At 36.0% G+C, this 134,462-nt stretch overlaps 20 protein-coding genes across 33 annotated transcripts; 3 read left to right on the top strand and 17 right to left on the bottom strand.

Annotated features, from left to right (window-relative positions):
• The first annotated feature begins 4,716 nt into the window (after nucleotides 1–4,716).
• LOC114719790 (eukaryotic peptide chain release factor subunit 1-3) lies at nucleotides 4,717–8,087 on the top strand. Its single transcript, XM_028905320.1, has 2 exons — nucleotides 4,717–4,841; nucleotides 6,410–8,087. Exon 2 carries the CDS (start codon nucleotides 6,434–6,436, stop codon nucleotides 7,745–7,747), a length of 1,314 nt encoding a protein of 437 aa, XP_028761153.1. The 5' UTR covers nucleotides 4,717–4,841; nucleotides 6,410–6,433; the 3' UTR covers nucleotides 7,748–8,087.
• A 517-nt stretch (nucleotides 8,088–8,604) lies between these two features.
• Nucleotides 8,605–17,493, bottom strand: LOC114719789 (acetyl-coenzyme A synthetase, chloroplastic/glyoxysomal). 2 transcript variants are annotated; one of them, XM_028905319.1, is made up of 19 exons: nucleotides 17,489–17,493; nucleotides 14,833–15,052; nucleotides 14,543–14,686; nucleotides 14,292–14,447; nucleotides 14,013–14,135; nucleotides 13,737–13,905; nucleotides 13,421–13,503; nucleotides 13,047–13,148; nucleotides 12,895–12,983; nucleotides 12,701–12,791; nucleotides 12,077–12,190; nucleotides 10,940–11,016; nucleotides 10,774–10,852; nucleotides 10,621–10,689; nucleotides 10,334–10,509; nucleotides 10,103–10,159; nucleotides 9,849–9,939; nucleotides 9,615–9,713; nucleotides 8,605–9,080 (listed from the first exon to the last, which is right to left on the bottom strand). In XM_028905319.1, exons 2-19 carry the CDS (start codon nucleotides 15,022–15,024, stop codon nucleotides 8,895–8,897), a joined length of 2,097 nt encoding a protein of 698 aa, XP_028761152.1. In that variant the 5' UTR covers nucleotides 15,025–15,052; nucleotides 17,489–17,493; the 3' UTR covers nucleotides 8,605–8,894. The 2 variants fall into 2 exon arrangements, with proteins under 2 accessions (XP_028761152.1, XP_028761151.1); XM_028905318.1 differs by lacking the exon at nucleotides 17,489–17,493 and adding an exon at nucleotides 15,587–15,677 and having other exon boundaries at nucleotides 14,833–15,184.
• Nucleotides 17,494–22,594: 5,101 nt separating this feature from the next.
• LOC114719813 (xyloglucan endotransglucosylase/hydrolase 1) lies at nucleotides 22,595–23,995 on the bottom strand. The gene is made up of 4 exons (XM_028905350.1): nucleotides 23,803–23,995; nucleotides 23,609–23,709; nucleotides 23,328–23,521; nucleotides 22,595–23,238 (listed from the first exon to the last, which is right to left on the bottom strand). The coding sequence occupies exons 1-4, from the start codon at nucleotides 23,987–23,989 to the stop codon at nucleotides 22,839–22,841; spliced, it is 882 nt and encodes a 293-aa protein (XP_028761183.1). The 5' UTR covers nucleotides 23,990–23,995; the 3' UTR covers nucleotides 22,595–22,838.
• Nucleotides 23,996–28,343: 4,348 nt separating this feature from the next.
• Nucleotides 28,344–32,816, bottom strand: LOC114719801 (OTU domain-containing protein DDB_G0284757). Of its 4 annotated transcripts, none has more exons than XM_028905333.1 (10): nucleotides 32,220–32,816; nucleotides 31,769–32,010; nucleotides 31,443–31,516; nucleotides 30,627–30,681; nucleotides 30,480–30,554; nucleotides 30,259–30,332; nucleotides 29,939–29,987; nucleotides 29,289–29,373; nucleotides 29,125–29,181; nucleotides 28,344–29,016 (listed from the first exon to the last, which is right to left on the bottom strand). In XM_028905333.1, exons 2-10 carry the CDS (start codon nucleotides 31,931–31,933, stop codon nucleotides 28,970–28,972), a joined length of 681 nt encoding a protein of 226 aa, XP_028761166.1. In that variant the 5' UTR covers nucleotides 31,934–32,010; nucleotides 32,220–32,816; the 3' UTR covers nucleotides 28,344–28,969. The 4 variants fall into 4 exon arrangements, with proteins under 4 accessions (XP_028761166.1, XP_028761168.1, XP_028761169.1 ...); XM_028905335.1 differs by having other exon boundaries at nucleotides 32,257–32,816; XM_028905336.1 differs by having other exon boundaries at nucleotides 32,155–32,234.
• Nucleotides 32,817–32,910: 94 nt separating this feature from the next.
• Nucleotides 32,911–36,292, bottom strand: LOC114719800 (DEAD-box ATP-dependent RNA helicase 41). Its single transcript, XM_028905332.1, has 2 exons — nucleotides 35,862–36,292; nucleotides 32,911–35,473 (listed from the first exon to the last, which is right to left on the bottom strand). The coding sequence occupies exons 1-2, from the start codon at nucleotides 35,935–35,937 to the stop codon at nucleotides 33,933–33,935; spliced, it is 1,617 nt and encodes a 538-aa protein (XP_028761165.1). The 5' UTR covers nucleotides 35,938–36,292; the 3' UTR covers nucleotides 32,911–33,932.
• A 2,425-nt stretch (nucleotides 36,293–38,717) lies between these two features.
• LOC114719818 (uncharacterized) lies at nucleotides 38,718–39,816 on the bottom strand. The gene has a single exon (XM_028905358.1). It carries the CDS (start codon nucleotides 39,637–39,639, stop codon nucleotides 39,034–39,036), a length of 606 nt encoding a protein of 201 aa, XP_028761191.1. The 5' UTR covers nucleotides 39,640–39,816; the 3' UTR covers nucleotides 38,718–39,033.
• Nucleotides 39,817–45,522: 5,706 nt separating this feature from the next.
• Nucleotides 45,523–46,921, top strand: LOC114719804 (uncharacterized). Its single transcript, XM_028905342.1, has one exon. The coding sequence runs from the start codon at nucleotides 45,802–45,804 to the stop codon at nucleotides 46,408–46,410; it is 609 nt and encodes a 202-aa protein (XP_028761175.1). The 5' UTR covers nucleotides 45,523–45,801; the 3' UTR covers nucleotides 46,411–46,921.
• An 84-nt stretch (nucleotides 46,922–47,005) lies between these two features.
• LOC114719803 (protein SRC2 homolog) lies at nucleotides 47,006–48,257 on the bottom strand. The gene has a single exon (XM_028905341.1). The coding sequence runs from the start codon at nucleotides 48,155–48,157 to the stop codon at nucleotides 47,210–47,212; it is 948 nt and encodes a 315-aa protein (XP_028761174.1). The 5' UTR covers nucleotides 48,158–48,257; the 3' UTR covers nucleotides 47,006–47,209.
• A 458-nt stretch (nucleotides 48,258–48,715) lies between these two features.
• On the bottom strand, nucleotides 48,716–54,077 carry LOC114719802 (probable magnesium transporter NIPA8). Of its 3 annotated transcripts, none has more exons than XM_028905338.1 (14): nucleotides 53,783–54,077; nucleotides 52,942–53,235; nucleotides 52,336–52,423; nucleotides 52,178–52,239; nucleotides 51,911–51,996; nucleotides 51,731–51,804; nucleotides 51,227–51,329; nucleotides 51,016–51,144; nucleotides 50,834–50,933; nucleotides 50,600–50,719; nucleotides 49,974–50,064; nucleotides 49,814–49,880; nucleotides 49,249–49,345; nucleotides 48,716–49,166 (listed from the first exon to the last, which is right to left on the bottom strand). In XM_028905338.1, exons 2-14 carry the CDS (start codon nucleotides 53,032–53,034, stop codon nucleotides 48,945–48,947), a joined length of 1,332 nt encoding a protein of 443 aa, XP_028761171.1. In that variant the 5' UTR covers nucleotides 53,035–53,235; nucleotides 53,783–54,077; the 3' UTR covers nucleotides 48,716–48,944. The 3 variants fall into 3 exon arrangements, with proteins under 3 accessions (XP_028761171.1, XP_028761172.1, XP_028761173.1); XM_028905339.1 differs by lacking the exon at nucleotides 53,783–54,077 and adding an exon at nucleotides 53,639–53,766; XM_028905340.1 differs by lacking the exon at nucleotides 53,783–54,077 and adding an exon at nucleotides 53,392–53,410.
• Nucleotides 54,078–54,767: 690 nt separating this feature from the next.
• On the top strand, nucleotides 54,768–58,841 carry LOC114719814 (DNA cross-link repair protein SNM1). Of its 2 annotated transcripts, none has more exons than XM_028905352.1 (9): nucleotides 54,768–55,401; nucleotides 55,855–56,035; nucleotides 56,173–56,406; nucleotides 56,529–56,673; nucleotides 57,036–57,170; nucleotides 57,282–57,348; nucleotides 57,471–57,548; nucleotides 58,120–58,172; nucleotides 58,324–58,841. In XM_028905352.1, the coding sequence occupies exons 1-9, from the start codon at nucleotides 54,774–54,776 to the stop codon at nucleotides 58,420–58,422; spliced, it is 1,620 nt and encodes a 539-aa protein (XP_028761185.1). In that variant the 5' UTR covers nucleotides 54,768–54,773; the 3' UTR covers nucleotides 58,423–58,841. The 2 variants fall into 2 exon arrangements, with proteins under 2 accessions (XP_028761185.1, XP_028761184.1); XM_028905351.1 differs by having other exon boundaries at nucleotides 56,173–56,412.
• A 2,618-nt stretch (nucleotides 58,842–61,459) lies between these two features.
• Nucleotides 61,460–63,289, bottom strand: LOC114719807 (uncharacterized). The gene is made up of 2 exons (XM_028905344.1): nucleotides 62,976–63,289; nucleotides 61,460–62,897 (listed from the first exon to the last, which is right to left on the bottom strand). The coding sequence occupies exon 2, from the start codon at nucleotides 62,578–62,580 to the stop codon at nucleotides 61,657–61,659; it is 924 nt and encodes a 307-aa protein (XP_028761177.1). The 5' UTR covers nucleotides 62,581–62,897; nucleotides 62,976–63,289; the 3' UTR covers nucleotides 61,460–61,656.
• A 111-nt stretch (nucleotides 63,290–63,400) lies between these two features.
• On the bottom strand, nucleotides 63,401–71,637 carry LOC114719806 (ATP-dependent DNA helicase At3g02060, chloroplastic). The gene is given in 14 exon segments (XM_028905343.1): nucleotides 63,401–64,135; nucleotides 64,870–65,226; nucleotides 65,673–65,717; nucleotides 65,948–66,121; nucleotides 66,312–66,398; nucleotides 66,823–66,984; nucleotides 67,498–67,568; nucleotides 68,327–68,398; nucleotides 68,401–68,465; nucleotides 69,275–69,399; nucleotides 69,499–69,633; nucleotides 70,008–70,253; nucleotides 70,494–70,719; nucleotides 70,881–71,637. Coding segments are annotated over 14 exon segments (2,466 nt in total). The 5' UTR covers nucleotides 71,480–71,637; the 3' UTR covers nucleotides 63,401–64,033.
• Nucleotides 71,638–72,272: 635 nt separating this feature from the next.
• On the bottom strand, nucleotides 72,273–73,151 carry LOC114719808 (lipid transfer-like protein VAS). The gene is made up of 2 exons (XM_028905345.1): nucleotides 72,716–73,151; nucleotides 72,273–72,595 (listed from the first exon to the last, which is right to left on the bottom strand). Exons 1-2 carry the CDS (start codon nucleotides 73,065–73,067, stop codon nucleotides 72,480–72,482), a joined length of 468 nt encoding a protein of 155 aa, XP_028761178.1. The 5' UTR covers nucleotides 73,068–73,151; the 3' UTR covers nucleotides 72,273–72,479.
• Nucleotides 73,152–73,840: 689 nt separating this feature from the next.
• On the bottom strand, nucleotides 73,841–79,212 carry LOC114719792 (potassium transporter 4). Of its 4 annotated transcripts, XM_028905323.1 has the most exons (10): nucleotides 79,101–79,212; nucleotides 78,619–78,927; nucleotides 77,477–77,717; nucleotides 77,118–77,363; nucleotides 76,566–76,616; nucleotides 76,183–76,443; nucleotides 75,920–75,972; nucleotides 75,482–75,596; nucleotides 75,143–75,397; nucleotides 73,841–75,043 (listed from the first exon to the last, which is right to left on the bottom strand). In XM_028905323.1, exons 2-10 carry the CDS (start codon nucleotides 78,661–78,663, stop codon nucleotides 73,971–73,973), a joined length of 2,340 nt encoding a protein of 779 aa, XP_028761156.1. In that variant the 5' UTR covers nucleotides 78,664–78,927; nucleotides 79,101–79,212; the 3' UTR covers nucleotides 73,841–73,970. The 4 variants fall into 4 exon arrangements, with proteins under 4 accessions (XP_028761156.1, XP_028761155.1, XP_028761157.1 ...); XM_028905322.1 differs by having other exon boundaries at nucleotides 78,619–79,212; XM_028905324.1 differs by lacking the exon at nucleotides 76,183–76,443 and having other exon boundaries at nucleotides 75,920–75,990; nucleotides 78,619–79,212.
• Nucleotides 79,213–79,575: 363 nt separating this feature from the next.
• Nucleotides 79,576–86,674, bottom strand: LOC114719791 (potassium transporter 4). 3 transcript variants are annotated; one of them, XR_003737937.1, is made up of 10 exons: nucleotides 86,421–86,674; nucleotides 84,718–84,958; nucleotides 84,336–84,581; nucleotides 83,183–83,233; nucleotides 82,809–83,069; nucleotides 82,577–82,629; nucleotides 82,263–82,377; nucleotides 81,920–82,174; nucleotides 80,008–81,147; nucleotides 79,576–79,903 (listed from the first exon to the last, which is right to left on the bottom strand). XR_003737937.1 is itself a non-coding variant. In XM_028905321.1 (9 exons), exons 1-9 carry the CDS (start codon nucleotides 86,463–86,465, stop codon nucleotides 80,060–80,062), a joined length of 2,355 nt encoding a protein of 784 aa, XP_028761154.1. In that variant the 5' UTR covers nucleotides 86,466–86,674; the 3' UTR covers nucleotides 79,652–80,059. The 3 variants fall into 3 exon arrangements, 1 of the variants encoding a protein (XP_028761154.1); XR_003737938.1 differs by having other exon boundaries at nucleotides 79,576–79,899; XM_028905321.1 differs by having other exon boundaries at nucleotides 79,652–81,147.
• A 9,019-nt stretch (nucleotides 86,675–95,693) lies between these two features.
• Nucleotides 95,694–97,000, bottom strand: LOC114719794 (ethylene-responsive transcription factor LEP). Its single transcript, XM_028905326.1, has one exon. The coding sequence runs from the start codon at nucleotides 96,783–96,785 to the stop codon at nucleotides 95,946–95,948; it is 840 nt and encodes a 279-aa protein (XP_028761159.1). The 5' UTR covers nucleotides 96,786–97,000; the 3' UTR covers nucleotides 95,694–95,945.
• A 6,021-nt stretch (nucleotides 97,001–103,021) lies between these two features.
• Nucleotides 103,022–106,551, bottom strand: LOC114719795 (nudix hydrolase 12, mitochondrial-like). Its single transcript, XM_028905328.1, is given in 7 exon segments — nucleotides 103,022–103,501; nucleotides 103,704–103,853; nucleotides 104,501–104,584; nucleotides 104,689–104,754; nucleotides 104,757–104,802; nucleotides 106,094–106,195; nucleotides 106,284–106,551. Coding segments are annotated over 6 exon segments (678 nt in total). The 5' UTR covers nucleotides 106,165–106,195; nucleotides 106,284–106,551; the 3' UTR covers nucleotides 103,022–103,240.
• An 11,526-nt stretch (nucleotides 106,552–118,077) lies between these two features.
• LOC114719815 (40S ribosomal protein S27-2) lies at nucleotides 118,078–119,340 on the bottom strand. The gene is made up of 4 exons (XM_028905355.1): nucleotides 119,226–119,340; nucleotides 118,681–118,782; nucleotides 118,473–118,501; nucleotides 118,078–118,387 (listed from the first exon to the last, which is right to left on the bottom strand). The coding sequence occupies exons 1-4, from the start codon at nucleotides 119,226–119,228 to the stop codon at nucleotides 118,261–118,263; spliced, it is 261 nt and encodes an 86-aa protein (XP_028761188.1). The 5' UTR covers nucleotides 119,229–119,340; the 3' UTR covers nucleotides 118,078–118,260.
• A 1,137-nt stretch (nucleotides 119,341–120,477) lies between these two features.
• LOC114719772 (calcium-binding mitochondrial carrier protein SCaMC-3) lies at nucleotides 120,478–126,131 on the bottom strand. The gene is made up of 4 exons (XM_028905300.1): nucleotides 125,005–126,131; nucleotides 121,556–122,344; nucleotides 121,382–121,472; nucleotides 120,478–121,289 (listed from the first exon to the last, which is right to left on the bottom strand). Exons 1-4 carry the CDS (start codon nucleotides 125,420–125,422, stop codon nucleotides 121,097–121,099), a joined length of 1,491 nt encoding a protein of 496 aa, XP_028761133.1. The 5' UTR covers nucleotides 125,423–126,131; the 3' UTR covers nucleotides 120,478–121,096.
• Nucleotides 126,132–128,232: 2,101 nt separating this feature from the next.
• On the bottom strand, nucleotides 128,233–131,023 carry LOC114719774 (uncharacterized). 2 transcript variants are annotated; one of them, XM_028905302.1, is made up of 5 exons: nucleotides 130,532–131,023; nucleotides 130,230–130,406; nucleotides 129,620–130,100; nucleotides 129,423–129,515; nucleotides 128,233–129,329 (listed from the first exon to the last, which is right to left on the bottom strand). In XM_028905302.1, exons 1-5 carry the CDS (start codon nucleotides 130,940–130,942, stop codon nucleotides 128,530–128,532), a joined length of 1,962 nt encoding a protein of 653 aa, XP_028761135.1. In that variant the 5' UTR covers nucleotides 130,943–131,023; the 3' UTR covers nucleotides 128,233–128,529. The 2 variants fall into 2 exon arrangements, with proteins under 2 accessions (XP_028761135.1, XP_028761136.1); XM_028905303.1 differs by having other exon boundaries at nucleotides 129,423–129,512.
• Nucleotides 131,024–134,462: the final 3,439 nt, after the last annotated feature.

Here is a 134,462-nt window from a genome sequence, read left to right as displayed (position 1 = left end):
ACTTGATAAAACAAGTTTAGAGGATTATTAACCCCGGATTTCTCCAGGTTTTATGAATATCTCAACAATATATTTTTTTTCAATGAAGCCTTATTTATTTTTAGACTATTTTACCCTTCGTTGATAAACATAATGGTATGAGGAACAAGAGTTTGCCTGTAAACAAGACAAAATAAATAAGGTTACTTAAGTAAATATTGGTAGGTTTTGCTACAATCTAGGATATGAAATAACTTTCTTAATCTTAGCATTAAATGACATATAATTGGGAGTATTCGTTTTTATTGGTTACATGAGGCTGATAATTCCTTTCTTGACTTTTCAGGTTTCTTAGATGTGGGCTTGGTCTCTTTGCTGGAATGTGCAAATTGTATCCTTGAAGGGTCATTCAATGCCATGGCCATTCATGTCATTTCTCACAGTGGCGAGGGGCTTGTTTCCAATGTTGTGTATGCTTTACTTGGTGTTTCTGCAATGTCACGGGTTAGTCTTATTGGAACTTATAGTAACTTTATTGTTTTAGTTTTCTTTATGGCTGATAAACGTGATTTGATATGTAAAAGTAGTTGAAGAAAGTGGTGAGCACTAATGATATTGTCTGTGTGTGAATTTTTGTTGTTTTATGAAGTAGTTCTTGTTGGTATGCATTTTGTGTAGAAAACAAATCCTTGTTCTTCCAGAGGAGTGTTAGCCTTGATTTCCCTGTAACGCATGGTCTCTTAGATTTAAGTTTTGGTCTTTATGGAAAGGAAGTTAAACCTGTCTTTTGTTGCTTCTATGTCTCCAGCAAGCATTAATAAGACTGAAGCAAAAGAATTTCATATACAGGCTTTTGGATTCAGTATATTCACTGTACATTTTTTTTTTTTAAAAAAAATGCATTTACATCCTTGCTTAAATCCTCAAAACTAGAAAACAAATACTGCCTTTGTCAAACTGTAATGGTTTTCTAGTATCTTGGTAATCCCTAAAGAAGGGTCAAGTTTTTTAATCTTTCCTTTTTTCTCTTTTCTCCCTTATTCCTCGTGTTCTGATCCATAAATCTTTTTTTTATAGGCTTTACTCTTAGCTTGTCAATTTTCATTGAGAAGCCAACTAAGAATAATCCTGTGCATGCTAGGTTCACAAATGTGCAACAATTTTGCAACAATTGGCAGCGATTGCAATCTATGTGAAGGTACCACCTGGAAGACTAGACTATGCAGGAAACTTTGCATGGATGGCTACATTCAGCGGTCTCTCTCTCATTTTTGGCTTATATAATTTATTATTTACGTTGTCTTTTGATTTTCAATTGTTTTTTGGCGTGGCCTCAGTAATAACCAGCATATAGGTTCGCAAATTCCCCCCGCCCTACTATTTTCCCATTTTCAAGAAACTTGAGTCTGGTCACACAAGTGTTTCTTTGTTCTCCTTCATCATGCCTTCAATTTTGTTTAGGAAGAGTTGGTCAGGCAGCTTCTTCCTTTCTGGTCAAATTAGATTCCGGGTGGCTTCTTTTTAACTTGAACTAGTTCTCAAGTGTTGTAGTGGCAACTTAGATGGTCTCTAGTCTAGAAAAGTGAGAGTCATGGGGGCATTGGTTGCGTCAGCTTAAACATGCCGGAGACACGAGCCACGTGGGGAGCAGTTCATCCTATTTGTTCACTAACAAGATGAAATGCATTCATTTTGCTGCTGTTATGTGTCCATTTTTAATTCACTTTGAGCTGAAACAGCTAGGTAATGTTAACTTCGCTGATGAAATGAGCGCCAAAGAGGATACAGTTGAAGGTCAACTTTCTTAGTAGTGGGAGAATGACTGAAGAATTAGGTTTTAGAGTGAGTAATTAGTAAGTGGTTCATCAATTAAAATTTAGTTTGCTTTTTACTATAAGATTTGTGATTAACTTATTCTTCAATTTTTTCAAATTAATTAATGTATAGTTATTATTTCATAAAGATTTTCTTGAAAGTTGTTAATTCCCTGAATCCAGCACGTTCCCTACTTGATCCAGCTTGACCCGTATCCCAAAAGTTGTCCGTTTTCAAGCTAGGCTCCATCCAACTTGAAAAATCTAATTCATGATTTTTTATATTTATTTCTAATAATTCGTGCATTTTTTCCTGGAGTTTTAAGCTTGTGTTGAATATGCAATTTTGTTTTGTGAACAACAATATTACCTACGTACTCCTCTAAATCGTCTATGAGCTGATTATGATTTTGTCAAGGCCTAGCTTTCTTGGATTAGGTAGTGTCAGACTCAAGCTTGGTCCATCAATTGTTTGCGGTTTTAGTGCGGATTGAAACCTTTCAACAAGGGCGTTTTCAGATTCCTGTATGTAGTTGTTGACGTATATGCATCTAAGGATATGTTAACTTGTTGAAACTGTAACTGAGTTCTGTGGGGGATGGTCGTTTGATATATCTCTCAACTGTCTCGTAAAAGTTGAGGAATGTAGAGTATTTGTTGGTGGCTATCTCAGGCCTCAGCAATCGGATTTGATATCTATTTGGACTTTTCGTCTTGTGGATTTCTCGCTTCCACTTCTTTTTCTTCCTTTTTCTCCATCTGGCTCAGTTTGATTGACAATTTGAGTCATCAGGTTCAGGCTTTTCCTGCTGAGTACCTAAACCAAGGAGAAGCAGAAACTCTAGTGCCACTTTGGTCCAAGGCCCTTGCTGATGCAGCCTCCGACTATATAGAGAGCAAGAGGTCTGATGGGAGTAATGAGGAATTTCGGGCATATGCAAGGGAAGGGTGGCAGAGTTCTAAAGCGACTTGTTCGGGAATTTGCTGATGCTCACCGAAACATGCAAATTTAACTTGATTGCTGCATAAATATTTCTAATTTACTGACCCAATCCATCATGCAACCTCAAGAGTTGATTAAGCACTTTGCTTTTGCTTAAGGAACCTGCGAAATTTGGTCTACTGATGAGAATTGACACGGTCGATTGCTTCTGATGCCTGCCACTGGAAACACCTCTCCGTATACGAACATTATTTTTCCGTATTTTTTCCTCTGTACAGTATCATGCCCCCAATTTTGGTAGCCCTTAGATGAATTTAGGAAATTTTACCCCCCGGCTCAAATTGAAGTGGATACGGAAATGGAATAGAGATTGAAGGGAAAGAATTTTCCATTGTATCAGGACGATCTGAATTTTCATCACGATGACAGCGCTGTAGATATGTTCCAGTCCTAGAATGCGCAAACAATATGTATGTTCAACCTGTATATTTTTGAGGGAGGTTTCGTCAATTAAATGTGAATTTTTTTTTCCTATTCTTGATTATTCTGTTCATCATATATTATTGTTGAAGATATGCTAAGAAACTATTGAAGGTGGACCGCCATTACCAATTTTGAAATTGTGATGCTTATTGTGTAGGTAGGATCATTCATTTGCAGATTTGCTCTTTTGTTGACTAATCAGCCATTATTTGATTCAGTGTGGATTATTGTTTTGCTAAGCAAATGTGAATTTAAATGGAGTAATTGGCAGGGGAAAAGTAAATGGTTGGGTGAAGCACGTGCCATGCAATGCTGCTGTTGTTCACGAGATATTGCTGAATTCCACCCTTCTAATCAATCTGTTGGCAACATTAGCAAAATTATAATTGGTCATGAATTATAACTTTATTGGAGGGTAGGAAGGCACCAAATTGAAAGTAGAGAATATAATATTCAAATCATGGTTTTTCCAGAGGATATATCATATATGTAACTAATAAAATGGATGTATGAAATTTTAGACGTGCCCAAAAGCATATTAAACTTCTCTTAGATATTTGGACTTGGATTCTCTCCACTACCTTCCCATCCTCTTCCCTCCACTACCCTTCTTTTCTCTCACAAGATTAATAAAATTCTAATGGTTCAGATTTAAATCTTATAAAAATAATATTATTAAAAAATAAATAAATAAATTTAAACTGTTAAAATCTGGTCTGAAGAGTTTATAATTGTAATAAAAAGATTAAAAAAATTGTTTTATATAACAGTCTATAGTTATGAACTGTTCAGATTAGATTTTAACACTTTAAATTTATTTATCTATTTTTTATCATAATATTTATTTTTATAAAATGTTATAAAATATTAAATCTGGACTATTAGAGTTTTGATCCAATGGTTGTGAAGAGAAAAGGAGGGTGGTGGAGGGGAAGAGGATGGTAAGAATAGTGGAGAGAATCCAATTCCAGAATATTTTGTCTCTTGGAAAATACATATTCATTTATTCTTATGTTTCATACGGTGAGTTAAAATATTTTTAAATTTTAAATTTACCATTATTTTGATCAAATTTATTTTATTTTTAACGTCACTAAAATTAATCAAAAGATGGCTTTTGGTAAGGGTGAAGAAATGGGTTACAGACAGAATTCAAGATACAGCAAAATTCCATGATCAGTCAAATTAGTGAAACCAAATAATTATTTTAAATATATTTTAGTTAGGAAAAAAATAAAAAAATACCATCAAAATAAGAAAATTGTAAATTAGGACCATGATAACATCATGAGCTTTGATAATTATAGTATGAGTTTTGACAACAATTTTTAATTTTTTATAAATGAGTCCTTGTATGTAATTGTTTTATTTCAGTAGTTTTATTGTGATATTTTTTACATTTTATTTTTATTTTAAATAATCTGTTAGAATAATTTGATTCATTTTTGCGACATAAATAGATTCCTTCCATCGAGCATCAATCGACTCGGACAAAACAAAACGGAAGTGTGGGTCCGGAAGGATTACACAGCTTGAAGCAGCTGGAGTAGCGGTAAGTAAAAACCCTAAAGTGCAAAGGAAAGGGGATCAGAGATTCTCCTCCCAGGAGTCGTAATCAAAAGGTGCATTCTGAGTCGCTCTTCAAACTTTTTTCTTATTATTCGCTTGAATTGTGATGGTTGATGGGCTTAATTTTCTTCATTTATATTTCGATTTGTTCAGCTAATTTTAGCATGCAGGATTCTTTGAAACTTTCACGGTTCAGAATATGGGCTGGTCGCTTGCTGTTCCTATTTCTTTTGCTTTTGTTTGGGAAAGAAAGTGTACAAACTTATTTGTACTGAGTCCTGGTAGCAGGGTTGTAGGAATGCAAATCAGTGGATTTTATTTGCCTACTGGCGGGTCAATCTGAACTGATGTAATTGGCTGGTCAAATTGTAATTTGACTTGAGTCTTTTAAGTTCGATTAGAAAGCCGATAAGGTCTCCTGAAAGTAAATCATATTTCTCAAGATGTAGGGTACAAGATTGGGAAGGATGGTTGTGACAATTCTTGGGTGCTTATAAAATAAAAAAAGGAAAAAAAAGAAAATAAAAAACCTTAGACTGATTGGCCGGGCTTGCTGATGCGTTATCTTTGGGGAGGGGGAAGGATTTCATAGGCTGAACACAAGTTAAATTCATATCCTTGCTACCTGCGTGTTTTTTCCCATCTTCACTCCAAAAAGAGTCAAACAAGTGTGATCCTGCCTCTGTTGTTCGGCTTCTTTAAATACTTTGTCAGTTCAAAATAGGGATGTGAGGAAAATTTCATACGGCTCAGCTCAAATTAATTCCATATCTTTCCTATCCAACAGCGTTTTTCTTTTGCGTCTTCACTCAAAAAGAATCGTTAATTGTAATCCTGCCTAAGAGGTTGCGTTGTAATACTTTCAGTTAAAAAAATACGGCTCAAATTATTTTGGATAATTCTCAGTCAACTGTAACATTTTATACTACTATAGTACATTTCGCATAGTCCTGTGCAATCATTGGGATATTCGTGCATGCTAGCATACGACATGCAAATACTATGGAGCAGAGCTAGCTATGGCATTTTTTGGGGTTGGTTAAATCACACTTGATAGCCCTCTTATTTAGAAAAGTACGTCTAAATCTTTTGACATTTTGGTATGTGTTTTTTTTTTTTTGGGGGGGCGGGGATGTTTCAGAAGTACATTTTGGTATATGTTGCTGAAACCTATTTTTGGAAGAAACACGTATTGTGCAGAAAGCTAACTTCATTGTGAGAAAGTAAATTATAGGGGAGATAAATGTAATTTTCAAAACCTGAGAAGTATCGAGTGTATTTTAGCCACATTTTTGGGGTGGTTAATGTAATCTACTTAATGAAGCATGATTTGGGGCTGCAACACAACCTTCAGGATGACTGTTGTTTAGGGTTTCTTCTTGGGTCCATAATCATTGGGAAAAGATAAATACATGCAAAGGTGCGGATTTACAGATTTCAATTCTCCCATCCTTTGACTTAAAACAGATTTATAGCAAATAACTTCGTCTTCGTTGTGTTGGTGTTTGCTTGATTATATGAAGTGCATAATGGTTGGATTTATATATTGTTTCTATGTGGTGGTTTACAGTCTTTGTTTTCCTTTAGATTTGCTAATGTACATATCTGCGGTTATTTGTAGGCTAGTCTTCTGTTGTAACCAACAATGGCAGATGGTCATGAATCAGACAAGAATATTGAGATTTGGAAAATTAAGAAATTAATCAAGGCATTGGAATCTGCGAGAGGTAATGGTACCAGCATGATTTCTCTTATTATGCCTCCACGTGATCAGATTTCCCGGGTCACGAAAATGTTAGGAGATGAATTTGGAACTGCTTCAAACATCAAGAGTAGGGTGAACAGGCAGTCAGTTTTGGGGGCCATTACTTCTGCTCAACAGAGGCTGAAGCTCTACAATAAGGTTCCTCCAAATGGTTTGGTTCTTTATACTGGAACCATTGTTACTGAAGATGGCAAGGAAAAGAAGGTGACAATTGATTTTGAGCCTTTCAGGCCCATCAATGCTTCACTTTACCTGTGTGATAACAAGTTTCACACCGAAGCTCTTAATGAACTTTTAGAGTCTGATGACAAGTTTGGTTTTATTGTTATGGATGGAAATGGAACCCTTTTTGGTACGTTAAGTGGAAATACTCGTGAGGTGCTTCATAAATTTACTGTTGATCTACCAAAGAAACATGGTAGAGGAGGGCAGTCAGCTTTACGTTTTGCTCGTCTTCGCATGGAAAAACGGCACAACTACGTTAGAAAGACTGCAGAACTTGCTACTCAGTTTTTCATCAATCCTTCTACCAGTCAGCCTAATGTTGCTGGACTTATACTTGCAGGTTCAGCTGACTTCAAGACTGAGCTGAGCCAGTCAGATATGTTTGATCCCCGTTTACAGGCCAAAATATTAAATGTAGTTGATGTTTCTTATGGCGGGGAGAATGGTTTCAATCAAGCCATTGAACTATCTGCAGAAATCTTGTCAAATGTGAAGTTTATACAAGAGAAGCGCTTGATAGGGAAATATTTTGAGGAGATCAGCCAGGATACTGGGAAATATGTCTTCGGAGTTGATGATACATTGAAGGCTCTGGAGATGGGTGCTGTGGAAACACTCATCGTGTGGGAAAGTTTGGATATAAATAGGTATGTGTTGAAAAATAGTTCAACTGGTGAGATTGTGATTAAGCATTTGAACAAGGAGCAAGAGGCTAATCAAAACAACTTCCGAGATTCAGCCACCTCTGCAGAGTTGGAGGTTCAGGAAAAGATGCCTTTGCTGGAGTGGTTTGCAAATGAGTACAAGCGGTTTGGTTGCTCGCTGGAATTTGTAACCAACAAATCTCAAGAGGGATCACAATTTTGCAGAGGGTTTGGTGGCATTGGTGGCATCCTTCGCTACCAGCTTGACATCAGATCATTCGACGAGTTTTCTGATGATGGAGAGGTGTACGAGGATTCCGATTAAGTTCATCCTGCAGTTCCTCAGTAATTTTGGATAATTGAAGGAAGCATGATCGCTTTTATGTTTCATAGTTTCTAATCATTTGGATTTTTTGGGTATAAGACATTCTCTTTTGGTGCTTCATCCATCACATATGTATTATTTAATTCTTCTGCCCTTTGCTTCCTACATATACTTCTTGTTGGTCATTTAAGAATATGGCAACTCAGCCAGCCTACTAAAAGCATAGAATGTTTGCTCCAGTCTCCTAGATTGAGTTGGATTTAAGCGTTGTCGGGTATGGATACTTGCCCTGATTGTGTCAAATTTCATTTGGAAACTAAGGATCGTGATATTAGTACAAGTTATTAATAAGTTTATACATATAATTAGTTAATAGAATTTGAACCCCGAGTTTCATTCACTGTCCCACCTCATCCTTGCTACTTGACCATTGGTACATCATGCCAGGCCAGCCCTAAAATCTTGGAGTCGCATGGTACTTGTATGTAATAAGTTAGGTAACTATTCCTAGTAGCCCTTCGAAGCATTTCTTGAAGATCGGAGCGGTTGAATTTTCTGTTGTCTAGGACGCCAGGAAACGGGTCCCTACTGCATAGTAGATGTTTTGAATGAAGTTACTCACTTCCTCTGTCGTGATTTTCACATGGCAAATTAAGATTCTCCAACCCAAGCATCATCCAAGGGAATTAAGTGATCAGTGTTGCACGGCAGATAAACGATTCTTAGTGACAATGGTTCAGTCATTGCACTGAAGGCTAATCCTAGTGTTTTCAGATATTTTTATGCGAACACAGAAAGTAGGTTTTGAGTCAGATATTCAGCGGTCATTAAGCTAGCCATACAAACCCACCAATAGGTATCTAAAATTTTGTAAGTCCCATAATAATTTTACAAAAGCCCCGTGTTCTATTATTTCATTGGCCACACGCAACATCAAACGACCGGTATGAAAATGAGGACAAAACTACTAGAAATATCTTATTCTCCAAGATTCTGAGGTCCCAAGCGGCCACGAAATAAAAGGCACAACAATTTCATAACAATCAAAAACTCGTCCTCTTGCTGCTCTTTATGACGACATTGGCAAAGCCTCTAATAGGTCAGTTATGCCGGTATTATACCTCCAGATATCAGAGACTTGGGAGATTCAGCAATCAGCAAGTTGTATAAGTTGATTGACCACGTTTGGATCTGAAAGGGTACTTGTGTCTCCAAGCTCATCCAATTGCCTGGAAGCAATTTTTCTCAGGATTCTTCGCATGATCTTTCCGCTCCTTGTTTTTGGGAGGCCAGGAGCCCAATGGATTTTGTCAGGGGCAGCAAAAGCTCCTATCTGAAAAGTCAAACAACAGAATTTGAAGTGAAGTCATGGATAGAAGTCACATAGGAACATGCTCTGACAAATTGCAACACCGTTAATCTACCTGACAATATTTAAAGTAATGAAATTGCAAGTATAGAATTTTTCAATTCAAGCGCCAACTGAAATCACTTATATGAGTAGATTTACATAATTAATTCCACGACAGCTATTACAGTTATTCTCCACCAAATAATCAGGTTCTCACAAGTCACTTGCACAACTAATGAAAAGGTCTGGAGATGTTGAGGCCACTGTATGGAATCACATCACTAGAAAAAAGAGAATGCGAACACAAAATGATACCAGATTAACACTTAAACACTGTACCTGAAAAATTCTCCATTTTATTTCTTTTTCCCTAATAATGTCATAGATCCAGACATGATCTAAGAAAAATTACCATGTAAGCCTTAACTAACTAAGCTACTAATTGATAGTATCAAAACATGTGAGTTTTACCAGTGTTTTATCAATAAGAGGAAAATTAATGGAATAAGTAAAGACCTGCTTTCGAACTGTGAGTATGAGGCTCTTCCGCAGCTCTTCACTGTAGGGAACACCGTCTACAAGAGTGACAAATGCATAGATACCCTGCCCTTTAACCTGCAGAAATTTAGATAGTCGATTCAGACACAGACGTGAATCCCTTAGCTATAGTGTAAAGACTAAAACTTTTCCCTGTGTATATGAGTAGTACACGAACAGAAACTACAGGAAGAGTGGTTTATAGAAACATACCTCATGCTCAACACCAACCACAGCAGCTTCTGCACATTGAGGATGTGAAACTAGAGCCGATTCCACTTCAGCTGTGCCAATACGATGCCCACTGCACATATCATTTAAATACTACATTAGACGAGATATCAATGAATACTTCATCAATTTCTAAATTCTTATTCCCATCAACTTTTTCTATTAATGTTGAATTCCTTTACATATAGAACTAAGCAAGATTGAGCGAAAATTTGCTTATGCAACACAACAAATACCTGACATTGATGACATCATCCACTCTTCCAGTGAGCCAGTGGTATCCATCTTTATCCCTACAAAATAGAATTGCATAGGTTGAAAATAAATATCTCGTTTTTGCTGGTAAAACTAGAAAAATAAAACGTATACAAAATAAATTAAATCGAAGACAACAGAAGATGCTAGAAGCTTTGCACATCACGAAGCAGACTGACAATTTAGCATCTATTGTTTTGTAAATCACCGACCTGCTGCAGCCATCACCAGAAAAATAATATCCGGGAAACGGCTTGAAATACGTTGTTTCATATCTTTCATGATCGCCATAAAGAGTTCGGAATGCACCAGGCCATGAGTTTTTAATACACAGATAACCGCTACATTCACCTTGTATTTCAACACCTTTCTCATCCACTATGACAGGCTATAGTTAAAACAAAAGTAATCAATGATAAAGGCATTGCAATATTCTAGTGAGTAGGTGAAACAAATTCATTAAACTATAATACTAATATGTAAGGAATGCATAAAAGACCTGAACTCCAAAGAAAGGGAATGTAGCCGAGCCAGGCTTTTGGGGCCAAGCACCAGGTAGTGGAGTTATCTGCGAATAACAATAAAATATATTAGTCTTGGAAACTCAAATTTTAAGTATATAATAATAATTTCTATCCATTTTTAAAAGTACCATGAAGCCACCAGTTTCCGTCTGCCACCAAGTGTCAGAGATAGGACATCTTGAATCTCCGACTACATTGTAAAACCACCTAGAAGAGAAAGAAAAATGATTTAGATACGAAGTAATAATCAAGCTGCAATTGGTTACCCGGGGGGGGGGGGGGATATATACTAACCTCCACGCACTTGGATTTATGGGCTCGCCAACACTTCCCAGAACTCGTAATGATTTCCTCGAGTACCGGGTGACATACTGCAAGATTTGCAACGCTTCAGAAAAATGAATAATAAGTATCAATCTAGAACTCTAGACGTGTGACGATCTCCAAAAAATTTTCCCTTCTATTATTCGGTCATACAGAACTTTATCAAAAGTATCAGCTCAAGATATAAATGACGGATCCTATTCCTATAAGGGGCAGAAAAGGTATCAATTTACCAAATTCTTTAGGCTACAGAAAACTAGGATATATGATCTGCAATGTTAGCATTGACCAAGAGTACTTGATTTCTTCTATCTTAGAAGCAGAATACCAGTTTTATATTTCAACATTAGATTCCTTCTGTCCATTTTGACGTAATATAGATCTACTTGCAATAATTTACTTTCCATAGTTCCTTCTAGAAATCTTATGAAAGAAGTATTATTGGCATGAATTCACATACTTCGATAGTTTATGGAATTTGGATCAACATAAACATAAATAAGATGAATGAAAGGCCAGAGAGGGAGATAAAAACATTAGCCATGTCTGAAATATCACCAACACTGCCTATTCCCAATATCCTTTTTTCACTTATTCTCGAACTTTTCTTCCCGAAGGATAGGAGTAATTCTTGAAAAATTCATCCAAATCTTTTCCGTGCGGCAATGATTATTTCATACAAAAGACGTGCTTCAACCTAGCCATGTACTTTGACACATCATTCCGAGTATCTGACGCACAAAGTAATGGATAATATAGATAATCAATGATATATAATTTCTTAAAAACCAGTTATTCAAAAGGTAAACAACACTGATTTAAGGCCTCATGGCTTATGCCGCTAAAATCCAACAACAGTTTATTACTACTGTGACAAGAAGGCTTGAAGAGAGTAGTAATGATTATGAATGGAAGATACTAGATAGATCAAGAGTAAGTGGACAAAAACTACAAAACGAGCCTGTTAGCACTGATAAGTACATATACAATACATCTAAGCCAGTTATTTATATAAAGAAGAAACTATCAATCTCCAGAAACAATTAGCAACAAATCAACTCATAAACCAATGCACTGTGCACATTTAAGTACAGAAAGATTTCTTGCCTCATCACCATCACGCATGAGCGACCGCACCAATGTGGGAGCAGTGTAGAATAAGGTCACCTTGTATTTGTCAACAATGTCCCAACTGCGCCCAGCATCAGGATAATTGGGAGCCTGAAGATAAGACAATTATGTTTCCAATAGATTACTAACGAAGCACCTCTTTGCCAAAAGCTTGTTCGCAATTTTTGAGTGAAAACGCCAAATTAAAATAACACTTGATGGTGGAAAGCACAGTAATTTTTGTGATTCCAAGACAGTTTAGGAGAATAAAAAGACATGATGTGCGGATCCAAACAAATAGCTCAATGGTTATAAATACGCTAAAGCTTAGTAACAGTTCAATTTTACTAGGAAAATGCAATGTTGTTAGTCATTGAATATTCTATATCTTTTCTGCGAGCTTCAAAAGTTTATTCAATATTTCTCAAAGCCTTTTAACTTCATCACTCTGTAGCTGGTAGAAGTCTAGATTCAAAAAATTGAAATTTGTGATTAATTTTTCTTCTGCCGTAACATGTCTCTAGGATGCACTTTTAGCCACACCATATGCACATAAATAATTATACTATGTTTAAACTTAAATCCATCACCCCGGCCGAAAAAAAGTTAAAAATCTATTACCCCTTCGTACAAAACTACTGTTGCACCGTTGAGCATTGGTCCGTAAGTAACATAGCTGTGCCCAGTAATCCAACCACAGTCAGCAGTACACCTACAGTCAAAGTATAAAGGTGTTGAATTAAAGGCACCAATCTGGTTCTTGATCAGGAACACCCTCAAAAGAAAAGACATCAAGGGCTAGCTTTCAAGGATACCAGTAGACATCAGATGGTTTGTAGTCAAACGCATACTTGAATGTGGTAGCGGTGTACACCATGTAGCCACCTGTTGTATGGAGGACACCCTTTGGAGAACATATGTTAGAATACGGCAATCACATGTAAATGAAAGTACTGCAAACAAATACCTTTGGTTTTCCGGTACTCCCACTTGTATATAGCAGAAAAAGTGGATCCTCTGCATCAACCCATTCCACCGGACAAGTGGTTGGATATCGAGGCATGACATCCTGAAAATCAGTCACAAATCAGCAAACATTAATGAACATTTACCATGAAAATATAAAATTTATTGGTCACAGAAAGTTCCGTGTTAAACCTTACAAGAATAAACAAACAAATTCCAATAATTAAACAAATTGAAATCAGCAAAATCGTGAATTTTCTTTTCCATGGGCACATCATAAAGGAATTGTTGCCAAATTATAGAATAATCTCATGCTACCACTACACTTAGTAAAACATAAGAGCGCATAAATGCAAAGAGAATTTAAATTATAACCTGCCACCATATATCTCGTCCTTCCTGCCATTTTGTATCTTCCCTTTTCATTGCCGATTGGTTCTCATAAGTTAAGCATACATCTGGAAGAAAGGAATAAATACAAAAGATGAGAACATGAAAGTGGGGAAAACAGAGATAATTATTGGCAGCCTCACTAGCTATCAATCAAACATACTTAATGTTTAACCCTTTTTATAAAATAATGTTTGAGGATATGCCATGAGTGCCATGAGAAGTATGATGCCAGAAGTACTCGATAACTGAGGAATAGAGTACAACAATGAATTGATAAACAAATCATTGATTTACCAACCTACAGAGACCCCATTTTTGGCTGACTCATTAATAGCAGCATCAACTATGTCTTTCAGTTGGATTATCTTGGAGCCCCTTTTAACAGCATTGCAAGTAATCACAACTTTCGGTTTACAATCAATGATTCTTTGTACCAGAGATTCTGCAGAAAACCCAGCAAATACAACCTAAACAAATCAAAAAGCTAACAACTGTTAACCCAAAAGCCATCTGAAAATAATCCACAGACGGATAAGTAAAAAAGTGGAGGAAGAGGATGGACTCAGCGTAATACCGAATGAACAGCACCAATGCGGGCACATGCAAGCATTGTGATGGGGAGCTCCATCAGCATGGGCAAGTAAATTATTACAGCATCTCCCTTTCTGACACCAATATCCTTTAGGTAGTTTGCAACCTGCAGGTCGAAATAGCTTCGATCATCCAGCCAACTTCTGCTGATGTGCTCCAACAGAAATAACATTCAAGCATCTAAGTGGAGATTTTTCCAAGTAGAAGCATCTTATTTAGAGTCCTGTGACACAGACACGGAAAGAGGAACCTCATAACTGACCTGGCAAACTTGATCCAGGAGCTGTGCGTAAGTCAAAGTACCATCTGAACCAGGCTCGTTGCCTTCCCAGTAAATGGCTATCTTATTGCCAAGTCCAGCCTCTACATTTCTATCCAAGCAATTGTAACAGATGTTGGTGATGCCACCCTTGAACCACTGGAAGGAGCAACAAACGTACGCAGAGACACTCACGCCTCAGCCGAACGCTATAAAGCGAGATCCAAATGGGAAATGATCATAAATAACAATACCTCAATCTTGATATTGCCCTTCCTAACATCAAAATTTTCGTCGCGTACTTTATCACCCCATTTTTGTTTCCAATAGAACTCGGATGCAATGTCGGACCAGAATCCTGCCGGGTCCTCTATGGACCTCTTGTACATCTCCAGATACTGACAGATCATAAATGCAAATAAGAAACCTCGACTGCTTAGAAATCAGTGTCAATGAAAAGAACATCTTTTTGTGATAGAAAATCAGAAAGTATACAAGGCTTAATTTTGAATCTGAACAGAGATCAATGGAAAGACGCTAGAACCTGTTCTGGGGACTGAACGAGTGCTTGGCTAGAGAACTCCTTGCTGGGAAACACCAATTCGTTCTCTTCAGTAGCGAGAGCTTCACCGAGAACCACAGCGTTCAGTTTCGAAATGTGACCAGCACCTGATGGCAGCTCCGTCATGGATTCTACGTGGCGTAGGAAATTGTTAGTGGTCAAATTCGAAGCCATGTTTCGCCTCGCTACTCGTAGATTCCTCCTCCTTCCGCTACTGATGTTACCCCTCCACAAGGGAGAGACAGAAGAAAGAGAAAGCGATGAAGCTTCAGAACGAGATTCGCTGGCACCAGCCGGAATAGCCCGAACAGGGTTATAAGACGTGAGAATCATCCTGGCACAATCGCCAACGGCTTCATAAATGATGAAATTATTTTTTTTATTTAATTAATTTCTTCGTAGAATAACGATAATGATCGGGATTTTCCAATTTTTTAAGGACATAAACATTAAAGTGGGAGAGGTAGACCACTGCAGAAATTTCTCTGTCCAATAATTACTTAGTTTCATTTCGTCAAACATCTAAAAACGATAACTTTCAATACTAGGACCCTGTTTTTTATGACGCTATGAGTTGGAGAGGACTGTGCCCAGCATGTCCAGAAACAGAGAAGGTAGAGGATATTGCATCGTTCCCAATCTTAAAGACCTATTTTAATATTCTTTATCAACCAAAGGTGATGATGACCATTAATTGGCATGGTTATACCAATTCCATGCAAAGTCGGAGACTAACCTTGGGTGGCGCGTTGCTGGAGGATAGCTCGCGCGATTTGAATTTGTATAAGATATGGGTTTTGTTTAATGATATCTTCAAAGGCACAGCAAAGACTATCATGGAAAAGTTCAAAGAAAAGAGGAAGATGACGACGACGACGACGACGAAGACAATAAAATATTGAATTTCTACCTAGAAGATGTAGGTTTTATTTTCATGGGATTAAAAATGAGGCAACGATGAACACACGAAGTTGACTAAATATATAGGGGTATATATAACTCATTGCTTTCATCACCGGACGTATAAGTCATCTCCGATGCTGTCGGTGAAGTTTTCCCCGGTAAAAACGGGAAAGGGGTAACAGAGACTTACCCAACTTACTGGGAAACACGAGCCCCGGGACTGCCCCCATCAAAAAATTCAGGGACGAGGAAATTGACGATTGAGGAACGATTAAATACTATGATCGTATGAACTGTGTGCCTGGACCAAAAAACAAAGTATGAACTGTGTGGCGTCGGTCTGGCGCCCCTGGATCCTATATTGCCTGGGCTTGAGTTGGGTTCCAATACGCAGAGCATTTTCGGCTGCATTTTCACAGGTTATAGATTCGATGATGATGATGTGCTGGAGATACGGTGTTGATTGGATTTGGCGGTTGACATTTTATTTCCTTTTTCGTTAAAAAAAAAAAAAGGAGTTCCCGGCTGCGGGGTGTTTCAAAAACTGTGCGCGTGACAGCGTATACAAACCAAAGACAAAAGAACAAAACAAAAAAAACACGGAGAGAGAAAATTATTAATACATTTATATTACTCATAATTATTCACACAACTGGTTAAGAATATATACATATATTTGTCTTTTGACCCAAAAGAATATAACTTTTCTGCTTTAAAATCATACAACTAGTTTTAATACTCATAAATTATGAATCATAAAACATGATATGTGAATCATTCATTATAAAGCCTTGAAATTTGTAGATATGCGAGACCCTTCAAATTATAATAATTTTCATGAGGTGTCAAAATTCTTATCACTTAAACCCCATTTAGAATCATAATTAAAATCATTTATAAAAGTGTTTCATATAAATCAAGATAAAATTTATCTTATATATTTAGCTTGTATTTTATAAATTATGATTAAAATGCTGTTTACAAATCATTCCAAATGGGGCTTAATCGATTTGCATTGCATCAGTTTTTATGGGATTGTTTATTTTCATATATGGAATTATTATACCGCAATTGGTGGGACTAAGCCAAACCGGGAAAAAAAAAAAAAAGGGTTCTTAGAGGAATAGTATGGACATGGAACATCTTGTTCGTACTCGTTGGTCAGAGTAAACTTCTATATATTTATAAACTACTCCTGTTATCTTTAATATATGTCTTAATTATTAAGTTAATTTTGATTCTAAATATAAGATATATTTCTTATATTTATAAATATTTTCTAAATTACTCCTGTGAATGTTCCCTCAATCATAATTAAGTAAATAAAAGAAGGTAAATATTAAGAAAGATGATTATAGTATTTTAGGAAAAACATGTCATATTTTTTATAATTAACTAACTTACCTAACTTTCTTAATTTAATCAAATTAGTTAAATAAATCTTATATTAAAAACAGGAGGAGTACTGTAATTAGGTATTTAGGAATTTATACATAATTTAAAGAAAAGAATGATCGGCACTTACTGTAATGAATATTTTGTATATTTACTATCTGTTACTGTGATAATTGAACGATTTTGATAATACAATAATGAAATATTTCGAATCAAAGAATTATCACGTTTTTCAAATTTTGGTGTTTGAGATAGAAATTGGCGTGCCTTCCGCGGCAAAAGGCTGAATGTATGCATGAGGGGAACAGAGGATAAGGAATATGTGGAGAAGAAAAATCACGCTTTGTCTTTTCGTATAGATTTGTAGGCACTTTTTGGGCCCCTTTCGATGGTCATCACTTTTTGGTTGCGAGAGGAAATTTCTGAACTTTCGGCCGTTGCATTTTTTAATTTTTTTGGTGACGAGGGGCATTCACGGAATAAGCCGCCAAATCCTACAGTAAATCATGGAAAGTGACATTGAAATAATGAAATACTGATAGGATTTTTGTGAAAATGTGAAAATTCTCTCTCTCTCACCAGCCCAAGTTTCACCCCGAATCTTTTAAAGTTTTATTATCATTAAGAATTAGTTTGATTTTTAATTTGATCTTAAATATAATATTTTAATTTATTTTATCTTTTATATTTATATTTTTTTAAAATAGTCTTTATAGTAGCTATACATACTAAAAATTTCATGAAATAATAGTTCTAACTAATACGATTGATTAGTAAGGATATTTAAAAAAAACAATACATATTTATTATAAATAATTAATTTAACAACTTTTTTAATATGCTCAAATTAATTAGTTAGCTCTTATATTGAAGATCAGGGGTAGTATAAAAATGGAAATTATGGAAGCCTTATAGGTTCATGAATTCAAGTTTTATCTTTTTCTTTTGTCAGCATCATGAATTTAAGTTTTAAATCTCATGAATTAAGTCATTAAAAAAATTAAAAGATCAATTGACTAATGTCAATTGCAAGGTAACATTTTCAAAATGCCCCTATTTCCTTTGGATCCCAAAAACTATTGAAAATTATATTAATATGACATGTTTTTTTAAATATTATACTAATTTATAAATTAGATAAATTAATTTTGAAAAGTAAAAATATGAGATAAAACGGATGAACACCTTGCATTTATAATAAAAATTAATTAGCTGATTGAAGAAATATATAATTTTATAAAACTATAAATCTGGAGTTCTTAATTGTCATTTCCCCCATTTTATGGCCTCTTCGGTGTCATTATCAGTTAAAGCTTATCAGAGTCCCAATTTCTTTCCACACTGCGCCACCTTCAACTTGACTGTCTCTTTAATCCTTGTCTGTCATACGCACCTACCCCTTCTTTTATCTGCCCATCAATGCTCAACAACATCTCCACGTTCGTTCAAGTTCAGCTAACCAACTACTGCCATACTTAGTAAAAAAATTAGTTAACTAATTTAATTTAAATATATTAAAAAATTAATTAAACTAGCTACTAGTAATAAATAGATGTTATCTTTTCTAAAACACTTTTGCTAACCCGTGTATTAGTTATGACTATTATTTGATAAAACATTTAATATATGTAACTATTATAAAGATTATTTTGAAAAAATAAATAGATATAATAAACAAAGTCGAACAATGTGTTATATTTAAAACTAAATTAAATATGAAACTAACTCTTATATTAAAAATAAGAGTAAAGGTAGTAATTTTATTATTTATATTTTTTAAACTGTTTACAGTGGTCCCTTAAAATCATGATTGGTGTCAAAGATAGGGGTGTTTAAGGCCGGTCCGTCCCCGTCGGCCCGTTCCGGTCCCGGTCTTATTGGGACGGGACGGGAAAACTGGGACGGGATGGGACGGGACGAACCGGTTCCTTTTTTTTTTAATTTTTTTTAATTTTTTATCCTATTTATATAATATCATTTTTTTCATATTTTTTTAAGATTTGAGACTATTGTATGGAACTATAGATATATTTATTTAGAGTTTTTATATTTGTTAATGATTTGAGATTATTGATGATTAGAATTTTTAGCAAGTTTTTATTGTGTTAAAAGCTTTTGTTTAGAGTTTTAATGACTATTATATGTAATATTTTGAGCTTTTGTTTAAAAGTGCCCAAACAAATAAAAAAGAAAATAAAAGATGTTTTTATAAGATTTAACTCAAAAAAATATAATTAAAAAAATCAGATTTTTTTAAAAAAATTAAAAAATATATATTTTCGGAACGTTCTGGTCCTATCCCTCCCGTCCCGTCCCGACCGGGACCGGGACAACCCCGGAACGGGCCGGGACACGGGACAGAAAATCTGTCCCGTTACTGTTTATCAAGATGAAACCGGGACGGGATTCGTCCCGTAAACAGCCCTAGTCAAAGAGACCTCTTTGAAGTTTAAACGGTTACACCCGCGATTCCGCTAGTCCTCAGGTAAACATCCTCTGGCATTATGCTTTCAGACCAAATCTCAAGCCATCTCTCTCCGTGTGTTTTGAAACAAGAATTGGTATTTGGAACTCTGACTGATGGGCTTATGAATTGGGCCTATAGAACCACGACACCGGCCAGGGATCACGCTCTCAATCGTGGAATGCATGGATGCTATGGGTTTTCGGTTTTTTTTTTTTAATTAACAAAGGTGATATCAACTAATTCGGTGATATCAATGACGACGATGAATGTATCATGATATGTTTTTACGGTTTTAATATTTCCCATTTATTATAAGGATTTCTATTTTCCAAATGTTGTGAGAACTGAGATGCCTGATCCAAAAGAGAGGGCCCAGCATAAAGTGTTGTGGGTCCCTCCTCCCCTCTGCTCCGCCTCAAGGTCTTTCCCGTCTGGGGCACTGGCTATAAATCCCCAAGCTTCCTATGTTTTTCCCACTCAAAGTTGCGATTATTCTATCACGCTCTCGAAACAAGTTCTTCAAAATTACGGAACATACCGTTATAAAATGCGGGAATGGTATCGGCTATAGCTTGGGCCTAGTAAGCCAACAAGGCCGATGGGCCACTTACTTAATAAATGGGCTCAAACACCTGGCTGGGAATGTTTTGTCTTGTGATCTTGAAGGCCCAGTCTGGTGCATATGCTTAGTTTTTATTTTCTTTAAAAAAAAAAATGATATCACATAAAGATTACCTGCGTGATAGAAGTTAAATTGTTTTTTTTTAAAATTGCTTTTCGTTTTTTTCAACATGACTGAAGCACAAATTATATGATAACCATCAACCGCAGTGGTAGTAATATAATTATTGCAATGAAAAAACGGATATAATAATGCTAAAGCTCTGGGAAGGGGGCTTCGTTTTTTTTTAAAAATAAATATAAAACATTTAAAAAAATAAGGAATCAAAGTATTCACCAGTTGTGAATAATGCTTCTTATTTTGATATCCGTGGAATTGTAGTCCTTAATATAAGAGCTAGTTTGACTTTTAATTTGATCCTAAATATAAAACCCTATTTTACTTTATTTCTAATATTTATCTATTTTTTTAATGTAATTCTTATAATGGTTGCACATGTTAAAATGTTCAAAAAATGATAATTTTAGCTAATATACATGATTAGCAAGGGCATTTTAGGAAAGAAAACACCTAATTATTATAAATAACTAACACAACAAACTTTCTAAATCTACTTAAATTAGTCAATTACTACTGGCCTTTATATTAAGGACGAAAAGTAAAGTAGTACTTTTCCGGTCCTTAATATAGGACCTAATTATTAAGTTGGTTTTGGTCTTAAATATAAGACTCATTTCTAATATTTATTAATTTTCTCTAAATTACCCCTATGGATACTCTATCAACCATAATCAAGTAGAAGAAGGAGATAGAATATTAAAAAAGATGATTATGGTGTTTTAGGGAAAATGTGTCATATTTTTTATAACTAACTAACTTACCTAACTTCCTTAATCTAATCAAATTGATTAAATAGGTCTTATATTAAGAACAAGAGGAGTATAACTTAGAAAACTTGAAGAGGATCACGTGATGGAATAAATCGGTGTAGCTAACAGCTTAACATTATGTATGAAAGGAATTTCATCTCATGAAATATAAAAATATTTATTTTAAAATTTAAACTCAAAACTGAGGAACGGATAGGAGAGTGAACAGAAATATAGTTGGGTAGAGTGAACAGATGATAATAAATTAAAAGTATGAATTGGGCAGAGAAGGATGAAATAAGAGAATTAAAGGGCTTAACCAAATTTATGTCAGTGAATTGAAGGCCAGCGAATGGATAACTCCAAACAAGTAAAGGCACATCCTCTTGCACAACGGCTAGTGCCCATGCTGGGTTTCTCCCAATGACTCACAAACTGAGTTATGGCCTCTTCCATTATGGTCCCCTTTTATTTACACCCCACCAACTCATATTTTTCTATAATATTATTTTTTTTCCTGCGTGTAATTTCTATATTGGACATGAAGCGACGCAAAATCACATGGGTCTTTTGCGAGAGTGGAGGTCAGGGGTAAGAAGTCGGGCTTCATCGTCCAATCCCAATGTCACTCTTTCCCTCTCCCTTATTCTTTTGGCTCTTTTTGGGGTAAAAGATAAGAGGGTGTTAGGAATTGAAATAAATTCTATGATATGTATATGTTTATATATTGTAAAATTATTTTTTTAAATCATGATTTGGTTTTTATTCAATATTCATGTTGTAAAATCATTTTTTAAATCATGATTTGGTTTTTCTTCAATATTCATGTTACGTGTTCCGCTTCAGACAGACCAAAGGCATGTTTGGATTCACAGTACTCTCATGTTTATTTCTGTAAATCACTAAATTATGATTGGAAAACTAGTTCCAAAAGGGGCCTAAGTTCCCACGATGATTTTATTTTTGTGTCTTGAGTTTAAAGATCCGAAACCGATCATCGCGGCTTGAAAGCATACGTTATCATTTTCAAACCCATTGACGAGATTCGTGGTTCTGTAAGCTTCACCTTCTCTCCGCAATAATCAATCCAACTTTAGCATCGTCTTTTCTCTGTGGAAACTTAAAAAAGTAAGTGTCTCCATCTGAGCTGTGTTTTCCTCGATTGAAAACATCACATCCTCACATGCTCCTCTCAGGCCAGGTCAAGTGAATTATGATGCTCACCACCCCACATTTGGATTTTTCATTTTCAATTAGTCAATAGTGTCGTGTTATTCAGTCCTCGAGTTTAGTTAAATATTGTTGTATTCTGGCGTCCTTTCCAGACGCGTCACATGCTGAGATTTCAGTGGGGCCACGTTTCCCCACCCCACTTTCTACTTTTATCCCCCCCATCTTGAACCTCCTTGTCGTCTTCCTCTGTGATTTCCGGGACCATAAGTCCATTTCTGTACAGATTTATGCGTCACAACTGGTGCTTCCCAGGCAAAAGATGAAGTATATGAATTTTATATTCAATCACGGAGACAGTGCCTTACATCATGAAATCTCCTAGAAAGAGAGCCTCCCCTGTTTCTCCCGAATCCCCATCTTCTTTATAGTTAAAATTAAATAGTTCAACCAATAGTGTAGTATAATCCTGACAGTAGTAAACGGAATGACAAATACAAGAAGAAAACACAGATGGAATCGTATGAACTTATGACATTAATAAAAATAAAAGTTTAAAGCTTTAAACGTCGCGGTCCCTCTTGCATTCAGGTGGCATTACAGGGAAGCGCTTACGGTCGGTGCAGTAGTTGTAGATGGTGAATTTCTGGCGAACCCATCTGAGTCTTCGCCATTGAAGAGCATCAAGGTCACGGAACTGAGGCTGGTCCCACCATCTCTTGCCCTGAGTGGCACAGAACTTGGCGTTCACGGAGGCCTCACACCCATCGATATGGAATCCCTTGTAGGTCGCTATGAAGGGAGCTTTGGACCAGTCTGTCTTCTCCAAACCACCCCTCGTGGCCCAGTCATCTGCATTCCATAAACTGTTGTATATTTTCATGGGCTGTTGAAATGGGAATTTCACGCCAAGGTCCTTGCTGTTCTTGAACACTCTGATTGGCACATCGTCCACAAAGAATCTGCACATTGCCCACATTCCGATTATGACTTTTCTTTGGGTTATTCTTACTCAAATAGGCGGATGTAAGGGTGAGAATGGAGTACTTACACAATCTGATACAGGTTCCAGAGAACAGAGTATCTGTGATATTCTTTGGTGGGATCAAACCAGAGGTAGATTCTCTGTTCTCTGTTACCCGAGCCTCCGGTGAAGACATTTGTCTGCAGAATGTAAGGTTGTCCGGATCTGTTCCCCAAGAACTCAAAGTCTATTTCGTCGTGCTCGTTGTTATTGGAAGATAGCTGCCAAAGTTCCCAATCACATATAAGCAAAACATCTTAAAGGAACAAAAAAAGGGGGAGAAATGGAAAGTTTGTCAGCATGCTTACATAGAAAGCTGTGACGGTGCCAGCAGAATCGCCAGGAACCATCTTGATGTGCATACTGAAGTGGCCAAACAAGTAAGATCCTTTGGACTGGAAACCAGTACCTGACGTCGAAGACAGTAGAAATGGTAAAGACAAAACGAAGAGCTCAAAGAACTAAGAGAAAGAAGGAGGAAAAAGGAAGAGGAGGGAAGTACCAGTGTACTTGTCGAGGTTGAGATGAACCTCAGAACCTCCATTGATGTATTTGATGTGATCATAAGCCCAAGTTGGGTAGTAGTTTCGGCCGAAGGGAACGTCGATGGCCCTCTTCGGGACGGCGGCGAAAGCGGCAGAGGCCAGGGATATGAGAACCAGACAGAAACACCAGTGAGAAGAGGCCATGGCTTGTGTCTTTTTTGAATTTGCAAGGATGGGGTTACAAACGGGTATATATAGAGGCACCACATCCTCCACCAGAGAGGCCTTTCTTTGTTTATTTCTTATTGGGCTATCCTATTAGTAATTCTCACTAATTGTTCCTTTCGATTTTTAAAAAAAAATAACAAATCACTTGTTATCTGATTTTATTGATTTACTCAAAATTAGCCCTGGCTTTCAAATATTAAAATAATTTGTTAAAACAATAATAGATGGCATGTATTGGTATTTGGTCATGAGTTCTGGGCTTTATGGGAATTAATGTTTTCAAGTGTTTTATATTAAAAGTTAGAGGAAATTTAAAGAGAAGGGACAAGAAGCAAAGAGACCAAAAAAGGAGCTTTGCGTCCGAAAACAAACTTTTGTTTGTGGTATTATTTATCTTAATTTCAGGAAAAATAAAAGACAGACAGATAGAGAGCAATCAAATGAAGAAGGATTTGGGGCCCACGAGATTTAAATGTGGGAGTTAAGCTGAACAATGCACGTTTGGCCATTTGTATGGGAGCTTCTCGTACCCTTCCTCAATTCTATCGTGTGGCCCCTTCTCAAAATCTAACAAATAAAGTAAGTAAAACCCTCTTGTTGCCTGTTTACTTTGAAAATTACACGTTTACCGTGCGACATGCACCATTTTAAAAAATAAAAATAAAGTTATTCAAATATAAAGATCCTTTATATTTTCTCTTAGACTGGATATTACATTTTTTTTCACCCAAAAAGTAAACATTATTCTGGTAGTTTCATCAGGTATTTGTAAATGATTTACTTGAGTGAATCATCCAAGGACAAAACCAGTTTCGGTACTTATCACTTTAATAAGCACTATAAACTCATCAGATCTGAATAATTCATATCTTATTTGGATGATTCATATTTGACTTCTGTTTTATTTTTATTTATTCAAAATAATTATTTTAATATGTTAAAAATATAAAATAGGGATAATCTCTTGACTATCATTCTTTTCAAAAATAGTTTTTTCTATTTAAAAATAATTAATTAAAAATGTTAAATCTGGATCATTTAAATCAGATATAAACAATTCAGATCTGATGAGTTTATGGTATTAAGCACCGAAACTGGTTCCCACTTCTATCTTGATCTTGACCGACTAGTTAGAAAAATTGTATTGGAAAAAAAAAACAGGAACTGTTGTTTAAAACTGGCATCCGTTGAAGATGGACAGATAATATATTCTGCGGAGAGATTGAAGCAGAGGGGCGACGACGCGTAACGAGTCTGGAGAAATCTAAACACCCAGTCCTCTTACGGCCCATCCTTTTTATTTGTTTAATTATGTAAATATATGTATTTGTGTGTGTATACGTACATATATAAAAGAAGGCTCTCTTATATTCTCACTGAGAGAGTGAAACTATTTAAACGTGCAACACCAACCACCCTTTTTTTATTATTTACAAATAATTTTTCAATCATAATTTACAAGTTACGAGATAAATATATTAGAAAAATTTTATCTTGATTTATATAATCGTAATTCCAAATAGACCATCAGACTTGCAAATAGTTTATCAAGTATGTATTTTCACTTTTGGAAAGTATATAAACTCGGGATCAGTATAGACTCACTTGTAACTCGGATGAACACAGTAAAATCACCAATCTTAGCGAAGTTATACGCGGCGAGTTAAGCTGTTCTATAAAAATAGAATCAATTTGTATTAATGGACGAACTGCTTGTGGTGCAGGTTTTTGGTAACGTGGGGGTTTGCTTTTGTATGTTGTGAAAGAACCAATCAAGTAACTCAAATTTTGAATATTCTATCTGTTTTGATCCTTTTATCACTCTCACAATCCATCCGTCTTTTGAGAAATTCAGATTTAATATTGCACTTCTCCCAAAGAGAAATCCTGACAAATAAAAAAGGATTGCATGTGGAGGGCAATATGTGGCCTCTCAATCTGGAAGTTGGAGGAACACAGACAGACAGGATCACATGATTTTGTTGCCGATTGAGATGAGATTAGTTTGTTTACGTGCATTAATTAATTCTGCATTACAGTTAGCCACCAATTATTAATCCTTTCATAATCACAGTTATTAGCTGTTGTTTAGTGCATGATTATCCATCCCCAGTTGGAACCCCCCGTGCTGTCTTCTGGTGCAAACCAGGAATCAAATCCTCCCACCATGTTATATTATATAATATATATAAGAGATTGCTTCATATAATAATGACTGAACTTGAGGAAGTAGAGATTTTGCTTTGAAATTAAGTTGACGCTTTAAATACAAAATATGGATCGAGTCCCTTTGGGGCAACATCCAAGAAAATTGGAGAATTACAATACAAATTGCAAGATCATTTCTTTCCTCACTGTCTTTGACAGGTGGGGAATAATGTTAATCACTGTTTACTACTGAGGCGTGGATGAATATATAACTATATATATAACACGTGGCCTAGTATCATAGGTTGATTCGGAGAGATGGATCAAATGATATGAGAAAGTAGGATAGCACTTTAATTTTGGGTTCATAAATTCAATGGGGAGAGGTTGAGCTTCTTTTCTTAATCCAATACAGATTCAGAGAGAACGTGCGTTGTCTGTAGTCATAGTCTCGAGAGTTTGAAAGCTCTCAATCACCAACACGTGTGGTTTCCCTTCTCTTTCAGAGTTCTGAAGCGACCGTTTTTATGGTTATTAAATTATAACAAGCAACAAGGTGACTGCTTTGAATTTTGAGTTCAACCCCATCCGTCATTTTCAATTCCTGTCCTGCCATTAATCCAAAAACCCTCATCTCCTTCTCATAACTCGGAAAATTACACTCACATAGATAAGTTTCTCTTGTTCTCTATGTAATTAGCAACACAGTTTTCCAAAAAAAAAAAGATGTATGACGGAGGATATTCTGGTGTACGTTTATGTAAGTAGATTTCTGAGGTTGTCATTTATGTAGGACAAGTCAAACGTGGATACCGAAGTATAATCAGAATCTGGACGAGTTAAGGGGGAAAAAAGATTAGATAGGAGGCCCAGATGCATGGGAGAACAAGTGGGTTAACAGATGGATACAGAGAGCAAATACAGAAGGTGTCTGTATCTGACAATAATGGAGGCTCCGAATGCATTTCACAGCCATATATCTCACCAAACTCATTAATCATTTTTTGTTCTCTTCTATTGAAATATGTAATTCTTGTCTTGTCACTTGTGTCCATGATTCTATAGAGAAATAGCTTCCCATTTAACCACTCGGGGGTAAATCTGTACATGAGAAGCTCTGCGAGATTGATTGATGAATTGAGGGTATTAAATTAGAGAGAGATTCCGTTGACAAACCTATATATGGATAATAGTTTTTGTACATAATAATAAAGATAAGCAGCAGAATAGTTATTTATCTGCCTAATCACCGATCCAAGGCCAAGAGTTACGAAAATCGCCCCATGAGGATCGTAATTCCTTTGCTGCTTCGGATCATTTTTAATTGTGAAGTCAGTGTAAGAGGGAGAAATAAATTACCAGCGAGTTCCGCTTGACAACGTAACTGAGACTTCCCGCTGGGCTGCCCAGAACCGGAATTCGTTTTCCCTCTCAGCAGTTAATTCAGGACTTTTTTTTTTCTCCTCCAGTTAAATGCTTAAAAATCAAATCTAATTAGTGGTTTTGATTTTGGTCGCTGAAACCATTGATTTGAAAATAATATGAATATCTAGTTAAACGCTTACATTGAAGGAAGGGCACATGCATCAATATTTGCCAACTCATTTGCATTCTACTAACAAACAAGCAAATCTCAATCTCATACGGCCAAGTGCTGACTGTCACTTAATTAAAATACTACCAACCACATCAACAAAATTAGTTAACAATCAAAGGCTTTTTCTACTTCCAAGTTCCAACTCATCCATCATTTTGATGAAAGATCCCATTCATGCTTCTTTTTTTTTTGCCAGGAGATCTCATTCATGTTATACATGAACCGGAATTTCCTTTTTGTGATCGATAGATCCAAAACAACTTAACCGCTTTCAAACAACTTGCGTGTCGCAATATGGTCAAATCAAGAACATTGTTAGGTGTTCATGGAATCGTGGCAAATCATTAATTTCTTTCTTCTTTCAAGATATGACACATTAACACGTGTAATGCAGGCCTTACGGTTTCAACTTATTTAAGAACTTCTCTCAACTTTTTTCTTGATAAAACTTAAATTATAATATTTAGGTGTCTGTCCTCAACCTCTCATTTCTCTCTTTTAAATTGTTAAAATAAAATAGGGATTTTTCACTTAACCCCAGTATACTCAGTATCCGACGATGATATAAAAAGGTGTAATCCATACGCGAAAAAGGTCAACAACTTTATAGATAATGATGGGAAGGGCGATCATTAGAGAGAACGAGTAGCAGCTCCCCCCGGAATATTCAGGCAAGAGCGGAGGCTTCTTGTTTGTTTCCCTTCTGGCTTTGACCCAAGGGAAGGGCCAAGTTGAAATTGCGTTGAAACCAATTCAATAACGTTGTAACCTTGTACCAGTAACGTGCACCAAGCTTGTGATAAGATCAACAGAAATTCTAGAACACTAACATCATGTGAGGCTCACATGTAGGACACATGCACGTCCCATTCCACGGATTAGTCTTTGGCTTCTAGCTGTGCTATCCGCTTTTGCTTGAGGGACACACTTCGATTTCTTCCATGCAACTTATTCATTACTAACCCCTTAAAGTGGTAGTGGCATCGAGATGATGATGATGATGATGATGATGATGATCATGATATACAAATTATGTATCTGTGTATCTGTGTTACTTGGTGAAAGTTTGTTTCCCATATCAAATGAAAAAGAAATAACAGTTAAATAATGTGTGCATCTAAACTAAGGAAAAGAAGGGGGAACGCATGCACTAGGCTTCATATTGAATTATGTCCTTCATGTTTCTTATCTAGCTCCTCTTCTTCCTTCTACTAGAACAACCAGTGTTTCTTCCTTGGTTTATCCCTGACTGGCGCAGCTGCAACAAAGAAAATTAAATAAATCACTGATCGATCGATAGAATTGTTCTCAGCAGTATTTGTGTTTTTTATAGGAAGAGGGTCGGTTCCCAGTAAGGTGAACTAACCCTGAAATGCATATAGTGAATTGTAATGAACTTCAGACCAGAAGCTCAGCCATAACTCTGCATCATTTGAGAAAACGAAGGTAATCAGAGGAATAAGACATTGCTGAGATTATTAATGATTTCATATTTAACGATTGAAATAATAATGGCAACGAAGGTCTTACGACACTTTGGCACTTTATTCAGCGGCGTAAGTTCAACAAAACACGTGTCTCTGAACGATGTCAAAAGACATATCTTTGCAGCAAACTACATTAAGGAGAATACATCATTATAATACTGAAATGCTAGTTGACAGTAACACAATCAGTGACATCATATAACATAAAATGTAAGCTCAAAGTAGTCATTGTGTTTAATGTAAGACGCCAAGAAATGTCGGGATGCGACTTTCATCTTCTCTGGGCAGAAAAGGGTCTGATAAACATGCATTGCCAGAACATCATTATTGCAATTAGTATATTTCATCTCTCATCTACTGTATATAAATCCTAGCACAAGCAAGCTCTCCTACATATACAACTTAGCTTTATGAGTCCTATGATATGGAAAGATTGCTTGTTAGTCAAGTGGTTACTTTGTGATCATATATATCACCATATATCTTCACTCACTGACAGATAAAGCTGAAACTCAGTTTCTTGTAAATGAGTATCTTTCCCGTAATACACCAAATGTGAGGTTTGCGCCGCGGCACACATAAAAAGAGAAGCTTTTAACTAACATAAACAATACTAAACAGATGATCTTATTCTTTGCAGGATGCATTAACTCATCCAAGTTAAACAAACTAATTTAACACAAACATTAGAACCTTGTCAGCAGCTGCCTGTAAGGTAACATGGTCTCCCCATTCTCCAGATCTGTGTAAGAGAGTGAACGCAGTAAGTTTACACTAGCATATGCATCAAAATATTACTGACGGAGACTGAAACAATAGAGAATGCCTAAAGTCCCACAGTGAGTAGTATGTGATGTTCTATGAAGTATTTGTGAGTTAGTGCCCTCCTCTCATTAGCTAGCTTTTGAAAGGAAATTTCCATTCCACTCGTCAATTAACTAACCAACGCATGTAATGGCTCATTGAATTTATAACAAATAATAATTGTGATGATTCAGCAGAAATATACGCACTCTGCCATTTTCTTGCAATACTGTTTGTACTTCATTGGGACATAACATTCATACAAGGAACGGTGATCTTTGAGCTGGCAAAGAGAAAACATCATGCAAAAAAGGAGAAACATTACCATACATCAGGAAAATCAACATTGTCCACCCAGTTAAGCAAATTGCAACCTAATAAAACCAGATGTCTCCAAAATTCAAAATACTGTCAGACACTGACATTTTACCTGCTTCACAATCTCTTTTCGAACATACTTGTGATGTTCAGATGACTTGTACATCTGATCCGAAATGGCTCGGAACTGCAAATATAGGGAGAATTATTATAAAATTTCAAAAGGTTCGTGGTTGTAAATAATTTCAGAATAAAATACCTGACAATTTCCGTCACCAGAGACTTTAACTTCACAAAGACCATATATCTTTAGCCTGAAATAGTGAAGAAAATGATTTAATACTTTCCCTTCAGGTAGAGCAGGAATGAGTTTGTATCATTTTATTAATTGAGTCGATCTTCGTTATTTTTTACAACTCTAGGTTTCTAAGACAAATCAATTTGTACAACAACAATCAACAGCCAGAACAATTGGTTCCAAAAATGCTCAAAGCTACAGTTACAAACCTTCATACTTCAGAATCTGTAAACACCGGGTCATGGAATAACTCAACTATTGCGTTCAATATGAAACCCTATAGGATAATAGGTCAACGATGAATTTAATTATACCGTTTCTTATATAAAGCCCAGCAGAATCAGACCGCTAACTATTCCTCAGGGTTGAAAGGTGCCCATATATTGCTCTTATCAAGAGGATCCCCAGCAACAGATTTATTTCATCGTATATTTCTAGGCACAGACAAATGGCTGCTAAAATATACCACTATGGATCCCCACTCTACTCAACACTCTCTACTTGAGTATGCAAGACAACTTGTCTCTGACCGCGTAAATTTTATTGAATGACTGATTTGCATATTGTTTCTATCCGTATCTGTTCTCAAGCAAGAAAAATTATGTTAAATACTTATTCTAAACAGCTAAATTATTGATGATAGATGATACAAGTGCGTATCTTAAACCCCTGCAGTTATTGCTGGCTTTCCCCCAAAAGGGTACATGTAGAGCCTTCAAAGCTTTATAATAATTCTCATAGAAATTGCAAATTTTGTGTAACGGCAATAAGAAGCACCTGTGAAGAAGACGCTGGTGATCCATCCTGGCATCACTTATGTTGGGGATGAAGGAATTTATCCGGGGCACATGCTAGAATTTCAAGAAGATGAGGATAAGAACTTCAAAACCGCGCTTAAAGTGAGATAAAAACATGAGAGAGAGATAATAGCAGAAAATAAGAAAACCAGAGCCAGCTAAACATTTAAATTCCATTCCTTCTCCTCCAGTGTGTCTAAGTTACTAGATATGAACAAACAGGATTTTCGAATCAGTATTCAAAATTCAAAAAGAAGTTTCAAAATCAGAAATCAACACGACAACCAAAACTAAGCATGATCTTACACGAACAGGTGCCAAGTTGGAAAGTCGCGTACCAACTGCACCGTCCAAGTTGGCATACTCCTCTGCTAGTACAATAGCAATCATCCGATCATCCTCAGTGTCATTCTGACTGCTAAGAGATGTTGAACTGGAACTTTCACCCCAATAATGAGTTACGTTCCTCATTCCCTGGTCTGGCGATAGCAGGAAAACTTTAGGCTAAAGCCTAAAGCCAATTTCGCAATGATCCTCAGCTAGTAAACCTGCAAAAATTGAAAGACCTTCATGGCTATCAAACATCAATAAGTGCAAGTTCATCCATCGAATTGACAAGTACTATGCATCTTTACTATTTAGTTCCTTCTGTCTAAATAGAATATAATTTAGAAAAATCGTGATTACTATACCATGCACCGACTGAGCCATGAAATCAGTTTAAAGCATAAAGGAATCACCGGGGAGATAAACGTACGATAACAGTCAAAAGGAATCCGTCCAGTTGAAAGTACCTTCACCCCAATCGTTCCGCATCTGCATATATTCACGTAGAAGTGCATCATGACAGAAAAAGACCTATCACGACGATCATGTGCACAGTGATGATGACCCTTGCCGTCCACAAACTGGTATCAGCAAACTTTTCTCAACATTAAATAGAATCTTCACATCAAAATGGCTTTTAAATATTATTATTGTGTGTGTGTGTGTCTTATGATCATACACAGACAGAACTTTAGGAATAAGTCACGGACGACGTAGTTTTAACCTATTAGTTTTTGGATGGATAAGAGGAGGGTTTACAACAATGGTTGCATGGATTGATGAAGTACTGTAATCAGATCGGAGCCTTTGATACAGCAATCGTAAGAACGTTTCGCCCAATATCCGAACAACTTGTGAACATGAAATGGATCCCCAGGACAACGAAGATAAAGAAAACGATTAAACAAACAGAAAAATCGATGGAATAAAAACATTAAATAATTAGATAATAAAAATGGCGGGACAAGAAGAATCATAATATCACCAGTACGAAGTTTTTTTTTTTTTTGGGCAATCACCACTACGAAATTAAAAGACACAATTACCTGCAATCTTGCTGGAAGATTGATGGCTAATGCTGAAGATCTTATGAAATGGATTTGACGAAGGACGAGATCAAATGTACCAATAAGAGACATATATTTCTTTCACATTCACGCTACACTTTGAGGTACAATTAAGATCCACTGAGTTCGACACATCATACACACAATATATTGACATTAATCTGTCCTTTATGCATGATAACGCAATGAAAAGTGACTGTTAATTTTTTTATTCAAAATATAGAAATAGACAGAAGCTTTGCCCAAAATTAGGAAGATCAGCTATATTAGAAAAGAGAGCAACGTGGTTGCCGTTGGTTGGCGGTTGAGAGGGGTTGTTGGATTCCGCGGTCTCCGAGAAAGAGAAGCGCAAGAACTAAACAAATCCGTTTAAATCGGGTTGAGTCCCCGATTCGAGAGTGAAGGCGCGTATATTCTCTTCCGGACGATTCAGAACAAGCCCCACTTTAACTTGCTTGTTGGGTAATACTTAACATCGATTCGCGGTTCGCGAGTTGTGGTGTAGAGTCCAGGTTCCATATCAACCATAAGATCCTTTCAAGATACAACTGTAGCACACTCTTTCCCACCTAAAATTTTTTCCGCTTCTAAGTTTTCTCCCATTCTTTTCTTGCAAGTATCCAATTCCAACGTCATTGTCTGGAGGAGGAAAGGAGGTAACGTCATTGTTTCAGCAGTAGCTGTAAGCACCATGAAACACGGGCCTTGATCAAAATTTTAGCAATCTCTAGCTTGTATTGATGGATTAAACCAACGTTTTACCCGTTACAAAAGATCAAAGAAGACAACGATTTTTCTAAAGAAAAAATCGAAGGACGGTGTGTGATACTGTCCTCTACTCTCAGGGACTCAGACTATGCCACTGACTGGAGCCTGAAACAACTAGGATAAGGAAAGTATACTGGGCGTATATTGGTTATGTGATAAAACACCCAAAATTGGTTTGCATTCATTTAACCGTCAATAGATCATCATCTTTTCGAAGTGTAACAAATGCCTGACTAAATCCTTCCAGCGACAATATCCAAGAAGGCAGAGATGCAAGTGGGAAGTGATTCAGCATGTGATTGGAAAATTCACGACCTATTCTTCCTCTTTTTTGAACCTTTGCCACCGGAGAAAAATCCCTTGGTATATCGTGAGTTGATAAGCTCCCGAGGCACAGCTGCTCCGGCAGATTTTAAGATTTCAGTCAACTCTGCGAAGACATTCTTATTCTCCTCATTCACAAAAACTACGGCTTGACCTTCCTCTCCCATTCTTGACGCCCTTCCAATCTGATGTACATACTCCTTAATTGAATTAGGCATGTCAAACACAATTACCTGTCTCACACCTAATAGATCAACCCCTCTACCCAAAACTCCAGTTGCCACGACCACTGAAACCTCACCTACTAAAAAGGACCTCATAATTTCTCTCCTTTCCTTCATAGACTTCTCCCCATGAATTGACAGTGCTTTGATCCCAGTGGTAACCGTAATGGCATTGGCCAGAAGATCTGCCCCAAGTCTAGACCCCACATACACAACTACAGGTGGCTTAAAATGCTGCTTACTGACCAAAATATCAAACAGCTTCTGCTTCTTCTGCTTTGACTCAACCCAAATAGCTAGCTGCTTCACAGCCTTATTTGGTCTATTAGGCTCGCCAACAGATACAACCACAGTATCTTTCGCCAGAGAATTTGCCATCTTCTCTAACTCGTGAGAGATTGTTGCAGAATACATCAAGACCTGGGGCTGGGACATAGCCCTATATATCTGCATGACCTGATCTCGGAAACCCCTTTCCAGCATGCAGTCCACCTCATCCACCACAAAAGTCATCATATCATCCAAGTCAATATCATGCTTCGTTAAAAGATCAATCAGCCTTCCTGGAGTTCCTATAATCAGTTCTACTCCTCGCTGAATGCGATAGATCTGTCCAGCCATGGCATCACCACCAACCACAAGTGCAGTTTTAAAAGGCAATCCCTTTCCAAGCAATTTAGCGTGCTCTTCAACCTGAATACAGAGCTCTCTCGTAGGTGTTAACACCATAGCTAGTGGCGTCTTCTTATCAGAAGCATGCTCAAGGCGATGCCTTGCACAATGAGACACTATTGGAATTAAAAATGAAGCAGACTTTCCAGACCCTGTATCAGCCAAAACAAGCATGCTTTTTCCCGCCAAAGCAGTTGGGATTGCCTGCATCTGGACAGGTGTAGGCATGTCATACCCTGCAGCTTCTATATTGTGGAGGAGCTTATCAGGAAGGTTACAACTAGTGAATGATAATATCGGTGCTACTACATCACCCTTCACACGAATTTCAAGTTTCTTTCTAAGCACATCGGCCTCATCTCTAGACTGAGTACCTGATTCATAATCATTATCTCTAACATAAAAGCATTCATCGGTAGCCGCAAGCATTTTAGAGGGACGAGTAACAGCAGGCAGTGAGGAGCAGGCAGTTCTGCGTAGTAGTTTTTGTTTACATTCCAAGCTGCAAACGTCGTCATCCGTTTCATCACATATGTACTCGCCATAGCGGCCACATAGAACACACTTTGGCTCACCTGGCAGAGCTTCTCTTTGGTTCCTAGAACTCAACTTGACATCATCTCCTGCATCTAAAATTATAAAAGGAAAAATAAGCAGTATGGGTATTTTCAATTATCAAAAGCAAGCTGTCGGAAGACTCAGACTTCTACACCAAGGCATTAAAAGTTCATCACAGAACCCTCCCCCGGCGAATGAAGTCGCTTGATAGAAATCCGTGAATGTGCAGATAAAGTGAAATTTTGAATAACAACAGTGCTAAAGAAAACAGGGATATGCTGAAGCAGAAAAAAGGAATTTGAAATAACATGTCAACAAGAGATCTGTTAGCAACGCGATACGAGTCGTAGATACGCAAAAGCAAACCCCCATATAAAATGCAATCCCGTAAAGAAATTAAAGCAAATAAGGACAGCGCAAATCAGGATACAATCAGTTGAAGACATTCGATGGTATTACCAGTAGGTGAGTCACCATCAGTTGCCAGCGCTGAACTTTGTGATGGGTAGTTCTGATCGGTGTCAAGAGAATCCATGGTGTCCCTTGACTAAGATCCCACTTCGCAGAAAACTGAGAATAGTGTGAAACCGAAAAAATGAAGTCCGCCTGGACTGTTGTCCTTACATTTTAGGGTTAAGGAAAACAGAAATCGCCGGTCCCGTGGGATACTTCAAATCCTCAAGGGTGAAGACTCGAATTCGATCCTTAAAGAACAACAATGGAGCGTGCACATTAGGATTCATGGCAATAACTCGTTTCAGAATTCCATGGGAACCGCCTTACAAGGGGATAAAACAGGAATTACATTTTCTGGGCGCCAATTCTCTTCAGCATGACCCCTTTTTCTCGCGCAAAAAGCTCATAATTGACCGTTCTTGGGCGCCAATTCTCGACATCCTAAATTAGAACGCTGATTTGTGATTTGTGATTTGTGAATTGTGACCGCTTTTTCCAGCTATGAATTACGACCTATAAAATATACGACTAGTATGATGTTTTATTTTATTTTTGCCTACGAGCGCACAAATAATAATATGCATGTCATAATGTTCTATATTTAAACTTAAATTAGCATCCTTTCAAATCCAATACAATCTGTATTTTTTTGGTCAAAAAAAAAATCCAATACAATCTGTATTATTGTGTTGAGCTTATGGAGCTTGCAAAACCAATCCGTGGCCTTAGGGTGTGTTTGGTATGAGGGATTTGGGAGGAAGGGGAGGGAAGGAGAGGAATTTTAATCATTTTCTCTTGTTTGACAACACACAAATTTTAAGAGAGGAGGGAAAATTTTTTAAAATTTTCCCTCCCCTCCCCTCCTCAACCTCCCCTCCAAAATTGGGAAGATTTGGAGGGAAAGGATAATTTTTGTCATATTATGACCATTATGCCCATATTTTGTTATATTGTGATCATTATGTCTATATTTTGTCATATTGTAACCATTATGCCCACACCTTAAATAAAATAAGAGCAAAATTATCCATATTAAAATATTTTTCCCTCCCCTCCTCTCTTTTTTTATAAATCCAAACAAGATAATATTAAAATCCTTCCACTCACCTTCCTTCCATTAAAATCCCTCCCCTCCCCTTCCTCTCATTGAGCCAAACATACCCTTAAAGTCGGAAAAAGCCTTGTATCTGTTCGCAAATGGACCCCCATTCCTGCGTCAGTCTGGCTCCAGCCACCCTTATTTATTTTCATTCATATTTTATAAAGAAGATAATTTTTTAAAAAATTTACGTTTATGTTAATTTTCAAAAATCTTACAATTACAATGTTATCATGTTTAAAATATTTCAGTTAAAATGTAATATTGAGGTCATGAGAAATCATATTTTATTTTTTTTGGACCAACCATAGTTAATACTACCCCGGTCCTAATTATAAGAGTCAGTTGACTAATTTGAGGAGATTAAGGGAGTAAGTTGAGTTAGTTATTTGTCCTAAATAGATGTTGTCTTTCCTAAAATATCATTGCTAATCAAGTGTATTGATTAGAACTATCATTGTTACAAGGACTATTTTGGAAAACAAATGTATAAATATGAGGGACAAAGTATATCAGCTGATCAGGGTCTTATATTTAAGACTAAAATAAAAATCAAACAGGATCTTATATTAAGGACAAGAGATAATATTTTTTTATGTTTATTTTAACAACTACTTTATGGTTATTTTAACAACCACTTTATGGTTTCTTCTTTCTAGCTCCAGATGCGATGCGATATATCTAAAATAGTGAAAGTTACCTTGGGATGAAGCAGATCCAGAATTACTGTCCAATTACACCATAAAGGTGAAAAAGAACGAAGGAGGTATTTGGTAATTCTCAAAAATATTTTTTAAAAAAGTTTTTTTTTGTGTAAAACAAGACAAATTTCTTTACGTATTTACTTCGTAAACCGTAAAAGTACCTTTTAAATCATGTTTTGGTTTCCATTCAAACACCTCAAAAAAAAAAAGAATAAATCATGAAGAAAAAACCTGACCAAATCATCATGATCACTGCTATACTGGAACCCGTATTAACATTTGGACGATATAGTCTAAGATCTGACATACTGTTATTATTAAATTAGAGAGGCGCTCTGAACCCCAACAAGCCAAAACATGAACAAGAAAGCCTTCCGAGCAAGCAAGCACAACCTCCTCGTGCGTCCTTCTTTTGTATGCTTCATCTAAAGGGAAGTGTCCAGGAAACTTCAGAGTGGAAGAAGCTGTTGTGTTAATGGTTGCTCCCAGCTTGCAACGAGATCTTCAGTATCTGGCATCACATGCTTCTTATATTGTACCTTGCAACTTTTGTTCCAAATATTCTCACTTTTCTCTTATTAATTCGGTTCTTTCCACATATACCATATCATTAAGTTTGGTATGAAGTATTAAAAATAAAGGATTGAGATTGGATTACAATTGAAAAAGTTTATTAAAAGAGTGTTTAGTACAAGAGAATATTTGTTATATGAGATTAGTCAAACCTATGTATATGGAATTGGAGAATACCACAGGGAAAGTAGTATTTCCTAATCCTACTTCCATTAGTTTGCCTAATCCCATACAATAAACAATTACTCATACTAAATATTATTTTAATGATTTTTTAATTGCAATCCCAATATCTCATTTTCAATGCTTTGTACCAAACGGGATCTGTATGTCTTTTCTTTCAGTCTATAATCGTTATACTTCCGTCACAACTCACCGCTGCTTTTTTTCTTCTTTTTTTTTTGGGTTTTCTAGGCCACGAATTAACGAAGTTCTAGTCGTTATACTTCAGTCACACTTTACTAACATAATTAATTCCAGCAATTTGAATCAAGAATCCCTTATTCAATTAACCAAAAAAGTCGCGGAGTCCATTTATCACATACAACTTAGTCAGGGATTTGCAGATTTCAGATTTGCAGATCATGTCCGTACCATTAAATACAAGGCACTTCAATGAATCTCCAACATTGAGAGAGAGAATCTGAGTTGTTCTTTGCCCTCTACCAGTATTAAGCATTAGAACTCAGGAAATAAATAAAGCTGAGGAAAAGGCTTAGCTTGTGGGCCTCCCTTATTCTAATTAAAAAAGTAATAAAGGGAGACAAAGTTGAGCTAAACGTGCATGTACTGGTACTGTTCATGCACCATTCTGCAGCATTTCCCGGTTCCTCTTGAGGGATTCTTGCTTCTGCAATATTATCTGCTTCCTGAATCTTCTTATGAACAGGTCTGCCATATGGTCAATCTCGTCTTCCAATTTGAACTCCTGCCCTGCTTCCTCCTTCGAGTTCTTCACCATGTCAATAACAGACCCTCCAAAGTCCAAATCCTCCGAGTCAAACAGAGTGTGTGTCAGATCCGGGTACTTCTCCTCGTCTTCCTCGTACCTGTAGTAACTTTCATAGCCGTCTCGGTCTTTATCCTCCACCACTTGGGTGTCACTGGGATTGGGCAGGGCCTCGTAAGCGTGGGCATTGTCAGTGTATACCACCATGGCTTTGTTCTGGTCGGTCCCATCTTCCAAGAAGCATTCTTCACTGGGATGAGAATTTTGGCCCAGAACAGAGTGGAGCTTCTCCGAGAGGGAGCTCATGAGAAACTTCTTGTTCCTCAGCAGCGAGAATATGATCAGACGGGCCTTGATGGCACTTGCTTTTGTCCTCAGAGACACAGTTTTTGCTCTTGCCATTGAACTCAGACCAGTTATAATCTGCTTCACCAGTCCCGATGCTTTGTTCTTCATCTTGTCGTTTTTTTTTTTTGGTTGAAAAGATGGGATTTTGAAGCTTGCTTGGATGAGGACTAAAGGGGACTCTATCTGGGATTCATTATGCTGTTGATTGAAGCACAGAGAAGGAGGAGATATATGATAATACGAAGAAGATAAGAGCACTAAGCTATGTACGTAGCCGAGAGAAAAGCAGTGTTTTGGCATGGAAAGAGTACAATGTGGGTAAATGGGCTTATATAGAAAGAGTCACCAGGCGAAATGATGCAAACCATCCATGGATCTAAATGACAACTAGCTGGCTTTGTGAGAGAGAGAGAACCTGAAAAAGAAAGAGTGGAGATTAAGAAAAGAAAAGGGTAACGCAGGTGGATAAAGCAAATAAAGCGAAGGACACGTGGCCATGCATTATAGGCCTTATGAATAAATGCCGGTAAAGTGGCATATGAATAAGTAACGAAGCTGCTACCCCACATACAGAGATCGACAGTGGGGGGATTAGAACCTTTTCAGCAAGGTTGATGTTTTTAAGATTTTGATATTGACCTAAAGCAGAAAAAGAAACAAGAGATGGCCCTCAGCCTCTGCTTTGGCACACTCCCCTCCAACCTCAAACCATAGGGCCTCCCAATTATTTGACCCGTTTGAAGCTTTTGAGGGAGAGAGACGCATACACGAGGATGAAACCTAAACGGATCAGACGGCGAGAGGACATCGATCGTCACCGTCAGAATATGGAAGCTTCTTTCTTTGTGATGACAAGGCGATAGTGGTCGGTTTACTAAATGTGAGATTCTGTTGGGTGGAACTGTGAACTACGGAACGGAATCATATTTTGGGAGACAGAGCAATAATAATAAAGTGGAAGAAACTGTGCCGAAATTCCGGACCACTTAGTGCAGCAACGAATTTTAAGGCGTTGCGTGAACAAGGTTGAACGTGCCATAGAATGCTCTCTTTGAAGACTTAACCTCTAAGTCTACAACAAGTCCTCACCATTTTCCCATTTCAATTTAATCTTCCGCACTACTTTTTTACACCGCAGACACTAACGACCTGAAGTTATAAGTAATATAAGACTTGAAGTTATAAGTAATATCAAACTCGTAATGTCCCACTTATAAGAAAATATTTATATCATCTGGGTATAAGGCCATTGATGTAGCCTGCTTTTTACGAACAACAAATGAAAAGAAGAAGACGTGCATGACATTGTCCAAATTACATGCACGACAGAAGAAAATGCAATACGATCTAATGTACAGTCACAACAATAAAGTTACAGAAGAAGTATTTGCATAGCCCATTATTAACTTTAAAATGTGCATGTGGGTGAAATTTATGAATAAGTTAAATCTAATACACATGGAAACCACATAAATCAATTGTGAAGCTCAATCAATCAATCAAAAAGTGCAGCGCACTACTATGTAAACTAATTTAAAGTTTTTGTCCTCGCCTTGCGCTTTTTTAGACTTTTCATAGCAGTTTGACATGACAAAGCAACTTTGGTGCAACTTGATATTTCTATAAATTCGAAGATGTCTGCTTGATATTTCTATAATTATTAAAAGATGTCTATAGTATTACTTTATATACCATATTATGCTCACTTGGGCACTAGTTTTGGTCGATATTATAGCTTTTTGGGTTCCTCGTGACTAGGATTAGTAAACCACCACCAATGTATTTCAATTATTTGATGATTTGCTCATCACCCACAGTTTACGTACCACGAAATTTTGGACCCATGTTTCTTTTAAAGGAAATTGTACGTGGGCAATCGATCATGGGATATTTTTCAGACCCAAAATAAATGGGATATTTTCCTTAGCAAGTTTTGGATAAATCAAGTATAATTTTTATTTATTTGTTTGTTATATTAACAGTGTAAATATCCAATATTAAAAGAGAAAAACCGGTTAGTTTGAACATGTTTCATATATAAGAAAATTAAAGAATACTACCTCCGGTCCTAATTATAAGAATCAGTTGATCAATTTGAGAAGATCAAGGAAGTAAGCTGAGTTAGTTATTTGTCCTAAATAGGTGTTATCTTTTCTAAAATATCATTGTTAATTAAGTGTATTGACTATAACTATAATTATCAGAATGACTATCTTAAAAAAAATTGAGTAAATATGAGAGACAAAGTGGATTTAGGTCTTATATTTAGAACCAAAATAAAAATCAAACAGGGTCTTATATTAAAGACCGGAGGTAGTATAATTTTTACTTAAAGTTCTCTCGTTAAAAGTTGCATCACATAAAAAAAAAAAACTGTTAATTAAATAATCAATTTGATAACTCACATTGGAGAGAACCGATTCCTACTGGGGGGATATCAGTTAAAAATTTTAGTTATAAACCAATCATTTAAATTTTATATTTCGTCACTCTTAGTTATTTATTGTTGGGATACATATACACACACAAGGATCTACTTGAATTAATACTGATTTGTAACTCATATTTTAACAATTTTTTTTTCTAGAATGCAACTATTATTAATTAAAATTTCTTTTGGATCCAACCACCTTTCTCTTATGTTTTCCCCCCTTGCCAAGACAAGAGGAACGGATTAAATATGATTTAGGTGGTATATATATATGAATCACACGTGAGATAAGTATTTGGTCCCCAGTGTCGCACTACGCTTAAAAAAAGAAAAACTTAAGGAAATGCATATGAATCTATCGATGATTATGATGTATGTATGTACCAACTTTATAGAGACGAAGTAAAAACAAAGGTGCAATGCATTTGGATTACTGTGTAGTTTCTTTATTGAAGACATACGTATACGTTACATGCCTTTCCGACCTTTCTGTGCAGTTTCAGAAAACAGCTATATCTTCTTTTTGGAGCAAGCCAGCAACTACGTTTATTTATATCTTAAATACGAAGTTCTTTGCAACCCGCCCCGCTTCACATTCTTAATTTCCATTTTCTTTAATTCTTGGTCAAAGCACATGCATGTAATATTTGTAATACTGCCTCTCATCCTAAATATAAGAACTAAAATAAAAATTTACTTTAATTAAGAGGTCACTCCAATGTACGTAATTAAAGAATGTAGTTTATAGGATCAAGATATAATTACAAATAACTAACTTAATTAATTTTTTTATATTTATAAATTAATTATCTAACTTTAATATTAAAGACCTGAGAGGACAATATATCAATTAATATATAATTTATTCCTTTAGTTGTCTTCACGCATTTGAGAAAGATTTAACTATCTATGTATGAAAAAAATATCAAATCATTTTGTGTATGACAGGGGGGGGGGGGGAGAAGAATGTGGATACAAAAATAGGAAGGGATGGAGAAGATGATAAAAGTGAGAAGGTAGACGGAAACTGGCTCTGGTCGTGTGGCTTTATTCTCTTTATCTTTCCGGGAAAGCAGACACAGATAGATAGATCGATAAGGCTTGCATGTGTTTTAATCTCACCGGCCAGGACCAGAAAGAAAAAAGCAGTCCCCGCGAACTTGATATTTTCTCAGAAATTACGTACGTTGTCTGCCATCGGTGCGATCCTGTTTGCAAATCCAACGTATACTTTGGTTTAATTAGTCTTTTTATTTTATTGAAAACATTAATATTTTAATTTAATTATAAATTACAAATCTCTGGAAACTGCCATCCGAAAAAAAGAAAGAAAAAACTTGCAAAGGAAAAAAAGCTTTATTTCATTATTTTGTACTTGCAGATTAAGGTGGCCAATCGGTTTAGCATATTTTAACTGAAGACATCTGTACTGTTACGTTAATTGAATTAGCATTCAGAACACTATTTGTGTACGTTTTTCCCGAAAGCGTGGGTGGTACTGATTCCTCATCTAAATAACGACTCTTATTATTAAACATCCCTTTATTTGCTCGTTAAAAAAAAAAAAATCACTTTATTTCAAATTTAGCTTAAAACCCCGCATTCATATGCACAACAACTTTATCTCGTCGTCACAAGAAATAGAGCAGTTTGGTTTATTTGAAGGAGTTAATCTCGATACCTTAAAATCTTTTATGCTAATGAAGAACCATCAACAGTAATACTACTTCCAGTCCTAATTATAAGAGTTAGTTGATTGATTTGAAAAAATTAAAGAATTTCCTAAAATATCCTTTTTTTTAATAACCTAAAATATCCTTATTAATTAAGTGTATTGGCTATAACTATAATTGTTAGGAGGACTATCTTAGAAAAAAAATTTATAAATATAAGAGACAAAGTGGATTGATATCTTATATTTAGAACTAAAATAAAAGTCAAACAAGGTTTTATATTAAGGAGCGGAGGTAATAATACACAAAAGTGCGCCAAATGAAAAGAAAATATTCACAATAATTGCTTGTTTTTGGGGGGGTTGGACGAAAACCATAAGAGCAATATCCTGTGTTAAATAAGGCCCAAGGAATATCGGAGGCCCACACTGCGTAGCCCAACAATAAAATAAACTCACAGAATGAATAGAAATTTCTAATCATGTAATTAATTAGGAAATTGATTGATGTTAATTTTAGAATGACGCGAGTGGTAGATGATTAAGTAAATAGTTGGGGCCAGGGGGTTTGATTCTTCTCTTTTAATGAATGGAGCAAAGTCATTCTTTGGAAAAAAACAAAAACCACAAGTATTAATTCACAATTCTTTTTTTTTCTTTACCATGTTAATTCACAATTCAAAGTTCAACTAAATGGACCCTTCCTGTATTGCATTAATTTGAGGAATGAAGGCATTATTAATGATTCATGGACAATATGATTTGTTAGACATTTAATAGTACTTCATGGGAATATTGGTTGATGACGTTGATATTATTTTTTTTTTCCTTATTTACATAACAGTACCTTTTTTTTAATGCATATTTGTGTGAAAAAGTTGTCATCTCTTCGATTAATTAGATATCGTTATTTGGAGGTGATAAATATATGTTTTTTTTTTTTCAGGATAGAAAATAATGAATCAGTTAGCTTCCTTCAACGATAAATAACTACACATAAAGGGGAAATCGTGTTAAGTAGAAAATAAATACATGAAAAGAGAGAATGGGGCAGTTTTATGCGATTTAACTAGCGTGTATGGTATATCCGGCGGTTATGTGATGCTTAAGAAACATTAGGCAGGAGGATTAATGTAAGTCAAAGTTGGCTACTTAACCCACAATTCATTGGTTGTTTCTGACTTCCCCATGTTTTCTGATCTATTTGACAGCTTCCCCAGTTGTCCCCTTACCCACCTCGCAACTCATCCATCTTCCTTTACCCTGATTTCTCTAATTAATCTACTTTATCATTCTCTCCAGCCTCATATATTGAAAAGTTGTTAAAAAGTTTTCAAATTTAACTACTTTTAATTACGTTCTTTAATCCAACCAGAGTTTTTGATAAAGGACAGGGGAATAATCTCAAGGTTTAGTCCATCTGAACCCAACTTATATATGAGAATTTATGGGCCAAATTTTTCCTTGAAGCTATAATAATCTTAACGTGGGGTAATTGAAATGAAAGAAGTGAAGGTATCTCAAAATTAGCCATCAAAATTCATGTTTATGAACTATTGTCTTGTAATTAAACTAATCATCAACTTGTCGGATGCATGTGAATTCAATTCCTGTAACCAATATTCAAATGTTACATTAGACTTAGGGTGTGTTTGGATAGAAACCAAACCATGGTTTCAGAAGTGCTTTTACGGATTACGAAGTAAATATGTGGAGGAGATTATCTCGTTTTGCGAAAAAGTGCTTCTGAAACCACGGTTTTAGGATACCCAAACAGGCCCTTAGACCCATCATTGTTTTGAAACGGGTAGTTGCTTTTCTTGTGTTTTTCTTTTTCTTCCAATCAAGTGGAGTGCAGGGGAGCGGTTGCTGGGTCCATTTGAAAATGATAACCTCCCTTCTTCCTTATGCCTTTTTTGGTACTTAATCTATTGAAAAAAAAAAAAAACAAGAATCCCACAAGTATCCTCAGACCAACCCTCATCATCTCCTTCCTATATAATCCCTCCCTTCACTGTCCATGTCCTCTCATTGGGTTTTCTTTTCTTCTGCGAGGTCTAGCACGCCTCGCAGAAACAAGAAAAGAAAACCCACCATCTGTTTGACAAAAAAGAATCATCATCCTCAGTTCTTTGTTTCTTACATTGTGATATTGATCTTCTGAGAGATGGAGGTACATTCTGCAGTTATAGGCAAGAGGGTATGGAACGTGTTGAGGATCACCTTCTTCATGATGAGGAAGGGTCTGATCTCAAAGAGGAAGCTGATTATGGACATGAATCTGATGATGAAGAAAGGGAAGCTTCTGAGGAAGTCTCTGGGCAATCTCATGTCGTTCCATCTTCACCATCACCATTCAAGGAGCGTGGCACGTGGTGGCTTTGGCCTACAGGAATATGAATTCTCTTGCAGCAACAGTCCTAATCCTGTTTTTTTCCACGTCCTAAAGCGCAAGCACCATTTCAACTTCCCCTGCATTAACACTCCTCAGGTCATTGAAGAAGATCTCAATAAAGCTGTGGTTTTGGTGCCCAAGACTCCAGAGTACGCCTTTAACTTCAGGTTTGAAGCGTCTGATTATTTGTCACCTGGAGATAGAAGGAGCCCACTTCAATCACCATTTTCTGTGAGGATCTCAAATTATTCATCAGAAGATGAAAATGAAGATGTTGGGAATGATCACGTTGATGATCAGGCTGAGGATTTCATCAGAAGGTTCTATGAACAGCTAAGGATGCAGAGCCGCATGCAATTACTAGAATACCAAGAGGTTTAAAGACAAGGCATACTTGTATAATCCCCATCTCTACAACTTGACATTAATACTCCGGAGACTTTTATCTTATTACTCATGACATTGGATTGTGAAGTTTTTTTGTATTTAATATTTTTCCCACTCTGTAACATTCCCCTATTATAAAATATAATATTGCGTTTGCCTATTAACGTCGTTCTTCTTTGTCTGGGAAAATTGGGGCGATCATTGAATGAACTGTAGTTTAGGATATACAGAGAAGTTGGCTTAGCTGTTCCATCGGTTGTTGGTGCACTGGGGGACCTTCTGGTATAACGTCTCCTTCAGCTTTTGAGAACCGAACACCTAAACTCACCTTTTCCTCTCTTTCTTTCTCTCATTAATGAATCAAATACCCACATGCTAAATTCTATGAACATGTAAAATATACAAGTTAAAGCTCGTTTTCTGTTTCTGCTTAGCTGTAGTTATAGTGTCTTGTGCGCCATGAGTAAATTTTGACTGACACCTTAAAGCTTAAAGAAACTAAGTCTGTCATTCACGGAATAAAAAGAGCTGCCTAGAGGATTGCAGAATATACTATAAGGATCATGGTTGGTGTTAAAGATGCTTGAGCTGTCAAAACCAGTGAATATACTCACAATCTGAATAAGAATTATCAAACTAATACACACAAGTACACAAAGCTACCCGGCTTACAGAACAAAATTGAGAGGGGAAAAATCCAAGAGCATCGGTTCAAAACAAAGCAGCGACATCCTAATCACCAGAGACAGAGACATAGGCGCATCAATATCAGTATTCAGAAGTCAGTCACCAGTCACCACCTCGGACCCCAAGAATGTTGAAAATTTGGGTGTGATGCCCATCCATGGGCTTCGGGCCTAACCGGCTCGTAGAAATGCGGTCCATAGGCTTCCATATGCGGAGGCGGAGGGGGAGGGGGAGGAGGATATGGGTAATGCATTGGGAAGGGGGGCGGCAGCTGCGGCGGCGGCGGCGGCATAAATAGTCCTGCTGACGGAGGTGGATACTGGGGCGAGATAGGTGAGTAGTGGTAATGATAATCCGCGGCCGACGCCGAAGAAACAAGCGGTGGCGCAGATGGAGAATTGTGGCCGCCGTCGATGGGATCCGCTGGTAACGTCACTATCGGATAGCTGATTCTATCACCACTAGATATGCTTTGGATCTCCAAAGTGGAAGTCTGCATGCGTGACTCATTCGGAGGATAGTGATCTGTGAGAGCTGGATCCAGAAGAGGGTACCCGGTGATTTTACCTTCAACATTTTCCGACGAAATGCGATTCTCCGCTCCCTTCTTGTCAATCAGTCTGCAAGAGAAATTAAAAATTCCGTTGGGCTTGCCTTCACCATTGCGAATCTCATAATTCAGGAATCGAACCACGCCTGGAGCATTGCCAGCTTCTAGGATCAGATCCTTGAGAGGCACGCGGACCTCTCCGATGAGCTTGTCTCCAATTATGAGTCCGTCATGGCGGAATTCGAAATGGAGGAAGAGGTCGTCGCAATCATGAAGCGAAACCCAACCCAGATAAAATTTCATTACTTCATTCCATTCGGGATTTTCATTCCCTTCCCTATCTGTATGGGTTTTCTGTTCCTGCGCCTGTTTCTCATCCAATTTTCTCTCGGGGTGGATACTATGAATGTAGACGAGTGTGTATATCGTGAGTTTCTGGAAAAAGTTGAAGTTTTTAAGGTCTTTGCAGGAAATAATCTTGAGCTCTATGGAGCAAAGTTCCATTGTTGAGGCACTACCTGTCTGCAATTTGTCGAATATCCCGCCGTTGTCAAGACGTTATAGCTTATGAAGTTATAACGTGTTGTTGGTGGCCCCATGCACGTGATTCTTTTTTTTTTTGACCAGCACGTGATTCACTAGGCGGGTTTGATCGGAAGGTGTTGTTTTGTAGATTTCCGTCTATGTCGCCCATTTCTCTACGCGGACGGAGAGCCAAAAAGCAAGTCAAGCAACTACCGTATTCAAATGCTTTCCTTCAAGGAATTTTGGCATCTACCGAGAAGCTTCTCTGCTTTTTGTCAGAAAGGTCTCACTCTTTAGAAGTTAGATAATTAAGGCACCTGTGCCAGCCGGGAATTGTTGACAGGCTTATCTGTTTTTTCATTGGCTCTTGATATGATTTTTTGAGGAAAAATAGGTAAGGTTTAAATTCTTCTGCCCACAACCATCATACTATTCATAAAAATAATATGATCTGTTCTTTAAATTCTGCAAGACTTGTATCGGTTATGATGAAAGACTATGAACAGCTATTTAGCTGCTAGTTAAAAATCAACAAAATCATTTCTAAATAGAGACCTTCCCTTTTCACTTATGCAGAACAAGAATTTACAATGTACAACGTATGGTTTTTTCCTATTTTTTGGGACTTTACACATAAGCCTATCAGGGCCATGAACTGAATTTTCATAGTTTTGTATCTCAAGGCCTCCAATCAATAAAAAAAGAACGAGAACACAAGGGGAAAAGAGAATCCCAAACCTATAGGCTGTATAACTACAATTTTATATCAAGGGGTCGTAGGGAGACTGGAACTAGATTCCAGCAGTGTGGCAGCATCTTCGTCCGTGGGGACGTTACTCCAACCAGAATTTCTCATGGACAAAATCTTAGACCGCTCAGGCCCACTGCCTCTAAATCCAGTCATTCTTGACGACATCATAGGCATCACAAGAACAGAAGATGCATGAATGCTGTCCTCCCCAAAACCTACAGATGCACTACAGGCAGTCTGCAAGCAAAGAGAAGCTAACAAAGTTATTCACCAACCACTAGGCAATATCAGAATAGAATGGCAAGGCATATAGTAATACCTTTGCTTTCACTAGCACGCCAGTAATCTTCAGTAGCATTCTTTTTACAAATGATTTCGTGTCTTTGTACATTGCCTCTTCAGATGAGGCTTGTGGCCTTCAATAGATAAAAGAGGGGTGAGTATGATTGAAAATAAACGACCACGATAAGACGCAAATTTCTGACAATCACGAAATATTAGAGAAATTGAAAGGAAAATATGGTTGATATACAGTCATGCAAACGCCCAAACAATTCAAGGGACTCCAGTTTTAGAAGAGCAATGCAGATTATCTATACTCTGGAAGTTGATTTCACAAGAAAAACTTTATTACAAAGAGAGCACAAGGCTTTACAAGTTTGACGCTGTCGCTATATGAGCTATAAGCTCATTGGCATGACAGGGTCAAAGAGTACCGGATATTTCACTGAGATCAACACTAATCAGTGATATAAACTTATGAGACAATGTACACATATTTCACTCATTCATCGAGATGGAGAGAGATGCTGAGATTGGTGGTTCGCTTTTTAACAAATTAAACAACCCACGTCTACAGGAATTTATGATGATGCCCAGTGTACCTGTTCACTTCCGTTGAAATGCCAGAGGACACCTTGGACTCCAAAGAGCTATCTTTAACCTCAGCGCCTACAGTGTTCCACAATTAATTACATATTATCACCGCATCCCTTGAATTGGTGTATATATGTTGAGTCATGATAATCACAAAACTCATAATACCTCTGGAATCATCAGGTGCCAGCAAACAGATGCCGATGAACACGCACATCATTCCAAGTATAAACATTGTTGTCCTCAATGCATCAAATACCTACTTTCAGGAAGAAAAAAAAAAACAAAAAAAGGTTTCCATAACTAAATTCAGTATGCAAAAACATTCAGCATCCATCAAATAATGATGCTATTCTTCAGCTGCATGTCTAAATTCTCAACATTGAATTTTTTGCGAGCAAGTAGTCAGGTTTTTCTCCTCAAATTTTCACCTTTTCCAATTGAGGAAAAAAGCAACAACAATAGTGGGGAAGATAAAAAAGGCAGAGTTTTCCAGCGAATCAAATTGAAATTTGCAATATAAAGAAAAACATGATTTTAAGAGATTTTCAAACCAAACTAAACACCATCTGCTGCTGAAAGGATTGAAATTTGAAAATACTAAAGTGCACCATGCGTTGTTTGTTCATCAAAAACCCAAAGCTAGAGGACTTGCTTCCGCAAAAATTAAAATCTGCCATTGGTTAATTTGATGTATTTTTCTCAATATAGATATTTTTTTTTTGGTAGGACTCTCACTATGGTAATTTAATAATGATGGTTAAAGTCCATTTCAGAAGAGAGAAGTAGAGAACCTGATATTCTTGAAAATATACAAATCCTGTAAAGATGGAGAAGAATGTCCAGGCTATCTGAAACATGGGAACAATAAGAATTGCATCGAACAAGGAAAGCCCTTCATTCAACCTTGTCATCTGTGCACATAGAAATACCTGTGTTAATATTCATCAGAACTTGGCCATCATTCATTGGAACCTGATAACATCTGCTGATTAGTAGAGAACATAACCACATTGACTAAGTTTTACCCAAAACCCAGCCGTGCTAAGGAAAAGAAGAAGCATGGAATACGTAAACCAGCTGTGCAACGGATAACCACTGGACATGGCTAATCGTAGGAGGTTAGAACTGCAAAAATACTTGACATTAGAATAAAATGAACAGCTATTAAATCAGAAAGCAAAATGACATGGTGGTGAAGCCGACTTACAGAGATTTGGCAAATAACACTGAGCATGAACCTATAGCACCTGAAACTACTGCATAAGAAAATGGGAGAAGAAGGCGCCAATAGGGCCTGAGGTCTTGTCCAGCCAAGGCAAGCAAAAGGCCTCCTCTCCTGCAATTCACAAGCTAATCATAAAGATGGAGATTCCTTGATAGATTAAACTAACAGCAGAGATTCAGGTTTCTTTTATCACCTGTAAATGGCGTGATGCAAGGCCACAACTAAGATCAAAATTACGAGATACATAAGGAATGCAACATTGGTGTATTTTTCAGCCAACTGCTCAGGCGTATACACTGCAAAACAATTATTCAACCAGACATGAGCTTGATGCTATTAAAAGATATTGATTAAAGATATATGATCCGCCAGGTTAGAAGAAATGAAATTAAACATCACCCGACAGTGAGCAAAAAGAACCTATTAATTCAATTGGAAATTGTAACAAATGCTCCTTCCTAACTTTCACACATGAAAGCTGGCAAAAAACCTTTCACACATGAAAAGCCTTGTATAATTAAAGTTGGCAGTTTTCTGAACAGTGATTTCTCATATCATCAAATATTCAACTGCAAATAATACTTGATAATATCTTAACGCACTAACTGATGCACACTATCTTTCCAGGGAACCATCAAGCATAGTGCCAATAAACATTTCCTTAACAAAAAAGTTGAAATGAAAACAAGACACATACCGGGTGATTGGTGATTGCCAAATGCTACTAGAAAGATGTTTCCAAGAACTATGAAGGCCGTGGCAATGAGTACCCTGTCCAAAACACAAAAATTGAGGCCCTCAAATTCACATTGGAATGATAAATTTGGGCGAAAAAAAACAAAACTGAAACAGTAATCTTAAATCAGATTTCTCATACTTGACAGAGACCACTTTTTTCAAGACAAAATACGCAAATGCTATGTTAGATACAAACTGAACAGATCCCAGGGCTGCAAGAAGTGACTGCACAGTAGACAGAGCAAACGAGAGTATTCAGGAAGGATGAAATGGATCCATTGTATCAAAATCATATTATTTAACCTCAGTAAAATGTACCAAACAACCGAACCATAAAAGTCAGTGCATGCGTCATAAACATTTTTCATACAATGAAATAAAAACCAAATAAAAATAGAAAATTTACCTGAGCAGCATACCCAAAGGAGATGAAATTTAGGCAATTTCCAAGAATGAAAAAGACAATACCTGCATGCCAAGAATCATGCAAGGAGACCAATAAGAGGAATCATGCGCCAGATTTTTTACGAGCAAAACTAGTATATCAACATAACTGGAACATACCAACTCTCCAAGTCTGGAAATACATTATAGGCTTCAGGGGCAGCCTTCCATTAGCCCCATCGCTTCCAACTCCTGAATGTTTTTCTCTCTGCAGAAAATATAGATCAACGTCTTCATGTTTTCCAACTAATTTGCAATTGCCAAAAAAAAAAAAAAAGAGAATAAATAGATTTGAGTGATAATTTTGGTCCCTCAAGTTTGCCTCATCTATTGATTTGATCCCTGAAATTTAATTTTTATCAATCAAGTTCTCAAAAGTTTCATAACCACATACATTAGTCCTTACGGTGTTATTTCCTGTTCTGACTATAAGGACTAATTGCGTATGATCATGACCAAAAGTTTCATGATCCCCATATTTTATGATCGTCACCAAAAATTGCACATGCTGCAGACTAACATTGAAATTCAAAGAAGTCATATGTCAAGAGCCCTAAACATGCCTCAAAAGACAGCGGGCAGTTGCTTGCTAATCAGACAAATGATGCTGAATATATCTTCAGCATTACAGTCTTATGGCATAATGCCACAGAGATACAAAAATGAAGTGGACACAAAAAGGAGTACATCACCAACCATTCCAGCCAAGAGAAGGATGCAGTTTACCTCATCATGCCCTAATTTAAGAAGATTTGTTCCAAAGTTTATAGCAATGCTTCCACAAAGGTTGATAAAAGCCCCGACGATCCACTCCCCCATGGATGAAAGACGTGGTGCTAGGAAGGAGGCCCCACATGCAGAAAAATTTTTATGAGGCTGTTCAGCATATAGTGGTTCTTAAATTGTGTACGTCAGGCAGCAGAGGGATACAGGGGGACAGCCTTTCTTATGTGTCCAAGTAGGCAAGAGCGCAATCCGACTTAGCAAGACAAATTCAGAACAACAGCAGTCTTGTGTCACCTACCATCATAGGATTCAGTCATTCAGTACTGACAATTGATAAATAATAGCTTATTTGAGAGGAAAAATGAAGGGAGATTATGAGCTAAAGAGAAAAATGTAGGAAGACGTAGCTAATTTGTTCATTTACATGATAAGTAAGACTAATATGCGCACCCGAAGCTCACATATTGTCAACTATATTCATGGATACGAAGCTCCCCAACAATCCCCCAGGCCGCCGGGGCTTTTTTTTTTTTCCTGGGCAGGGGGGGTGTGGTAACACAATGCTGCCAATATTCGATCTTTATTATTTCCAGCCACAGAACGGCAGTTTAAACAAGCGTGCCAATAACAAAAGAATCGAAGCAAATTAATTAAAACACAGTAGCATACTCTTGTGATCCAGATCTAATAAATTTACCAGGAAGTTGCACGGAATGACCGATTCAACTCAATCCGAAACATAACGAAAAGAAAGCATTGAAGAGAAGCAAACAGATTGGAGGCAACCACCCGAAATACGAACAATTAGGAATCTTATTAGCTCGGAAAGCTGCTTGCTTACCTGTCAGAGAAAAAGGAGACTATCCCCTCTTTGGACCGGGAAGAACTAACCCAGAAATTCAATTTCCCAACACCAATGCTTCGTTTGGCCAGGGTTCCCAGGGTCAGCATCAAAGATCCAGAGGAAAGGGGAATAACTATAAGAATGTCAAAACGATTAATCTGTTCTTTATTATTATTATTATTTTAGCCAGAGCTAATGCATCAAGCTGAAATTTTCGATGCATATAAATATGAAAAAGATAAAAAAATTTCTTGGTGCTTATTGCTTAATGATCCGAACTAGTGTGGACGAAGGAAGGTGATGAATGATGATGCAAGAAACAACCGAGACATAACGGAAGTTATGGATGAATGCATGCGCGCGGGATGGCCCAAAAAAGGAGGTAAAAAAATTATTAAGAAACTATTTATTACAGCATTTATTTGATTGAAAATATTTTAAACAATCAAAATTCATAGTATATGTTTATGGATTACGTTCCTACTGGGGCTAAAGAATTTTTCATTTGGTTGCTTTTAAATCAACATCAATATTAATATTCAATGTAAAATGAAAAATTTATAATCAGTATTTGAAAAAAAATAACAAAAAAAATAATATTTCTCCTATTCTAAATATAAGCTCAGTTTATAGTGTAAATTATACTATAAAATATAAAATAGTTCCTATAGTTAGGACTGGAGAGAATATAACTTATGTTACATATTAATTCTTTTTGAACTAATAAAAATTTGACATTTAAATATATAATTTTTTTTAAAAAAAAAGCAACGATTTTCACATTTTCATGAACGGCTAAACCTCCACAAGTCATGATTTGCTTGGATAATTCACCAATTATTTCTTCTTCTTTTTTTTTTTAAAAAACAATTCATTAATTATTTCGTTATTATTATATTACTGCTCGAAAAATGGTTCCCGCTGGTTCATTTTAAAATACCGAATGACTATTCGCAGTCCTATCCGCGAGAGCGCGGGTAACGATACCATGCCGCTGTTTGCAGAGGCATCAGCACCACCGCCGACGGGAGAAGAAGAGCTTTTTCCTCACGACGGTTATGGTTGCGATGCTGCCGACGACAACGACGCTTTATCTGGCGTCGTTTTGTTGAACGAGGAGGGATTCCCATTAGAACTCGCGGGCGAAGATGATGCGCAGAACGGAGCTGAAAGATCTGATAATACGCCGGGGAAAAGCGAATTCGCCGAAGATTTTTATCTCTGTGGAACCGATTGGTCTTGCTTGTTGCCGGAAGATTGTAATGGCAGCGTGGACCTTAAGAGAAAGGATGTCGCTCACGACTCTACAATACCTTCGGGAAAGAAGCTGAAGCAGGCCAGTCTATTTCAGATTTGGGGCTTCAAGAAAAACAGCGATGAAGATTCTTTTTCTGTCTCCTCAGTTGATCATAAACAGGATCAATGGGGTAATTTTGATGGTGGAGATGAGAGTGGTATCCTTTCGGGTAAGAAGAATGTGAAGGCTGAAATTTGGGGATCAATTTCTCGTGATGTTCCGACGCATTCCGCAAAATCAAAACCTTTTCGTAAGAGAATGAACACCCGCGATGTTAGTCGGCGGTCTCCTGCCTGCCCCTTCTATAAGAAAATCCCAGGTGAAAGTCCTTTTAATTTAATTTTCTTCATCTTGCTTTTGATATTATTTAAGACCTTACATGTGTTAATTACATTTGTTGACCAGAGCATAACACTTTTGGGGGTTATTTGACTTTAATCCATGCTAGTATCACTGGCGTATCGTTAAGTTTGAAAGCAATTTGATCTTACCTTCCCCCCTTTTCTGGACGTCTTATCTTTAAAGACATAATGCAGTCTATCTGAATTGTGTGCGACAGTCTAATTTATAAATGATTGCAATTGATAGATATAATACCTTTGCCTTTCTGTCCTGATAAACATAATTTGGCCAGCTTTAGATTGTGCTGCAACCTTGGCACAATAGCTCTGCTTGGAATTTTCACTTTTATGTCAGACAAACGGAAAACTCCTAGGCAAACTACACTACATATCTCGTAAATGTTCTGAATTCATATTCTTTGTCCATATAGGAACAACATTCTCTGTGGATGCATTTCGTTATGGGTGCATCGAGGGATGCTCAGCTTACTTCCTTAGTCACTTTCACAGTGATCACTATGGTGGCCTTAGCAAGAAATGGTCACACGGTCCTATCTACTGTACTCCTCTCACTGCTCGCCTGATTCAAATGTGTCTCTCAGTAAATCCTTTGTAAGAACTGGTGCCTTATTCTTTTGTCTCCATTCTTCCTATGCCTCTGATGCTTCTCCTACAAACTGATAGGTCAAGGTTGGTCTGATCAAGATTTCTGTTAATTCTTAATTCTGTTTCTGTTACTCTGAATGTAGGTATATCTGCCCTTTGGAATTGAACACTAAACATGTAATTGAAGGCGTTACAGTGACTTTGCTAGAAGCTAACCATTGTCCTGGTGCAGCTTTAATTCACCTCTATCTCCCAAATGGACAATGCTATTTGCACACTGGGGACTTCAGAGCTTCAAAACAAATGCAAGATTACCCTCTTCTCGCAAATCTACATGTTAATGTACTTTATTTGGATACGACGTATTGCAATCCAAAGTATAAGTAATACTCTGCTCTTGACAAGAATTTGATTAAATATTGTTATTTAGTAATAGGATTGACTCATTGGTTATAATGACATAATTTAACTATTCTCAAGTTACAGTTTTATGTTTCAGATTCCCTCCTCAGGAAACTGTGCTAAACTATGTAGTTAAGATCACAAAGAATCAACTCAAGAACCAGCCAAGAACTTTAGTAGTTGTTGGGGCATACAGTATTGGCAAAGAATGTGTTTATCGTGCAATTTCCAAGGCGCTCAAGGTATAAGGGCCTCCCCACCCCCCCAAACAACAGATTAGAACCTCATCTGTTGCTTTGATCCTTCATCCCTTGCTCGTCATTATCATCCATGTTGATGTGAATAGAAACAAATACCTAAAAGATTAGTTGATGACATCTAGCCCACCTACTGTTGAGTACCAACAATATTGAAGCTCACTTTCGTTTGTAAGCTAATTTAAGATTTCTGTGTGTTGTAGTTTACATGGAGGATGTGACTAGACATTTATTGGTTGTAGACTGTTTCCTGACTTAAAATAGCAAATACATCAAATGGTAATACTATGTCTGCTCATAGGTATATTATGCTACATTGAAATTAAATACAGCTCCTTTCTTTTCAGGCAAAAATTTATGCAAATGCTTCGAGGAGACGAATTTTGCAAGCTTATGGTTGGTCTGAGCTTTCAGATAGCCTTTGTGCGAATGGAAAGAACACGTTTCTTCATGTTCTGCCCATGGCATCTCTGAGATTTGAGGTTTAATTCCAAACCTTTGAGCTTGCCTCATAAGGCTGAGGCTTTATGTTTTTAAATTCTCTTACCGTTTTATAGCTCTATGCATAACCTTTTTTGTTATTGTTACATCAGAGATTGAAGGATTACTTGAAGACCTACGAAAACCAATTTACAGCAGTATTGGCATTTCGTCCAACAGGTTATGCATATATTGTCAATGCAAATGATTTTAGTCATGCATGTTTTAAATCGTATGAAGAGACGCCACAGGCACAAGTACCGAAGAGTAATCTAAATATATATGTTCTTTCATTTATTCAGGCTGGACTTTCAGTGAGAAGATAGGCAACCATCTGGAACAAATTAAACCCATTTCCAAGGGCAACGTCACGATATATGGTGAGACAAGCTGTACTTTAACATTATTATATGATACTCCCTCCGTTCCTTATTATAAGAGACATTTAATGCTTATGGCATGTTCTTATATATAAGAGACACTTACAAGTTGTCTCTACTTTTTTGTGTTGATTTACTATTTTACCCATATTTATTATCTCCAACTCACACTCTCCCTCCCTCCCACTTCTCTTTCTTTTAATAATTTAATTATTCTCTCTCATGCTCTTTCTCCTTATTAATGAGGGTATTTTTGGAAAAAAGTTATACTTTTTACACATTAATTGTTCTTAACTAATTTTAACTGTTTTTTTGATCAACGTACTTCGGTTATTTGTCTCTTATAATAAGGAATGGAGGGAGTATATAATAAGAACTTGTGAAGGATGTTGTTTCTTTCCAAGATACCTAGAAGGGTTACATGCAATTATGATTGATACTCGTTTAAAGCTCCTGCTCTTAATGCTGAGATTCTGAGTATGGTCATCGTCCGGGCCTGATCGCAAAGCAGTCTTTTGATTTATGGTAATTTTTGGCAATATTAGATTACAAGTCTCTTTTCGCCTTGCAGGGGTTCCCTATAGTGAGCACTCCAGCTTCACGGAGTTGTGGGAGTTTGTTCAGGTGAACATTGCATAGTAAATGTGCATGGCCTTTTTTTTTTTTTTTTTGGGGTGATAATACATGTTCACGACTTTAACCCTACATGTTTGGTTACACATCTTATGGTATCTTCAAAATTACGTTACATTGTGTGTCAAATTTGATTTTTCAGTATTTGAAGCCTGACAAGATAATCCCTACCGTGAATGTCTGGAATCAGGCCAACCGCGAGAAGATGCAATCCTACTTTCGAGACTGGTTGAGAGGCTAATGCTTATGCTTATGCAGTTCTTTGATAAACTGAGTTCGTAATCCGGGATTCCCATTGCCCCATTCATATGGGAAATCCGATATTTTCTGCCGCTTGCACTGTGCGGGCTGCGGGACATGATTTGTCAACTCTTGCTGCACTTTAATGGCTTGAGTGCTAAAGCATGACTGTTTCGGTTGATTGCGCTGCCGCATCAAATGGCTACAATGCTTCCAGCCGACCACTTTTTCTGCATGCTTCATGCTTCATGTAACATCCAATTTTTTTTCTTAGATTATAAGTAACATTAGCAGAGGATTTTATTAAATAATTTGAGGTTATCAAATGTATTGTTCAAGGTTTAGAAAGATGTAGAATTGAGGAACAAATGAAATATGATTGAAAATTAGAGGGAAAAATTCAAATCAAGATAAAATGAATCTTTTTTTTTGCCGAAGATGAATGAATCCTAATTATATGCTTAATATATCTAATTATTATTTTACGAAGAAAAAGTGCAAAATTGAAGGTAGTAAATATTTACTAATATTGATTCAAATTTAATGAGATTATTTCATGGTAATTAGAATTTGTTATATAATTGTTTTATGGGAGTTGCGTTGATAAATTAAGTTTGTCCTTAATTGTCTGTTTATGCGCCAAATGAAATTTAGTTCCCCAAGGGGCTGTAGGATTTTATTGCAAATGATCACGGAGCATTTATTATCGATAAGAGTTTGAAGCAACAAAAGTTTCTGAACCAAAATCAGAATCACGTTATAGTGATTAGTGCAGACAATTTGGTCGGGCAAGACCACCACTACATTCAACCAAAATATTCTTTTAATTCTTAATATAAGACTTATTTAACTAATTTAATTAGATAAAAGAAGTCAGGTACTTGATTATGATTGGGAGAATATCTATAGAGGTAATTTAGAAAAAAAATAATAAATATAAGAAATAGGTCTTATATTTAGAATCAAAATTAATTTCCATATTAAGAACTAAAGGAGTATAATTTAACAGCATTCTTTTATTTGGGATCATTATGGCTTAAAATATGTCAAGCAATAAAACATTAAAGTTTAACCACGTCTGGATTATTGTCTATAATCCATTGATTTAATACAACCCTTTCGTTTAGCGTGTTGTGGAATGGGACTTCAGAATTGTCGAACAAGAAGCTAATTGCTCCACGTTTGAATTCAAACCCCAAAACAGCGAAGTCTCAACACTTATCCATTAAGATGAACCAAATATAAAGTTTTTAATCTATAATTTTTAAATAATGAATTCATCTACTTACAAAGTGACATCAAAATAGTTAATTGAGAAGCTAATTACTGTTTGTTCAAATTGAAACCTAAGAATAAAGTTCATTACACGGGGGAAAAAAAAACCAACTAGAACAAGGTCGGAATCAAGAACTTTCTTTTTTAGGACCTAGCTATAAAAGAAGATCTGAAAAAGGAATTTAAAACCATGGTCGGAGCCCCACAAAGGCAGCATAATTGCACGTGCATGAATGACAAAGGCAGGAAAAAGAGGAAAAGAAATGACCAATCTAATGCCTTAGTCAAGTGGAATCTCAAGGGCCTGCATTCAACATTGCCCTGACAACATGAACATAATGCCAAGCTCTCATCACCATGTTCAATTCCGGTGGCTTTTATCTCTAGAAGAGGCAATATAGCATAAACTATTATGCTTTCAGTTATCAACAGGTAGAATAAAATATGTCCCGCAAAAAACAAGGTTATGAAAGAAAGCTTCCCTAGAAATATCAAGTAGAGACCCAAAATGAAGTACAGCAAAATAATCTCAACTCTACATATGCAAGTTTAATCATGTTGCCCAAGGACACCTAGTTGCAGAAGTGGATAGTATAGCACAATGGCTCACAATTACCCAGAATTGGGCATAAGTGAAATAGGTAACGCTGCTGCACTGGGATAGAGAGAATCAAGGATCATTAGTAACCTCGTACCCCCCCCCCCCAAAAAAAAAAAAAAACCCATTGATTTATACAGCCCACGCCACCCCACCCAAAAAAAGGGGGTGGAGGGGGGGGATAGGTCATAATAGATTCAACAAATCGCTGGTATTAGACAAAGCAGTATGCTTCAGATGAAAAAAATATATTTAAAAAAAAAAAAAGAAAGAAAGAAAGTAGAGAGCAGTATGCAACCTCACCGCCGGATCAATTGCCCAGCTAAGGACAGTTGAAAATAATGGGATGTATCCAAGTACAATTTTGGACAGCAAACAGACTATGAGATGGGAAAACAGTTCAATATTAACAACTCAGCGAGAAGACCAATCAACCAAATTCTTTCAAATGTAAAATGATATCTGGCAGCACCGGAAGCTCTGATTTTGAGTCTGAAGTAACTTATTAAATTGGTCATGCTTACCCACTTACATTATATGCTTTTCCCATTATAGTAAGCTGGTGACTCATACCATACATAACTTCTTCGGAACACACTTTCAGCCGAAATTCTTGAAAACAATAATAAGATCTATAATGCTCCATATTGGCTCATCCTAAGTTCTTCAGCAATTTTAAGCATACGGGAATAGCATAATAAAAAAATTAATGACTAGTTCATTGTTTTGCCACCACTACATTGCAGATCATCTCTTTTCTCAAATAATAACAAGAAAAACTAAAACCTTATTTGAGTTTCAGGAAAGAATCAAGGCATTTGCGGACTCTGGCTAGACAGATGATTACAAATCATGAATGATGCATGCAATGGAAAAGTCAACAGCACAGCTCTAAGGCCATATCTTATGCAAAAGGAATCATCTTCTGATGCAGAAAGAATATGACCAGTAATACTAAGTTGGAGGCCCAAAATAAACTACTGATAAAGTTGAAAATAAGAAAATTGCGCCCTATACAAGATCCTCTATCTACCAAACTAGTGCGCAATCAAGTCGTCAACTGATTTGTCATAGAGTAACTCCATCATTTACGAGAACATTACCTCATTTATAGTGTATACACTGAAGGTGAAGCGGACGAAATGTCAATAAAGGTATGAAGAAAGACAACGAAACAACTAACCGATCTCAATATATAGGCTTCTGTTGTATACACAAAATCCCTTTGTTTTAACCAGACTACAGGATTCATGAATGCATATATTGTAACTTCGCTCCAAAATAATTACCTAACACAACAATCATTTTACAGAAGCGAAAAAGTAAAGCTAATAATTGAAAAAGAAAAAGGTAGGCAAAGATTCAAGCCTGCGTGCCAGTCAATGCTTTCATCTGGATTATGCTACTATTTTCTGAATGAGAAGGGTTAGGCAAGCTGTCATAAGAGCCAAATCTTCTGATGCCTACAAATTTCGCAATGCTGGCATAAGTGATCATGACAATGAACACCACGAGCATCACGTGGATCAAAAAAATAAGATCCAGAACAGCAACAGCTCTTAACTTGGATTCGTCGAGTTCACACTTGGTCGATCCCTCAACCCCATCAACCACATCAAGTAAACGATGACACCCTTCAGGGATAAAAGCATCAACGTAAAGAGACAACCCGGTCTGAAAAACCCAGAGACCCCGCAAGAAGATAGCAGCTCCCAAGCCCACATCCGCGGCGAAGAGCTTGGGCTGAAAAGCGAGAACTAGACACGTTAGCGCAGCGAACGCAGAAATCCTGGCAGAAACGGAGTCGCATTTGGCCTCGAGATCAGAAACCTGGACGGCGGCAGTGGCGGCAGCAACGGAGTATTGTAAGAAGAAAAGAACAGAAGAGAGAGCGAAAATGAAATCGTCGGAGAAGGGAAGGAAAGACAATTCGGAAAGGAGAAGACAGAAAGCGAGGATGATAAAGAGGAAAATAACGGCGGCGAATTGGAGAGAGACGAAGCGGTGAACCGGGGTGTGGCCTTTGACGAGAGGGTCAGTCTCAGAGGAAACGATGAGTTGATGAATGAACGCAACGAGAAGGGCGACGATGATGAGGTAGAGAGGAATATGCCGAAGACGGTGGTGGTGGGGAGAGGGGGAGGAAGATGGAGGGAAGGGGTGGAGGGGTTTGGCAGAGTAGGAATGAGGAGATTTGAGGTGAGAGAAGGTGGCGGAGATAAGATGGTAGAGACCGAGCGACACCAAACCCAAAGACGAAAGCAAATTATACAAAATGGCCGCCATGGCATTGACGACGAGGTGTATGAACAAGCACCTTCCTCCTATGGATTAGCGCGTCAATGAATTCAGCCGATTCAGAGTGGGGAAGCGTAACCTGATGTAGAAGTGGGTAGTACTGGATGAGGGCGAGGATGAATGTGATTCATACTTGATCAGAGCAGAGCAGTGATGAAGGGAACGGGATTCTTCAGGACAATAGAAGAGAAGAATAGGCTCTTACAATTGAGATCTCGAGCAGCGGAAGCTGACTCCTGAGTGCTCAGCCTCACCGATGATTACCTTTTCCCGTTTGGTCATTCTGGCTCCCTCGAGGGGGGAATCTGAAAAAACGCGGTTTTTTGGGCCCAAAATGGCACGATGGCATAAGGAAACATTAAAATTTGGCCCACAAGTTTTACCTAATTTTGAACTTAGTCCCTGCATCTCAAACTTTTTGAAGCTGCTTCCCGCGGTTTTTGCTGTTATATCCGTCCATCCCAATTGTCGCCAAAAACCAACTCGTGTTCCTGAATGCGATATGACTTGAGTGTTTGTAATGGTTGGAGAAGAGAATGACTGAGTTGTTGCTTCCGTGTAGTCGAAGCTTTTGTTCCAGAGGCCTTTGGAATCGGGGCTTAGGCTTAAGCTTTTATTTAAAAAAAGGAGGGATTAGATGAAATTCCATTTTCCACCTCGGTGTTGACATGCATTCCTGGTCAATAACCTGCCACATCAACAATTGCATGACACCATTAAGCCGACTCAGCGATTAGAACCTTTGGACATGAATGTTTCTAAAGTACCGTAAGCCGTAAGGGTTAATTTTGTATTTAGAAAGAGTGGACACCTATTTGAAAATTGGAGTAAATTATAAGAAGTAAAAGATTAATTTACTTTAAAATATACGAGCACCGTTTCCTATAAACAAGTAAATAAAACACTATAGTCGATATCCTTCCCGAACAAAAATGCTGATCACCTCAGTTTACTTATCATATATTACTCTACGAATTACACTGAATTCTCCAAAGCTGGAGACATGATTGAAATCTCCGACGTATCAACCTGAGACAGAAGTGGCAGAGACTGCTTTCTCTTTCTGGATGCATAAAGTGAATCCCGAATGCTTTGATGAGAGACATCTTGAGCCATGGAAGGCGATGATGTTTCTAAATGGAGTAAATACTGAAACAGATTAGGTCTGAAAGTTCTTGCCTCCTCATTCATATTCAAAACTCGGCCGCTGCATGAGGCTGGCAAATCAAAAGCATAATTTAAACGAACTGAAAGGTGCCTGTGAGACCAATCTCCAAGAGCCGGAAGTCTCAAATTGATCTCTTGTCCTGTTCTGCCTGGTCAGGCATGCAAGGCAACCTTGGTTTGCATTGGCCAGAGTCGTGGCTTTCTACTCAATAGTTCAATCAAAATCTACATTTTTGTTGGGAGAATTGATTGGAGAAGTTCATATAAAAAGAATCTAGTACTTTATAAGGGCAGGTAATGAGGCATAAAGTTCAGCCAAGCATTGAAAGATCCAGTTAAGGAGCTGTTCTTTTGGAAGCTCCAAGAGAAGTTCAGCCTGCATGGGGAAAATCAAGTGAGAAAACACAGTAGTCAAGATTGTTTACAATCCTTGGCGAAAAATAGAAGGAAAAAAATGCTTAATTACATAAATACATCTCCTCTGAGCATTAGGATGGAGCCTCAGAAATCCATGGCCAGCGAAAGATAGGAAGGATCCCCATTTAATGCATTAATACTGACCATACCACTAGACAGAAACCAGCAATCATCCTTTCACTATACCATGACAGAGAACTCTGGATGTTGACCCAATAGAGATACGGTAACTTCTAAATTGGAAAATTTTTCATGCTATGCTATTTATTCATCACATCCTTCTCTTCATGGCGGTTTATTTAAAAGTCTATTCTTTCAAATATTGAAATTGTCAATCTTTCCACGAAATGGAGTCAGAAATTTCAAACAGGATATGCCATGAAGAGAAATATTTGTCTGTCTTAATTTTCAGAAATAGAATCCTTGAAAAAATGGTTTCATTAATCAAAACGATGGAGTTATTTCATTGACAGCCTATCACACATCAGACACTGGTCATCCTTCTATTTATATAAATAATATATAAATAAAAAATCAGTCATTTAATCAAAAAATTGGTCATAAAGAGAAATGTTTCTCTTTTACTGGATAGTTGCTTGTGTGGGGATGCATTGAAGATAAGAATTCTAATGGTGAAAGCTGACCAGGTTTTTTTTTTTTTTTGGGGGGGGGGGTTGGACTAATAAATATTACCTTAATTTTATCTCCCTCAAGAATCAAGGAATTCCTATGCAAATCTGAAGTCATCGACTCTGTCATCAGCTTGAAAACCTTTTTGCTTATGTTTGTTTTCATAAAGACCGTCTTTCCAGCGGAATAAATTCTGGTTACTCCTACATCAGCTGCCATTCTTTTCACATAAAGCTTCTTCAACAAAATCTCCATGGAGTAAGGCTCTTTGCCATAATGGCGGCGCAGGTTTTCTGTAAATTGCACCAGACACCAGATGTCTTTCTCAGCAGCTCTCTTAGCAGCATCTAATATTTCCATAGGGTTCTCCAGATAATTTATGTAGTCGGAAGGGAGATGAGGATTGATATTTATATCAACCTAGAATGATTAAAGGGTACAAAAATATGTCAAGATTGAGGGCTCCGTAATACAAGGCAGAGATTTTATCTAAACACATACAGAAATATATACCATATAAGAAAATAAATATGAAGAAAAGCCCAAGTTGACTCTCCAAAATATTAGAACGAAACTTTCTGACTAGGCTGTGAAGTGTAATGATCAGAAATCTTCGCTAATTTGGATATGACTATGCTGCGTAATTTTGCATTTGGTGGATTATGTGGTTGGCCCTAGTGCAGCAGGATATTAATTTTTCTTTGGCTAAAAAGGAAATAATAGTTAGTCCAAAATTTTCTAAAAACTTCTTTTTAAAGACCTGCATTCAGAGAAACATGCATTAAGCTTCAACGATGCTCATGCCAATTAATTTCCATGGAACTTCCTCCTTTTTTTTTTTTTACATTTGTTTTCAATAAGCATACCTGTACCGACTCATAAGGAACTGAAACCACACGATGATCATCAACCTGTAAGTTAAATAAAAAAAGAGCATGAGTCCCAAAATACAAGCAGAAGATCAAGAATTATGGACCATAATGTTCAGAAAACAAGTTTCAATCAACAAACAGTGCTTGCAAATCTGAGAAAAGGCATCAAGGTCGAAGTATATAGCCAAAGTAATCTAACGGCAGAAGTATATTTTAATTTTCACAAATCATAAATGGGTGGGGGAAACAGAGGATGAGTTAAATTTGACCTTGGACAAACTCTCAAAGAGCATCTCAAAGAAAAGATCAATGCCAACATTTCCAACATCTCCTGTTTGCTGTTCACCAAATATAGTACCAAAACCTCTTATACCCATATCTCGCTCAGCTAGTTGGAAGCCTTGACCAAGCTCACGACATTCTTCAAGAGCTGCAAGTCTCTCCTATGAAAAAATCGCTATAAGAAAATTAATTTTAGGCAAGATTTATGCAAGTGCATTTCTATTAAGAAAAGCAAAATTCTAGGAATGCCACCAAGTTAGTATGGAGCACTAAGTGAATTGAATTTATTCATACTGTGAAAACGCAAGCATCTCTGAGATGATGAAAGGTAAAGATTAGACAGAAGCATACCAATGCTTGATCAGAGAGAAGGGATTTTTCAGGATAAAATAAATGCGCATAAGCCTCCTTGTCTGCCCGCCCAACTCTACCACGCAACTATAAAAATTTAAAAAATTAAAAGACCAGTATTAGTAAGTTAAGTTCAAAATTGATCCATCTATAATTCTGCACCTCCACCACCATATGGCCTTCCAAAGAATGTCCACATTCAAGTTCTTGACCAATGATAACTCATACACTAAATAATTAATATTGAAAGCATGGAAACAAGTTTTAAAGCCATTATGAGATGAAACGAAACCACTCCAGTAGAAACGGAAATATGAACTAAAAAATTGCACGAGTATGTTAATGATTTTTGCACAGAAATATTAGCTAAAGGCTCATTTATCAATTATGTGCCTTTAAGAACAAATATTAACATGAACTTCCCTTTTAAGTAAACATCAGAGAAAATATAACACGCAGAGATCTCTAATTAGAAATGACTTTGAAGGATGAAGTTAGGAAGAACAAAAACCTGGTACAGCTGTGCAAGGCCAAATTGTTGAACATCCTGAATGATGATGGTGTTTGCATTTTGAATGTCAAGCCCGCTTTCTACTATGTTGGTGCAGATCAGGATTTTTATGTCACCTTGTGCAAATTTTTCCATGGTATCCTCTAGTTGCTTTGAGTATTGCTATGACATAAACCACGAGTTTAATTTGTAAACAAAGTAAATGCATAGTGAGCATGAGAATCGAAGATACAGAAGTCAATATTTAATAATAAGGCCTGGAAGCAGCAGAGAAAACACTTATCGGCACTTTTTGACTTTTTTTTTTTGTTTTTTAAATAATGTATTGATGATAAAATCAACATTTAAAAAGCCTGATAGCACCCTGTCAAGCACTTATCAGCATGCACCCAATAATGGGGTAAATGCATTTGGCCAAATAAATGTTCTTCAGACCTAAGTAAGAGATGCCACATTGTCTCTCTTTCGAAGATATGAGACAGAATGGCCTGAAAAATTCTAAATATTTCTTAATACGCTCTGAAACCTCTCATAAAGATAACTGCCACTTATCAGTAAAAGCATTTCTTGGAAGGACATTATTTTACATTATGTTTAACTTCAGAATATTTCCTGTTCGTTAGTCCTGCAAGCTCACATGAGATATGGCACTGGACCTGCAAAATAAGTAGCTACCTTCCCATGGGCAATGGCTATTTCCACATTTGGGAATGACTCTTCGAGAAATTCCATCACTTCTTCAAGTCCTGTAACATAAGAATAGTAGAGGTACTTGAATCAAATGACTGAAAGTCTGAAATATAGACGAGTTAGCAAATATATCCAAGACAGCACCAAAATGTTGGACAGTCTACTTTTAGGTCTGTGAGTGAGCGTCAAGAATAAATAAATTCAGTGTAAAACTTCTACTTTCAGCAGGATCATAGCATTCTTACTCCCATGAAATTAAATTTACTCAAATGAATATGACAGATTTATTAGAGGTATCCCTTCACCTAAGTATGCAAAATATTAGTCAAGATGATGGGGTACTTTAGACGTATCGCTTGGTATTATTACCAGCATGTCATTGTGAGTTCTCACAAAATGAATTTACAAGTTTTCTGGCCTGACAGTATTATAAAGCAACAAGCAATGTTAATTAATCCCAGAATCAACACAGAACTCTCACAAGAAGTAAACAAACAAAGTCTCCCACAATTGGCCTTGGAACTCTCCCAAAACTTCCTGCCGGTAATTGGATTAATGAGTATTACTCCCAAAAATTTGCATGACCTTTTAATGACTAGACAATTGCTATTACCCAAGCTCTTTGATTAGAATAAAGTGACAACAAAATTCGTTCAATACACTTTAACGGATATGCACCACTACTTGACTGATGATACTATTCGATTATTTCCATTGCTATAGACATTACACCCACCAAAATTGTCAACAGTGTCCTACTAAAATTGAAACTCTTGAATATAATTATCAATAACAAGGCATGATGTCCCGTCACCTTTAATGCGAGGAAGAACATAAAAAACTTGACCACCACGGCCCAGCTCATACTTAATAGCTGAGATCACCTGTCCTTGCTGAACGAAGAAAGGTGAGTTTTGATGGGAACTCTTTCTGGAGGTGGAGTTGAAATTAAACTGAAATATGAATAAAGAGTGTTATGATTGAGCTCAGAGAATGGTTCAGTATACTCAGTCTTTCATTACTTCTAAGCTTAATGCAAATCTCCAAACGGGCAAAACATAAAGTACGCAATTTGGCATCAAAAAGTCCAGAAAGAACCAGGAGTTGGGAGGGACCTACTGAGAGAAGATTTAGGATTTTTGCATGGACAAAACCCTGTCTAATATTAAATAACTTTGAGTTGAACTTTCAATAATTTGGGGAATTTTATGAGCCAGAAGCTCATATCCACTATAGTACTGACTCCTGACTCGATTTAATTCTCCTTATTCAATAACTTTGAGTTGGAGTGTCAATAACTTGGGGAACAAAGGATCTCAGCATACAGCAGAAATGTGAAGCTTAATTCATATCTTCTCCAATAACTACTGATATTAAAGCTTCCTTCTTGTGCATAACACCGACTTAAAATAAACCTTAAAGAAACATTGACGTAAGTCTATGCCACTAAATTGTAACTCATATAACCTGCAAGATTAGTTAGACATAATTCCAACAAAGTCTCTCTCTCTCTCTCTCTCTCTCTCTCTCTCTCTCTCTCTCACAGACACACACACACACCCATTTACAAAAGAACCTGCAGCATACCATTGTAATAAGAGGGGGGGGGGAATATAAAATGGAAAATGAAATTTATCATAATCTGTCAACCAAATTATTCAACAATAGCATTTTGTTTCGAGAATAAAATTTCTTATTTAATACCAGGAGAAGAACCTTAGACAATCTATTTTTCCATCATACTCTGAGGAAGGCCGGTTACCTAGCATCACGGAAACCTGTCAATGCTAAATAAAGAGTTCGTGGTATTGGAGTTGCAGAAAGAGTAAGAACATCTACAGAAGTTTTGAAAGAAGCAATCTTCTCCTTTTGTTTGACACCAAACCTCTGTGATGAAAGAAATGTCAGTTAGGAAAAATAATGCAGCCGTTGTTAGTTGACTTATGAGAAATTAAGGAAAATAATTATTGCCGATAATTGGTAAACCTGTTCCTCATCAACCACAAGCAGGCCAAGATTGTTATACACAACCCGATTTCCTAGAAGAGAGTGAGTCCCAACAATAATGTCCAGGCGACCGTTTTTAATCATTTCCAGGTACCCCTCTTTCTCTGCTCTCGTCTGAAAGTTGTGATAAGTCAAATAATCTGAAACTGATATAAAAGGTAAAAGCCACATAAATATAGACTCAGAAGACACTGTACGTCTCAAATGGCAACTGAAGACAGAGAAGTACATGCCATACTACCGTAGAAGAATTATTTGTTTGCTCAACAACTGGAAAGATTGTCGAACATTTGAACAGATAAAAGATGGAAAATGATTGTAAAAAGCTTTGTTCAAATAAAATTGCCAAACCACCAGAAAGAAAACCACACAGAGAAATGAGAGAACGACTTAAAACAAGATATCAAAATAATATGCGTCTTCATAGCGCTATACAACTCTAATCTTCATAAACTTCAGTAAGACAAACAAGGAGCAAAAACTTATACCTGAAACCTGCTCAGAAGTCCAATTCTAATATCAGGATATGAAGAAAAGCGCTCTGAAATAACATCAAAATGCTGTTTGGCAAGAACTATTGTTGGTGCCAGAACCATGGCTTGCTTCCCTGACGAGACTACACAGAATATAGCACGTAGTGCAACTTCAGTTTTGCCAAAACCCACATCTCCACAAATTAATCGGTCCATTGGAGTTTCACGTTCTGTCAAATCCCTCTCAACATCAATGAAAGCCTGCAAGGAAACGTATTTGGAAACACAAGAGACCTAGTCAAGCAACATGAAACCATACAAATAACAAATCTTCTAAAATCTATAGCTCTGCAAAATACAGGAAACACAGCTAAAAATAAACACAAAGAGGTCTAACACAGTTAAAAATATTGAAATATCAATATTTTCAAGCAAGCAAAGACACATGATTTTGCAACAAGTATAAAAGAGAAAGAACTGACAACTTAATTATGACATCACCTGTTTTTGATCAGGCGTGGGTTCATAAGGAAATTGAGCTGCAAATTTAGCCGTGGCAGGACTTTTTGGATAGGGGGGCCTTCTTTGTTTTAGCCTATGTAGATACAGTTCCATCAAGTCAACAACCATCTTCTGTATGGCAACCTTTCCTTTAATCTTTCTTCTCTCCCAGGCGCTAGTATCATTCAACTTGCTCAATGTCCGAGGTCTTTTGTTTTCATTTGGACTGCAAATGGACCGCAATTAACGCGATCATTTAATAAAGTACTGCTATAATTCGCTGTCTATTTTGAATCAGTATTTCGCTCGAGTTCTGATCATGGTAAGAACATTATCTTCTAGAATAATAAGAAAAGTGCTGAAGTTAAGGGGGTGAGGAGAACTTACAGACTGTATCTATAGAGCATACGAGCCGCCTGCTTAACAGGAAGCTTTGCCATACCATCTGCATACTCTATAAAAACATACTCAACTGATTCTGTAGAATTCTTTGGAACAGAGAACTTAATCCCAACAAATCGCCCAATGCCCACCTTCTTATGCACAACGTAGTCCCCAGAACGAAGCGTATAAGGATCTACCTGGTAGCTAAATCCACCTTCCTTGTTCTCCCTGTCTCCCTTCAATTTCTGCAACCCTCTCTGTTGCTGCTCCTTCACCAATCGTATGTACTTGTCAGCCTCCTCCGAATCCATCACCGTCCTGGAAGCCTCTCGCTTAGCGAAATCACGGTGAATCCTCTCGTTGAGAACCGAAATGGGGTCATTCTCGAGCTCAAATCTCTCTGTCCTGTTCGACAATTTGGAGTGCGAAGGAACCGGAAGGTTTTGGGTGTAGACGGCGTTGGGGGCCAAAACTACTCGTCCTTTGTTGTATTTAAACTGCAAAGGGTACGTGACGATGAAAAGACTCCAAATTCTGGGGAAAGAGCTGAGTTTGGGAATGAAGGGAGTGGAAATGTCAGACATTGGGAGAGGAGAAGCCATGGTTAAAGGAAAAGAAGAAACGCTGCGTAATAAGAGTTGAAGACAAGATTTTCAGAAGGAACAGAGGGCCATTAGCATTCTGGAGAGCTTCGGTTGCTCTCCAGTGAAGCTGGCAGGCAGAGAAAGAGGATAAAGAGAGCACGCGGAGGTTTTGGTGGGGTTTTACCGGAGAAGAAATACCCTGAGGGCGCGAGGCATTTTGTTCGCGCGGTTGAGATAAGATATTTGTATTTGTTTGGTTCGAAGGGTGTTGCGTGGCGAAATGATATGTTCGTTTCTCACTTGGGCTTTGTCTGCCGGCAATGACCGTTACATTCTTTGTTGTCTTAACACGCCATCCCCAATGTGAGTTAAATAGACACCAAATGTGAAAATGGAGGCTTTGAATAAAGAGACAATTTCAAAAGAAAATACTTTTAAAATTTTAAAATTTCAAAGTAGGATAACCATAAAAACGTGTTATCATTTATTTTTTAAATATTATTAGCTATTACTAAAATGTAATGAATAAGATTGATTTGAAATTTTAAAATTGAAATGTATTTTTTGAAAGATTTTTCCTTACAATAAATTTTCAGATCTAATCCGTCAGTAAGTAATCGCAATGAAAATATGACTACCTGGAAATTACATCGTTGGGCCTCTATTTGAAACTGAGCCTTTATTAAAATAATATTTAGATAGAAACAAAATTATAATTTTAAAAATAATTTTACGAGATATAAAATAAATATGTAGAGAAGTTTATGTTGTGAAAAAGTATTTTTAGAAAAGACTTTTTGACAAATCCAAACACCCCTATATACAAATACAGAACATAACAGTGAATGATGAAGTCGCGTGACTAGTCTGTGATCCCGTCCCCAATAAGGCAATAATCAAATCCCAAGCTCACTTATATTAAACAACAGCATAGAAGTTACAATCTCAACCCCGGTATCAATTCACAATCAGGAAAAAGAAATAGAAAAACTCTCAAATTCCAGCAACAATCTCCAGCCTATGCCCATAACATTTGAGCAGCAACCATCAAAACCAAAATAATCGTAACTCCCAGAGAGACACGCTCGACCTTAGCTGCTGAGTTCTGAGCAGTATTCTGGGAGCCAGGTGAGCCTGAAAAAACAACCGTAACACATCGTTTCAATAAAACTCTCCTGCCGAGAGAAAACAGAGCAACAAAACCACAAACCCAAGAAGACAGAAAAGATAAAAGAATGAGAGGAGCAAGCATACTTGAGAGGCAGGCCAAAGGATTAACTCGTTGGCCACATCGTCCAGGCAAGGTCTGAGCCTGAGTGATATTAATGCCAGCCTGCTCAGCTTGCCTTGTGCCCTTGTTGCTCACAAGGCTACAGAGGCATTGTGGGTCTGATTGGATGACAGATTTCAGAGGATCACAACAGCTAGCAGGGGGCTCTCTGTTGCCATTGAGATAATTGAGGCAAGGTGAGAGCTGGTTCAGGCACGAATTGTCTTGAGCCCTTGCGTTTGGGAACAAAGTAACTAAGAGCAGAGCAAAGCAGGCCAAGCAGAAAAGAGGAGCGAACTTGGTAGCCATTTTTGGATATCGTTGGTGGGGGTGCATCTCTGGTGGTATTGTGGATGGATATATAGGAGAGGAGAAAGAAGGGAGATATGGAAAATAAGAGAGTTTGGTGATCGAACTCGGTCATGGCCGATAAGCCGACGAGTGTTTGAATAGGTGGAGGTTTTTAGTGTTTATTTAAAAGACGCTTCCATGGTGTGGCTGACAAAGTGAGCGGTGGACAGGTGAAGCTACTCTCCTAAGTACGGAAATGGGCAAGTCAAAGAAATAATTGCGGAGGACACGGAAAAGGGCACAAAGTTTTAATTTTCAATTTTTCTTTTTTTTAATTGAATAAAATTTAAATCAGTTGAATATAAAAACTTATCGATCTCCAACAACGCTTTTGTACAATTCCTTTTTTTAAAAAAAAATAAATTTGTATGTGTATTTGTCAATCAAAAGGTCATTGATGAGGATAAATTCATGTCGTAATTATGTAGGAGAAGCAGCAATGAATGCTTTCTCAATTGGAAATCTTATTATCAAGTTAAAATTTTCTTTCAAATACTGACAGTGTTGTTAAAAAAAAGTACTTGTTAATAATTGCAACCAAAAAAAAAAATGACTGGCCCTAAATGTGTCGGTTAAAAATAATTTTGTGTTTAGACGAGGTAAATTTATGCAACGTAATGTTTAGAGATACTTTATTTCCATTGAGGTAAGCACATTCCTGCATGGTTAAAATAGCTATCACCCACCCACTCCTTCCCTTTTTGCAGAATCCACACTGCCGTGATCAAAATGCAAAGCTGCATCACGAACTAAACAAATAACAAATAAACATGCATTTTTAAGGTGAGTTTCACTAAGATAAGTAACCGTCTCAAATGCTTTCTCATGATTATTATCTCTGTAGACCCAATAATTTGTCACGATGAAGTTGCAAAATCTCATCAAGACTTAGACATGATATATCATCCCAACTTCAATCATACTAACGTGAGGAATGTTAAGGCAAACAGCAGGGCCTCTGCAATTCTTTCGCAGAAAAGTATATAAAACATCAATCGCAAACCTTTCCAAGAATGAAGATGATTTCCTTGCCTTCACGTACGTGTTCCCCATTATATATGCAACCCCAGCTTCCTTTGCTTCAATAATATCTGTTAGTTCTTCTCTTACATGAGGATCCATCTCAGGGATGTTCGGTACTTGATACCTCACGCGTTTCTTCTTCTGCGGTGGGTTTTCATCATTAACAGACCAAAGACTCCTCGAGGAAGCAGATCTGCCGGTAGAAACGGAGATATCCTCATGTTCAGACACTATTAAGCTTGAACTGGATGGCATCCTTTCACCACTCACAACCGTCATTCTCCCGTCAAGGGGAGAAGTCTCAAAGTCAGAGTCATCTTCTTCCATTGCTTCCATCAGGATAAACTGTGCTAGATTCTGTATGATCAGGTTCTCAAAGTCTTCGTCATTTCGTTGAATGTCCTTATACCCATATCTAACCGTGCATCTATACATACGATATGGTCTTGGGCAGACTCTCCCAACAAGGAAGCGTTCTGCAGTTGATACATACGGAACAGGGACAGATTTTATACAAACAAAAACCAGAATTTTGTGAAATGCAGGGAGATTGGTCACAAAATGGGAAAATATGGTAGGTATTCCAGTTACTAGTCCTGAGTAGATGAGACCTATTCCTGGGACACGGACAATGCCAAGGCTAGGACCTAAGCCTAGTAACCATTTCAATGAAGCTCTGTTTTGCGTCTCGAAGCTGAACTTCTTATGAGTACCGTAATGCCATATACACATGACAGTCATGAAGAAGAATGCCAAGACAAGAGGGACCCATCCTCCCTGGGGAACTTTCACGAGTACGGCTGATAAGTATAGACCCTCAATTGCCCAAAAGAATAGAAGGAACGCCATGGCAACAAAGATACTCTTCTCCCATACAAAGATTATGACGAGTGCCATCAAAAAGGTCGTCACAAACATGACCAACACAACAGCAAGTCCTGGTTACCAAGGACCCACAAAGATTTAACTTCAAAAGGATGCATAATTTTGAAAGTCATGTTTCAAAGGATGCTGCGTTTTCTCGAAAGAATATTTACCATAAGCATTTCCAATTAAATTTGTGTTCCGAAATCCAACAGTTACAGCAAGAGTGAGGAGCATCAGTATCCAGTTTATTTCTGGGATGTAGATCCGCCCAAATATATCTTTTGAGGTGTGTACAACTTTGACCCGGGGAAAGCAACCAAGTGCATGACATTGATTGATAATGGAGAACGTGGCAGTTATAACGGCTTGACTCCCAACAACGGTAGCGAGAGTGGCAATGACAAAGACTGGCCAATATACAGGGCCTGTAAAACAAACCAAAATAAATGGAACATTTTACAGGATTTAGCGGAGGACGCAATATGCAATAAGTGATTAGGTAAACTAACCAGGTATTGAGTGGTAGAAACTGTTATCGATAGCACTGAGGTTTTTTGATAGGAAAGCAGCTTGGCCCATGTATTGTACAACCAAACAAGGGTATACAGCACAAGTAAATGCAAGCTGCACAGGGAAGAAGAGTGTTAAGAAATTACAATTTCTCACTTTGCCACGTATCACCACCGCAACTTTGTTGGTCTGACTTGAACTAGCAAAATAACCCACCCTCATGACACAGCAAAAGGAAAGTAGTTTCTAGGTTCTTTATAATCCAATACGTGACTATATCAATTATCGCTTTCTTCTGTACAGATACAACCGTGTAGAACCTCAAGTTCATCGATAGAGATTAAAAGAACAAATATCATGCACTTCCCTCGCCCTTTGAAGTAACTAAAATTTATGATTGATTCATTGCATAAGATGAAGTCAAGCTTCATGCTCACCCTTATTGACATAGCAGTGAAATGACCAAGATCTGCAAACATAGCTTCAGTCCCTGATGAGACAAAAAATGCTGCCATAATTAGGTTAGGAGTGAACTTTCTCAGTTCTTAAAAAACAGAGCATTCTGCACAATAGCCCAAGGAACTGTTGGTTCATGACAAATAGGATGCCTTGGAGGCCCAGGTCAGATTTAACTTCTTTTCTTTTATTTTTCCTAATTTTTTGAAAAGCAATGGGAACCTCCGGGTCAGGTCTAACATACCAGTTATACAAAGGAGAATCCCTCCAAGAGAAAGCCAACCATTTCTACCATTCTTGCTGAAAAACTTGCACATATAGTGAGGGGATAATGCAAAAACAGCTCTTGTATTCCAACGTATTATATTATACAGCCCAACAGCAAAAGTGCACAGAAGCCAAATCGTTAAGATTGGTGCAAACATGAATGCTACTCTGTGGGTGCCAACATGTTGGAGAGCAAACAGCCCAATCAAGATGATACAGACAAGCAACACAAGCACTCCTGCGAGCAACATTGAATTTCTAACCCTAAACTTCATTCAACCCTTTATTTTTGGTTGGACAAACAAAAAGAAGAACAACACTATTTTCATCAATGGACAACAAAGTAAGAATTTTAATCACCTTCCGAGAAATCTGTTCCTTGCTTTCTTACTCCTGAGAGTGCTGCTAGAACTGCAAGGGTGCAGAATGTTCAGTATGTTTTGATTAGACTCTCACTAGTGCTGATAAGTGAGTAAAACAATAATAAATAAATCAAAGAAAAGCAGAAGTTTTGGTCCGAGCACAGATGTTAAAAAAGTATTCGAAAAGTGCAGAATTAAGTGCTTTCTAGGATAAAGTATGCCATGTTACATGATCCTCAGATTTTAAAATCAATTGAGAAGAGTGAAATTTGATAGCACATGCAGCCTCCTGTTTGATGATGTTTGCTAAAGTTAGAGGTGGTCACTTTGAACTTAAAACAACCTATAGTTCCTCAATAGGTCTTGGCACAGAAGAAGATCCAAGGGATCTTTTCTCTGCCAGCAAGTCACCAAGTATATAATTGCTCGGCAAGAGGGGCATTCCTACAAAAATAGATTTTCATGCAACAACTAATTCAACGCTAAATCTAAAATGACATAATTAGAAGTTCTAACTACTACTATTACAAGAAAAAGATCATCATCTCACTTGACATTGCTGGCGAGAGCACACCATCACCTATGAGCATGCTAACACCAAGAAGTACCACAACTAGTAGGACCGTTCTTGACCATCCATGTTTCTCCAGAATCCTCTTTAGTGTTGAAGAGAAAACAGCATTGGACGAGGGACCATGTTTGTAGGATGACAGTTCCTCATCAGCCGCTTGTTGGTTGGGAAGTAAATTAAACTTACCGTGCCTGCAGAGGAGAGTGTAAAGAGCAAACGTCCCCCCTGACATTTACATTTGACAACCGTTGTTTTTCCTATTATAAAACTGAAACAACAATCGATTTCATGGAAGTGCAATATCATTATATGTTGAAGATAAACCGTGTTATTAATACCTTCACTGTTATCATCAGCGCTCAATAGGATGAAAACATACTTAAGCAAGGGTATCAATGTAAGAGTCCAGAAAATCAATGAAAAAGAACCGAAGATAGTTTCCTCGTCTAGATGCATTAGCGACTTTTCTCCCATCGTGTTTGTATAAACATAGAGAGGTGATGTGCTCAGATCTCCATAGACTACACCAAGGCTTTGATATGCCAATAAGATATTCCTGGAGAGGTTTACCCATGACAACTGCAATGCATCACTATATCACTGCTATTAATAAACAAATAAAAGCTCCTTGTTTCCACTGAATTACATATTAGGAAAAACAAGCAGTAGTCAAATTAATTGCTGAATGTGGAACCAAATGGCAACATACGTAAACAAAATCTAGTATAAATTGAATTTTTTTTGGGCTGGCTACGAGGGTGATTATAGAACCAAGTAGGAACGGGCACAGGACAGAGTACCGGAAATTGTTTCTTATTGGATACATCTTAAGCAGGTGGGATAGCACTTGAAGTGGATGAAATTCATAAAACCACGCAAATAAACCTTCGCATTGGAAATTTTCATCTTAAAAATTATAAGCATAGAATTCCTGGGCCTGAAATTATTCTGAACGTTGAAATTGTAATTATTGAAGAGGCTCACTTATAAAGTACGAAGAATACGCTAAAAGATATTAATCTACGAAAATTTGAAGTCCTGTTCCTGCCCGATTATATTCTTGGAAAATATAGACAAACATTAGTATAAGAATCGAGTTAAATTAAGCATAATTGAGGGTTAATCAAGATAACCGCTCAAAAGTAAAAATCCACAAATGCAATGCGAGCTAAGGAAGGTTCTTTAAAGCTCTTTAATTGCAATGCGAAATTAAGACGGAGGGATTTTAATATTTTCCAGCAGGTTCAAACAACAACTGGGTATTTTCACTTCGCAGAGATCGCATATTCAAGCTGGGCTAAGGTTTAATCTTTAAACAACAGGGAAGCCATCGCAAGCAGGATGGATTCAAAAGCATTGAATCAGCAGAGAACGAATTTTTGGGCATCAAATTCAAATTGAGATTAAGCTTATAAATACATTTGTTATGACTTGGAAAGATTAGAAAGGAATTGCCAGATTCAGAGAGAAAATGTCTGACCAGAGGAGGATTACGATGGTTCGGAGCTCCAGCTTCGGTATCCATGTGGGCAAAAGTAACTTCATCGAACTATTTTTCCCTTCTGTGCGTGCGTACGGGTGAAAGGTCCTTGGAGGAAGGTCAACGTAGCCGATATATTCGCATATCTCGCTGTTATTATGGAGTCTCCAGTAATCGCTAAATGGCAACAAAATGATCTCCTAGTCGATCGTAAGCATACTATTTTGGACGACCCGCCTCTCTCGACTATTGGCAATGTCGTTTGTTCCATGGCGCTCTCCTGTCCCCCTACCTCCATTCTGCGTCATCCTGTAGAGAACCAATTTGGAATAAGAAGAATGCAATGTGGACGCAGAAAAGGACGGTTCACTTAGTTTCCGTGGTGGTTAGAAATGTGGAAGCGTCACATGCAGGCCACGCATGCATAGCAGGGAGTTGAACAGGGGATGGAAAAGAAGCCGGGTCAGAGATCGAGTTCGGACCTGGATCGCCAGTGCACTTAACCTGAGCTGTTACATGTAATTTTTCAATTTTCTCCTTGAAATGTAAACGAGAAATAACAAGACCACCAACTCGAGGAACAACGGAAACATATCGTGAGCTCCCCTGTAACCAGTGATCGCAGAGGATCAAACTTCAGATCGTCACGTAATACGTATCCTGTCACCATACAGATGGGAATGATTCTCGCGGAGGGATCATCATAAACTATGATAGAAGCTGGGGTCTCGGACTTCATCCATCCTCTGTTGCTATACTGCGGGATATACTTGGAGCTCTTGCGCTATGCGGGGAAAAGGGGGTTAAGACCGATCTAGTTGCTCGGTGGCGTTGCTGAAGCTCTAAAGTCTTCGGTGTCCGTTCCACGCAGCATGCACCATGAGAATCTTGGAACGCACATTTGTCTATAACTACCAGTCAATTAATCGCTTAATTATTTACATTTAAAACTCTTACTTAAAAAAATTATTGAACACTTCGTGGCACCATTTTACAGCATTTCATTTTGCAAGAAGCAAAACATTGGAACAGATTACCAAAAAGTATAACATTAATTTTTAAACATTATTTATCCCTGGATCAGTAGCCCGTTTTAAACTCATCATCAATCGAATCATTTCGTGGCAAGTTCCAAGGCCTTTTTTCGCAGTGACTGCCGCTCAAAAGGGGGTCAAAGTAATATTCTCCGCCACGATCAATTTTTCACGGGTGGAAGTGAAGTGAACATCCATATGGGTCCTCCGGTACTAAGCAAATATTCTGCAATCTGCATCACTAAGTCTTCCTAACCAAAAATAAAATTGAAAATACTATCATTATTCGTACAATTTACACGTTGGAAGAAGAGCAGAAGCAAAGATAAACATGATCAGAGAGGCCTTAACCTACCCTGAACACAGACAATAACCACCACGATGAACTTGCAAAATTCTATCAAGAACTACACATAATATATCATTCCAACTTCAATAAGACTGATGTGAGGAATGTTAAGGGCCACAGAAGGACCCCTGCAATTCTTCCGAAGAAATGAATACCCAATATCAATCGCAAGCTTTTTCAAGAATGAGGACGATTTCCTTGCCTTCACATATGAGTGCCCCATGATATATGCAACTCCTGCCTCCTTCGCTTGAATCAAATCCAAAAGCTCATCCCTAACAGCAGGATCCATCCTAGGATTGTTAGGCAGCTGAAATCTTACTCGACGCCTCCTTATTTGTGGGTTCTCGTCATCATAAACTGATTGCAAGCTTCGCAGGGTAACAGACTTGCTGCTAGGGATTGAGATGTCCACGCCAACATCCTCATGCTCGGACGCTATCAAGCTTGAAGTAGATCCAATGCCTCTAACACTTATAACAGCCATCCTCCCGTCAAGTGAAGAACTATCAGAACTAGAAAGTTGTGGCTGAGTAGCTTCCATTTGGATAAACTCTGCTATACTTTGTATCAGTTGGTTCTCAAAGTCTCCGTCATCCCTTTGGATGTCCTTATACCCATATCTGATGATGCATCTATACATACGATAAGGCCTGGGGCAAACCCGCCCTATAAGGAAACGTTCTTCTGGTGAGACGTATGGAACAGGAACTGATTTTACACAAACAAATACCAACACACTGTGAAATGCAGGAAGATTTGTGACGAAGTGGGAAAACATTGCAGGCACTCCTGTTGCCAGTTCTGAGTAGATAAGACCTATTCCTGGTACACGGACAATGCCCAGGCTAGGGCCCAGTCCTAGTAACCATTTCAATGAAACTTTGTTGTGTAGATCGTAGCTGTATTTCCTACGAGTACCATAATGCCATACATACATAACAATCATGAAGATGAATGACAGGACAAGAGGAACCCAGCCTCCCTGGGGAACTTTTATGAATGCTGCTGACAAATATGCGCCCTCTATCACCCAAAAGAATGAAAGAAATATTGCAGCAAACAAGACGCTTTTCTGCCAGACGAAGATTATGACAAGTGCCATCAGAAATGTGGTCACAAACATAACTGCTATACAAGCAAGCCCTGCGAGTCAAATACCAAAAAGAGTTAACTTCAGTAAGACCAAATAAAACATAGTGCGTCTTTTTATGCCAGACGCAAAAAAGTGTTCATTGCCTTTATTGAAGCACGTGTACCATGCAGCCTCATTAATAAGGACATCTTAAAAATGCAGAATATGTTCACAACCCAAGAAAACATAACGCTCAAATCAGATGCATGGGAACTCGTAACCTTGTAAATCCATGCATATCAATGCAAACCTAACGCTCAAACTGCAATTTCTATCAAAAAAGTATTAGCGAAATAACCAGAGCCACATGTGAATTCACAGTGGCAACTGGCACAAGCATCAAGTGTGCTACATACTTGAACAAACTATAATGCCTGAATATTAAGGGCTTTTTTTGGCAACCAGAATATTAAGAGCCTCATATTTTCTTTCTTTCGAGCACTTGATAGTAGGATTCATCCCTGAGATGATATTTTACGACTAAACTTTGGGCGTTCTCTTTTCTGCTAATTTAATTCGACCAACTGATTCTGAACTCAAAGCATATAATTTGTCCATGGACCAAATAGAACTACTAAACCAGTCGTGATTTGAATGAGCCCGTGCCCTCATGCAAAGGCACACCAAATCAGCTCCAGCAAGCAATTATTGCCATGCCACCAATCGCCAGACATATGAGTAACCATAGGCAAAAAAGAATAAAGTGATAATGGTCTCATATCTTCTTTTTTTTTTTTTTTTGGGGGGGGGGGGGTTCCACTGCTCCATAAAGTAATAAATTACCATAAGCGTTTCCAATCAAGGTCGTGTCCCGGAATCCAATCGTCATAGCAAGAGTCAGGACCATAAGTATCCAGTTTATTTCAGGGATATAAATCTGTCCATATATATGTTTTGAGGTGTGCACAACTTTCACTCGTGGAAAGCAACCTAGTGCATGACACTGCTTGATAATGGAGAAAGTGGCAGTTATAACAGCCTGACTCCCCACAATAGCAGCAAGGGTGCCAATAACAAAGACAGGCCAATACACAGGTTCTGCAGGCAGGTAGAAAAATTAACAAATCAGAACAGTTTGCATTGATGGGAATTAGTACCAAGAAAGAAGAGAACCAGAAGAACTAACCTGGGATTGAATCATAAAAACTGTTACGGACAGAGCCGAGATTTATAGATAAGAAAGCAGCTTGGCCCATGTATTGTACCACCAAACAAGGGTATATAACAAAAGCAAATGCAACCTACACAAGGAAGAAGTGTGTTAAGAGATTTCATACTTGTTATTGCTTCCAGAGTAGAGATCCAATAACATAGACACTTCAAAGAATCCATCTAATTGTGGAAATGAAAACAAGATATCACACTACATGTTTTTCAATCCACTAACAATGTTTTCAAAAACTAAGACCAAGTGAATGTCCAAAACAGTCAAGAGCTCACTCTTATTGAAAAAGCAGTGAAATGACCAAGATCAGCAAACATAGCTTCAGATCCTGGTGAAACAAACAATGATAGGCATTTAGCGAACAGAGCATTAGAGTTCTTAAAACTGAAAGTATCTTGTGAGTCAATGTAAAATTAAATTCATAAAGTGGAAATGCAACATCCAGTGTAGTTTTCCAACAAAGTTTTGATAAATGACACAGGACATGGAGGTCCAGGACTACCATACCAGTGATACAGAGAAGTACCCCTCCAAGAGAAATCCAACCTTCTTTGCCAGTCTTGATGAAAAACTTGATGATATAGTGTGGGGATAGAGCCCAAACTATTTTTGGATTCCAGTATATTATATTATACAGTCCAAGAGAAAAAATGGATACAAGCCAGATTATTACAATTGGTGCAAACATAAATGCTACTCTGTGGGTGCCACAATGCTGGAGAGCAAACAGGCCAAGCAATATGACGCAGGCAAGCAAGACAAGTTCTCCTACAAACAACAAGAAACTGCTATAATAATGTAATATTTAAGCATTTGGAATTGAATCAGCACCTGTACAAACTGCAACATCTTCAACAAAGCACAAATAGCAATTGACTCACCATTAGTAAGCTTTTTGTCAGTAACTTGTAATCCTGATACTGCAGATAGAACTGCAAGTAGATGGGAAGAAATGTCAATTTCTGATCAGGTGCAAGACAATCCTCATGTTAAAAGAAAACTCTTTAATGTAAAAAATGATAACAAATTAAACTAGTTACATCGGAGACCTATTTAGTTGAGAACTTGAAAATGTGCAAAGTACAATATAGTAAACAAGAAACCTAAGTACCCTAAAGACCCTTTTGGAATGATTTGACTTTAATTGTAGCTACAAATTTGAACAAACAAAAAGAATGATAGCAAGGGTTGTGAGTCCATAATGCCTCCACGAGTGGCAGGTTAAAAGGGTAAAACCCAAGTTGGTTCCACGCCCCCCCCCCAAAAAAAAAAAAAAAAAAACTCCCCCCAGGGTCCCCTTTAACTCTATTGTGGGCTAGGGGAAGGGGTTGTAGAATTTAACATTTTTATAATGGTCTAACCTTCTCACATTCCAAATACGAATCACATGAAGAATAAATTCAATATTTCAAAATTCTGTTAAAAGACTTTACTGCCTTCCTGACATGAATTTTGAAGGTAATTCTGTCACTTTACGAGACGCTACTCTAACGAGAAAGCCCCACCAAAAAAGAGGCTCAAAAAGAGTAGATTGCTTGCTAAGTGGCATTTAACTTCCAAGTGGTGAACATGGGGGAAAAAACAAGTAAAAGATCCCATTCAAGAGGGCTCCTACTTAATTCATTTTATTTTCATTTTCTATGTAATTAAATTATTTAAAAGATTCTTTTAGGATTTAATAGATTATTAGAATATTACAAATCATCCAAATGACCTTCCAAATCTGTTAGTAGTTTATCTTATTTTAAATTAGGATATACTATTTTAGATATATGGGTTTTCAAATAGAGATTCAAGGATATTATTTAATATCTTGCCATTATATGGCAATACCCTTGTCTTCTCAGTGTATTTTCTAGGTTCCTCGGGTAGGTCACCTAGTGGGTCCACATCACTTCCCCATTTTGTACTTTCGCCTTTTTCTTTCCCGCAGGGGGGATTTTAGAAGTATATAAAGCTATGTTAACATTTCCAGAAGACATAATTAATAACTCTAGACAATCACAATTTCAGATTACTAAATACGTAATTTACCTGAAATTGCTGGAGTAAATACACCATCGGCTATGACCATGCAAGCACCAAATAACACTACAACAAGTAGAACTGTTCTTAACCTTTTATGCTTCTCCAGAAACCTCTTCAGGGGGGAAGGGGATACAGGCTGTGATGAGGGACCATATTTGTAGGATGATAGTTCCTCATCAGCCGCTTGTTGGTTGGGGAGTAAATTAAACATGGCATGCCTGGATAGCAGTGAGTAGAGAGCAAATGTTCCACCTGACAATGTTTGTACCAGAATCAGAGCATGCGCCTGAATACAATTAATAATATCTTGACTAGAGGAGAATTTGAAAGAAAAAGAAATATCAAAGGAGTTCAATAATTTATATGCAGAATTCTAGTTTTAGAATACCTTCACCATTATCATCAGCACTCAATACGATGAAAACATATTTAAGCAAGGGAATTAGTGTGAGGGTCCAGAAAATTAATGAAAAAGCACCAAAGGTAGTTTCTTCATCATGGTACTTCTGCAACTTTCCTCCAAATATGCTTGTAAAAACATAGAGAGGTGATGTGCTTAGATCTCCATATACTACGCCAAAGCTTTGATATGCTAATATCAGGCTCCTAGAGAGATTAACCCACGCCAACTGCAAAGCACCAAAAGATAGGTGAACATTAAAATTTTATATTTGGAAAAGGGAACAGTGAAGAATGCAATACCAGTGAAAAAAAAATTGAAGATAAAAAATCACTTTATGTCAGAGAGTATATAAATTTAAAACGAAAAAGTACAGCATGAAATTATAAGTCATCAGGAAAACTTATAGGAAGTTCACCACTTCCATCAATACTCGTTATCACCTTTAAGCATTCAGTTTATATTTTCATCAAATCATCATGAAACATGCTACTCCATCTTTATTTGGGATGAGGCAGGAACAGAACCCAATCCCACATTATGAACAGGCAGTGTAAAAAGGATTGGCAAGAAAATAAAAAACAGAGGAAGAAAGAGCAGGGGCCACCACAGAATTCAATTCTTGAAGCTTCGCCAACCTAGTCTCATCCAGAGCATTAGAATGGAACTGGAAGAATTTAAATTCTGTAATTTCTGGTTTGAGGCCCTCAGAGAGTAGCTAGGCATGAGATCATCTAACAACCCTACTTTGCACATTGCAGGTGAGGTAATAAAACAAATCAGGGTAATCAACAGAAGTTTTCGTTTATTTCAGTTGCATTAATTCCCTCTATTACGAGATATTCTGCTTCCCCTAGCCAAGCATCCCTCCAGCCTTCGCTGTCCTGGATTTAATACATCACCCGAGTGAGTTGTAACAAAAAGCATAAAATCAATTTCTGCAGTCCATTCACCCAATGCTCCGCCGCAAATATTATTCTTTGGTCCACCATTATCCATAAGTGGTTGCTTCTCCAGAAAAGCTGGGTTCTCATGATTTTGGACTTTTCTCAACAACAATGGAGCATGAGCTGCCATGAATAGGCCAGCTCTGATACAAGTGTTGGAAACTAGGAAGGGTAGGAGGATAGGAGAGAGAGAAAGAACAGAGAAGGAAGGAGAAGAGAGTCAATCCATTTCTGATGTCCTCAGATAATCGTGTCTCAGACCCTTAGTCTAAACCAATCAACTAAGCCCCAGCAAATAAATTTAACCGGCAGATTTCTACCAGGTACGAACTCTAGTACTAATGAATTTGCCGGAAACTGAGGGTTTAATCTTTTGTTCACCACGATGACAAGGATACAAACAGTCTTCCGATAATAAAAAATGTATGGTACGAGTGTAGGACAAACGGAGACAACAAAAATATACCAGTGCAATACATTCATCTCCTAAGATTTATAAAATAAAGAAGAATAATATACTCGTTAGAGCAGGAGTCCAAATCGGAATTCAAGAAAGACAGAAGCAAGTCAAGCAGGATCTAACTAAACTTCACTGAGGAAGAACAACTTCGATCCTCTTGATTCATCAACACGCAACCCCCAAGTAAAATCAAAAACCAGAAAATGAAATTTAGATTTAGGATACGCTGACAGAACAGAAAGAAACCACAAAAAAAAGGCGGATGAAAAGAGGAAAACACTAACCTGAGAAGGATTCCGCGAAGACGAAGCTCCAGATTCCGGTTCCATGAGGAAGTTCGCTCACTGTGGGCGCGCGTGATGCTAAAGAGTGAGTAGCTGGTTCAGATATTCCCTCGCATCTCTCGGGCTCTCGGATTTGAAGCTCCGATTAAATCCGAAATGGCAGTCGTTGAGTGTAAAAGGAAAATTACGGAATGGTACTCAATAATTGACATTATCTCGTTTCCATTCCCAAATGGCATGCCTGTGTACCACAAGCGGTTGGTTTTCCGGGATGGCGCCATTCGGGGATTCCAACAGAATATGGAGGGTAAATATCTCTCTAATCCATTCCAAATCTAAATTACGGCCAACATGTCCATGGATTCATTCTCCTAAAATTTCACTAAAATGGATGGATTATTATTGTTTATGGTTGTTAACGCACCTTCAGATGAGTTGTTTGTGAAATTGGATTGCCATCTTAAAATTTATTTAACCTCGAAATACTGTTTTTAATGTTTTTTTTAACGGTAAAAGATTATCACTTTATCACCACTCCCTGGATTTTTTTTAATCAAAGTTATATAAATACTAATAAAGGTCTGACATTCAAAGTGTGATGCAGGCATTATAAACATTGCTTTCAAACTCACAAGTTGACTTTTCAGTTTAATATTTTGTATTTTCAGTTTACAAAATCATATCAACTGACTCTTAAACTCGTAACAATCATAAAATTTGTTGAACTCACGAATTCATTCGTCAAGTCTACTCTTTTTATGTTTTTAACTTGCAAAAATAAGTCAACTTGTTATGAAACTTCTACTAAATTTTTGAGTTTGGTTATTTTATAGAATGAACGTTGATTAATTTAATTTTAATTGTTGGAATTTAAAATCTATTTAAATTATATTGTTATGATTTGTTTATATTTTAATTATTGAATTATATACTTTTGACGCTAATTTTAAAATAAAAATAAACTCTTATAAGTTTAAAATTCGAATTTATATCCTTACTATGAGTTTGCTTAAAATGGTAAGTTTGACAAACTTTTTTTTTTGTGACAACTAAATGTGCCGAAATTAAACATGAAAGATTTACAATTTAAACTTCTAATTAAATATTTGCATACCCTCCTCAATAAATATGAGAATATCAATTTATTCTCAGAAGTACTCAGAGATGATATGAATCGGAACTTTTGCATGGAGCAATTTTTCTAACTGTATTTCGGCCCCTTGGCTAATTGAGTAATTACACGGAGGATGGTAAGGAAAAGGGTCCAAAAAGAGAAAAAAAGAGCGACACGGCCATGGCAAGCGACAGCGACTATCTAATTTTCAACTCAAAATGATTGAGGGTCGATCGTCCAAATTGCATACTCCTCCTGTCCTAATTATAAGACTCAATTGACTTATTTGAGGAGATTAAAAAAGTAAGTTAAGTTGGTTATTTATAATAAATAAGTGTTGTCATTCCTAAAATATCCTTGCTAATTAAGTATATTGGCTAAAACTATTATTATTAGAAGGATTATCTTGAAAAAAAATACATAAATATAAGAGACAAAATGAATTGGGATCTTATAATTAAGACCAAATAAAAAGTCAAATAGAGTCTTATAATAAGGACCGGAGGAGTATTTTATATGTCTGTGATTTAAACTAAGAATAAATCATAGTAGTACTAATGAAATTGTTATCCCATCTGATTATATTGTATTAGCCTAATACTATTTTCAGTTTTTAATATAAATAATTTGACATTTAATTTAATATTAAATATAAAACTCTAATTCACTTGTCTATCACGTCTATTCATTTTTCAAAGTATTCATTATAATATTTTTTTGGTGATAGATTTATATGTTAAAAATTTCATCAAATACTAATTCTAGTTAATATATATATGATTAGTAAAAATATTTTTAAAAAATAACACATATTTATTATAAACAACTAACTTAACAAAAAATTTTAATTTATTTAAATTAGTTAAATACCGTTGGTTCTTATGCTAACGAGTGGAATTAGCATCATGCTGTGTGTGGCAGTAATGTGATTAGACCGTCCTGGACAACTCTCGGAATGTCGGGATGGGTTAGGCCCACCTCCATCTGTTGGCCCTGTTCTCTCAGGCCCGTTTGGGTTGGTCATTTATTTTACACCACGCAACGACCAGGACATAAAATATTTAATACATTTTTATAATCACAATTTAATAAGGGAAAATGACAACAAAATATCACCTGAATTTCAAAAAGACAAATAAGACACCTGAATAAGTAAAATGACATATAGGGGACTGGGTACCAATCTAAAATTCAGATTTTTGGCCAAAAGACCAAATTGCCTTGTCTGAAAGTGAGAAAAAGGAGAGAGAAAGACCGACACAGTAAGAGAAAGGAGAGAGGAAGACCGACACTGATGAAATGCGGGAAGAAGGAAAGAAAAATGTTGGAAATGCTATTATCTTACTCCTTCGCATCACCATTCTGTAGAGATTGTTGATTTGGTGAGTTTTGGTTGTGGGAAAGAGGATTTGTAGTGAGAGAGGGAGTGAACCTGTGGGAAAGATGAAGCGGAAATCAGAAAACAATGGCGAGCAATTACGTAACGTAACTGCTGTCATATGCCTGCTGGTTTTTGGTAAATCCCATTACGTGAATAGTAAATTTTACTATACATGTAATTAATTATGAATTTTACAAAATACATATTGTGATTTACAATTTTTGTAGTAAAAGTGACTACTTTGTTAATGGGTTTTGCAACCTGTTTTCAGGAGATAAACAACTTGTTTGTAAAAACTAATAAAATTTCACGACAAAACATATAGTGGGATTTACAACTTCCGTAGTAAAAATGACCACTTATTCAATGGGTTTTGCAACTTGTTTTCAGGGGATGGACAGCTTGTTTATAAAAACTAATAAAATTTCATACTAAATTTGACAAAACACATAGTGAGATTTACAACTTTCGCAGTGAAAATGATCACTTCTTCAATGGGTTTTGTAACATGTTTTCAGGGGATTGGCAACTTGTTTCTAAAAACCAATAAAATTCCATACTGAATTTTACAAAACATAGAGTGATATTTACAACTTTTGTAGTGAAAATTACCACTTATTAAATGAGTTTTGCAACCTCTTTTCAGGGGATGAGCAACTTGTTTCTAAAAATCAATAAAATTTCACGCTGAATTTTACAAAACACACAGTGATATTTACAACTTTTATAGTGAAAATGACCACTTCTTAAATGGCTTTTGTAACCAGTTTTCAGGGGATGGGCAACTTGTTTCTAAAAACCAATAAAATTTCACGTTGAATTTTACAAAACATATACTGGGATTTACAAATTTTGTAGTAAAAGTGACCACTTTGTAATAGGTTTTGCAACATATTTTTGGAGGATGAGTGACTTACTCTTCACCACCAATAAAATTTCACACTGAATTTTATAAAACACATAATGTGATTCACAACTTTTATAGTGAAAGTGACTACTTCTTCAATGGGTTTTGTAAACCTGTTTTCACCGGAAAGGCAACTTATAAGCATAAATAAATCATTCAGTGAACGTGTACCTGAAGTACGCCACAATAAACATTGAACTATTAACTTTCATAATTAACTACATGTATAGTAAAATTTACCATTCACGTAATGGGATTTATCAAAAACCAGCAGGTATATGACAGCAGTTACGTTACGTAATTGCTTGCCATTGTTTTCTGATTTCCGCTTCATCTTTCCCACAGGTTCACTCCCTCTCTCATTACAAATCCTCTTTCCCACAACCAAAACCCACCAAATCAACAATTTATACGGAATGGTGATGCGAAGGAGTAAGATAATAGCATTTCCAACATTCTTCTCTCCTTCTTCCCGCATTTCATCAGCGTCGGTCTTCCTCTCTTCTTTCTCTCACTTTCAGACAGGGTATTTTGGTCTTTTGGCTGAAAATATGAATTCCAGATTGGTACCCAGTACCCTATTTGTCATTTTGCTTATTCAGGTGCCTTATTTGTCTTTTTAGAATTCAAGTAGTATTTTATTGTCATTTTCCCATTTAATAATATTTAGTAGCAATTATTTCTTATTGTTAACATCTAAGCAGCCACATCGCGTCAAGGCATCAGACATGTGCGACATTTCACATTTTATTTTTTTTCTTATTTTCCTTTTTTAAAAAAAACATTTAGATGCGTTTAATATTTATAAGAGAAGGGTTTTTTTTTTTTTTATGTGTGGAATATATTACAAAGTGCCTTGCTAGTCCCGTCTTCGCGGGTTCACTAGCACGGCCTGAAATGATAATTGATCTTCTTGTTGGCTTCCACTTCCATGAGAGTGATGCTGAGGCTTTGCAGAGAGGGAGTGAAGTAATTAGTATTATTAAGAGCTTCAAAATTCTTAAAAAAATTCGTGGGGATTGACGAAGGAGCTGCTTCACGCGCTCTGCGGGAACCTTCTTCCGCGTCGACGATGCCTTTGCTGACTCAAGATGAGGCCACCCAGACCAGGAATCCCGTAAATCAGAAACCAGAGAAGACGACAAATTGTCTAACTCAGGAAGACGAAGACGACGACAACTTGGCAAATTGGTGGGTTTTATGAGTGATAAATAAACAAATGCTCGTCTCGGCTGGGGGGGTGTTGGGATTGAGTTATCTCATCAATAAATCTTTTTATTTACCTAAATTCACGCGGATGCTGCCGCCATGAGCAACCAAAAGAATTCAGTTGTCCAATATAGGAGAATCTATCATGTTAATATAAAAAAGTAATTATCTATTAAACTTAACGTAGGGATATTTGGTTAAAACGAAAATCAATTTGCAGATAGTTAAATGGATATTACACATATAACACATTACTTCTGACCTCAAATATAAGAGCCAGTTGACTTTTGTATTTAAAACTAAAATAAAAATTAAATGATGTCTTATATTAAGAATCGGGTGTAATAATATTTTAACCAAATTTTTCTAAAAAATTTATTAAGTTGAATCTCCTCTGGTTTTGCCCTTTTTTCCTGTCTATTACCGTCTCAGTAAACCTTTGTAGTTAATCACATGTGACATGTACGCACACTACATCCAACGAGATATATTTAATTAGAATATATTTAAAAAAATTAGTTAAATCAGCTGTGTGTAAAAAATATGTATTAATTTTTTTAAAATGTTCTCTTAAATTATTTACATTAAAACTCCCCTAACATGTAAGTATTGAAGGTAAAATAAGTTGATGTTTTATATTCAAAATTAAGCATAACTCCAAATGCTTGTCAATATATGTTACGACTTACGAATCGGAGCTAACACGTACATCAAGTGACATGGACAATATTGATTTAACAAAAAACGATGTCTTCCGGCCTTAACGTAGATAAACTTGTTTGGACCAGGCGTTATAGAGACGGAAGAAATCAAGTAAGCAGTAAGAAAACAGTAACACAAGATACACTGGAAAACAGAAACGGAGAGACACAGATTAGTCATTAGTGACTGGGACGGAGGAAGGGGATGACATCACATGCACTGATCCGCCAATATTTAATATACTTAACGCTATTTTTGGTTACTGATGTAATAATTAGATAGCTAATTTATAAATAATTAAAAAATCAGTTAAATCAATTATTTATAATAAATAGATTTTTTTAATAAAATATTAGTATTTAATATAAGAGTTAGTTGATTAATTCAAGTAGATTAAAAAAATTAGTTAAGTAAATAGGTGTTGTATTCCCTAAAATACTTTCACTAGTCAATTGTTATTTGATCAAACACTTAATATATGCAGTTATTACAAGGACTATTTTAGAAAGAAAAAAATAAATAAATATGAGAGATAAAATAAATTGAGGTCTTATATTTAAAATTAAATAATATCTTATATTAAGTACTAAAAGTAATATTAAGTTACGGAGGAGGCAGTATTATTATTCATGTATTAGTGTCCATTTGCAATAGGTTTGCTGAGACTTGAGCTTGTCAAAGATGAGTGAGAGTGACGTTGAACACATTGCGAAGATTTTGGGTGTCTATCTGTTTGTCTGATAACGATCGCTCCGACCTCCGAGAGCCATCCGTGGCTATGACTATGATGTGTGATGGAACGCACATGTCCCTTGGTCGGTGCCAAAATGCCAATTATACACTGCAACCCCCCAATAATTCGTTCTCTTTCACGTCTATATTTTATTTCTTTTTCTTTTTTGTTTTTTGACCTTGTATTTGTTTTTCTGGGTATCCTCAAATACATGGGACAAGATAATGTGACACATCACATATGATTATACATCCTCTTAAAAAATGATATCAGTTTAAAAAAAGTAGTATTTGAAAAATTCACAAACACGCAATAAATTAATTTACACTTTAAAGTAAAATTAAAATACTCATTCACAAGAAATTTTCAAGTATAATTAATTTATTACATGTTATCTGACTAGAAAAATAATGGGAAATCATATAAAATATATTAACGTTCATAAAAATTTTAAATAATTAAGCTGGCATCACGTATATGTATGCCGCGCGGCAGCTAAGGATTGGGCTGGACATTAGCTTGATATCCAACTCGACTCGTCTCTCAAACCGGCCCAGTATATCCCCTAACCTCTCTCTCGCACGCGCATGTTCATTTAACTATATAATGATATCGAGGGAACAAAAACCATTAACGTGGTAGTGGTCTCATTCTATTCAAAAAAAAAAAAAACCACAAATTTATGTTTTGAAAAATATACTTATTAGGGGTTATTCCTTAACTACTCCAAATTCGAAAAAGATTAGTCTCAGATCTAATATGATTTTAAAAATACCCTTGTTTCACATGAAAAAATCAAAGTATTTGACCAACAGGAGTTGGTTTTGGTAGAAGGGTTTAAAGGAACTCGTCACTCATAACGTGACAAATTAAAATATAAAGTTTTTTAGAGAAGTACTCCTGTTTAGTGTCTCAAATAAGATTGTTTTTAATATGAGAATATGTGTATATATATATATATATATATATAAAATCAAATCAAAGTAACTTTGTAATGAATAGATTCCTTTCAATCACAAAAAGGGACAGAATGTGTTTTTAAACAGTAATCATTTATTTTTTCAAAATTGATCCCACGGATCATCCCAGCTAATACACGATCTAATCTGGTAAGTGTGAAAGTTAATATAACTTAATTATGGAGTCCTCTTCTTGCGCGGTGACAGACACATTAGTGGCACCATAAAATAGAACTATCTAAAACGATGAGAAAATAATATAATTCAGAACAAAACCCTACCCACTTGTCATATAATTCAAAAAATAATGGTAATTCCCCACTCCAATATTCAGCAAATAAATAAATGTGTTGATGTAACCAATACCTAAATCATCAGTCCCCTCACTTCGTATTCTTAAATTCCAGCAAAAAATGTGTCCCCTTGGGTCTGGAAAGGCAGATCTTAATACTGGATCTTCGGAAATCAATTATTCTATGGACAATAAATTTAAAAAGGGAAAAAGCATATAAACCCACAATATCCCCATTTTTTTCACCTTCGAGTGGGGGGCGACCCTTGCCGTTTTAGTATCACATTTCATATCTTCTATGTTTGCATTCCACAAATGCTTGCATTTTTCAAATCCTTTGTGCCCATTTTTTCTTGGGTTGAGCGTGGCGAATAAGTTCTCGACCGAATAGAAGTAATGCTCTAATTTGCCACATCCGAGAAATTTCTCCATCATCGCAAAATGTTCTTCTTCTTCTTCTTCTTTAGTTGGAGCTCTGAGAACCTAATTTAAGTGCACTTAAATTTCCCAATATTTTAGGCATATTCTTTCAACGAAGTTTTCCTGGGCTCACTTTTGATCATTCCCAAGACTACTGTGTCCATGCCATTCGTTTTTGGCCAAAAAAAAGTGAATAAACATGCATAATGCAACAAATAGCAAAATCAGTAAACATGATTAACCAAAAAACATAATCATCGGCATATCAGTGACACCACCAGCAACGTTATTATATCGTTATTATATTGCCAGTAATATAATCAAAACATCCAAAAAAATAAGAGGAATGATCCACACACACACATGCATCGTTTTAATCGGTGGGGTTATCGTTTTCCCAGATATACCATAATGCAACAAGGAGTAATTAGTGACATAGTGTCGACTGATTAATTGGGCGGTGTTGGGAATTAAGATCTCATCTTGATGGGTTGCTTCCCAGGAAGGAACAGGGGAGCTAGGTAGCTAGTCACTGCAGGTTCACATGATGAAAAGAAGCAGTTTCAGGTCAAAAAAAAGAAAGAAAGCAGCGTCTTCCAAACCCTACGTGGTGAAACCCCAGGAGCAAACCCTAGAACAACCCCCACCCTACATCTATCTATTTTCTCAATTTGACCCACCAATATATTTGATCCAAATCTCCCTACACCCATACTTTAATCATCTGCAAAGCGTACCCTCAAGCTAGGTTGATTCAATCATTTACCCATGCCATAGGTAAAAAATACTCCTCCGATCCTAAATATAAGACTCTTATACACTAGGACTAGAAGAGTAAGATCTTTTTTTTTAAAAAAAAAAAATGAATGTTAATTACCCTAGGTGATAAAAATAAGAACCTCATAGGATTTGAATTTAAATTTCATTACTCATTTGAACCACAAAATCAATATAATTAATATTTTCTTATCAATCTGTCCATTCTTTTAAGGCATGAAGGCTTCAATGGAAAGTTGCGCCTTATATAAACAATTAGTGCCGGTAGCTTAAAAAAAAGGGAAATCTAACCAATCTCTACTCTTTGTAGGATATCATTTGAACTGGAAGCATTTATATTGGAATCTCTGAAAAATTGAGTCATGCACTATTTTCCAACACTAACCTTTAGCATCCATCTCCTTAACTATCTTGTTCTCATAATTTTAATTTGATTTGATTGTAACTCAATTAATGAATTTCAACTCATTTCAACTCAACATTTATAATTTTAAATTTCCATTTCTATAGTTTTGGTGTTCATTCTCAATTCCCTTATCTGGTGACACATTTTGGACCCTGGCCGTAAAAGAAAACGACAGCCTGGTCAACAAATGTGAATTAATAACAATTCCTGACTTTGAAAAAAATGTCATAAATGATCAATTCAAACAATTAGGAATAAGACGTTTAACTTTTAGATATAATTTTCAGTTGCAATTGAAACTCCTGCTTATAACCATCCGAGTAAATCGATATTTTCATCATATTAGCTCCTAGAAAAATTTGTCGGAGGCAAGTGGTTGGTAATTCAGTTTTTTGATACATAAGGATTATTCCTGAAATACAATTGGGCTCATTAATAACCCAGCAAACCAGCTTTAAAAGAAAGGCCCTACAAAAGCCCAGACTAAAAACACACCAAAATCATCATCTTCGCCGATCTCCCTCCTCCCTCCCTCGCATCACAGTATCACACAAACTCACGGCAGTATACATATCAACGACAATCTTAGCCACACACACACAAACAAAATGAATTAGCGTAATCGTCAACCTCGGAAGAAATAAGACGAATTCCCCAAATCAGAGCCCTCCGGCTCCTTATCTGGCGCCGGTGGCATTGTGCTGAACATCGGGCTATGCACGTAGTCAACCGAATCAAAACCCATGTACGAGCTCGATCCCCCGCTTGTTTCCGTCACGGTGCTCTGCTCCGAGTACCCAAATTCGTTACCGTAAAACTCATTGCCCATTTCGTATCCCGCGGAGCTCGTAATATCTGGCGGCAAAGGAGGAAGCTCTGTGTTACTATCATCATACAGTTGTTGGAAATGTGTTAGGTTGTGGCCCTCCGTCGCTGCAACTTGATGTTGTGGATAATTATAAGCCCCGGATGAAGGTGAAGACCAAGCATTACTATCCGCAAACGCTATGAAACTGTCGGAGAGGTTGCATTCGGAGAGTTGAGGATTCGGGTAGGACTGTTGGGTGAGCGAATTTTGGTCGAAGAAAGACGAGAAGTCGTGGTTCTCGTGGGTTTGTTCATCGGGGGAGATAATGGAGGTGACAGAAGAACCAGGGGGGGTATCGGAGTAGACGAAGTTGGTTCGGGCACGTGAGCCTCGCATGGACCGAGCTGCCCTGTCGTAGGCCAGCGCGGCTTCTTCAGCAGTGTCGAAGGTGCCAAGCCAATGCCTCTCTTTGGTGGAAGGGTCTCGGATCTCCGCCGCGTATCTTCCCCATGGCCTCCTCCGAACACCCAGGTACCTCCCTCCCCATGCCGTTTCATGTTTCTGCTCTTGTGTTGTTGCCATTTCTGCAGCTGTGCTTGTTGTCGCCGTTTGGTTCTTTTTGGCCTTGGATGACGACGACGAAAATGGGTTCATCATGTGCTCGATGAATTACGTAAGTGAGATGAGTTGTCTTGTACGTGGAAGAACAAAATAACCAAGTTTATAATAGAGGGAAGTGGGGGCAGGAGACACAACTCAGAAGTATGCGAGTAACTATTAAAAGCAATATTATTTGGAAGAAGAGAAGTTAAGAGAGCTGAAGAGTGATCAATATGGCATGCATGACTCTTGCTCTTTCCCTCCTCTTTCTTTTGTTGCTGTGTTGTTTTGTTGTGTGGAGTCAGCATGTGAATCCATGGTTTAAATAAGGGAGATCTAGCTCGGGAAAACTCCCATTAGCCCCCGAACATTTCCGTGAATTGCCATCTATATCCCTCCCATCAAATAGTCCCAACACGTGGCCTCTCTTCTTAGTACTTTATCCGCACATATGTAAGCTTCTGTTGCAGTTATGTCATTATTGAGCAATCCAGTCTATTAGAAAGGAAACTCTTTTCGTGGAAAAAAGTGAAGGGCAGGGCCAGGGGAATAGAATCCATCCCAGGCTCTTAAGGCGTCCAAGCAAACTTACAAAACTCTTAATAAGAAATGAGTTTCAAATGATGAGGGGAAGATGTAGAAGGCGCATTAGTATAATTGAATTAGGGTAGGAAAAGAAAATTATATATGTGGGTGGTATAATTAGACATCTAAATGGCCCATGATAAGCATGTTCTCTTAGATACCCCATTTCATGATTATTCTTCAATCAAAGTTGTGCCTTGTTTTGATTTAGCAAATATTATTTTTAATTACGTGTCCCGTTTTGAATACTCCGTATAGTCCAAAGCTGCTGCATGTGACCTTTCTACCAAAACATGGGATTGTACATGAATGAGGAACTAATCATATAGCCTCCACACACAATCTAAAAAAGATATAGAATTGCTAATTATATATGAGTATCTGAAGTTCTATCTCATGAACTGGATCAGCCAAAAGGAAAAAGTTTTATACGAAGCTCAGCTGCACATTCTAATGATAATTGCAGGTGGGAGAGCTTCATGCTCTTTCCGATGATTATTAGGTCCCATCGAGAGTACTTAGAAGATGAGATCTTTTAGAATAGATTAATTAGATTTATCATTGGTGATTATGTGGGTGCTATGATCAATATACTCTTGATAATATAATTAGGCTCCATGCTTATGCAGCATGCCTTGCCTGCAGAGATTGCTAATGATTTAATAGCGTAAAGCATCTCTCTTCTTCTGGTCACTAAGGAATTGAGTGATCAGGTAGTGCCACTCCCTCAGACACGCACATATGTATGCATGTATGTATCTATGTATGTATGGCTATTCCAAAGTGATACTACATGCTATAAAATATTTAAGAAGTTCAACACTTTTTTCCGGCTGTGATTTCTGTGCCATATTTTTTTATTAATGAGGATCTCTATGATTCAGTTTTGTTGTTTGGGTGTGAAATCGAACTGCCCATTTAAACCGAATTACAATGCAAATTATTGCCCAAATAATGTTTGCCAGTTGGAATATGGTGATCATCAAGAGCTATTATTACACCCGTCTGTGAAAATCTCGCCTCTTTGAATGTAATACGTTACTTCTGAGTTTTGGTAACTTACACTCCTTTCTTTCCTTTTTTCCTTTATAAATTGTCAGTTACAGTTAATTTATCAGGCATTTTTTCCCATCTCAGTATGAAAGCCTATTTTCTCCCCGAGATATTTGAGGCAGCTGAAGGGTTTTGTTTTATGGCCTTCAAACGGAATGATTCTGAGGATGTGAGGAAGAGTCCCCCCCCCCCTCAAAATAAATGAAATGAAACATTCATCCATTATTAGGTTATTGTCCAAGTCTAACTTGTCTTGAACTTTTAGTTATTTATTTAATAATAGGGTATTTAAGGAATATCATTACTCACCCATGTGCACCCAATTTGAGCCATGAAATCAATGATAAGTTCCACATAGTCTTCTCTTCTTTTCATCGAACATCAAAGTTACTTTTTAAGTGTTCATATTTTATTGGTAATATTTCCTTTGATAATTTTGCAAAGGTTGTGGCTATAGTGTATATTATTTCTATTCAATTACGTTTCGAAATATAAAGAGAACCGATTGAGAGGAAGCCATGTTGGGGAGCATGTGAAAAAAAACACATAGGCATGACTTTTTTGAAGAAAACAATGGCTAGGCATTTCTTAATTAGCGACAACTAATTGCAAAATCTGGTAGTGGAACTTTGACCAGATGTCCCTAACAATGTTTTGTATGAATTTGACCAATTTTTCAACCAATACAATGTAAAGGGGGATTAGAAAGTTTGAATAATATTCAATCACGACAAATAATCTGATTACTTTCAGGTCCCATTTCATCCAAGACGATATCGCAGGATCAGGATTTTTGTTGGGAAGGTGCTATTGGCTTTATGTTAGCATTTAGTAAGTACATCTTAATTTCTGATGGTTTCTTAGAAATTTAGTTGTATAGTACAATTAAAAGATTTTGGTCAAATTAAACAAACTCTAGATTTAAAGTATGTGTATCAAAGCGGAATGGCCATTACACACTAATTTAAGACCTTTTCATTAAAGTGGTCCTCCTGAAATGGCAGCATGTTGATGTACAATTTAAACGTACTAAGTTAACGCGATTTGTCCAAAGAAAAAACTGGTGGAAGAACCTACAAAAAAACAAAAAAGATAAGAATGTTTAGGTGAAAACCAAATCATATTTTTAAAAGTGATTTTATAATATATAAAGTAAGTATATGGATAGAGTTTTGTTTTGATTTACGTAAAAATACTTTTTAAAAGTGTTTTTTTGGATAAACCAAACACTCTCTAAGAGAGGAGACAGATGTTAGTTTTACCTTGCTTTTTGCTCACCCAATTTGATACAAAAAATAATTTTTAAGTTAAAGATCCATTGGGATTTGAATTAATTGGGTTTGATACTGTTGATTAATTTAGGTTAAACATACGGTAATGGCTACTTTTGTCTTCTTCAAAGGCTTATAGTTGTGCGTGCATCGAAAGCATCTTACCAGTAGTCCCACATCCAGAAAATAAGAAAGTTATATGGTCAATGATTCTTCATAAAATTAGCTTTAAAACACATTAATCAGCTGTTAACTACGATGGCTATTCAAACTAAAAGTATCATGAAACCGTCAAACATTGCTCACCCTACTTTAAGGTTAGTACTCTTCTAGTAGCTTTATTACAAGGGACTTCCAATGTGTATCATTATAATTAAAAAAAATATATAAATTTTATTAAATTTGTTTTAAAATTTAATAATTTTTAAGTTCACTTCTATTTAATATTCCTCCGAATATAAGACCCTTATACTAGTGTGTATAAGGGTCTTATATTTAAGATCGGAGGAGTATATATATGAATACTCTTCCGGTTCTTAATATAAGACCTATTTAAATAATTTGATTAAATTAAGAAAGTTATATAAGTTACTTAATTATAAGAAATATGATATATTTTTCTTAAATCACCACAATTATTTTTCTTAATATCTCCTCTTCCTTACTCACTTGATTATGGTTGAAGGAGTATCCATAGGGATAATTTAGAAAAAGTTGATAAATACGAAAAATAGATTTTATATTTAGGACCAAAATTAACTTAACAATTAGGTCCTATATTAAGGACTGGAGGAGTAACAATTTATAGGATAATAAATTAAGAATAAGAGTATACATTTGTATAATAAATTTAATGAAGTGACTGATATTAAAGAGAAAAAAATTCTTTCTCGATCTCATAAATAAAATAAAAGGAATAATTCAAAGATATACTCCCTCCATTTTTCATTATAAGACGTTTTTTACTGAATGAGAGAGAGAGAGAGTATGAGTTTGAATCCGAATACTTAAAATTAGCCCAACAATTATTCATACAAATGGAATATTTTTCCCAATGCTACCCTTAGACAAATAATGTCAATATTGGCTCAACATTTTTCATTTCTAAATTTCTAATTCATATATGGTTATCGGATGTAGCGCTAAATTTAAGATGAATAAATCCCTCATATATTTTTGCATTTTAAGTCATCTTTATGTTTGCTGAAGTAGGCTAGTGGGACATACCATCATTTGAGTATCACTTGCATTAGGTAGTTTTCTTACTTAGTGTTGGTCCCAAAAAAAGGTCCTTTTTATGTTTGTTGAAGAGTGAAAATTGAAAGCCTACTTTTGATTGAAAAAGAAGGGAAAAGAAAGACAGGGATCCGTAAAGAAACTATATTTTATGGTATTCTTTGTCTTTCAAGTTTGAATCCCGTACCAATAATAAGCTCATATCTTGACTAGCACAGAATACAGTCACATGGTGTTGCCTTCATGGAGATGAATGCTATGAATTAATGTCAAATTATTAAAATATGGTTTTTGGGACAACATATTTTGGAATAATAACAATAATCATAGTAAGCAATTAATTAAAATAGCAAATTTACATCCGCAACATTTCTTAGGGATTACATCCAAAGTACAGAAGCTGTAGTGTAAGAAGGTAACTGCAAATATTTTTGTTTAGAGTTTCTAAAAATAGTTTCGACTCCTTCTGTCCTTAATATAAGACATGTTTTTCCTGAAACACCATAATCATCTTTTTTAATATCACCCCCTCACTTACATGTTTTTCCTGAAACACCATGATCATCTTTTTTAATATCATCCCCCTCACTTACTTGATTATGATTGAGGGAGTATCCATAAGGGTATTTTAGGAAAAATTGATAAATATGATAAATAGGTCTTATATATATTTAGAACCAAAATTAACTTAACAATTAGGTTCTATATCAAGTACCAGAAGAGTAATTAATTTGGCTTCAAACTGACAAGGTATATCAATCCACATAAGAAGTATAAAAAGAAAACAAGATCATGGAAAAATGTAAACAAAAGTAATGAACAGCGCCTAACACACCAAGGAAACATGGAACACATATTCAAGAATGACACTATCGAGGAGGTTATTGTTCCTTAGGAATTAAGTAAAACACAATAATGGACAAATCCCTTTCATTCTTTTTGTCACTGAGTGGTTACATGGGATCATAGGAGCATCAAATTTCTGGGAAACATCCACCTCTTAGAACATGAATCCATGCTCGTGCGTGTTGGAGCTTGCCTTTTCTTCATGTGCGGCTCTAGTGGGCACCATTTTATGCCCTCTTGTTCGTCAAAAAAGAAAGAAAGAAAGAAACAAGCATTTTAAATATACCTATCTGTGCATATGCATTGGATTTCTGCAACTTGGCAAATCTCAATCTTACCATAAAAGTAGGATTTTTGAGTGAAGTTGTTAGTTTTGTCACTATCATCACGTATATTTTAATCCATGTGGAAGAGAATATTTTCAAGTGTGAAAGTGTGAAACAGTTAATTTGGATATTCTGAATCCTGAAGTGATCATCTCGAGGGGTAGGGACCTGCCTAAAACTACAAGTGAAGCGACCAAGCATGGCTTTCACTGGTCACTATTGTCCAGGTGTTGCCTTGCCGGAATATTTCAATGGGGGTAATGTTTGAAATCAAACCTCTTTAGTCTTTATTATTCTGTTGGAGACCAATTTTCTTTCTTCCTTTTCTTTTTTGGAAAATTAAAAATTTAGGCACTGAAAGGCAGTGATCCCTTTTGTCTCGTGACATTGACGTTTGTTAGCAACTAGACAATTTGATATTCCAAAAACAAAACTTTCCGCTGTCTCGAGTATGTCCTTTGTAACGTTAAGAGGGAAATATGTGATTCTTTTGTATCGTGTTGGCTTCCATTCTTTTAACGCTCTTCATTAATAACTTCCTCATGATAACAAATTTATTTTCTTCGAAAATTATGTAAAACAATCGTTATATTAAACCTTAATTCATCAGTTTAATTTAGTTCATCATACACAGAGAGAGAGAGAGAGAGAGAGAGAGAGAGGAAATACATAAACTCGCTCTAGCCACTAGAGCTGCGAATGAGACCTCAAACATTTTGTATCCAAGGCTTGTTACCAGGCAGCATTGTCAGAGCCCTCTGTGACAGGACCAGATTTGACCAATGTTGCCATTTTATGAGCTTCTTTATGAATGGTCGGGTGGAAAAAAAAGAAAATTTAGGTGATGTTTGCTTTGTGAGCAATTCAGTTTCTCAAGTATTTTAGCGTCAGTATGATAATCTTAAAACTTATGTGCTATAGTGACATGGAAAGATTTTTTTTTTTTCCCAATAACATGTTATAATAAACAAACTGATTCCCAAACACCTGAAAATTTATAATGTCTACAACCCAACCTTCCCCTTAAGTTGAAGTTTCAAGTTGAAATTTCTACCATCATACTTTACATAATCCCATGGAAATAAAGAAAAAGAAGCTAAAATGAAGTGGATGGTCTAGATGTGTTTTTCACCAAGCCTACTTCACCGTCGTTCATTACAGGAACCTACTGCAAAAGGGCACATGCAAGGAAGTTTCAACAACCAAAGTGAATGGCTATGATATCCTTAGCAGCAAGTGGCGGGTGTTTTAGTGACATAGTACGATGTTGAGTAGTTATAGTAGAAGGTCTTATAAACATGTTAGTTGGCACATCTGGTACTTGAATTAAAGAAGGATCCACTTTCTCTTCCTGCTCCTGAAGCTCTCTGTCCTCTGTTATAACTTTCAGAAACTCTTCTAGTGCTTCACACATCCAATCGTACCGGCAGAGTCGAAACGCCTCTCTGACATTTAACTGTAAAAAATGTTTATATACCTTTATTTTACTTCAAATGAGGTAAACACATAAAAATCTTGAGTTTAAAAATACCCTACATCAGTTGAAGCATGCCATGACAAAAAGCAAAAAATTGTTCTATTTGTATGTGTTTGATGTTGAAGTACTTATCAATTTCATGCAGTTACATATGAAAGACTTATTGAGGATATTTGTTTACCCATTGCCGATCACGGTTTTTCTGCTCTGGCCAGGTCTCAAGTTCTTCAGTCACCTCCAAGGCAAACATGTATCCTCTGCAGCCTCCTTCCATGTTGCACAAGTCCTGGCTGCTTTTGCTCCTGAATTCCCACATTCCCAAGGGGTTTTCCTGGAAAAGATGGAAGAGAGCTTGTTAGCAATAGAATATTTCTTAGAAACAATATAATTTCTACTCATGGTGTTCTTGGTTAGTCATCGAAACCAATCTATCTATAGACAGCTTTCAGATGGCAGAATCATTTTTGTTTTCAACAAGAAGAAAAAGAGATACTGGGAATATGCCCTTAATTTCCATTCAGCAGTGTTGACTAATGCAATTTGCATACAAAACAACCACTTTTGATCAAGTTCAATGCAATTCAAATATATAACAGGGGATGCCACAATTTTTCCCATCGGGTCAAACTGAAGTCGAGACACACGTGCATGAAACTACTGTAGAACTGCATAATTCACATGGCATGTCAAACCGCTTGAGAGAATTTTGCGGACAAAAAGGTTAATTCTGAAAATCTGTTTACACAGACAATTTTATATTACTTTTTGAGCTCAAAGTTGCCGTGCATCCAGGATTTTACCGCAATTTCGGCACTAGATGATTCTAGGAAGCACAATTTTGCAAGTTAATGAGGGCTTATCTATAATACAAATACTTCTTTGTTCTATCATATTGTCATCCTACTTATCATGCTTGAACAATTTATGCAGAAACACAAGTCTATATAACTTCATGACCAAGTAGGAAAAAGAACCTACTCTTGGTATTCCTTTCACCCCTGCTTCCTCTAAAGCTTCTCGACAAGCAGCTTCCATGACAGTTTCATCGTCCTCCCATCCTCCCTGCCAAGAGAACAAAGTGAAACTTCATAACATGAAGGAGAACAATGGAACATAGTTCAAACAGTGCAAAACACCTTTTGACTTTTTTTTTTTTTTTAAAGTACCTTTGGAAACACTAGATCATCACGTTTTGGTGAAGTAACCATTAGAACTTCTATTATGTGCTCTGTATGCCCTTTTGATCCCTGATGTCCTTCCTCCATCTATAGGGAATACACCTGTTGTATGGAATTTCTGAATAACGATGGAATGAACCATATGTTTGATAGGATCATCAAATGATGGTCCTTGAAAATCTACTCCCAAGTTTTGACCATATGCAGGATTTGAGATGATAGATCCAACTTATTGTTCTATGGATTGTTCAAAATTATGCATCTTTATTCTAATCATGTGATGTAATGACTATTGTCTTGTACTGTCACGCGGTCTACAGCCTGTTTCGCACTTTTTCCAGCCAAGTAGTTCTATGGATGGTAGAATTAGGAAATGAAAAGAGGGAAGGGGATGTGTTCAAATGTTTTTGTTAACCTTGAGCTCTTTTGTCAAAAAATCCTGCACACCCGTTTTGTCCTTTTTCTTTATGCGAATCAATGCGATTTTCAGGTCAAAAAAAAAAAAAAGCAACCCATCAAGCCTGATAAAGCGAGGAAATATTGGGTTACGATGTTTCGCCCAGAAATTTTTAGCGACTTGTATTGGCAGGTTGGTTGAATTCAAGATCCAATCACTTGCCTCAGTTAATTCCTCAGCTTGGTGATACCTATAGCTGCTGAGAATGTTTGAATTTTATGATCCTCGTGCAGGCCTGGGCTTTAATTCAGTGCTTCATATGGACGCAGAGTACTGGGTGCTTTACTTAAAAAACGATCCTAATCGTTAATTCTCATTAAAACCCGTATGATCACACCACAAAAACATGTAATACTGTAAATCTGTAATATCACTTTCCGAATAAAAGGCACCCAAAAAGGCAATCTCAAATTGTTTTTAAAGAAAAAAAAAGCGAAGGTAAAACACCGAATGCTATATGTTCTGTGAAACAGGAAATCGCAGTTACCTCATAAAAGCCAAAATAGATTACACAATTTAAATTATAGTACTAATACATTTGCGAAGTCAATGATAAGGCCCACAATTTTAACTGAAATGATTGTAATGAAGACATAAGCATATGAAATATGACAAAAATGTTATAATATCAAACGGAGAAGGCAATTATGTAAACTGGTTTCATACCGCCAATTATGTAAAATAGTTTGGCCAACTCTTTAATAAGCATAAACAAAACGGGAAATTTATTATCTACTCGTGTATTCTGCCGCACAGGGGAGAAAAAACAGAGAAGAAGACAAGAGAAAAGACAAATGGAATGGATTTAGCGACGAACGTAAGGTAATAAAAAACCAGAATTGGAAAAATGTGGGAGTAAGAGACAAAAAGAGAAAGGGAGAATTCATGAGGTGAAGAATCCATGGAGCTAAAGAATGAAGAAGAAGGAGTTCTTACCCAGAAACAAGTCGAAAGTTGTCTTCATAACGCTGTCGGTGTCGCCCTGTTCGGGCCACAACAAAAGACATAATACTAATAGCTTCTGGTGATAGCCAAATCCTGAACAACGTGTGTGAAACAAACAACAATAAGACCAAAATTATGAACTAAGGAATAACAAGTTTGTAGACACAAACATGGGTCGTACCCAGTTCAGATTTTGAGGATTCAGAAAAAAGCTGCTTTCACAGGTACAGGAAAACTCTGCAGAAATGAAACGTCTTCCATGATACAAACAGAAAAGGCGATATCTTTGGCTTGAACAGGTTCTAGTTTTCGGATAGAATAATAAAAAGAAAAACTAAGTTAATGAAGCTTTTATGTAGCAGTTGGTTTGTTGTCGGCCTGCAGGAATGAATCGAAGGAAGAAGCAAAAAAGAAAAAAGAAAAAAGAAGAAGCGAGGATTAGAACGAGAAAGAAAGAGACAAGTAAAGAGAGGGATAGAGATTCCAGCGAGACGCAGCAACGGCATGGGGTGTTTATATAGATAGAGACGATGGAGTAACTAAATTCCTGTTTCCAACTTTGAGCTTGTGTTGTCTTTTCTTTTTTTTTTTTTTTTTCTTTTTTTAATTTTTAAATTTTTTTGACATCTTTCTGTTTAAATATTTTTAGAGGTCTTTAGTCTTCAAATTTACTTTCAATTTGATTTTGGTGCTTCAAGTTTCAAACTTTTGATTTAATCCTTCAAGGGATAAAATGGTCAAGATCTTTATTGAATTACAGAAACTAATGACTTAAATGAAAAAAAAACTTGAAAAACCACAACTTATGATTTAAAACTTGAGGGATCAAAGTCAAAATGAAAATAAATTTAAAAAAAAAATTATACCAACCTTATATTTTTAATTAGGTGTGTTTACACTTTTTTAACAAGAATGCAATATTGTAATTCCAAGGAATCAACTGAAAACGGTTAGGGTTACGAAGCCGCGTGTTCATTAACAGGTTATCAAAAAGCTGGTTCCATTGATGAGATGGCAACGTGAGTATTTTAATTAACAACACAATATATATATATATATATATATATATATGCACACGTACGTATGTACTCGTAGGACGAAAAATCAAGAGAAGTACACAGGTATGTGCCTGGACGTGGTTGGAAATTTTTATTATGGACACTTTCATAGTCAATTTGATTATTACTTCCAACAAGATTAGAATAACGGCGAAATTATCTCACTTAACGGCATTTTTAATATTTATTTTTTTAATTTTCATAATATAATAATATGTATGCGTTGGATTATATATATACATATATATATTGATATGATTATCTAATTAAATTAGATTTGAGCATTATCAAACCCAACAAAAAATAACTCTCGTAAAAGATTTTTCTTTATTTATAAAGACTTGAATTCAATATTTTGTACTTGAGCGGCTATGCATTGCTTCTAGTTTTCATTATATTATTAAATTTGCAGTCTCATTCATGTTAAGAAGAAGTGTTCAAATTTAATGCATGATAATATATACTTCAAACATATTATTTTCAATGAAAGAATATATATGTCCTAGCAAACGAAAAGTTAAGGTTTTTGTGACTCGACCTAGGTGGGCAAATAGTATTAATAATAGATAATTAGACACACAATAATGCTAATTAAAAAAATAATGTTGATCAACTTACCATCATTATTTTTAAAATTGAAATAATGAGAGATAGTTAAGTTTGTTTACGGTTTGACAGACACCGACGTTTGCAAAGTTGGGATCATAATCATTAATAAATTACTACCTTTGGTTTTTAATAGCGCTCGTTTGACTTTTATTTTGATTTTAAATATAAGATCTCAATCTATTTTGTCTCTCAAATTTATTTTTTTTTACGGTTCATTATTAAAAGGATATTTTAAGAAAGACAATACATATTTATTAAAAATTACTCCTCCGGTCCTAAATATAAGACCCTTATACACACTAGTATAAGGTCTTACATTTAAAAAGTACTAACTTAACTTATTTTCTTAATATATTTAAATTAGTCAATCAATTCTTCTATTAAAGACTAAAGGTAGTAATACACAAATTGAAATGTGAAAGCATCAAAAAGAAAAAGTTGTGTTAGTACTCCTTGGTCCTTAATAAGACCCAATTCTTAAGTTGGTTTGATCCTAAATATAAGATCCATTTATCATATTATCAATTTTCTCTAAATTACCTTATAAATACTCCCTCAACCATAATCAAGTAGAAGAGGGAGGGAGGTATTAAAAAGATGATTATGGTGTTTTAGGAAAAATGTCACATTTCTTATAATAATAACTTACCTAACTTCCTTAATCTAATCAAATTAGTTAAATGGGTCTTATATTAAGGATTGGAGGAGTAATTCAATAACCATAGCATTGTATGAACATGTCGATCTCGAGAATGTGAAAAAAAAAATCAGACATTATATAAATATATATATGTGTGTGCGTGTGAATTACTCATATCATCATATGACAATGCTGCTGCTAAATTCAAAGCACAGTGATCACCATTAACATTTAACTTATATATATGGTTGTGTAATTTAATCTAATATTTGTCGATTAATCTAGCAAGCTAGCTTGGCCCAGGAAGATCCAGGGACTCTATAACTGCTTCGTATGTGTTTTTTTGGTCGTTAAATTCAATTGGTATCTAACATGATATGTCACATTATTATTATCATTACTAATAGAATAATTAAAAAAAATTGTGCAAGTTGATCTGCAACCATTAATTTCATACCTGAATTTTGGTCTTGGACTGAAATATTATTTCTCGATTTCGTACGAGCTCTCTCTCACACACACACATATATATTGAGTGGAAATACATGAACTATCTTAAAAAAATAAATAGAATGTGAATATAATCTGAGCTGAGGCGTCTCTTAATTTTGCTGCTTTGAGAGCGATGGAAGTCATAATTCTGGAGAATCTTCAACAAACATCTACTTTACACGCCAGTGAGCATTATATAAAATATATATATATATATATATATCTTTCGAGGAAAATTCACAAAGCGTAGGAAAATAAAGATGCATGGATAACAACGAACAGATTAAAGAAAAAAGATATTCCCGGATATTAATATCTTCGCTGCATTTTGCTTGCTTTCTCACTTCTAGAAAATAAGCTTTTTCACTCTTTATATATAAAACAGGAATAAAAATATATGGGTTACGTTGTTGATTAAGGTTTAATTAACTTACACGAAGCTTCTTCATGGAATTAACAGTGACACTGACAAGCTGCAAATTAAATAGCTGTCCACAGCCTATACGTCTGCCTGTAAATAAAATATTGACCGCCGGACTTATATTTTATTAAAATTTTGTTGGCAAAAAAAAAAAATTTAAGAGTTTAACTAAAGAACAGATTACCCAGTCTCACATCACATAATATGTATATATATGATAAATTTGTTAAAAATTAATTTATATTTGTAAAAAAAAGCATATACATATATTTCTTAAAATAGATAAAATAGTTTACATACTTTCATTTCCATATTAAAGATAATTTGAATCCAATTTTTTAATTTTTACGTCAATTAAAAAAAATTTTTACTGTTGTTATCATTAAAAAAAAAAGTTCCATGGTTTTCAGTTATTAACTGCATCGACCAAAAAAAAAATTGGACGGCTGATTTTATATCAAGCTTCGAGCGTGAACTAAACCATATAGGCTACGGTTTTTTTTTTTTTTTGACCAGCAGGCTACAGCTATTATCTTAGAAATAAAAATATCGAATATAATTAAAATAAATCTTAGGAAATTTACTATAGTAGTCAATAATACTGTTGGTGGCCATTGATTAACTGCGACTTGGGATTGCAGAGTTACTTTCTCATTCCAACGACCCTTGATTTTTACTTTTTTTATGATTATGACTTCATTTTAGTTGGTTGCAGGCTTACATCCTTATCCACAATATTATTTTATTTTTTAATTTTTATAACTATGTTTAAATTTTGTGTTGTAGCCATCAAGAAAGTCACGCTTCGCACACTGTTTTCGGAAATATTTCTTTAATTTCTCAAATTCAGTTTGCTACAAAAATATTAATATGACAAAATGCTTTATTAATCTTTGAGAAAAGGTCGAAAATTTAAATCACGAGCCAATTCAACGTGATAGATATTTTGTCATAAGATATTTCGTTTTGACATGCTAAAATAACAATGATACATTAATTGAGGGAATCAAATTATATTTTTTTATTTATCGACTATATTATTTTGCCAACTATGTATCGACCATTGAATTTATGAAGATGACGTTTATTATATCCAAAAGATCAATTCAACACAATTAATCTTTTTTGTATTAAAAAACAGTCAAATTTTAAAGAATTTTGTTGAAAGGAGGAATCCTTTGAATTAACATTAAATGTGATTAACAGCCACATGCATGCCCTACCGACTTCCTCTTTTATTTTTTATTTTCTAAAACTTTCCTATCTATCGACACTTTCATGATAAATACAGTACTAGTTAAAATTGCAGGCCTATCCTTCATTTAATTAATTCAAATAAGTTATATAAACATTCTAAACACCCTAGCCTCACATGCTACCATGCACGACCTCTTCCAAATTTATCACTCTCCTTCGATTTCTCCCCCAAAAACTCAACATAATTACTATACATTATTATAAATATCCGCCACCAACTCTTATAAATTATATCCACAACCCAATTATTTTTTTCACGACACGTTATAATGACACGTTCTCTCTCTTAATAATGTAAATCATAATATATTCTTATCAATAGTGAACTTGTTGACTCTATTAATATATGGATCGCCCTCCCAATATCTCAGTGATTAATGCTTCAAACAGGCAGTGTTTGACCAAACATATATATAATTTGATCTTGTTTAATTTGCAGAAACACAAGCATGTGGCAGCTCTTATTAATTAATTGCGAGCATATTGGCATAGCATTGCTTCATTTCCCCCCCTTCATTTTGTGGACTACACACACACACACACCCCCATGTTCCAACATTTTCTTTCATATATTATCCAATCACATCTTTACAAATAAGTTAATTCTTTCCCTTTTCAATTTCAAATATCCAATTCTAAATTTTTTTATCGTGAGTATGAAGAGTGAAGACATCATTAAAATTATAAGGAGAAGAAACAAAGAGATGAAAAGGCCATCGCTAGGCGGCATTATTGTCGCATAGACATAGCTATTTTGTCGGGGAAAACATGTGGGTTTGCATATATATTCTCCCCACTTATTATTACAAACAACTATTAATAAATGTCACATCAATGAAGAAATGCTTTTCAATTAAAATTTTAAAATTATTTTTAACAATACATCCACTACATGCATATTTCTGTTACATGAGTATGTTACTTTGAGGTGCTGGGAAAGATAAAGGAATAAAGTTTGTCCCTCCATGGAACATACATTATCTGTTTAATACACAGAGAAATTTGTGTGTGCTCTCGACGCACACTCTGAGTTTAATAAATGAAAACTGAACACAAGAGCATGGAACGCATTATTATTTTATTTTGTTTTATTTATATGACTTTGAGACGCATTATTTATATGACAAAAATCCATGAGAAAGCTTTCTTCTCTTGTGTTATAAAGGTCGAGATCATAGCATTTAATAATTAACGGAATCGATATGAACAAAAGAAGGACGCCGTGCAAATCGATCCTTGTTTGGAGAAAAAGCAAAGAGTTGTTTATTCTGATTAAACAAGTTTAAAGTATCTTTGTCGTTCTAAAATGTAAAATGGACCATGTTAGCTTTATCTATTGCAACTTTTTATTCATTTGGTCTGATTCTTACGTTTCAAAAGCAACAAAGTTTCAGATGCACAGTGTGGAACGCATTAATTTTAGGGTTTTGAATTTTCGTTTCATCTTTCATGAGATTTCCTACTTTTGGCATCCATTTCATCAGTTATGAGAAACTGCGGAGAAGCTTCCTTCTCGTCATTAGTTTCTTTCATTAAAGTTATTTGCGTGCGTCCTCTGCTCATATACACATATATAATTAATGAAAAAGCAAGCAACTCGGAACAATTTTAAAAATTTCTCCTTTGATAACGATAGTTCATCGAGATGATAGAGTTGAAATGAAATGCTGTCCAGTGTTTATGAATATATTAATATAAGTGTTGGGTCTAGTTAACTAATTTAAGTAGATTAAAAAAAATCACTTAAGTTGATCATTTGTATTAGGTAGGTGTTACTTTTTTTAAAATACCCTCGCTAATCATACATATTAGTTAGGACTATTATTTGATGAAACATTTAACATGCATAACTACCACAAAAACTATCTTGAGAGAAATAGATAAATATGTAAAATAAAATGGATTTGAGTCTTATATTTAAAACTAAACCGAATATTGAACTAACTATTATATTAAGGAAAGGAGGTAGTGTATAATATTTCCCGATCAAGTCTCTTACTTAATTATTGGATCAAGCTAATGCAAACCAGATTCTAAATAAAGAACCTAATATATACAATTTTTGACGAGGAAGAAGGCCTAAAAAATATGAGCTAAATAAGGAACAGTAGTCGAATAAAATGCTCAGACGTCAGCGACTGTTCGCTTATTACAGCAAAAAAGTTTATAGCGTTCACATCAAACCATAACTAAAAGAAAAGGTGTTGGCTTTGTTGATAAAAAAGGAATAGTAGTGTCTTCCACGCAATGGTGGAGGACTTAGCTTAGCTTGTTGCATATCCCCACCGAAGTTATGAGAAACTACGACGAAACTTCCTTCTGACCTCTCGATTTGGAAAGTACTATCACGTTCTATTATTGGGGTTAGCTGGCCTTGTAAAATTAATTAGATTGTGAGCGACGTTGCTTTCGTGATGTTCCTTAAGGGCATGGCTCATATATCTTAGAAGGACATGCAATGTTTGATTCATGTTGCTAATATGAGGGAGATTTTTTTGACGTGTAATTTGTAATAAGTATGTGTATGTATAAATGTTCTTGAGTTGTAAATCATCCTATATATATATTTGCTAAGTTTTGGGACTCCATACGTACGCTTAAACTTTTTCTGTATAAAGTTGTGGGTTCTGTGCTATTTTACCCAGACTTTGAGGGGGATCTTATTAGCAATGACTTGCAAAATAATATGGTTTCTTACAAGATTTAGTAACATACTATTCTGTGTATATATATATATATATATATATATATATGTAGATTTATGCTTGTTTGCGAGGGGAAAATTAAGAACGAGAAACTTGAACCGTTTCAGAATGTTTCGTTATTAAACACACACAGACACACAGATATAGTTCGTACGGGGTGATAATGGAGTTAGATAACACTAATTAGGGGTGTGAGTGAGTCAAGCAATTCAGGACCTCATGCGCATACCTGATTGGGAAAAGAAATTAGGACGTGCTTAACCCTTCTTTTTTAATAATATGAAATGGGTTTTATACAATTATCTAATATTTAATATTATGGAATTTGATATTTACAAAATTCAAGTTATTGATCTTATTTAAAGAGAAAATCAAGTCTTCTTTTACTCAACTCTGCCAAAAATGTTTTTTTTTTGTCGTACCTAAATAAAATAGTCATGAAAATATAACTTACTTTTTAAAAAGGTTAATATAATCTTTCGTCATTCAAATTTACTTTCATTTTGATTTTGGTCTCTCAAGTTTCAAACCATAGGTTTTCGTTCCTCAATAAACAAATTGGTACATGTTTTTATTATATAACAGGGACCAATTTTATAAATAAAAAGAAAGTTGATGAATCAAAATCTATAATTTAAAACTTAAGATACCAAAATTAAAATGGGACTGAAAATTGTATTAATCTTTTTTAAAATTAATAATCGACAGATATGAATGATATTGTTTCAATGCACTACATGCGCATATACAGACACTCACACCGCTTCTGGCATCAAAGGCAAGAAATTGCGTAGAAGCTTCGTCGAGTAGCTTGGCGTTCAACACATTAATCGCTCCTTTAATTTCTCACAAAAGAATCATAAAAAACTTCAAATTTCATGCAGAACCTAACATCGACTTGAACAAAAGATATCCAATTTCGTCATCCTTCTTGGAGTTGATGATGATAAGAAAGCATCCAAATCGACATATGACTGATTAAAACTGGCATTGACGCGGTGTATTGTACGGGTTTGAACATTTATTAAGAGAGAATTATAATAAGGTCTAGTGTAAAAAAAAAAAATTACAAAACAAGTCTCAAAAGTTGTTATTTTCTACTTTAAAACTTGTTATTACAGGCTGCTCAGGTTGTTATTGGACCTTTTAGTAGTTATTTCTCTTGTATGGACTTGATTGTAATTCTCTCATTTATTAATTACTACTTCAGTTTGTTAATATAAAAATTAGTTGACTAATTTAAGTAGATTAAAAAATTAGTTAAATCAGTTATTTGTAATAAATAATGTTGTTTTTTTAAAGTATCATTACTAATTAAGTATATTGGCTAAAACTACTATTATCACAGGACTACCTTAAAAAAATGAATAAATAAAAAAACAAATTAAATTGAGATCTCATATTTAAAATCAAAATAAAAATCAAATAGGTTCTTATATTAAATACTGAAAATAGTACTTTATTCATGAGTCTTTGATAATGTCACTTATCAGTAGTTATTTTTTATCGAATATCTAGTAAATCTATTAGATGAGAAAGACCTTACGTTGTTTAATGCTCGTGGTGGATATCACAATCTCACCAGTAGCATTTTCATAGACTAATTTAAAGTTTTTTGTGTTGATAGCTTTTATGTCTCCTCTTGAAACCGACGTATTAGAAGTTTTTTCTGCTGTATAGTAGTGTTAAGCTTCATACATTGTAAAATTATATCTATTTAAACTGTATTGAAAGTAACAGTAACCGAACAAATCACTGTTTCGTTTTGGGAATGGCTTCTAAGCAGTTTTTTAATTGTAATTTACAGAATACAAGAATTTTTTTTATTATAAATGGAAAAACCTTATTAATCGGTGTGTAAGCCTTCATGCACCCAACTCAGTTATAAATCTCTGTCTATAAGAAAAATAAGAAAACACCATATATTTAAAACTACAAGAAGGCAGAGTAATGAAACTACGAGGAAATTTCGTTGGATGTCTTGTGTGGAAAAGGTATTCCATGGATATCAGCATATATACCATCATCTTTTAATCCAGAATCAATCATGAACAGTATAAATATGAATCCGGAAATGTTTTCGTAAGAAATAGTTTGGACGCTTTCATAATATATATCCAAACGTGGAATTAAGATAATGCTAGGCTCTGGCTAGCTTGACATAGAGAGAATTATATGCATGAAATTAAATCTTTTTTGTTCAAAAGAAATTAAATAAATTAGTCGCTACGAAACGTGGTTTATCATATGACCCCCTCGAGATTATGATTTATGAGGTAGGTGCATGGACACTTCAATGATCGTATCGGACTTAAGCCACTGTTTGGTAAGAAATTATGGAAACTAAAACAAATAAATACTACAGTTTTCTGTTATAAATCCCACTCCATCGATCGATCCATTACTAAAATTCAAATTTAAGATATGCACGTCTCTTCCACCTATCTACGAGAGGCATGCATGAACAAATATACCCACCAAATTAATGATGATTTCCCCCTTCCATATAAATTAAATTAATTTCACTGTGGTGTGATGCGTCGCACGCAACGGTATGGCAAGAATAAACAAAGGAATAGTTAAAGATTGGGAGAATGTAAAATCAAAAACAGCGTCGCAAACAGTGCAAACATGTCCAAGTCTCAAAGCACGTGGACGCTAAAAGTGCTAACAAGGATGCAATTAATCATCAGGTTAGCCGAATGTTTGTTTGTTTGTTTTTTCAATTATTCCGGCTATTAGTTGCATTGTTTATTGTTTACGATGGAGCTTTCTTCCATCAAATGTCAATATTATGAAATAATATTTTTTGCCTTTTTTCTCCATCTACGTTAATTATTTGTTCCACTCACTTTCACGCATCATTATTATTATCTGATGTTAAATTTTTCAGTGACAATTCATGATTTACAGGTAATAAGATTAATGTGTCTTATTTTTAAGATTTGTAGTACATGGGACGACCATACTTAAACACTACATATAGCTTTGCCCCTCATTTTTCTGCTTTCATTTTTGCCTTTCACACACCTTTAGCCTCTCATTTTATGAATGGAATATCACGCGGCAAAGTTAACTTTAAGGTCATGATTCCACTTGGAGGTTTTTTCAAAAAGAAATGATTAAATTATAAATATTTTTGTGTTTATCATCTTGCTTTGGAAAAATTAATGAGAGGAGTAAAAGGACTACGCCTTCATTGTTTTGGCCTTTGGGGATTGGGATGTGAAGGCCGTAGCTGAGAAGAGAGAGCAAATCAAGGTGCTGTCATGTCATATATCTGATGCACATTATATTAAATTTACGAAATGAGTGGTATTTTTAATAATTCGTAAATGATATATATGGCTTGTCGACTCTATATCCATAGAGATTCGGTGCAGAGTTTTAAAAAAAGTGCAAGTAAAATAAGGGAAGGAGTTATAGAACATGGGGCTTCATATGAACATGTGGACAAAGACTAACAAAAGCGATGCATATATTCCCTTGCTATGTGCGAACCTTAACGAACAAAACCACCGCCATCATTAACATGTGAAAGCGGATGCCCTCCCTAAGAGGTTATCTTCTGTTCCAAGAAAGAGGATGGGGTGCTGCCACGTACCAACACTACTTTTTTTTTTTTTAATTCTGAATTGGTTGAGTTAATTATTCATCATTATTTTCTAAAGTATCTATAGGATATTAAATATGAGAAACACAAAGCATAGGAAGAACAGTGAAATCAACAAAGATACTGCGTGGGGAAAATATCAACCAGATTTCGTACTTAGGATTGAAAAAAGCGGGGATTTCATAGAATGCCATTTGTTTAGCAGTAGCAGGAAACCAAATTCTATTTACTCTGCACATACGGCTTATCTTTTAAGGATTCAATCGATCCGACTGTGGCTAACATGTTTGACTAAGGTCACTATTACGATTAAAAGCTTCAAGTCTATCAATCACTTTAATATATGTAAAGCAGAAATTGAGATGCAGTTTACTGAAACTCGTACTATCAATTTTCGTTTATCTTGTCTTCCACTTCTCCTTTATCACCTCCTCAAAAGTCATTCTATTCCTACCATATTCATCCAACGCTTTAAAGCTCCCTTCCTTCTTTGGATAATTTTAGATGAATCAAAACATAACATGCATATGTTGGATAATTAGGATTGCTAATGAAATGAAACCAGGGAGCCAAAAAGAGAACAAGACATGGAAACTTAGGAATGCCATTCCCCGCAGATGCAATCTCCAATTGATAATTAAATTTTAAGTTGTTTCTTATGAATAGACCAGGAGTTAATATTTATTATTTTAGACTGTTCGGGTCAAAAAATATCGAGAATTTACGGTCATAAATTCACCAGGCCAATGTAAGGCGTGCGCCCTTGAGATCGCCTGGAGAATATCCCCTTATCATTTCAAGCACTCGTTGCTCCAAGAATGACATTATAATAGCCAAATAAAAGCAACAATAATCAAGAAAAACTTCATCCCAATAGAATGAAAACAAGTTAAATAAATAAATGGACTGCCAGTGCAACAAATAAGTTAATAGATGCATACGGCCTACAAGGCACAATGAACCTGGTCCCATGACTCCAACTAAGGCAAAAACTGATTTAGGGCGCAAGCATAGTAGAAAAACCACAAATTACCCATCAGTTCAATGAAAAATTCAAGAATTTGTGCATCAGCATTATGCGTGATGGTACACAAGGGCATATCACAGAGACCAAGTTATGCGAAAATTATAATTAATATGAACCACACCAATAAATATCCAACAACCATTTGCGCTGCAGTAAAAGAAAAATGCAACATAAGGTGGTGATATCATTAAGTCTCAAAGGAGTTTGTGACATAAACAGTCTTGTAACTATCAAAATTAATATATCATAACTAAAGCAAGCCAAGGCATTGATTCCAACTTAACACTAACACGAAAACCTCCAAATGAGGCAAAAAAAGAAAAGTCGAAGCACCATTTAGTCTCCCTTTTTCCTGAAAGAGCATCCCTCAGTCAGCCTTGCACGCCCACCTGTGGGCTGGCATAAGACCGTCTGGCAGTTCCCACACACCACAACCGTCTGAGAGTGGCTAAACACAGTGGTTCTGCATCCAAATTCAAACGTCCACAATCAAACTCACATTGCATTTGAATATTAAAAACAGAATTGATAAGAAGAATCTAACTTACATATTGAAGCAACCCTGGCACTTAACATCCTACAAGGTAAAATGGGGAGGCAACACTAATTAGGCAGGCGATTAAAACCAGGACAACTCCAAATTAAAAAAATAGTGAGATGAAAATAGTAGTAAACTTGCTGACTTCTCTTTCATATCAGCACGATGCAGAAAAAACAAATTAAAAATCTTTAATAATAAAAATAGCTGTTTCGTACCATGAAAAAGGAGTTTGGCGACTGAACAAGTCGCTTGAGCTTATGCTTTCTCTTCTCCAGCTCAGCTGGAGGGTTTAGTAAGTCAACATCATTTTGAAGAACCTGATCAGTATCACAAAAGGAATCAAGTGATTAAACAGTTAAATACAAAACAATGTAAAAATTCCGGCAATTCCTCGTATTTATAGAGGACTGCAAAATTTTTAAACCAACCCAACAATTAAGAAATAAATTAAAAAAGGAATGCAATACGTCTCATCGTCTGCAACGTATAGAGGGACGACCACATCATAGATAACCATTCAGCCACAACCTAATTCCTCTCTTCCGCTCAACTCAACACGCGAAAAAGGCATAAAAATATAGAAAAAACAATTTTTGTTCCTAATGTTCTACTTGGAAGGTATTATAAAACTATAGCAAGGAATAGATGAGAAACATTAATCAATACACGTACGAGCAGAGCATGAAAGCATAATGTAAAAAAAAATCCAGAGAATCAATAATAGATCTGCGAAAAGGAATAAGTCACGAATATCACTCACCATGTTGGCAGAAAGTTTTCGACTCCGTGGAGCTCAGAAAACCTCAGAAAACCCTCGCTTTGGCTTATCCGGCGGCAGCGGCACGCACCAAAGGACCGGTGAGATAAAGAGAAACCTAGAAGGGTGAGGGCTTATGATGGAGTTTATCTGGCCCGGCTCAAATGCACATGGTTGGGCCTTCAGATGAATGGTATCTATCTTTGGGCTGAGTGTTCTATAAGAATTAAGAAGTCCGTCTAAACTCATATAATGTTTTTTTATTGTAAAATATGTTGATATTGATATATCCGTCTTAAAAATTCTCTTCCTTGAAAAAAAAATCATGAATTTTTATATCGAATTGATATTTCCTAACGAAAAAATCGATTTCAGTGTCAGCCTTTAACAACCAATACCCTCTCGTTGTTGTCCAGAAAATAAACAACCCCACTTACTCCAAAAAAGTGATCAAATGCGGTTCTTACTTTTCGGCATCAGATCCATTTTTTTAAGGGAAAAAATAATTGGAGTTTAAAAAATTAATATATTTGGGAGTTTAGATTGCTAATTTACGAAGAATCAAGGGCCTGTTTGTTTTTGTTTTTTGTTTTCTTATTCTCAAAATAATTTTATATAATTGTTTTTAAGAACAAGTTTTGGAAACAAAAAAAATATTTGGAAAATAATTTTTAAAAAATCAAATTTGAAAAAAAAATAAAAAATTACACTTTGACAAGTGGTAATTATCACCGGTAGTAATAAGTAGTAGGTAACAGAGAAGAAGAGAAGAATATTTCTCCAATTTTTCAAAACAAAAAAATAAAAAACACAAAAACAAAAACCAAAAAACATGTAAAAGTTGTTCTAGTTTTTCAGTTTTTAAAAACGTTTTTTTGTTTTTTAAAACAATTAACTAAAAATAAAATGCCAAACAATTTTTTTGTTTTTCTGTTTTTAAAAACAAAAAATTGTTTTCAAAACAAAAAACCAAACAAGCCCTAGGTTTCTAAGACAGACGTTATAAGCAGCAATACATGGTTTTTAATATTTGCAGTAAAATATATATATTTATATATATATGAATTGAGAGTCTAGGTCTTATGCTATCACATGAACAAAACTTACATTTACATTTGACCGGAGTTGATTCGGTTCTCCCGTTGAGGCATCATTTGAATATGCTTATTTAAGTGTTTATAAACACATGTTATGTAAGCACAAAACTGTTTGTTTTCCCTTAACCGGTCACCTAACCTCAAAAGACCATACTACATTTTGAAATAAAATCGAACTCGAATATTAAAAATAATATTTTAAAAAGTCTGTAAGACATCAATGTGATAGGATACTGCTTAAGATTTTTGTCCTGTCAGGAGTATATTAGCCACATAATAACAGATGGTCCATATAGCCTTCCACAAGTGACATTATGGGCTATAACTAATAGTCTAATACTAAAATCAGGATGGGATACAAACTGAGGAAGATACCTACAAATCCCTACTTCTATACTAGCAATCAGGGAGACCGAACAAAGAACTGGGGCCTCCGTAAATCGAACAAATAGCATCAGATTGAATAGGCAGGTATATGACCAACATCAGCCACTAATCATTACAAAATGGGATCCTAATCGTGTTTTATATTTTTCTCTATCATACAACAAAATCTGCTCAGAGATATGGTACTTCACATTAGTTCGAGGAAGCACCTCGCGGGACAAACCAATTTCGTCCTCCAAGAATTTTGAAGTGATGTTATTTATATAATTGTTTCAAAATAATTGTAATGTAATTCAGTTGTGTACTTTATTTAGTCATCAGCGCCTTCCTTGCACCCATCCCCCGGTACCAGTAGTTGCCAATCAGTATCAAACGAAGCGGTCAAGATCCTCAATCCAAATCCAAACCCTTTTTCATATATTCATAAACCATGTAAGTGATACTAGCAGATGGAACAACTTTGAGAAGGTTAGGAAAAATTCCTTTGTAGAATCCCCTAAATCCTTCGTGTTTAAAGGTTCTCTTAAACACATCTCCCATTCCCCCATATGCAGAATCACCTTTGGGGCGTTGAGCCTGCATTCTAGAATAACAGTCATGACGATAATAAAATGTCACTTTCAAAACAGATAAAAATAAATAAATAAAATCAAGAAACACTACATAAAAAATTACCTTGTTCTAACGACCTGCAATGGGTAAACACATGTGGCTCCAAGGGCTCCTGATGCTGTCCCACATCCAAGTTGCACGAGAGGACCAGCTTCTACAGAAGATCTCAGAATTTCAACAAACAAGATAGAACTAAAGGTGTGCATGTTGCACATGATATTGAAAGGTGCTTATTACCTTCATCATGAAGAATATACTTCTTCGACATCTCTTTCAAGGTTTCATAGGCAGCAAGATCTATTCCAGCATAAGGAATGATCCCAAGAAGAGAAGGAATCAAGCCCCTATAGAATGCCCTGGGTCCTTCATGTACCCATATTTCTTTTGAGAGCGTCCCAAGGGTGGGAACTCTTCCACCACTACAACAATATGTTTGTATTCGAGTTTTGACAAGATCCATTGGATATATAGCAGTTTGAGCTACCGCACCAGCAATACCACCAGCCAACAGCCGGCCCATGGTGCCAATACCTTCCTTAGTTTCCTCTCCTTTAGCATTCACGATGAAGGTCTTCAGCATCTCATAGGTGTAAAATCTTATAGCACTCTCAGGAGTCACCTTAAGGACATTCAAGCCATTGCCTCGAAAAAATCCCAAGAAACCACCATCTCTCAATATATTTTTCAATGCAGGCATTATACGAGCTTCTGTTGTTTGGACTTGTAAAATAACCTTTAAACGATCAAGAGGTGCAGTTGCTGTTCGTGATGCTGCACCTGCTACTCCTCCTGCAATCAAATATCTACTTGCATGGATGTGCTTACTAATGCCTGCAGGAATAACGGAGTGCTCGCCAATATCCACCAGGCACACACGTTCCAAATAATGATAAATGTTTTCAATAGTCGCCTCATGAGGATAGAGCAGCAGAAAGTCCCTCCATTCTTCAAATGTTATGACACCATTATTATCCTTATCAACACGCTCAACAAAACGGGCAAGTTCTTCATCATCAATCTGAATACCTACAACGTAAAGGCCGGTGTGGCTTAAATAATAAAAAAACCACCAAAGTATATGACAAAGTCAAGAAAAAGCTAAATCGCATAACAAGAATCCACTACAAAAATCAGGGTCCCTGATACAATGAATCATCATCAATGTAGTTAGTCCCTTATGAGTTGAGAAGCGTTGTTAACAGAGTAGCGGGGAATATGTGAGAGGAATGATAATGAACTTCAGTCATATCTTGGTATATCAAATTGATGAGCTCAACAGGCTGAGGCAAGAGGATTCGATTCTAGAATTTCGGGAGAAGATTGAAGAATTGCAGAATTGCTAGCTGAAGTAGAAATCTCGGATGTAGTTGCCATGCTCTGCTTCTCAGGAGGTTTGAAACGAAAATTGAAGCACCCGCAAGAATGTTCAATCACTAAAACCTCACCAATATCATGAACTAAGCGAGGCTACCAGAAGTATCCTCTCAAAACAAGCAAAACAAAACCAAAACACTTATCCAACAAAGAAATCCTCCCTGCACAAACCAGATTTGATCCCAAAAAACATGTATCCATCATCACTGACCAGTACTTCCAATAAATTTCTAAAAACTCCATTCCCAAAATAAAAGTACCTTGACCAATATCCCAAAAACTAACCATATAACTCCAAAACTAACTCAACTTAAACTGTTCAACAATTGACCAAAAAAGGAGATGGAAGAGAAAAGGAAAAAAGGATTGCATAAATGGTGCCTGAGAAATACACCGAAAACCACGGATGCAAGGGTGCTCAGCTTCTAATGATCGTGGTCCAAGGAGCAGAAGAGGAGAAGGAAGTTTTTCAGGAACCTAAATGCCTTCCATCTTCTCAGGATTTTGATCATTCAATCCCTTCAAGAGTATGGTCCACTTTAAGCTAATGCTATGCAGAAATAGCTGAGGGAAGTGAACAAGAAGCAAAGAGGCCTGGTTGCAGTTCATTTGCTTCCCCAGTTATGTTAACTAAGAAGAGGAATGGCTTTGACGAAGCCTACTGAGGTTCACAAAACAGCCTTTTGCATTCATGAGGGGTTATATGAATTCTTATTAATGCCATCCAGCCGTACCAATACAGCTACCTTCCAACTCCAAGAACTAATGAACACAACGTCCAAATCCCACTCAAGGAAGTTTATCTTAGTCCTTTTTCAACGACATTTAGTGTATAACAAGAGTTAGAGTAAGGATACCATCCATTAGAGGGACACATTAGGAATTCTAAGGAAAAACACATTAGTCGCTATGTGGTCTTAGCATGCATTTTCAGCTGTTGAAAATGACTATTTGGGTCTTGAAAGGTCCAATAAACCTGCTCTAGGTAAATTAGCAGAAAGATCCGGATTGCCTTTGGAAGATTTTAAAACAAACCGAGCAGCAGGCCTACAGATAAAAACTGATTGAGCAGAGCAAACCAGCTTTCCATGTTCAACGTTGAAGCACAAGGATGAGAATGCTCCTAGTTCTACACACTACAGACCAACCAAACTTGGATGATGAGGGGATTTTCAAGTGGGACCAGAGAAGATTTTGGCTAGAAAGAAGGTCAAATGAGGCAATTTACCAGTTACTTGAGTCTTGATGGAATGGAAAAACACAAGTGTGGAAGACACTGCATAGGAAGACCTGATCACTATCCAGAAGCAACTCCCTAGGTTAGATACTAGAGGCACTGAAATATGATCCTTGAGGTCAAGGATCTTTTATAGTGGGAGAATAATTGTTACATGTCCAAGAGAAAATTATCCAGAGTAGTTAATCAACAGCTGTTAATGCACTAACTCAGAAGTTTAGTACTGTAATAAATTGTAATCAATTCCCTTACACTCTGAGCTAGTATACAAGTACTATAGCTGACAAAAAGGAGAGGATGTTGAATCTCTGAATGATTTAGCTGGGAATTTAGGATCAGCTTAAGCTAGCTGTAGAGCAAGTGTCAAAGATTATGAGAATCTATAAGAAGGATAACTGGTTAGTATTATGCAATAAAGTAAGAGAATTAATAAAATTTAAACAGCTTTTCACTTTCCTTTCTCATTCAATTTCCATAGTTTAACCAGAGCCTTGATATGAAAGGAACTTTATGAATAAATATTCATCAGGAAGAAATATGCCAAAATTGTCATTCATAACACTACATCAGTGCATGTAATTCTGGCTTCTCCGAATTTCACGCATAAGAGTACTGCTCAGTCTACTGTGAATATTTTCCTTTAATGATCAAGGAGGGAAGGATATATACAACACAGTCAAATCTCTACGCTCTAAATCATAGACGTGGAACTTGAGAGGACATTTGATGTTTGGTTACCGCTGAAAATCCAGAGAGAGATTAAATGCACCATGCTTATACATCTTTAACCAGTCAAACCATAAAAGCCAAAGTTTTGGTGATTGAAGTATCTGAATTCAAATTCATTGTCCCAGCCTACCCAAACCTGAGGTTTCATATCGTTAGATCTCAAACAAAATATAGGAATTAAAACCAGGAAACCAAAATATCAAAGTATATAAGAATTAAACCATCAATAAAAGAAAGCATAGGTCCTTATTTACCAGAAATTGGTAGAAAAGCCTATAAGATGTCTAAAGCTATAAACTAAAGTATGGGCCAACACTTTAGAACATGAAGGAGGTCATTGGTTTACCTGCCCTTACAAGTGCCTCCCAGAGCTCCTCAGGTAAAATACATCCGTTGTGTTCAACATCAATGGCTTGAAATATGCGGTAAAGCTCAAGCTCCTTGTCATCCATGTACTTTTTAAAATCTTGATAATCAACTCGCCCGTCTTTATCAGCATCACAGGCATTTAACAAATCCTTGGCATACTTATACTCAGATGGTATTTGAAGTGCAGAGAGGCCAGCCTCAATCTGGGCATAATCTAAATAGCCAGCATTTGTCCTATCAAAGAAACCAAAAAGACTACGAATCCTTAGCTCCCTTTCTTCCTTGGTCTCCTGGGATGCCATTAGGACATGATCCATTGTTACAGGTCCTGCCTTCTTAACAGGATTGCAACATTTTGATCTAGATTCCTCAACATTCTTCGATTTCGCTCCCATTGAGATGGAAAGCTACAATAACGCACTTGGTTCCCAGCACGCAAACTCTCCTTCTGTATGCCACACTCAGTGATCGTATTCCCAGAAGATGGCCATTCAAGAAATGTGGCTAGGGAAAAGAGCACAATAAATTTCTTCTCAGTCAACAATCACGGAGATGCTGCGCCATTTACTACCCAGCCAATTTTAGAAGGGAATCTATCAGATTCCCGTTCAAGGGAAGGTAAAGCAAATGTGATTAAGAAAATCAAGGCCGAATCAACTCAGGCATTCATTGCAGGCATTAGTACTTTACAACCACCATTAATTACCATCATAGATCGAATAAGTCTGCTCTTAAAGGCTGGCAGAACTGAGAGCTTGATTTTCGTAAAAGGAAATCGGAATTCAAACAGGAGCGGAATCAATCGACTAGGAATGGCGCACCGGTAAGCGAAGACCGTGGAACTTGAAAGAGAACGTAATAAGGCGGGAGATAGAACATAAGACCTTTACTCGTCAAAAGAAAGTAAGGTTCCATAATAATAGTTTCGATGTCGTGCGCATCGAGAGTATGTGCGTAGGGAGGAAGGCCAGATTACGGCCGACGGCGATAAGGGGGATCGCCGGCGTTATCAGATACCTGGAAGAATGTGTCCGTCATCATCAATGAAAAGCTATTGGCTTGCCGAATCGTTAATTAATAAAAGGAAAACAAATCGGAAAAGATTTTGCAATTGGAAGATCAAAAAGAATGTGACGGGAATAAATCTTCGTGGCCGTGGAAGGTTGTTTTTCATTTTTGCCAAAGCATATATATATTTGGTTTTTTAACTTTTTTTTTTAACATTTTCCTAACTTTTTAATAAATTCCCGATATGTTTGGCGTCCGTCTTCTAGTTGCGGCGAGTTTAAAGTAGGGAAAATCCCAAAAAAGATCCTTGGAATATGAAAATATCAGATTAGGTCTTTAAATTTCAAAAATGACAGAATGGGTCATTGACCCAATCTGTCATTTGTGAAATTCAGGCAAATTGACAATTTTACCCTCATTTATTCATTCACTACAATGATTCAAGGAATCACTATAAGAGTTTAGGTGTTACCTAGATTCGTGTAGCGAATAACTACTCACTTTTTTCATAGTCAGGTGTCTTGTTATTAACTACAACTAATTCTGTAATCACTAAACAATGTAAGCATTACCTAGATTTGTGTAGAGAATAACTACTCATTTTTTCATAGTCAGGTATCTTATTATTATCAGGTACCTTATTATTAACTATAACGAATCTTGTAATCACTAGAATGATATAAGCGTTACCTAGATTTATTTAGAGAATAACTACTCACTTTTGCTCAGGGGCAAAAATGTCAATTCACTTGAATTTCACAAATGACAGATTGGGTCATTGTTCTAGTAATCATTCTGTTATTTTCGAAATTTAAAGACCCAATCTGAGATTTGGTATATTTCAAGGGCTTTTTCTGAGATTTTCCCTTTAAAGTATTCATTAAAAAAAATTTTAAAAAAAATCAAGATGGGGAGCTCGAGCACGAACGCGAGCCACGAGTTGACCTACTCTGTCTATTTATTTAATTCGTACGTATTCTTTTGGGTTGGGCCATTCATTTGTTGAAATTAAATTCCTTAAAAGTAAGCATAATAATTAACAGAATTTAGCTCATTTAATCTTTATTATTCCACCGTTCTTTTTAATTTATCATTATAAAATGATGCTTTTGGTGTTTTAATTTTGCAATAGGTTTCATTTTACAATGTATTGAAAATTTTCCTAATTAAATAAATTAACGGAAAATGCTCATTCGTCGTCTTTAAAATCCAAATGGTTATATTCAATTTCATTATTTATTTATATAAAAAGAAAAAGGTGTTCCCCCCCTTCAGCATTATCATCAACCCTGGAGCCACTCATCCGTCAATTCTGCTCCCACCCCTCTTCCAGGCTGCCAGCTGCCACTTGGCCTGCGAAGCCTTCCTCTGTCACGTGACTCGCATGCTCGTGGTCTGCGGAGAGAGAAAATTATTTTGGTACTTTTTTTTTTTTTAGAAAACTTGATTTTAACTGGAATGAGGGATCAGATCAGGCAGGCTCAGAAAAGGCTAAAATAAAAAGGACTTGTCCCGACAAACGCAAGTAGGAATCCCAGCAAGTATGTCCAGGCCTGAAGAGTTGATAGGACTGAAGGTTTTGATGAATGAATTGGTGTACTCAGCTATGCCTCTTCACGAACATTAAACGACTAATAGCAACTCCGGAGGATTGAATAGGCGATTCTTATAATGGGCAAGGAGTTTGCAGAGCCTGATTCTAATATGGGTGAACTTGCAGCAATCCAAGTTTAAGAATGAAGTCACGGCGGCGCTCCAACCCGTGTTAATCTTTCCATATTAGAATCGGCATGCTGGCACACAACATCGCGGGCACCTGTAACCTGAGTTAAAAGAATTAGTCTGAAAATCTCAATGGGTAATTTATCTGGAATGTAGATTCTGATCCACAATTGCCCACAACACAAATACTGCGTTTGATCTTTAATATAAGACCTCATTTCATTTTTATTTTGGTCCTAAATATAAACCCTCAATCTATTTTGTCTTTCATATTTATGCATTTTTTTTCAAGATAGTCCTTCTAATAATAATAATTCTATCCAATATACTTGATTTGTAAAAATATTTTAAGAAAGACAACACATATTTATTACAAATAACTAACTTAACTTATTTTTTTACTCTACTCTAATTAGTGAACTAGTTCTTATATAACACTATATTTTAAGAGATAATACCTATTGAACCAACAAAAAAGATGAACCACTGGAATAATTACAAGGATGATGTTACAATTTTGCAGAAAAGAGTCAGCCATTATTCACACGCAGCAAGCTGCTTTTGTTACAGACAAGACTCCAAGACAAAAAAGAAAAACACAAGTTACACACATACTTAATGACAACCACTGCGGTCCAATTATAAGTTATAATGTGCATAGAGAACATCACTATTTTGATACATCACCTAGCATTTGCTGACACATTCTGCTAATCACATGAATATGCCCACGTTCTTTCCGCTCCTTCTACAACTACTAAGATAGAGAACCCTATTTGTCTAGTTCAAATTTGGCCATCTCCAGTGCTGTCTTGGCTGCAAGTTGCTTTACTTCTATCTCCTGATCAAGTTTTCTTGCAGTTTCTACTTGTTCAGCCGCAATCTTCGAGCTTTTCTCAGCCTCCAACATGCTAATGTTGATCTCGCCAAGATGAGTCTCCATCTTCTTGGTCTCCAGCTCGCAAGAGGTTAATTGGGATTCTACTCGTTGAAGCATCTCCTTGAGTCGAGAGGCCTCCTCTCGAAGGGATTGACTATGCTGCTGGGACGCTTCAAGCAAAGTCTTGGTCTTGACAAAGTTGTCATGGATGTCAGCAAGTCTCAGCTTCTCCTCCTCAAAACGCTGAATATGCTTTTCGAGGGAAAGACCATTTTGAACAGAATTTTGCACTTCAGCTAAGGAAGATGTAGAATTGATGAACTCCCAAACATATTCTGAAAATTCTGTATAGTCAACTGGTAGAGTTTTCAACACATCAAAAGTATCATATGCAGCCTTTCTCATGGACTCATGGTCAAGACGACTCATGGACTCAAGTTCACAGAGAAGATCTTTCAGCGCATTTAATACAATCTGCTTTTGCCTTTGTTCTTTGGACCTGGGCTTTCTTTCACTACTAAGTGATACATTGGTGCTAACAGCATTTCCAGAAGCCTCAGAAAGGCAACTAGCAGAAAGGTGCGCATGTTCCCCAGGGTTGCTAATTACGAGCTGATTAGATTCGCCAGAAACATCATCGTGACTAATTTCTTGAGTAGGAACCATAATAGCATTAAAAGATGGAAAAACACCTGCACACAGGAGACAGGGGAGTTATGCTAAACAAAGCAAAATGAAAGAGGGCATAAACTTGTGAGATAAAAAATTGAGCAGATTATACTTACAACAGAAAAATGGCCCGGGTTGGGGGGATTTCAAGCTTAGAGTTGGATGGAAGAAAACAAGCCGGCCTAACCAACCCATTGGACAAGGATTTGCTATGGCATTTGTAGAAAATAAAGGACAATGAGAACCGAAACTCGGGGATATCTCTTGAAAATTTAAACGACCCAGCAAAAGACTTTAAAGAAAAGAGACCCACCAAAAAATGAATCAACATTAGTAGATATTTGCTTTTCAAATTCTCTCTGCAGAGCACGGATGCCGGAAGCTGTTGATAGATGAATTGTTGATCTTGCTTTCTCCTCAATAGCTTCCCAAGACACTGAGTTTAACATGTCTATATCCTCAAGATCTTCAGCAGCCTCAAATTCCGGGAAATCAACATGGTGGTTCGGAGGGCTTGCCAGTTCTGCACGATGCCTTCCTTCTATTGACGCTTTCTTTAGCGCATCATCTTCTCCGTCTAAAAGCTCAGAATCACCTATTAATCTCATCCTTTTGCCAGGAGAATCCGCACCCGCACCCATACCCAAGTCGTTTACATTGTCTTCATTAAGTGGGTGACTCTCCTTGTCCCAAAAATCATGAAGCGTTTTCTGACTACCAGGCTGAAGAGGAGCATTGTTTGGTTTACCCAACAACGCATCCTCCCACAGTTGGTAATTGCAAGCTCCGTGGTCCTGTTTGAAAACTTACTCTTTTGATCAGGTAGAAGCAAATGGTCATAAAGTTATGAAGTATCAAAACCATAGAATGGGGAATTCAGTAAATTATGAAGCAACAGAAATCATACAAATAGCATAGCATACCCCTTCGATAGGGCAAGCAAAGAAATAGCGACCCGCATTTTCACCACTTGTCTCTTTCACCTTCCGACACACTCCCGCACCACAAGAACATGTTGGGTATTTATATGGAGGAGGATGTAAATCACTCTTATCAACATTACCATCGCACCATCCTACAAAACCTCTACATTTCTTCCCCTGAAAGAAGAAGCCAAGTTCCAAACTCAGTAAATAATGGGGAAAACTCGCAAGCTTTCCCAACAGCTAACGGCTATCATCACCAACTGAAAAGGAAAAAAAAAACCGATAGATTTATATCATACTCTTTTGATGGGGCAGACGTAGTAGCTTTTCCCATAGTTACGATCGTTCGTGACCTTTCTGACCTCACAGAACCCATGACCACAACGGCAATAAATCTTCGGAATCTCGGAATTTTCACTGGTGGGACCTTTGCATTTGAGATTTTGAGAGTTGATAGGGCAGTCACGCATCCAATGACCTTGTTGGCCGCATCGGAAGCATTTATCAGTCTGCATTCTTTGAAGAAGGCGGTGATTGTACGGCGTCGAAGTCCCAGGCGAAGAAAGATGAGGATGGGGTGCGGATTTGGGAGGAGTAGATGGCAACGGTGGCTCCGATTCGCACATTTTCCTCTTCCCCTTCGCAGCGAGAGTAGTGTCATGAAGGTGCTGGACTGGAGTGGAAGCAGGACACTCCTTTACCAAACTCATCCTCGGGAATAGGCTCAACGTCAATCAGGGCGAATCGAGTTTCTCCATTTTAACGGCAACCTCAACGTTTACAAATTGCCTTCTTTTTTGGCCCCCCAACGTTCACAGGGTGTATGTTGGCATGTTGCTCCCTCGGCCGTCTTTTGTAAGCAAATTTAGATTCTACTTGTTATTTGATCAGATTAAAAAAATTTAATAAGTTATTTAATTATAAAAAATGTGACACATTTTTTTAAAATATTATAATTATCTTTTTTAATACTCCTCTTTTTTTTTACTTGATTATGGTTGAGGGAGTATCCATAGGGGTAATTTAGAAAAAATTAACAAATATGAGAAATATATCTTATATTTAGGATTAAAACTAACTTAATAATTAGGCTTTATATTAAGAACCGGAAGAGTATTATATAGATTAAAATATTAAAAAAATGATAAAAGCAGACTGTTAAAATAAAAAATTATAAATAAGGATTCATGATAATATTAGTATAAATTTTGACAATAATAATATAGGTTTTTATAATAATTTTTGTAAGGTATACAATTTTTCTATTTTGACGGTCCTTTTTTACTATTTTTTGTTAAAATATTAGTTAAATATAATAAATAAATAAAAATTGAAAGTGCTGGTTAAAAAAAAAGTATAAATTGAAAGCTTTTTTCTAAAATACTTTTATTTACGAGAAAAAGAATATAAAAAAGTGAATAAAATAATTATTATGATAAAAATAATTATGAAAGGGAGAAAATGTGTAATGAAGAATTACAATAATTTAAAAATGAGATAACAAATATATTAAATATTAAAATAAATAATTAATAGGGATAAAATAAAAAAATTGCTACAAAAACTTAAAATAACTTATAAATATTGTTTATATTTTTTTTAAAAAAATAGGGATGGGAATTATTGCTTATAAAAAAAAACCGAGTAGTGTATCTTCTTTTGTCTATTCTAATAAAAACAAAATCACAGATTAAATAATTAATTGATTTATTAAATTTGTATTAAAATTGCAAAATTTTTCAATTTTTATAAAAATGATTGACTCGCCGGCTTTTATTAACCAAGTCAAATCTAAACCATTCTTTTTAACCAATCTAACCTTCATCCTTCCTATTCATGTCCCAACTTCCTTTTGTGCTTTCTCCATTGTGTTAGACTGTTTTCCTCCAAATTATGTTCACACCGAAACAACTGATTGGAACTAAAACATTTAAACACTACTCAAACAAAAAAAATTTTAATACATAGATTTTAAATGTAAAATTCAAATGTATCTATCTATCCGACTATCCCATGACCTTAACGTATTGGGGGGAAAAAAATTCGTGAATCCGTGAAATTTCATTTAATTTTTACCCAGCTACTTTTAGTTTTCTTTTGGGTCTTACAATCTTTCCAATTATAAATATTTTTGCCGACATTTTCCAAATATAAATATCGATGCCTATGTCCATAATTAGTTAATTATGATGCTGAATAAGCGACATTTAAATTGTTATAAAATATAAAATAAAAATATATATTTTATAAAAAATAAAATTTATTTATTATGCACATAAAAAATTATCATGCCTATAATCATCTCTTTATATCTGTGTATAATTTTTAACATGATTAGTTTTTTTTTATGTTAATTAGATGTATGTGGCAAAATTAATTCAAGTATATAGTATTTCCAAGCGAGAACCTTATCATTAGTTACTAGCCTCGTTTTCCTATTGTGGGTTAATATAAGAATATCATAATAAAGCATAATGCAGAAAGAAAAACTATTGAAAAATCTTGCATTACAAAATTTATTGCTTAAAGGCACATAATGGTCATGATTTCTGAACAGATATAATTCGTTTTCAGCTGATCAAACTCTTTTTTATACATGTCTAATATATTTTTAATTATGTGCAAATATCTTGCATTTTATATATTATCAAATATAGATTGCAAGTTGTTAAAGATGAATTTCGTTAATAAAAAAGTAAGTTGTTATTGAGTTTTTAACCAAATTTGATCTACGTTTGGAAAATAAATTTTGCAATTGAGAATTTTTTCAGCCATTTTTTCTATGTAAACATTTAATTAAAAATAAGGTAAAGTTAAGTTGGAATGAAACTTGGTCGGGGGGAGGACGGGGACTAACTTTATGGGCTTGCTTAAAATGGCATTCAAAAGTACCTATAAATACGTGTTATGTAAATTGAGATAAATTTTTTTTATATATTTATCCTATTTACGTGTTATCTTATAAATTGAAAGATAAATTTTTTGTATATATATCGTATACCTATAAATTATAATTAAAAAATTATTTATAAATAATTTTAAATGGATCTTATGAGAAAGAAAGAGATTAGACATCCTCTCGTGTTTTTTAATTATTTGCAGTAATTTTTTAATTTTATTTATAAGTAATTTGTAAAATGATAAAATAAAATATTTGTGTAGCAAAATTTAACAATCCATGATAAACGGAATTAAATAAAATTTTCTCTCTACCGAGTAGAATAAAAAGAGCAATGGACGTCAATATTTAATGAAAAATTGTCGTCACGAATGTGGAGGTGACTTTCTGGTCCAAAAAAAAAGAAAAAGAAAAAGAAAGTGGAGGTGACTTTGCTTCCTAGCGAAGTTTGTGAACTGTTTATTTCGGTCCATCTGTTGGTGTCATTTCAGCCCTTTTGTCCTGGCTCTCTGTTCAACGGCAGCTTTTTCAACAAAAGGAGTGTGTGATTTGCGGAAGTAAAATTTTTTCTTCCATAATTATTTCATATCTTGCAAGATTATTTTTAAAATTATAATTTAATTTTTATCCACACGTCCTGAAAAACTCCTGCTTGTTTATAAATCTTCATTCTTGTCAAACAAAAGCTTAAATTTTATTAATTCTGTTTTGAAATTCAGCAACTTTTAACTTTGTTTTTATTTGATAAATAATCTGAGCATAAAGAATAAAAGTATATATTTATATAAAAATTTCTTTCTTGACCTTATAAACATGACAAAAATATTTGAGTAAAATACATCAACATCCTTTTTATTTAACCTAAATTATAGAGACTTTTTTTTTTTTTTTGAAAACTTATATGGATCTTATTTAAAATTAAAATATATGTTACACAAGTCTCCCTTCTAATTTTAAAATTCAATTTTCATCCACCCAACTGTTAGTTAACCGTTAAACCATATAATTAACTTATTATTTTGACCAAAATACCCCTCTATTAGTTAATAATTATCATTTAATCATATAGTATATATCTTTATTTGAAATTAAAAGAATTAATAAAAAATTTAATATTTTTTGTTATACTATTAAATTGATTATCGTATTATGAATTTAATTAATTTTATAAATAAAAAATTTTATTTTGCAATAAATTTAAACGTTTGGTCTCGTTTATTTTTTTAAAACCTACTTTTGATGTAATTTTTTAAATATATATTACTAAAAAATGTTTTGTAACTGTATATATGTATTTTCAATAAAATGATAAAGTTATGTCTTAATTTATT

Source organism: Neltuma alba, unplaced genomic scaffold (assembly GCF_004799145.2).
Source record: "Neltuma alba isolate B1F8T4 unplaced genomic scaffold, ASM479914v2 tig00011952_pilon, whole genome shotgun sequence".
In the NCBI taxonomy this organism is placed as follows: Eukaryota; Viridiplantae; Streptophyta; class Magnoliopsida; order Fabales; family Fabaceae; genus Neltuma; species Neltuma alba.
Note: the sequence above shows the minus strand (reverse complement) of the source record. Positions and strands in the feature narration are given on the sequence as shown.

Excerpts from the sequence above, each read along its gene's own strand:
- LOC114719772 (XM_028905300.1), bottom strand. The coding sequence starts at position 125,422 with ATGGGAGCGAAATCGAAGAATGTTGAGGAATCTAGATCAAAATGTTGC. Across the intron at positions 122,345-125,004 it reads GGAGGCACTTGTAAGGGCAG|GTATTCAGATTGATGATGAA; the intron begins GTAAACCAATGA and ends TTTACGTTGTAG. Across the intron at positions 121,290-121,381 it reads TTGCAGGTCGTTAGAACAAG|AATGCAGGCTCAACGCCCCA; the intron begins GTAATTTTTTAT and ends CTGTTATTCTAG.
- LOC114719794 (XM_028905326.1), bottom strand. The coding sequence starts at position 96,785 with ATGATGAACCCATTTTCGTCGTCGTCATCCAAGGCCAAAAAGAACCAA.
- LOC114719774 (XM_028905302.1), bottom strand. The coding sequence starts at position 130,942 with ATGAGTTTGGTAAAGGAGTGTCCTGCTTCCACTCCAGTCCAGCACCTT. Across the intron at positions 130,407-130,531 it reads ACGTCTGCCCCATCAAAAGA|GGGAAGAAATGTAGAGGTTT; the intron begins GTATGATATAAA and ends TTCTTCTTTCAG. Across the intron at positions 130,101-130,229 it reads TTGCTTGCCCTATCGAAGGG|GACCACGGAGCTTGCAATTA; the intron begins GTATGCTATGCT and ends GTTTTCAAACAG.
- LOC114719792 (XM_028905322.1), bottom strand. The coding sequence starts at position 78,663 with ATGGATACCGAAGCTGGAGCTCCGAACCATCGTAATCCTCCTCTG. Across the intron at positions 75,398-75,481 it reads TTTCTACCACTCAATACCTG|GCCCTGTATATTGGCCAGTC; the intron begins GTTAGTTTACCT and ends TTTGTTTTACAG. Across the intron at positions 75,044-75,142 it reads TTTAATTGGAAATGCTTATG|GACTTGCTGTTGTGTTGGTC; the intron begins GTAAATATTCTT and ends CTTGGTAACCAG.
- LOC114719815 (XM_028905355.1), bottom strand. Across the intron at positions 118,502-118,680 it reads CGCCAAACTCCTTTTTCATG|GATGTTAAGTGCCAGGGTTG; the intron begins GTACGAAACAGC and ends TTTACCTTGTAG. Across the intron at positions 118,388-118,472 it reads TGCCAGGGTTGCTTCAATAT|AACCACTGTGTTTAGCCACT; the intron begins GTAAGTTAGATT and ends ATTTGGATGCAG.
- LOC114719804 (XM_028905342.1), top strand. The coding sequence starts at position 45,802 with ATGGAGGTACATTCTGCAGTTATAGGCAAGAGGGTATGGAACGTGTTG.
- LOC114719789 (XM_028905318.1), bottom strand. The coding sequence starts at position 15,183 with ATGATTCTCACGTCTTATAACCCTGTTCGGGCTATTCCGGCTGGTGCC. Across the intron at positions 13,906-14,012 it reads GCATTGGTGCTGTTCATTCG|GTTGTATTTGCTGGGTTTTC; the intron begins GTATTACGCTGA and ends TGATTTGTTTAG. Across the intron at positions 10,510-10,620 it reads TCCCTTTCTTTGGAGTTCAG|CCTGTCATAGTGGATGAGAA; the intron begins GTCTTTTATGCA and ends TTTTAACTATAG.
- LOC114719802 (XM_028905338.1), bottom strand. The coding sequence starts at position 53,034 with ATGGGGGAGTGGATCGTCGGGGCTTTTATCAACCTTTGTGGAAGCATT. Across the intron at positions 51,805-51,910 it reads AAAAAAGTGGTCTCTGTCAA|GGTACTCATTGCCACGGCCT; the intron begins GTATGAGAAATC and ends TGTTTTGGACAG. Across the intron at positions 51,330-51,730 it reads TGGCAATCACCAATCACCCG|TGTATACGCCTGAGCAGTTG; the intron begins GTATGTGTCTTG and ends ATTGTTTTGCAG.
- LOC114719801 (XM_028905333.1), bottom strand. The coding sequence starts at position 31,933 with ATGAGGAACGTAACTCATTATTGGGGTGAAAGTTCCAGTTCAACATCT. Across the intron at positions 30,682-31,442 it reads CACCAGCGTCTTCTTCACAG|GCTAAAGATATATGGTCTTT; the intron begins GTGCTTCTTATT and ends TCACTATTTCAG. Across the intron at positions 30,333-30,479 it reads GAAAAGAGATTGTGAAGCAG|CTCAAAGATCACCGTTCCTT; the intron begins GTAAAATGTCAG and ends TCTCTTTGCCAG.
- LOC114719790 (XM_028905320.1), top strand. The coding sequence starts at position 6,434 with ATGGCAGATGGTCATGAATCAGACAAGAATATTGAGATTTGGAAAATT.
- LOC114719807 (XM_028905344.1), bottom strand. The coding sequence starts at position 62,580 with ATGGCGGCCATTTTGTATAATTTGCTTTCGTCTTTGGGTTTGGTGTCG.
- LOC114719808 (XM_028905345.1), bottom strand. The coding sequence starts at position 73,067 with ATGCACCCCCACCAACGATATCCAAAAATGGCTACCAAGTTCGCTCCT. Across the intron at positions 72,596-72,715 it reads TCCTTTGGCCTGCCTCTCAA|GCTCACCTGGCTCCCAGAAT; the intron begins GTATGCTTGCTC and ends TTGTTTTTTCAG.
- LOC114719813 (XM_028905350.1), bottom strand. The coding sequence starts at position 23,989 with ATGGCCTCTTCTCACTGGTGTTTCTGTCTGGTTCTCATATCCCTGGCC. Across the intron at positions 23,710-23,802 it reads CAACCTCGACAAGTACACTG|GTACTGGTTTCCAGTCCAAA; the intron begins GTACTTCCCTCC and ends CTTCGACGTCAG. Across the intron at positions 23,239-23,327 it reads TGGAACCTGTATCAGATTGT|ATTCTTTGTGGACGATGTGC; the intron begins GTAAGTACTCCA and ends GGCAATGTGCAG.
- LOC114719791 (XM_028905321.1), bottom strand. The coding sequence starts at position 86,465 with ATGGAACCGGAATCTGGAGCTTCGTCTTCGCGGAATCCTTCTCAG. Across the intron at positions 84,582-84,717 it reads TGCTGATGATAATGGTGAAG|GTGGAACATTTGCTCTCTAC; the intron begins GTATTCTAAAAC and ends AAACATTGTCAG. Across the intron at positions 83,070-83,182 it reads TGACAAAAAGCTTACTAATG|GAGAACTTGTCTTGCTTGCC; the intron begins GTGAGTCAATTG and ends TGTTGTTTGTAG.
- LOC114719800 (XM_028905332.1), bottom strand. The coding sequence starts at position 35,937 with ATGGATTCTCTTGACACCGATCAGAACTACCCATCACAAAGTTCAGCG. Across the intron at positions 35,474-35,861 it reads TGATGGTGACTCACCTACTG|ATGCAGGAGATGATGTCAAG; the intron begins GTAATACCATCG and ends TTATAATTTTAG.
- LOC114719803 (XM_028905341.1), bottom strand. The coding sequence starts at position 48,157 with ATGGAACTTTGCTCCATAGAGCTCAAGATTATTTCCTGCAAAGACCTT.
- LOC114719814 (XM_028905351.1), top strand. The coding sequence starts at position 54,774 with ATGCCGCTGTTTGCAGAGGCATCAGCACCACCGCCGACGGGAGAAGAA. Across the intron at positions 55,402-55,854 it reads CTTCTATAAGAAAATCCCAG|GAACAACATTCTCTGTGGAT; the intron begins GTGAAAGTCCTT and ends TTGTCCATATAG. Across the intron at positions 56,413-56,528 it reads TATTGCAATCCAAAGTATAA|ATTCCCTCCTCAGGAAACTG; the intron begins GTAATACTCTGC and ends TTTATGTTTCAG.
- LOC114719818 (XM_028905358.1), bottom strand. The coding sequence starts at position 39,639 with ATGAAGAACAAAGCATCGGGACTGGTGAAGCAGATTATAACTGGTCTG.